This window comes from Fusarium odoratissimum, assembly GCF_000260195.1.
Source record: "Fusarium odoratissimum NRRL 54006 unplaced genomic scaffold supercont1.11, whole genome shotgun sequence".
Lineage (NCBI taxonomy): Eukaryota > Fungi > Ascomycota > Sordariomycetes > Hypocreales > Nectriaceae > Fusarium > Fusarium odoratissimum.
In genome coordinates, this window is record NW_022158697.1 from 658,805 (window position 1) to 780,700 (window position 121,896).

The following is a 121,896-nucleotide window of genomic DNA, read 5'->3' on the forward strand; positions in this document are numbered from 1 at the left end:
CGAGCAGTGGTGAAGGATATGATATAATAACAAGATGTGAGACTTGAGCTCCAGGAGGCTGCGGTCCCAACCAAAACCGAGAGTAGATGAAACAAACACTCATGAAAAAGAGTGGGAGACATGGGTGGATATTCCTGTTTTTTTAATTTAGCATGCATCGGTCGGTCTTTGGAGCTCGCTGCTCGTAAAGACACATGGTTTCGATGCTCTCGAATGTGTCCGATTGGTTCGATAGAAGGACGGATGATTCAAAGGATGGACGGGCGATATGGTCTCCAACAAGATGATTTTTCGCGTATCCACGCCCTGCAACTGTTGTATTCCTGATGCTGTGATTTGTGATCTGGTGTGGCGTGTGAGGTGAATGGTGACGATTCGTCATGTCTCGTGAGATGACAGCCAAAAAATGAGGCTCTCGAGATTTATTGTCGTGCTACCTTGGACCCCAGGCTTAACAGAAGGAGTATTCCATACAGCCAACTTTGACTTATATCGAGTCCATTTGATACAGTGATGGGTTCTAGAGTGATGAGAGCAGCTGAGGTGTCTAAAGAGTCATTCTCAATAAAGACGAGTCTTTACTGAGTGAATAAGATCAAGTCACAGATGGGCTGTTAAACTAAATATGTATAAGAAGACAATTCGATGTTTCGGTCCAGACTCGGCTAATAAGTCTCTCGGATGTAAGGGTCCAATTTCATGCATCGTCTCAGAGCCGCATTTTTAGCTCATAATGGGATGATTTCAACTCGTTGACAAAATGTGTTAATAATGGATCAAAGGGTTAGACATAGGGACACGAGTATTAGGACAACCTCTTCAAGTTAAAGAAACAAAAAAGAACAAGAAGTCATTCGGGAATACTATAACTTAGATCATCGAGGTGCAGTTGAAAGGCACCCATCGTGGGCAAGGCTTGGCGATCTCTCGTCTCGCCGCACACCATCACGACCTAAAGTCAGCCTCAACTTTTCCACGACTCCCTGCAAATATCGTGACTTTTCTCTTTTCTCATCCTTTATCTCCACTACATTTATCATATCATATCAACCAAGCACAGATATCCATGACTCACCATAACTGAAATCTCTGAACAAGTTTTTCCCAACTTATCCTCGGCTATTCCCCTTGCCAAAGACCCACGTTTCAATGATGAAAATCTCCTGACGTAGATAAGACATCGGATCGAGCCGCAAAAGGGGAACAGCTTTTAACCAATGGGTTCTCGTTCCGTTGAGGTTCGAGGCGGGAATTGCGTCGGTTTCATTTCCAGATCCACTGCGGAAGAGCCGCATGCAAGATTTATACAGACGAAGGGAGGTGTGAGGTAGGATTTGCGAATGCCGACGCAAGACCGACGCGGGAGGAGTATCTGAGATGGAATCTGTAGATGATGGTGAGTCTCGTGATGTTGGGGATTATATAGATGAGGCTGATGGTGAGCTATGATGGAATATAGGGTGATTTGGAGAAAACGGAGACTCGAAAACAGTTAATTGTCTTAACTTGGTGTTGTTTTCATAAGTGAGTTTGAAGGCGTGTAAGTCAACCGTTACTGGTTGTATAGGTCAGTTTAGTATATCTAACAGCTTGCTAACTCAAGAAAACAACGCACCGATACCATTACCATTAGACTATAGTAGCAGTTACAAACAGTAATATAAACTCTACAGCCAATTACCTATATGCTATGGCTTTGCTGTCCTGTCTCGTAGTGAGCTCACTCGATCATCCGTCAATCTCACGTGCCAACGCCTCCAAACCACTTCCCCTCAACACGCAACACCCAAACTTCACAAGCCGTTAAACCCAATGAAACTGCACGTCGAAATAAGGCCACAACTTTAATCAGTTGCCGCGCTTATCCCCCGTCTAGCACGTGTCCCCCTTTCCCCAGGCCGACGATTGGGGAGGAAACGCGGGGAAATGGAGATTTATTTCTCGTGAGGGGAACAAAAACCGCGCCATAATCCATCCCATGTAAGAAAGGGCCTTGGCTCTGGGGAAATTCGGTCAAGAGAGAGATTCGTAGGAGGAGATATAAAACGTCTAAGAGAACGTGGTAAAAAGTGAAGGCATCGCGATTTGATATGTAGATTTGCGAACCCACTCTTTTTCCGGACGTCTCTCGGTATCCGGCTGAGAAGAGGAGGCTGCCCCATTTTGTTGCCGTGCATGGGTCAGGGGTGGGCTTGGATGGCTTCGAGATTTTTTGATGGATGAAAAGAATACTTTTGCAAAGGAGAAGCTCGGGTTGGTTGTAGGTCCCACATGCTTGAGAAATGAAGAAACATAAATACCCAAGACATCCTCTTCATTCTTTCGTGGAACTGTAGTTTATTCTTGTCTTCTTTGATCTTAGCAAGCGACTTACACACAACTTCATCTTATACTTGAGATATCTTCAGGCTCGACAAGTCTTACATTCATCTTACTACTCAACATTACTTCAACCACATCAACCTCACTCATACTCAAGATGCCTTCTTCAGTCAAGAGCTGGTTCGCTCGTCACTGCGCACCTCCACCACCAATGACAAACAACCCTCTATGCCCATGCACGACCTGCTTCAACGGCGGTTCACACTCCAACAACTCAGCATCATTCTCCATGTCCCCATCACCATCGTCAACCGTCGACTCAGACAACGCATCACTCAGCAGCGGTACAACCTATGCTGCATCCTCATACATCGAGACCCCCACCAAACAATAAAACCGAACACACACACACACACACACACACACCCTGGTCTGACGAATTACGATCGGAGCGAATAGCGAGTTTTATCTCATGGAGTTTTTGATTATACCATTACTTGCGATTGGCGTTTGCTCGGAAACAACAAGGGATGTCATTATCACATCAGAAATATGACGGGAATTGATTGGGCTTGGGTTTGACGGGGCCGATGTGGGCTCATCCGATGGGTGGAGTGCTGATTCGGATCGGCTCCGAGGCGGAGTTTACGTATTATTATGTTAGATAGGGTACCTGACACTACTGAATAGAGTACAGTACTGGCCTGTCGATTGTTGTCACTCTCGGAACGTGAGATCAGCATCAAAAAGTCGGACCCGATTATCCCCTGTTCTCTTCATGAAGACAGCCGTATGATTCCAGTAGAAACAGCTAGGATCTGTTTGACAAGGAGCCGCACAGCAACTACCTTGCCATTCAAGAGATTGGCCAAGAGTAGGGTAATCTGGAAAATCCTGCAGGTACTCTACAGATCTAGGGTCTTCTGTCACCCACAAAAGAAAAGCATGGAATTGCGCTGCAAATGTCTCAGTATTTGAGATCCTCACCCATTCACTTGTGACAAGGATGTAACAAGGAGCATGACAAGCCTAGTACATTTTGGCTCAACATGAGTCATAAGATAATCTCTGACTTGGTTATCTTATTACTTAGGAATCACTGTTTATGGGTTAATTGCGGGCAGCTCCTTTGTTGTCAATGTAGAGTGTCACTGTCACCTACTGCATTCACTAATCTGATGACTATGCCGAAGAAACTCGCCTCGTACTTTCACCAGAACCCATACATACTTGAATTTGGTTTCTTCTTTGAAAGGGTGTCTTCTTCTCCGGAAGACTATCCGGAGGGCGGCCCGATATGCAAAAGACCGGCGCCGTGAATTACAGTAAGCTCCCGGCCGGCCCCACTCACTCCGAGTTAAAGCTCCGGACTTGAGTTTGTGAGCCTCAACCTTTATATCAAAACTTGTAGTAGCAGCGGGACTACCGAGTGAGATACAAGGTGATGTAGTACTTTGCTCATGACTACTGAGTTCTTTCTCTAGTCCTCTCGATAACAAATTTGGTTGATCATAGTGCGAAGATGGCTTAATGGCAGTGAACAGTCTGTTCACTGAAGACACACGGCTTGGACACCTCTCAACAACGGCTGCGGCAACAACTTGCTATGATGAAATGATAACATCATATCTCCTTCTGTACTTACATTATTCCAGAAAAAATAAGCAGAATAAGTCACTGCGTTGCAATGCTCCAAGCTTCCGTGCATATTTTCGCATTACTAACACCAAAGCTTTGACGTCACCTCATCATCCCACACAATCTTCCCATCTTCATACCAGCCAAGTTGAGTTTGGAAAACACCGCAAACAGCTCGTGTACCTGAAAATCGCCACGCTTATATACCCCCGAAACCTCTGGATATCATGCCACATACGAAAGTCGACCCCGCTATCATTGAGGCCCTGGGGCTGGACCCCGCCAACTCGGCTATCAACTCTCATGGTGGATCGGGCTTTGCTTCTACGTTCAAGATAACGTCTGAGAAAGACGGGAAGCCTTTGAATTACTTTGTCAAGACTGGTACAGGGAAGGAAGCCGAGGTTATGTTTAGGGGTAAGTATACGTTTTATACACAACTATCTGATATCATGATCTAACAGAGCTCAGGTGAACATGCCTCCCTTAACGCCATAGCAGACTCAGTCCCAAACTTCTGTCCCAGATCTCACGCCCATGGAGCTCTAGCAGGTCGTTCAGGCCAATATTTCCTCGCCACTGACTTTCTCGACCTGGGGTCCTCAGCACCTGGAGGTTCAGGGAAGACTCTAGCTTCAAAGGTTGCGCAGCTACACACAACGCCTGCTCCCATCCCAGAAGGCTATGACAAGCCAATGTTTGGGTTCCCAGTCCCTACATGCTGCGGTGCTACAGAGCAAGATAACTCATGGCGGGAATCGTGGGCTGACTTTTACGCTAACAACCGTCTGAGACATATCGCGCGTCAGGCAGTTCGCAACAATGGTTCTGATCCTGAACTCGAAGAAGTTGCTGAGAAAGTTGCGAGTAAAGTTGTGCCACGGCTGATTGGGGATGATGTAGTAAAGAACATCAAACCTGTCGTTATCCATGGCGATCTATGGAGCGGGAACCATTCCAAGGGGCAGATTGGAGGTCAAGGCGGATGTGAAGAAGTTGTCTACGATCCCTCAGCTGTATATGGCCACTCCGAGTTTGAACTTGGCATCATGAACATGTTTGGCGGCTTCACCAACCACTTCTGGAAGGAGTATCATGAGCTGGTACCAAAGGCAGAGCCCGTAGCTGAGTGGCCAGACAGAGTGAAGCTATACGAACTGTAAGACCTCCTTTTCCCCCAAACTCGAAGATACTAATATCGCCTCAGATACCATCACCTCAACCACTATGCCATGTTCGGCGGTGGCTACCGAGGAGGCGCCATGTCCATCATGAGGAAACTCATCAGCAAGTACGCATAGCAGATAGAAGTTCAAGATACTGTATTCCATGATTCAAATGCAGAAATGCCTCAACGCCTCGTGTTACCCGCTGTATACACCCAAGTCTAAGTATAGTAGAACGTCTCGAAATGTAAATGCTCTGTCCAAAATGCCTTGAAACCAAAATGTCTCGCTCCTCGTCTATGCTGCCAGCATGGCTGGTTGCTTCGCTCTATCGGCTTGTGCCTCAACCGGTTGGTTCTTCTGTACTTCTGGTAGATTCGCCACGGGGACAGAGGGTAACTTGGCTGGACCTGTGAGTTCGGCTTCGAGAGCTTCCAGTTCGTCTTCCACTTCTTGCTCGTCCTGATTCGAGATACGACCTCCAAGCATATCGCTGACTTCCTAGAAGTATGTAAGTATATTTCGAACCGCGAAACAATAGTATCGTAGTGACGTACCTGTTGATATGCAATAGCCTCCGCCGTCTCGCCCATCAACTTCTCCACATTCTCAATCCCACCCATCTCAGCATGAATCTCCTTCAGAACCTTGGTTCCCTGCTGCAGCCCAAACACCACATCCTTCTGTATAAGCGCAAACTCGACATCGTTCGTCAACTTCTCCAGCTGAGCTAATTGCGCATCTGTCTTGGCTAGTAGCGACTCTTGATACTTCTTGCGCCGTAGGGCTAACAGAGCGCGCTTCTTGTCGCCCTTGGCCAGCATCTGCTTTGCGATATCGGTCTCTTTATCTGTGAGGACTGTTATGCGCCGTTGGTATTGGTGAAGCCTATCGCGCTGATTCTTCATGTCCAGGATGGCCCTGCGGATTGTTAGTATTGAAGGCGGTCACGAGCGCAATCGCGGGGGGTGGGAGGGACGGACTTGTCCTGGGCTGTGACTTTACTTGCGTTTCCGCCCATGATGAGGATCGTGGGGACGGGTTTGGTGGTGTATGAGCTTGTCGAGAGGTTGTTAGGAGAAGGTGTGTGGCTGTTCAAGTCGAGGCTGGGAGTTTGAGGTTTCTGGTTTCGCTTCAATGATAGCGAGCGATTGTCACGAGGGAGACCATCGTCATCGGCGCTGATACTGGGGTCCAGGGTCTTATCGATAAGTCAGGCCTCTCTAAGTTGACATAATCCCTTGAGCAGATTTTGAACAATTACGTAGTAAAGATTATAAAACTTTAGTAAAGTTTTTATTAAAACATAAGAGATTTATAACAGATTTCCTAAGTTTAGATCTAAACAGTAAACCTTATCTGAAAATTAAATAGTAAGACCACTTCGATTGTACAATACCTCAATAGGTATCTGTAGTGGTCACACATATTGTAAGGCCAAAGGCATATAAAGTAGTTAAGACATAACTCCATATAAGGCATATAACACGACACCGAGGAAGAACAAGGATAGTCATAATATGGCTAAACAAGTGGAATTAACATATGAGCATTAAATTATGTTTCCCCCGTACTTGGTGGGTGAGCCAATTTCAATCTCAGTGGTCAAGACAACCATATTCGCCTCTGAAACACCGGCTTGTCCTTTTAATTTTGTCACCATCTCAGGCCTCTCAACTTTTTTTCCCCGTCCACAGTCTTCGGAGATCTTGAACCTCCCATCAACATCAGAGCCGACCGTCGGTGACGCGACACAGTCCCTGGGAATAATGACTCTAGGAGCCAAAAGACCTCGCCTCAACCTGAGGCAGGGCCTCGATCGCGATGTATACATGGTCATGAAGAAGCTCGAGGATGCGAATGACGGCAAACCCTTCAAGACCACAACAGCCGTCTACGAAGCTATCAAGAGGTCAAATTCCAGCCTCAGCCGACAGAAGAAACGCCCTCTTGAAGATTCAATCGACCGTGTACTTCAATTCCGCAAGGAAGAGCTCGGCGATTCAAGCGACTCTGAAGCTGAACTCGAAGAACCACCCAAGCCCGACGACGACCGTTTCCTTCTTAATAGACAAATGACGAAGCACTGGCACCAAAATACGACAACTGCTACAGAGGTAGAAACGGCAACTCCACCCACGAGCGAAGCGCCCCGTGCGATCAAGAAGAGACGAGTACAGCAAGATGGAGAAGAGCGGGTGAAGGATGGTGTGGTCACGCCCAAGGGCGCTTTGACGGACACAGATGCTGCGCCCACGGAAAAGCAAGACAAAGCACCTCTGAAGAAATCACAAAAGACGAGCCGCTACAAGGTCGAGCATCCTTCCGGTCCGATCGAGCTTGGGGGTGTGAAAGAAGTGCAGGAAGATATTATCGAACAAATACACTGGCTTCTCAAATGGCCAGAACTATACGCTGCCAACGGCTGGAGAGGGCTCCCTGGGCTTCTCCTCTCGGGCCCGCCTGGCATTGGCAAGAAGTCATTGATTCGATCAACAGCCGCGAAGCTCGACGTGCCAATTGTGTACCTTACCGGGTGCTTTGAGGACCTAGAGCGTATGGAGAGAAGCCTTAACGATGCGATCGAGGAAGCCATGCGAGTCGCCCCGTGCATCATCCTCATCGAGAACCTCGATTGGCATATGCCTAAGCCTGGAGGCAGTGGCCATAGCGAAGGCCATCGCCGCAACGTTATACAGTTCATGCGACAGATGCAGCGCATCGCAGCTGAGCAAGACAAGGACAGACACATTTTAGCCATGGCTACAACAGCAAGAATCACAGATGTCGACCCCGCAGTCCTCAAAACTGGACTTTTCGAACGTACGCTCCAGATGCGGATACCAGATCTTGGGGCTCGTCAGGATATCCTCAAGCTCGTTACCAGAGACATGAATCTAGCAGAGGATGTCGACTTTGCAGAGCTTGCCAAGATTACTCACGGCTTCGTCGGCGCTGACATTATCAACGTCGCGACACTCGCCCAGCGACAACCGCAGAGACGAATGAGGCTCGTCGACCAATACCGTTACCACTTACTCGACATTTCACAAATTCAATCAACCCAGCCGCAACCAGATCTCATGGAACTCGCCGACCAACAGCCGTCTGCCCCTTATCCTGAACCTCCTAGTGTACCCCTGGCCCAGGAAGACTTCAAAAAGGCTATCAAAGACTATACCCCTTCCCTACGAAAGGAGGGCTTCACCGTCATCCCCAACGTCTCCTGGGAGCAAGTCGGTGCTCTGCAAGCAGCCCGCGACCAGCTCAACATGTCAATTATCGGACCCATCAAAGACCCCGAGCTCTACCGTCGTGCTGGCCTCGGCCGTCCAGCGGGTTGCCTTCTCTGGGGCCCTCCTGGCTGCGGTAAAACCCTCGTCGCCCAAGCTGTCGCCAACGAAGCCCAGGCCAGCTTCATCCTTATCAACGGACCCGAACTGCTCAATAAGTACGTCGGTGAATCAGAGCGCGCAGTACGTGAGTTATTCAACCGCGCACGCTCATCAACGCCCTGCATCCTCTTCTTCGACGAAATGGATTCCCTTGTCCCAAAGCGTGATAACGCTTCCACAGAGGCAGGCACTCGTGTTGTCAACGCACTCCTCACTGAGCTCGATGGCGTCCAAGACCGCACAGGCGTATATGTTATCGGTACAACTAATCGACCGGATATGATCGACCCGGCTATGCTTCGACCCGGCCGTCTCAATGTGCGCCTCTTTATCGACCTCCCTACCCCTGACGAAAGGGTCGACATCCTCCGAGCCATCTATCGGACAAATCACCCCGACGCAGCAGCTGAGGAATTCGAGCGCCTCGAGTCTATTGCTCGAGACCACCGCTGTACCGACTTTAGTGGTGCTGATCTAGGCGGGCTGCATGTGAAGGCTGCCGAAAGTGCCCTTCGGCGATGCCTTCAGGGGGCTAAAATTGAAGCCGAGATCGACGGGGAGGACTGGGAGCATGCCCTCTCAACTACCTATAGAAGTGTGCAGAATCCTGAGACTTACCGAAAGCTCGAGGTTAAGTTAGGGAAATCTTAGATAATTTTATGATGATACTAGAGTATAATTCCTTAGATTTAGATAATATCATCCAAGATTATGATCCAATTTTTCCCCAAAGTTATAAATATACTCTAAAGAGTAGCTGGCTTTTGAGAATTATGATGATCCTTATGACAAGCTTGCCATAAATCTAAACTCATCACAACATCATCACTCTGTTTTCCTCACCTCCATGTCTCATCACGTCACACCGAACCCCAACCGCAAGCCACGGTGGCTAAAAATTTCTCCAACAGCTGTCAATGAGACCTCACCTCATTTTCATGTCAGGGGTAAAAAAGCAAAATCTCCAAAAAATCAGAGACAAGCACACCGCCCGCCGATCGCCGCAGGTCCCGCACACGCCGCCGGAGCAACGGAGGCGCACGGAAATAGCTCGGCAATCACAAAGTCATGATGAAAAAAACTTGGAGGGGGATCGAAAAAATAAAACATGCTCATGAAAAAGAACCGGTTTGCGCGGATGACCCTCTTTACGGGGCGATCGAGTATCGGGGATACGTAATCGGATTTGACGGCATTGAGATTGGTTCGTGGCATCGTATCATGGTAAAAATGACGTTCACAATTGATTCCAAATGCATAATTATGAGACATGAATGAAGTAAACAGAGGTGAGAGTAGAAGAAACGTTAATATCTCTATCGTAACAATTGGGCTATGATGCGGAAACATTTTTATTTTGGTCTCATGTCATTCCCGTCTTCCGCCTCAAACCAACGCCGGGCTTTCTTCTTGTTCGAAAAAAAAATGGTTGTGTTGTATCGGACGGAAGTCGCATAAAGAGGAGAGATGGGAATAGGATACGAAGCACGTGGCATGTCTTAACAAGTGCTGTGTAGAGTCTATAGTACAAACGCCCCTTGGCGGTCCCCATCTATCGAAAGTCGTAACATTACACGCGATCTATAGTCGCTTATTTGGTAGAGTCCTTGAGGTAGCTGTGGAAGAGATGTTAGTGACTGTTGTGATGCAGTGAGGAATGAGTGCATGGCAGTTTGGAATCATTGCATCGCTGTGACCCACGAGAGAATTGGCGAGCCAATGTCCAAAGCTGACTGCAACTCAATAGAGTATAAAAACTTACGCAATAAGGTCGTTGCGGTCCTTGGCCTTCTTCAAGCCACCGAAGGCCATCTTGGTGCCGGGGATGTACTTCTTGGGGTTCTCGAGGTACTCGAAGAGAGTGTCATCGTTCCACTCAATGCCCTTCTGCTTGTTGGCATCGGTGTAGGCGTAGCCCTCGACGGAACCAGTCTTGCGGCCCCAGAGGCCGTGCAGGGCAGGGCCGATCTTGTTGCCGCCGTCCTTCTCAACGGTGTGGCACTGAGCACATCGGGTCTTGAAGAGGTTGGCACCCTTCTTGATATCGCCTGGGACAATGTGAGTTAGTGAATGAGTTCTCGGTTGAGTGAGTTTTGGCTTTGGTGAGGCTGTGTAGACGAGGTTCGTGAGTTTGATGAGAGGACGGAGGAAGAGTCGCTTTGGTGTTTTAGAGGCGTGACACGAGTTGTTGGTGAGTCTTGGTGAACACTTCGTGGTCATGGGAAAACCGGTTCTGGGTAAATGACGCAGGCAACAGGGTCAGCGGGCCAACCTCAGCTGGTGACCAAGGCATGACTCTTTGCCATTGTGCAAGACCCAAATTCCCTCGAGACTCGAATTGAGGGTCGTGATATCCTCTGCGAAAAGCGTCTCCCCTTTCGTTCTCCTCAATTGCATCTCTCGAAGCCTTGCGCTACAACCGGCGCAAACCAAAGCACGCTGTGAGAATAGACTTACCGCCAGCCATTGTGGATGTGGTTTGTGATTAAAGAGTTAAAAGGTGGTAGTAAATTCAACGAGAGGCGTTAGCCAAAGACGAGAGCAAAAAGTCGATTGAGGGTTGAGAGTGTGGATGTGGGAAAAAGAAGAGAGGGAGAGAGGGAAAGAAAAAGATCCGAAGCAAGAAAATAAATCTTTATGACAGCATGACACGACTGGCTTAGGACTACGCCGGATCGCTCAATTCTCTTAGAGCGCCACAGGTGGCTGGTGCCATTTGGGCCAATCACAGCGCAAGAGTAAGTAAGCCGACATTCTTCCCCCTGTCGACCGTGAATGTGGCTCCGGGTAAAGTCGGGACATAGCACTCAAAAGCGGGTCCTCAATCGGCGATGGCTTTTTTTTCCGGGGTCGGTCAAGTCATGTCATCCTCAGGCTCTTCCATCAGTCTCATCATGAAGAAAAAAAATTGATTCCTCAGTCACGAGAATCTTGTGACCTTGTCAAGACCTTAGAGGCCCATACCGCACTAACCCCGTAAAAGCTTAGGGTCAACCGGCTCAAAGAAACGGAGTGGGACCTCCGTCCCGGGACCTCGTTTGTTTCTCAACGGCTCCGGAAAAAAGATTCTTCTTGTCTGGGCAGACGTGAGGGCATCACGAAACCACCACAACAAACAAAGTTCCAAGGCTAAGAGGTGGAACAACAAAGGCACATACTGTTGTAGTTTGTCACATATACCAACAATGGCATCTCGCGCCATCATCCCCCGCTTTCTTCTCCCTCTTCAGGGTCCTCTGTGGCGTGGTCTCAGCATCCCGCTCTCGCAGAACAGCATCCGAATTCGCTTTGCCTCTTCGTCCTCAAAGGGAAAGCCTATTGTTCTCGAGAAGCCCGCTCGCTTCAATCCTCCTTCTCATGGTTCTCGCCTCAAGAAGAACCATGTGCCTAAGCATTACGGCCCTGAGCTCACCGCTTCAGAGGTCGCTGCTCAGAACAAGAAGCATTATCCTGGAATGATGGCTCCCGAGGGAACGTGGGAGCACTTTTTCTGGCACAGTAGGCTTTTGCATACTTTCATCACCATGGTATGTCTACTATACAGCTTCAGCTGTTCAATTGCCCGCTGCATACTAACCCCCACCAGGGAACTCTTTTCGCCCTTGGTGTTTTCACCTTCTTCATGAACTACGCCTACAACTCCCCATACAAGGAGCTCGTACCTCCCATCTCAGACCTCTGGACGCACCCTCTTCACTTCTTCGTCGCCTGGAAGAACGTTATCGTCTTGCACGAGAAGGACAAGGCCGAGAAAGCCAGGGACCACCGAACGAACCACCTCGACGATGTAGCCAAGCGCCGACTTTTCATGAAGATGCACGGAATCGAGACCAAGGACCCTGTGACTGTTGTGTTTGGCAAGGGTGAGGAGGATCCCAAGCCCGAGCAAACTGCCGTGGAAGACGAGCCAGTGCAAAAGACTGAGGTGCAAGAGAAGGTTGAAGAGCCCAAGAAGAAGTGGTTTGGTGTCTTCTAAGATGCCTATGTAAAAACAAAGATGCAAGAATCTGCATGTATGATATAGCTGTAGCATAACGATCTCCATGCCCAGGGATCATACGTTGTACGATTACATGAAATCCAGCCTCATGAGGCTTTGTAGTTTTCTATCACACCCGTATTCAACTCATACGTAGCCTCATGTGAGCTCGACACCCTCCAGGCCCTCCAAAACCTCATCCGCAACTCCGCCCTTCTCCAGTACAGCCTGTATTATACTGTCCATTACTCCAAACTTCGTTCCACCCAATGGTGCCTTCCACACTCCCTCAGCTGTCTGAGCCTCTCCCTTTTGTGCAGTTCCATTCGTCGTATGTGGCACTCCGGGCGGTGTGAGCCTTGATGGCGGGTCAATGGTTCGGATAGACAACAACTTGAGCTCGCGGCTCTTCTTGTCAACCTCCATGTCGCCCTCAGTTGCAACTCGACGGACCTCCGCCACAGATACGGCCAGCGCTGTTTCCGCGACGGCCAATTCCTCCTTTGCAGGGTCGAAGATGATGTTGTCGCCAATCGCAACCACGAGAAGTGTGATAGATGGTCGTGAACCTGCTGCATCAGCACCATCGCGAGGGTACAAGAATGTCGACGCCTCCCAATCGTCGTCAAACATAGGATCCTCGTCGCCTTCAGACTTGAGACGGGGCAAACGGGTGGCCAGAAGTGCGAGGTGTGTTGTAAGTGAGAGTAGTGGGAGAGGGTATGATAGCGGAGGAGATATTAGTAGAACCTGTACCATTTTAGCATTGCGTTTGCTTCTTTGTATTATGAGCACATACGTCGAGATATAGTCGCCAGTGAAACCGTCTGTTGATTCTCAATTTCTTGGCAAACTCATTATCTGCCAATAGCGCCTCTCTCAACATTTCTGCCAGGAATATTGTCGAGGCTTCATCATCTCTCTGTCCTGGGATCTCAACTGCCAATTCGAGCCAGTCACCCCTTGTTCGATCTTCTTCGTCCCGCTGCTCCTCGCTTCCTCCAGTCTTCTCAATCTCAGCCTTGACTCCTACAATGGCCTCAGTGCCATCAGAGAAATGTACGCGCGCGCTGCCATTTGTACCAGGAAGAACGCCCGTCTCTGCTGTCAAGGGACGGAATTGTGTCGGTGTGCGCCCATCGGGGCGGATTGGAGGATGTAACGAGAGTGACTGGTGAAGATAGGCAAGTTCGGCTGGCGAGAAGAGATTTATCTGGGACGCCATGATGATGATGGTACAGGCAAATTCCCAGTAGGCAAGACTGTAATACGAAGCGCTGAAATCAGTATCAAAGTTAGCGCGCTTGGCCGCTTGAATGGGAGATGCGACGCGAAACAGTAATGACGCTGGGTTTTGGTGTTGAAAGAAAAGGTTGGTCCTTCACCGAGGTGAGTGATAAGATAAGATAAGACAAAAAGTGTGGTGGGCTGAGGCTGGAGATGGCGGGGTGGAAGCTTGGGAAGCATAGGTAGCTCCTCCACCAATCAATTGTGTCAATCTAACTACACAGTATAGCTTCAGTATTAGGATATCGAGACATCCATTCATTCTTCAGAGTTTGTAAATGGAATGTTTTCTTTCATTGAAATATTCTTTCATTAAAGGTACAAATATGTTGAGCGGTGAAATGTATCGAGTTGTGAGCTGATTCTCAAGATTTGGCCTACAAGATATGAACAGAAATCGTTTCTTGACACTTATAGTTCCCATTGGCGTCCCAGTCGTGAATTCTTCGCTTAGTGTCTCCGGGAAAAGTCCAGGCAAACCCGGTCCATCAAGTCAGGGCCAATTGCTGCGATGAGCTCAGCAACACCAGCTCTCATTCCCGGATATTCCTCGACCCTTTGTTCATCCCAGCTGACAAGGTCTGAGGTTTCGTATAATGGGGCTCTTGGGGAAATCTTCAAAGCGATATGATCCATATCCCAGTCAGCGACCGTGGATATCGGAGGTATGCCCGGCATCCCAGTAGCAAACAACCAGTTGTTGTCATCTTCATCGTATGCTGCAGAGTCGGAACCTTTGTCCTCCGCTTTGTCACTCTCGTTTGTATCCTTGGCAGGTGACGCAGAACCTTGTTCGATCTCGCGAGAGGCCGGTTCCTTTTCAAGCGAAAGGCTCACGTACGGCTTTTTGTCGAGGAGATCCAACACAGTTCGATCCAGCGGGTCCCATGTCAATGAGACAGGGTCAAGAACATACTGAGGTGAGTAATCAATCTTGTACCACATCTTGGGGCAACTGTGTATATAATAGCCTGGGTACCACCAGCCATAGCCCTCCTCGATGGATAAGGCAATCTCATACAGTGCACCAAGCTTCCCTGGCGCATGCTGGTGAATACTTTCATGATAAAGAAAGTATACTGAGCTTACACACTCGGGCAAAAGGTCAAGCACTCCAATGGCAACTAGCTTACCATCTAGCCTGTAACATTGGTGATACGAGCCCAGGCGACGTTTACGCCCATCGGATGTCACCATTGTTTCTCTCCTCAAAGGTGAGTCACAAAGGAAGCGTCTAAATCCGCTCTTGGTAATTTCATCCGGAGACTCCTTGTGAACTACCGCCTGGTAGTTCTGGTAAACAGCAAACTTCTCGTCCGTACAATCGTCATGCTCTAAAGTCACGACGAGTTTATGGGCAGCCTCAGGAGGGTTCTTCAGGTTAGCCTCTTCAGCCTCATGGATTCGTTCGACGAGATCAAAATGGTTATCCCGTTTCTTGGCCTGATCACGCGATTTGGGATACAGGCGAGCCGCCTCTTTCATGTAAGCCTCTCCCATGACATACTTATTGAAACGGTTGACGGTCTGTCGTTGATCTCTGGATGGCTTAAACTGGCTAGAATCAAGACGAATAGTATAGTGTGGGCAACATGACCGACGTTGATCGGGTCGGTACATGAGAGTGCCTGAACGTCTCCAATATCTATCAAGGAGAGTTTGGTAGAACGCAGGACTCAAAGAAGTTGTCACTGCGTGGTAAGCGTAGCCTATAACCCCACGTACTAGTTAGCCTTACGTTCAGGAGACCGTGTGACTCAAGGGCTTATATGAAGTGATTGATCTGAACTTCAGAACAACCATCGATGACACGGCCGTGTAATCACGAGTGTCTCGTGACGTAAATGTATGCGAGTCTTGGGGTGGTCAAAAGGTACTGGAGGTGCAGGGGCTCAATTCACGTTTTGACTGACTCTTGTCACGTTTCCCACAGTAACCGCATCTTGATGATTTGAAGTATCCTAGGCATCAGTCAGCATTCGGTGAAGAGAAAGGCACGAACGGCAATTGCGTGGGGGTAGTGTCTTCTGAGATGTCAACGAATAGAGATTATGCGTGGGGGAGTAGTCATGTAAAGCAGAAGTGGAAAATGACCAGATGATACTTGACGTCTGATATAGCATAATACATGAACCCTAAAGCTACCTTGCTACGCCTTATCATATGATAATAAAATGTCATCGTTTGTGATTTGGACCTTTATTGGTGCTTTACACAAAGACCAACGACAATACTGAGCTAAGAAACATTTGAGGCCAGGAATGGCCTTGCCAATCTTGAACTCAAGGGAATGATTCTGAGACACAACTTCGTGAATACAGCAAAGAAACAAGCCAATAGTATGCATGCCTGAAGAGGTAGACATAAGTTTGTTGAAGTCGAGATACACACCCACACTTGTGAGCAGACGTAAGCTAGGAGTGCTAATGAATTGATAGTGGCATTGATCCCTGACGCACGACCACCAAGATTGCGGAACCGTTGAACATCAGACTATGAGTAACTGTCTGTCATTGACCAAAGTGGAAGCCGTCTGCAGGCTAAATTGGGATTGATATTGACGTGGATGTGGATGCCCTCGGGCTCCATGTAATTGCGAAGAAAGGGTCAAGTGAAATGGATATGAATATGGAACGAACTTGTCCCGGACGGGGAAAACGGGGGCGCCACGGGGACCGGCCGCGACGGAGCTTAAGCGCAGGCGCCGGCAACCAACGACAGGCCGGCATTAGACCACGGGCCTGATCGGTTGGAGAAGAACGTGGGAATAAGCACTCACCAATTGGGGTTATATATTCGTACTGCAACGACGCATCTTCAGGGATGTGCATGCCGCTGGGTTCCATTGTAAACCTTGAACCTGCACTGCACGACTGGAGTCGTGTTCCTCAAAGGGCTGTTGGTAATAGGTGAGATGCTCTGATGATGTATTGCCGGAGACGGAAGGACGACGGTGGTGTATGGCGGATGAGGGGCGCCGGACCTTTCTCACGGGCCACAACGAGGAGTTTAAAATACCCACGAGGCGCGAGTAATGCTATCCAAGACGGGCAAGTCGTTGCGTGAGGTACGGTAGGTAATTACCACACGTAGGTACCGTACGTCCCTCGAGCGGGAGGAAGACGGAGAGAGGGGCAGACTCCCAAGCCTTGGAGATGGAGAATGGAGGGGGCGTGTGAGTTTGTTGAGGGAGGTTCAACGAGTGACGAAAGCTGCGATCGCGTGCCTGCTGATTCCCCCTCTCAATTCGTGAGCGTGGGATGTTGTGTCTGCGGTTGGTGAATAGTCGATTAACCCAGTTGGTTATTTGGGGTGCACACGAACGATGATGACGAGACGCTGGCTGCGGATGATATCCAGGGATTGGCGCTGAGAGTGAGGGATGTGCTCGTGTGCGCGCATGTGCAACAGAATTGACCAAAATCGAGCTGTTTCGATCTAACTTTAGGCGACCAAGCTAGTGTAGTCGAGCAGGGGTTCAAAGACACAGAAACTGACGGGTGTGTAACACCTGTAGACCATACCAGACCGTGCTGTAGTTGTGCAACGGTTTCGAAGCGACAACCGGTAGAATGTAGACTCCACGGCAAGGTTCCGATATCGTTTAGAAGCTACGGATACTCTGGGTTGGTATGGTGCCCCATATAGGTTTGCCCGAAAGAATGTCAAGGGAGTAAAATGAAAGATAATACGTGGGAGATGTTGGGTTTTATGGTAAGATGGGAAAGATAGCGAAACGTTGAAGATGGGTGATGGATGAGATCAACCATTGCTCAGCTCCGCTAGACAAGCTCCAAGCAAGGTAACAACCACTGGAAGCTGCAGCTTCTAGGCTAATGGCGGGGTGCTATTCTGGCCACCTAAGATAGGTACCTAGGGCTGCTCACCTACAATTCTCCAGGCACCCAACTCACTACCGATACCTTTTATAAATCATGAAAGGAGCATTTGTTAGCTGCAGTGCTGTTAGCAATATCGAAATTCACATGCAGTCGTCATATGGAATCAGAGATCTAAGGTTGCGGTATTCTGTGGTAGGATATGTATGTACACTATGCTTAAAGCCAATCTCATTGCTAAATCCGACTGCAAACATTCAAGTTTGCCCTCAAAAACTGCACAGATTACAACACAGGATATTCCAGGCCCGTCTCGTATCCACTAGGAAGACTTCCGACCTCTCCAGCATTTCCTCAACATCTACGGAACCAGATTCGATACAAGGCTGAGTCTGTGTCACCAACCCTCTTACAGGTCTGTCATCTCATCTCATCCTGATAAAGAAAAAAAAAAGTACCTGTCTCTTCAGAGCATAAACAACGAGATAGGATTGGAGGAATTGATTGCCCTGGCTTTTGGTGGCCAATCCCTCAACGTTGATGACTAGCCTCTCTACAGGTACAGTGCATTCTATTATTCCTTGCATGCTGCAGCCAAAAAAAAGTCGCTATGCAACGAATGAGGTGAAACGAAAAGAAAGAAACCACAGGTCTAGCCTCAAACTGACGGTCCCAGGCCAATCGAGCAACGATACGGCATTAGTGTGTTGCATCTTGTTGCTGTATTTGCTCCATTGCTCTGCAGATTTTTTGACAGTTTTTGGACTCGCCTCGAGACAATCACGGAACCAATGTTTTTTATCACCCGACTTGCGGGCCTTTTCTCGGTCTCGTCTCCGGGAACTGGTTGTGGAAGACTCCATGTCCATGGAGGCTTGCCGAGCTAGAGACGCTACGAGTTTTTTGCCAGACCAGCATCGAGAAGCAAAAGCTTGCTTGTCGAGTAGGTATTGTTGAGAGGGAACGGAGTCCGGCGTTAAAATAGACGAGCTAGATATGCATTGTAACATTCAAGTTGGCAGAGGCTTAACCGACATGACGTCTGTTTATATCTTGAACTGCAGCTTGAGTTATGGGATTGAACTGATGTTGAAAAATATCAGATTCTCTCTTCCAATGATCGTCATTGTCAAGAGTTATGCGCACTTCGGCCACTAGGACTCCAACAGTGAAGATCAAGGACTCTCGCCTCGCTTTCACGATACCTACTATGTGCTCCATCCGTGGGATGGACCCAATGCTTGCTGCTCTGCTTGTACAAGCGCATTCTACCCCTCCCCCTCACATCCCCTCTCGTGCTACTACTGCTGCTGCTGCTTCTTCATGCATCGTACGTCAGGGTTAACGTGGTACAGCGTAGGAGCTGCCCGTGGACGACGATGAACCTATCATTGTTAACATGTGAATTGAGAAGAGGTCAAGTTGAAGTCTTTGCGATCCTGAAGCTGCAGCCCCGTCCCTCCATCGTTGCCAATGGCATGGATGACCCCACGCTGCGAAAGCAGACCTGCGTGCGCGTGCTGATATGCCGACTCGAGACCGCTTTCAATACCAACCTAGCAGCTACTAAACTGGTGGGTGTGTGGTCAAGCAGTGTCTCTTTTCTGAGGCTCGTTCCTGTACCACAAATGTTGATTGTTACATTGGAGGAGTTGTGATGATCCTCTATTGGTTGTCATCTACTGGACGTTGAAACTAATCGGCCTCGTTTTCCTTCACGATAAATAAGCCGCCCTGCATCTCACCGGTCTAAGCTTTTGAACTTTTATTAACTTCCAAGATTTCTCAGATACTGCTGCACATGCATGCCATTCAGGGATGCTGTAAAGAACTTTTTAACAAACTAGTGGCACCACAAAGCACACGTTCTGTCATGGCCATGATTAATAAGAAGCGCATCGCTGTTGTACTGTATAATAATATTTCTCCATCTCATGCCCTGGACTTACATTTGCGGGACAAGATGGGGCACTGGTTAATAGCCTGTGTATTTTTGGTTTTCAATGGATCTAATATAGAAGTATCTGCGGTTGCGTTTGTAATCTCTTACCGTTATGGGGGTCGAGATCTTCCCAAGCACTGCCAAATCCAATTAATCTGCATTTCGGTTCTCCTGCACTCTCTCATGGTTCAAGGAGCCCGAGACTTTCCAGCAGAAGCAGATTGGGGGTGTGGCATTACCATAATAATTGAATTATAAGAGTAAAGAGGACAAACATCTCCCCACGATATATTTCCAATTCCGTCATACATACACAACAATCTCCCACGCCCATTGCCTCTCTGAGAACTGTATGGTTGCAATAGTGCCATCGGTTAACCCTGCATCACATTATTACAGTCCGAGTTCTCAGCTCAGAAGAAGCTTTTTAGACTCGTGCTGGTACAATCTGGGCATCCATGCACCATCAGCCTATCGAGATGGGCTCGAGTATAAGAGTAACTGACCCTGTCGTTGTCAGAGTTTGGTCTCCTTTGTTAGTTGGATGGCGCAAGACATGAGGTGGTTTTAAGATTACCTACACGGCGACTCATCTCACCTTTGTTTCTTCCATTGCATTGCCTGTTGACAAGTTCATACCTTCCTTACTTGGGCCTGGTAACTGAATGGTTACTCTCGGCCTCCAGTCTTTTAAACCCAGGACTATATCCAAGATACAGTCTCTTCTCAATAACCTGGAAGCTTTTGAATATTGCTTGGTATTCTGTCACAGCTGCGGCCTCAACCCTGTACTCAAACCATCACAAAAAGCGCCTACCCTGCACAGTTCAGCTTCCCCTAGCAAATCTTATCCAGGTATCTAAATCCAAGTGGTTGCATGAAATAACACTTCCTTACCATTAATTTGACAGTTCGACACCTTAACAATACCTCTGTCACCGATCGATCTCATCTCCCCGACTCGTAAGCTTTTGGATCTCAGCCTTTGCTACAAAGACGTTGGCGTGGGACTCCTCAACTCGAACCAAGCCTCTTCGCTTCTGACCATCAACGTCACGGCCAACTATCACATCAGTATCAGTCAGCCAACACAACACAAGTCATTTTGGTAAACGCCGCGGCAACTCAAACAGGGGAGCCTCTCACGTTCATGACTTCCATTATTATCCCCATTTCTAATCAAAGTTTGCCTCGCATCGGTTGACCCAGCGAAGGCCCTCAGTTCCACTCCACGCTTCAGCGACTCACTTTTACAGGGCGCCACCGCCCACCATCCATTCACCTACGAAAGCGAAGAGCTGCTGGGCTACCGTACCGTTTCGCCGGGCAAGTCTAAGCCTAAAGCCCACTGCAAGCACTACATCACAGTACTGTACAGTACCTCTGACACGCTACGCATACTCCATCCCTAGGCAGGCGAGGATCCAGCTTTTCCCCTCCGCGTCCAGTCCCTGTCTGCTGTCACTAGCCTAGTTGAAGGCTTGTCCGCCGAGCGCCCAGTGCTCCCCGTACCTACACGCCCCCCAACCAAGCCAAACCCTCTTCGCTGCAGTCTGTTCTGTACCTACGTACGGTGCTACAGTACGTACCTTACCTACCTGTTCTGCGGGTTCCGCCAGACCTGTACAGACAGAGAGATCCGCCGAGTCGCCCGCTGCCCCTTCGAGCTAAACTTGGGACGTTTTGCGCGTGCGCGCCCACACCTCCATCATCTCGCAGTTTATATCACATCGCCAGCCCAGCTCTTTGGAGCGTCTGGGCTCTCCCCGACCAAAAACTAAGCACCAGCACCTTCTGGCGCAGGCCACGGCCACTTCTGTTCTTCATTCCTACCTCACTTAACCACAAGACTTTTACCAACTATTCACTGTTCGACAATGATGCCTCTCAAGGCTCTTTGAAAGCCACCCACCCGCCCATCGCAGGTTCTCTCTCTTTCTCGACCCAGGGGTGAACATCCGTTCTCCTCCGCTACCTCCGAGGACCTTTGAAGCTTTCTTGCCCGCATCATCGCCTTTCGAGATCTACGAACATAATTGTTTTTGTTCTCGCCCGACCAAATTCCCCGACATTCCTCCCAATTCCCGTCACTATCCGCCCCAACTTCCCACTAAGAAGATGTCGAGTTCTGCCTCTGGCGACTCGGGCGGTGGCCGTTCGATGGAGTCACGAGTGGGTAGAAGCAAGCAACGTGAGTCTTTACCTGATGCGCAATACAATTCTTCTGTTTGAAAGTATCCTTCTCGGCACATTTGACCTCGGCTTTTTATGAAGCATTTGTCTTGGTGCCTTCTATACCATCCTTGTTGCCCATTTTTGTGGTGTGATGGATTTGAATCCAACCATAATTTCCTACGCTCGCCTGGGCACAATTCAACAACTTCTCGACAGTCGGCATTCTCAATCGATAATCTCAAGATTCCACCACTGACATTTTTCTTTTTATATAGGTTACAACACCAAGGGCGAACGTCTCGTCGCTGGCATCGTACCTCTCACTCCCGATCAAAACTATGTACTGTTGATTCAGTCTACCCGGCGCAAAGGCTGGGTGCTGCCCAAGGGCGGCTGGGAGTCTGATGAGACTTGCCAGGAAGCCGCTGAGCGAGAGGCCTGGGAAGAAGCTGGCATCACTGTTCAAATCACTTATGATCTTGGTGACATTGACGAGAAGCGTGCGCCCAAATCGTCAAAAGATCGGTCAAGATACCACTTCTTTGAGGGCACAGTAACCAGCGAGTACGACGATTGGCCCGAATCCCACAAGCGAGAACGCCAGTGGTTTACATTTACCCAGGCATGGGAGGCGTTATCAACAAGACCAGAGCTACAGGAGGCCTTACAACGGTCTACTGTAAATCGTCAATAACCTCACGGCGTCCTCTCATGCGCAACCCTGGCCTTGGAAGTGACCAATCCCTATCCTTGAACGGCCCTCCATTCAGTTGCGACGACATGGGTTTATCTCCTGGCTGTTGAGTGGATTGTGATACACCGTCACTTCCACAGAGTTCTTTCCATTTCCTTGTCATGAGAGGAATGACACGTGCTCGTCTCAGAAACTCAATTTGGGTTGAGTTACGAAGCACCTCTTCTTTTGCCTCCTATTTTTCAGTTCTCTATATAGAGACTACAATGTGCATCCATCCCAAGGCGTTTAGGCTGGAACATGATAGAGTATCGCTTGTTTTTTTTTTACACATCTAAGAATTCGGACGGGGCGGGATACTTCAGCGGCATATAAAGGTGCAAGCATCGAGATCAGAGGGTTATCTTGTTGCAATCCATGGATAGGACCGGAAAAGCATCACAAAAGGTTGGCTGCCCTCGGATTCTTGCTTTTTCATCGGGGTCTAGCCCGAAGACCGACGCGACGGGGAGGCAAATATGCGCATAAGTCCCCCCGCTAGAGAGGGACGAAATCTTAGTAACTCGCCTGGTCATGGTGGAGTGGAATAGACTTGGCGATTCCCCTCACTTGAGCGCATCTAAACAAGTTGAAGCTGGGGCTGCTTTTGTTGATGCTTGTGAGCGTGAGAGTGAAAAGATCACCAAATAATGAGACATAAAAAAAAAAGAAGAACCCTTTGCCGAATGGCATATAATGACGCACAAGCAAGTCACTGCTGCAGCTCTCGGCCACTAAGAGACTACGGCCAAGACCTTGTCATGGATGCTTATTTCTTGCTTGTTCCGTTCCCTGACCTTTTGACTTTCTGCCCCGCCAAGATGAGAATGCCCCTCCATCTGCTCTCTGAAATGCCCCGCATTGAAGTCAGAAATTTGATGGCATGTTTTGTTGAATTCGGCGTTTTATAGCGATATGCAGCTAAATGGCCCCTATCGTTATAGCGCTGTTTTGCCGCAATAGGATCCGCAACACCTTAGATCAACGTCAAAGCATCAACGACCTAGAGCAACTTCCCTTTATTCGACCGCTGCAACCGATTACTCGCGATGTTCATGTCATGAGCCTATGAGAGAACTCTCCATGGATCAATAGAATTTCTCAATCACAAAAGACATCACATAACACCATCAACCTCATCCATCACGATATCATGGAGAACCTATCTATCGCCGATGCCCCTCCACAGGGCCGCGGTGCGCCGCAACCACTCCCCCAGTTGCCGCCGCAGATGTTCACGACTGCAGCGCAGCTCCTGGATCTCACAGACAGTACGACTCCGTCATGGTACCAGTTCATTCCTGTTTCCGGTTCATGAGAAGGGTTGGACTCGATAAAAGCAGGGAGAAGGACGGATCGTGTGCTGACCACTGTATAATTGCAGAGAAGCTCATGGTCGCTTTGCGCGATGGGAGAAAGCTCATCGGCGTGCTAAGAAGCTGGGATCAATTCGGTGGGTCTTAAGGAAATAGAATACTGCAGGGAGACATCCCTTTTCTGACCTCAACCAGCCAATCTCGTCCTCCAATCTACCGTCGAACGTATCTTTGCGCCCTCCCCCGAGTCGGCAGGTAGCGATCGACCAACGGGTCTGTACGCCGATATAAATCACGGCATATTCCTCGTCCGAGGTGAAAACGTGCTCCTCCTTGGTGAAATCGACCTCGACAGGGACGACGACCCGCCTCCTGGCTTTAAGCTCGGAGAGCTAGACGTTGTCAAGAAGCTCGCAGAGGAGAAGAAAGCCGTCGACAAGGCAAGGGAGAAGGCGCGGGTCAAGAAGCTTGCGAAGCAGGGCTTTGAGGGGGAGAATATTGGCGAGATCGTGCTCTAGAGGACGTTTGGATATTGGTATTTATCTCAATTACAAGGCCTGGAAGCAGGTTCAGGTTGCCGGACGCTTTGAAGTGCTCTGGCTGATGGTCGTTTGGGCAGAATATTGTGAAATGCCCATATACCATCAAGGAGATGCCGGCTTGAGAATGGGCTGGCTCTTCAGGAATTAAAAAGCCTCGATACAGTAGGTTAGAGGCGGATAGCGCGTATGAATATATGAGCTTCACGACGCTACATCCAATGTTTACCACCACTAGGCACTTGATGGTTTCTACTATTATAAGCTATCAGTCGCTGGTTGGCAAGCCCAAGACAGCCACTTAAGGGACTCGTGTTAAGATATGAACTTGCGTGAAGCTTCATGAATAGGTTTCTAAGTTTCCCTACAAATTCCACACCGCACGATATCGCATCTTACTCTCCTTATTGTAACTCGTAATAATCACATATATCATGAATGGGCCAGGAGAATTTGTTAAATTACATGAATTGCACAACTCATACTCTGTTCGAATTTGAGGCCCTAACCATGAACAGGCTCCATTGCACAAGATAAACTGTCAAAGAGGGACGATTAATGACATGAATTGTTTGAAGGCAAGGTATTGTCTAAGAATGAGCTTTAGTTGTTAATTTACAAAGCTATACAAAGTCTGAATGTGTGTGGAGTCTCATGGCTCGTTGTTGTACACTGTCTTATGGATAAAGACCCTGCGACCCGAACCAGCATGAAGTCGCTGGTGATGATCAAGATGCAACCGGAAACGCCTCTCATGATGCCATACCCGTCCGTAAACCGCTCTCGTTTTCTAAAAGAACACGCCCCTTGGGGTCATATCATCACTGTCCACCCCACAGTGAGTGTTTAGATGGATCGTCGTCTTCGCACTCGCTCGAACATTGGTATAGGAGTGCCGGGGTTCTTGCAACCTCCGAGGAGCCAGTCAGTCAGACCGACAACCTTTGCGCCAACTCCAGCTTCCCAATCGCCACCTGCTTGTGCCTGCTCAATAGTATGGCTTAGAATTCGACCTTCGGCATCGAAGTCAAAGACAAACAGTCCCGTGAATGCCTTGTCTGGGTCGACTCCCCGACCAAACGGTAGGGACCGGGCAATCACTCCTTTATTAGAAGAACTATCTGAGCCCTTTCGCTTTTCGCACCAGCGGACCACGAGCTGCTCGGGTATCGCACCAGCACGGCGGGGTAAGAATGTGAGGGGCTCCGTCGTCATGCGCTCCGCGAGAACCTCAATACAGACATTGCCGAGAATGGGTACACGGTTCCATGCTATCGGGGAGGTCCAGAGGGCGGCGTTATAGGCGACACGGCCGGAGACGGTTGGTAGGTGAGGGTGCGTTGAAGGGAAAAGATGGAGGGCGATGTTTGGCGCAAGAATGTCGTGAGGAAGAGGATGTAGTAAAAGCGTTGGTAATCGTTCTTGTAAAACTCGCAGAGCTATAGCAAGTTAGCATTGTGATACAAACACGGGAATATCCTCAGTGACGTACTTTTTCCTAGCTTTGCCTTATTGGGGTCCTTTGGTCCGTCATCGCCAGATCCGACCCATCGCACGCCTGTCGCATCGAAATATGTCCTCGACAAGGCACCTCGCCTTAGGTAATCCTCGAGAAGAGTGGCATCGGAAGGCGGTAGAGAAGGCTTAGGTTCTCTAACAGTGACGGGCTGAACCTGGGCCTTTGCCGGGCGAGCATTGGAGAGACTGCGAATTGAGGCAACAGAGGTCCGGCCGGAACGGCTTAGACTGGATCGGATGGGCGCGGCCATTGGGAGGTCACCGCAGCAAAATGGAGAGATTCATGGATCAAGAGTGAAATTTGATAGAAGAAGTCAAGTTGACTTTGTTAAAGAGGGTCTAGAATACTAGAGAATCAAGTTGAGGTGTTGCGAATACCTAGGAGCTTGGATGGTAGGGAACCTCAACGTATGTCCACTTTTGGACTTTTTCTGCGATGGCTTAATGGGTAGACTCGGAAGTATCTGGCAGCAGTAAAGTGTAAGGGAAGAGACATGATTGTGAAATGCTGAACTTGATTGGTTGATGATCAAGACTCCATAGCCACAAATTGACAGCGGAGCGGGATGTGGCGGGGCGGGTCTTTTCCACTGTGATGGGATCTTTGAGTGGGAGAGAAGTGGATGGGAATCTGGAGAAAATGGGAGAATTGAGGCTTGAATGAAGCAGGATCCACTGATAAGGCGTTATCTGATATTTCTTTAAGATCATCTGTTTGCAATAGATGCCCTCTTTCTCACTCTTGAAGAAGAAGGCGGTGAAGTTGATCTAGTATCAACTTGTGACATGCCAAGTCACTTGAATCGTGTGAATGACGGCACAGGCTCCAAGTTTGGCTCATCGACAGCCTCATGATAGTTAAAGAATGAACGGATGCCTACAGTGCATTGCCCGACGACGGAGCAGAGCAGGCAGGCGCTCAAAGTAATGATGCATTTCTCATTCCGATGTTGTTTGTAAATATGCACGATAGAAGCCTTGCTGTTCTTTTGCTATTGGAAGATGGTCCGTTTTGGGAAAGTCTACGTCAACTTGTTGGCTCCTATCGCAAGCGATAGTGTTATATCGGTAAACCGCCCTGTGATATCCTGAAGTATATTGCATGAGACCAAGCAATATCCAGTAGATTACCCTTGCAGGGACAATTAAACCAACGAATATACCTCGCTTGTGACGTACCCTTTGGTTTCATTCATTTCTTCTTTGCTGCACATGCTCTGTCTCTACCCGTTAACTCAGTATCACATTGACTGACTTGTACATACTCTTTGTTCTCTTTGACGGCATCACGTGATCGACGCCTGTCAGCTGCCCCATCCATTCATTCCCTCCCTCCCTCTCCTAGGCGGTGCTGGCGTTGCCTGGCGTTACGTTTCTTCCCTGACGTACCTTACTTGAGCCTCTGCAACCATTCTCAACTTCATCTTTCTCTCCCATCAACTCATCTGCAACTCCTCATTCCATCGCCTCGACAAGTCCGTCTTTTCAGCCTCACCCCTTCACTTTTCGCATCAGACTCTTGTCTTACTGCGATTTAAGGAACAACCGCCAACATGAACCCTGAGTAGTACGCCACTCTCCACCTCCTTTGCGATAACCTCCTGATGGAACTATGCCCCATGCTGACTACTGTTCTAGAGTTGCACCCTGCCATCCTCGACTATTCCTCATGCGATTTCCTTTTGCTACCGCTGTCGAGATGCGACTCTTTGACAATTTTTGGATCTGACACCAACTAGATACGACTATCTCTTCAAGCTCCTCCTCATCGGAGACTCCGGTGTTGGAAAGTCTTGTCTTCTCCTGCGATTCGCCGATGACACCTACACCGAGTCCTACATCTCTACCATCGGTGTCGATTTCGTGCGTTGTTCCCAGCCAGCATTTCCACTTCCCTGGCCTATCGTCTAACACTTGGTCAGAAAATCCGAACAATAGAGCTCGATGGCAAGACCGTCAAGCTTCAGATTGTATGTGGCACCCATCGCGCAGGCTCCGGCCACCTAACCAAATGCTAACTTGTTCTCAAGTGGGATACCGCCGGTCAGGAGCGTTTCCGAACCATCACCTCTTCCTACTACCGTGGTGCCCACGGCATCTGCGTCGTCTACGATGTTACCGACATGGACTCATTCAACAACGTCAAGCAATGGCTCCAGGAAATTGACCGATACGCCACTGAGGGTGTCAACAAGCTGTTGGTCGGCAACAAGAGCGATATGTCAGACAAGAAGGTCGTTGAGTACAGCGTAGCCAAGGTAAGTTTTTTTATTCTGGTACTCTGAATGTCGCAGCCCAGCGGGTCGCTTATCACATGCATCTAAGCGCCTGAACGCTCAAATGCCCCTGTCACCAAAATTTCACCCTCGGCTGCGACACTACCCACAGCAACACGATGACTGACCCAACTCTATAGGAATTCGCCGACAGCCTGGGAATTCCTTTCCTTGAGACTTCGGCCAAGAATGCCAGCAACGTCGAGCAGGCTTTCTTGACCATGGCCCGCCAGATCAAGGAGCGCATGGGCACCACAACAGCCAACAACACCAAGCCCAGCGTGCAAGTCGGCCAAGGCCAGGGCGTCGGATCCTCCTCCAACAACAGCTGCTGCTAAATGCATTAACGCTCTCCTTTCTCTTGGTGAAGCAGGATGATGGAGTACGGCCGGGACAATGAACAACATGCCAGGGACACGATCGGACGAGTTCACTCACGATATTTGCTTTTTCCTTCTACTCTCTCCATTTCTGCGCATAGACCAGATCATGACCACTTGGATTGCCTTTCTTTTCCGCAAGTCACGACTTTATCCCTTTACCGCCTTGGCATCTGGAACAACGGCTCTTTCTATTCGTCTCAACGTCATTCGCGGGCCCTTCCACTGCTATGTCGACGGTAGGAATGGTCAGGGCGGGGAATCGATAGGTTCTGGGGAGGGAGCATGAGGGGAGACGACAGATATGAAGGCAGATTTTGTGTTTTTGGTAGCGGATGGCTTTGGGGGGTTTTGCGCGTGCGCAGGCTGTATTTTCTCTTATCCACCCCATGCTGTGTCTTTGCACTTTTGCGAAATTCAAGTATTGGGAGGCATTCGTCGGTTCTTGTTCTTTTCAGCCCGCCAACCAGTCATTCGCTGGAAATCACATTATCTGCGCACCCCGTTTTCCTCTGGCAATTCGCGATCCTGGCCCTCTGTTCCCCGTAACATCTTGACTCTTTGAGAGCTATGGGGGAGAGTTGCGCTAAGCGTCAATATCTTACTTGGGTTCTGATATCGATGGTCATGTTGTTTCTTCTATTTTACCATCCTGGTTCGCCTATGGTTTTTCGCTGTTTTTGGTACTTGAGATCGATTTTAGTATGCGAGAAAGGGTTATTCTTAATAAAGGTTGAATATTCCTTTTTTTTTTAAACTTGATCCATGACGAATATTGTTGGAGGAGTTCCTTGCTCATATGGCTTCGAATCCCAAATTATGAACCATTGTCGATGTCGTAAAATGGTTTCTCAATTGAGAGAGATTTCTTTGGCCATGGTGAAGCCATGCATAGAACGAACTCATGGCTAAGGCTCTGTGGTAGATCTCATGATCGCCAGCACGTTCTCAAATGTCCATCTGAAGTCCTTGGTCGCATTCTTTATATCTGCTAATTGCAATATAGCCCATCCATCAGACAACTCGAACACAGGCAGCTCTTTCACGCCAACTTTAACCATCATACAACTCAAGCAAACAGTTGAAGACATTGTGTAAACACTTTATGTAAGACACAAAGATAAAGCTCATCTGCTTAATCTACGCTACACACGCATTCATGCACGAAGATCTTCCTCATCGATGATAACCAAGTCGATATACGTCATAGATCAACCACTCTCAGCCTGATGTCATTCTCCAGGCACACTTTCAATATAACAATTTCATTCACAGTAACTCTCTCTTCCCAATATATCTACGCATAATAAAATCATCATACTCAATACCCATCTTGGTCTTTCACAATCTTTCAAAATGGCCAGCGTCGAAAGTCAAGTGTCAAAGCAGTCCGAAACTCCCCTCCAAAACGACAATGAGAACGCAGAGCAACTAGCTACCCTTGCAGAAGGCAAAGTCGCCGATGCAGTAAAGGGAACGAGTAGCAGAGATAAGCCACGCAAGGATGATATCAAGATTGAGGACTATGCTTCTGATCTTGAAAGGTTCGTCTCAATATATAGCTCGTTCCGTATACGGAAGCTAATGTCATGCTAGAAAAAAAGATGAGCAGGCCGAGGCCAGAGAAGAGATCAAGACACAGAGAAAAGCAGGCGTAGATGTTGATGGTAGTCTTGGACAGGGCAGACTGAGCAATGAGGACAACAGCAGTGTCTAAGTATAATTATTTCGTAAAAAACCCTTCAATTACCGACGACTTTACGTAAAGATAATCTACAATTATTATTACATCCCATAACTGCTTAAGTCCTATTCCCAGACCGTAGATGGAATAAAAGTGTTGACAAACATTTCTCTATTCACAACAACATCATGACTTTTATCTTTTTCCAGTCTCCTGGCCATCATCGTAAATCCTCGCCCCAAAAATAACAACAAAAGAAAATGCCACATTGGGCGAGATCATAACATCATTACAGCCATATTTCTCATATGGCCATGTGTATTCGTTCTTTTTGGGATCACGACAGGCCGAGGAACTTGAGTGCCTTGTGGGAGTTGCCTTTTCGCCTCTCGGCCTTATCCTCAAGGAGCGGCATAATCCGTCGGTCTTCTTGATCCCAGTCGCTGTCATCAACATACATAGTTAAGATCGATCGAGCATCAATCGCGGAAGGCTTTCGCTTTGAATAGGATCGACTTTGCTTGCTTCTGGAAGACTTTACTGTCTTAACTGTTTCAGCAATGGAAGGGGCTCGACTCGGAACCGCAGATGACCCTGATAGTGCCGCTCCCAAAGACGCCCCAAGTGCCGGGGACATGGGTGGGCTATGAGTCGCCGATGGCACACGTGGGAAAGGGGAGAAGGTTCCTGTGATAGATGGCGGCTTAGACTTCTTTGGGGACGGCTTCTTGGGAGGCTCGTGAGGGACATAGAAATCAGAAGTCTTGGACAGGATCCTCGAGATGGTCGCAATAAAAGTTGCGATTTCTGCATCAGTTGCAGTTGACGTGATGAGGAAGTTGGCTTTAGAAACTGTAACGTCATAGCCAGAGCCCGAGTTTTGTGGGAAAGTCTTCCCGAAGCGCCCAACAGGTCCTTGTTCTGGGCTGGTGATGGAGTTTCCACGTAGATGAGTGAAGGGAATGCTCTTGCTGCTGGCATCAACGATCTGAGCCACCTTCATCAACTCTACTCCAACGAGCTTTTGAAGAGCCAACACCGTCGCAAGATGCTCAGGCGGATATTCAAGGAGAAGATACCTCACCTCTGCGTGAAGGGCAAGATACGTTTCGAGGTGCGGAATAATGAGGGTCGCGAGTAGGAACGAATTCGCAAAAGGGTTGTCTTTGGCCTGGCTGGCCAAAGGCTGGGTCGTATACGCCTGCATGGCATTGGCAAGAAGGTACCTGCCCAGTGTGAGTTTTAAGCAGCACAAGATGGAACAGAGTCAAGTACATACCTGAAGTCCAGTCGGCCACTTCGGCTCATACCGTTGCATTTTGTTCCTAGCTTCTCAAGCTGTCCTGTGATGGCGCAAGTATAGTCCCTCTTCACACCTCTCTGGGCTCCAATAGCTAGGATCTGGTCGATTCTATGGCAAGATCCACGGCTATCGTTACTCCCAGTCTCCCAAAAGACTGGGTTCCACAACCCTTCAAGCTCTGGCAAAAGGGAAAACTGGAACTGCCGGTAGCCTTGAGTTTCTGGGGGGAAGTGTTCCTGGAGGACAGAACGCAGTGAGTTCTGTACAGTGATGGCTGTTTCTTGACCATTAATTCGAAGGTCGTGAAACTTGCTGTCGACATCCGAAACCAGGGGTGGAGGAGTCCGAACTGGTGTTGGAGGTCGTGCAACCTTAAGCTTGGGCACACTTGGGATAGGCTTCTTGTTGGGCCAGACGGGCTGATTATATGCGAACGGATCATATTCGTCCGAAAGGATGGATTGGTCGGTGACAGCTGACTCCTCGCATTGGCTTTCTGCGCAGCTTACGTCTGTGATAGTGTTGGACTCAGGTGTTCCTGGAACCAGAGCATTGCCGTCGTCTGTTTCGGAAGTAGGTGAATAAATAGCCGCGGGAAATTGACCCATTCTAAGCCCATGAGTGACAGAATTGAGCAAAGGTTCGGGGACCTCCTCCCTGAAGTGCACCACCAGGTCTTCCATGAAGGGCAGTACTGGTTGGAAGCTTTCCTTTGGTCCAGAAATGTGCTCGGCATCAGTACCTCTATCCACGTACGATGCCCGTGCAGGTTTCCGCTTCTTCTCCAAGGGGACCGGAGCCACTTTGATGATTGGGAGATTGGTTCTCACAATAACAGTTTGGGGTCCCTCTATGTAGCTGCGTCTGTTGGAAACGAGCTCCTTGGGGTTTGTGGTTATTGTTTGTGAATGCCGATGGGCTTTCAATAATTCTGGCCCTGGATCACTCTCTAGTTGCCGTGCAAGTCCTGAAGTGGCTGCAGAAACACAAAGATCCCGATACCTGGGACTGGCCGGGTAGATTCTGTCCAGAGATTTGACTCGAGACAGAGTTGGGCTGCGGCCTGGAGACCTCATGTCCACTAATGAAGCTTCCCCGTGCACGACATTATCTGTGGACGGGATGCTCAAAACATCGGATCTTGGGCTCAAGCCTTCGAGGGCAGGGGATACAGGGGCAGCCATCAAGCCGTAGGCTTCGCCAACACAGCTGGGGGATGCAAGGAAAGAAGCCCTTGGTGAAGGGGACTGTAGATTGGAAATATCGTGATAGATGCGACCTGCAGACCGGTCATAATGCCTCGCAGAAAACCTGCAAGCTTGGGGTGAGTAAGAACAGCCCGGAGCTTCATCAGCTGTACTCCCACCTTCATCTTTATTCGCGGCACCAAAAACAAAGAATGGGGCATCATCCCCGAAGTTGTCCTCATAGCCGTAGAGCGGCAAGCTGTTACTTCGCGGACGGGGCGTAAGGGTCAAATCGAGTTCATTGGAGGGTTGAAGTGATGCTGTTTGTCGGTCCAAGGCGTCGGCAGCTCGCATAGCTCGTGTTATGGGATCTTCGAACTCCTGTTCTTGGTCTCCTTTATCCTTCGGTTGATACATGTCCTGCCTTCTCCAGTCTCTAACTGGATTATCCAGGCCCACCACTCCATCCTTAACTAGCTGGTTGAATAACGACTCGGCACGGCAGTAGTCTCCATCTGTTTCGTAGTCCATAATGGCTCTGATGCAAAGTGTTCGGGCACTCGGGGTACCGCCGTTTATAAATACGAGTCGCCTACCACTTGCTGTTGAACCATGAAGGAAAGCTTGAGCAGCTTCGTAACGAGCTACTGTGGCCTCGTGGATTTTCTTGACATAAACTCGAACGTCTGAACGGTTTTTTAAGTCCCTATTGGAGATATAATTTTGAATGCTTGGAAGTATTAAAATATTTGGTGAAGTTGGAAGCAGTCGTAGCTGTGTTGATATCGTGTCTACATGGCCTTCGAAGGCAACGACGCTCCCAAGGAGCTTGTTGTCGGTGGACATGATGAACACTCGAGGCGCCACTGATTCGGACGATCTCTTAGTAGAAAAAAAGAATAGTAAACGGGAAAGGTCGAATTAAAGTAAGGGATTGTGCTGATGGAATGCTTGGTCCGTTCGAGGGTTGGTGAAAGGGAGCAGCCGAGAAACTTTTGGTATGAAACACGCCCAATTACACATAAGAAACTCTATCCGATGATTAGTGAGGTCGACATCGGAATGGATAAAGAAATGATCTTACAAGGGTTTTTCTCCAGTTGAATGATAAAATGCGCTCAGATATGAGACGTGATGAATGTAATTAAAGATCCCGGCCTGGGGAGGAGAGAGGGTGAAGAAAAGAATGCTCATTCAGAAAAGGCAAGAAAGAGGAGTAAGAACTTTGAAGCAAGTGCCATCGAGATGTGAACTGGAAAGAACGACCTGAAAGTTGAAGGCAACTACGACTAATATCTAATTCAAGGCAGGTGCAGGTGCAGGTGGTGCATGCTCTAGGTATAGAAGCTGCAGGTCAGGTCGTCAGTTCTTCTCCACTGTCAACGGATGCCGACTCCTCTAATTCCACTTGAGCTCGTTCATCAGTCTCCATTCTAGGCCCAGGATTTCAGGTCATTGTTGAACCCTGCAAGAATCGGGCTACCGCAGCAAAAACGCAAGCCACTCTAGCGGTTTATTGAGAATCTGTTGGGTCTCCATACATCCACGAAGGAGCCCCGACGAACGAACAGCATAGAGACGCCGAGACCCATCCCGCCAGTTAATCACTCTCATCACTGCAGGGTTGCTTTTGGGCTTGTTTAGCCTCCTGAGCTGGAGCCAAACAGAACAATGCCGATATGAACTGGATAGGAGGTCCAAGCTTCGAGGTCGATATCAATGTCCATTTCCGTGCTGTTTGAATGCCTATCCTATCCCAGCCGGCTGGGTTATCAGGCTAACTGGGACTGGGCTGCTCGCAACTTGGAACCAAGCTATCGGGCACCTGCAGTAAATCTCCCTTACCTCCAACGCATTTGCCAAGTATGCAGTGAGACCACTCAGCATACGTAGCACAAATACAAACACCAATTGCAATACGCAAGGTAGCGAGGTCCTTGCGTGTCGTGCGTCTGGGGCAGAGAAACTGTTTGCTCAAATTACAGGGATTGACAGCACCCATGTCCCATGTTCCATGTTGCAGCTCACGGCCCAGTCCCACAGTGCAAGGGCCCCCGTCAAGGATATTCCATGATCCAGGATCTGGTCTAGGCTCAGCTGAGACGTATCATCCCTTTATGATGTCTTCAACCCAAGTATGGATTTCGGTCGCGTTTCGGTCATGCACAATAGAGCTGACCCCATTCTATAACATATCATATCGCCGACAGCCATTGTCATCTATTCGGTTGTTATTACCCGATTCCTCTTAAGATTCAAGCCCCAAAAAGAAACACTGAGCTAAAACATGAAACACAGAAACCGGAAATAGCTGTCGCATGTTCTAGTTGGCATTGGACACTGCGCGTATTGCAGCCTCTCATGTCATACCAGCCAGCCCATTTTCAGCTTCCACGCAAAACTCCCAAGCCAGTCGGCTTAAACTGGCCTTTTACTGCGGCTACACACGATACAGGGCGAGGAAGCTACCGGCTCGAAGCCTATTTGTCAAGCGTTGCACAGTAAGCGGGATCATTACAATGTTTGCTGTGCTTCAATTACCACAAGGGCTTCGACTCTAACTTGAACTAATCAATGGAAAAGGGAAAATGCAAGGTAAGGAAATAGTATGCTCAAGCCTTGTGGATAGCTTCTGGCATTGTGGGCCATTAAATACACCGTCGATCCCCCCACGTCGATTAACGGGTTTCGAATTCTATTTTGGCCATCATCTTCCGAAAATCCGAAAATCTCAAATGGCGATCGTTGGCCCATACATATTCACAATGCTGATCAGCATGCAAAAGGGGGCGGTTAAACTTTCAATCTAGGGTCTTGGTAATTACCTCATTTACCGTATACAGGTGATGCTCAGCGCAATCCGCGGTATTCAATACAAGACGTAGTAGGTTACCGCAACTATCCAACAGACTTTTAGCGTCGTGGTGATGTCTGAATCAGTCATATGTCTCGCGATCTCACTAGATCCTTTCGACAAGGGTAGCATTGACATCAACCTCGAGACGCTTCGCACCACGCGGCTATTCGACCCCCCACTTACTGTTTGTTTGTTTGTTTGCTTGCTAGTGTGACTTGCCAAGTCCTAGAAAGACAAAGGAAACGACTTCGGAACCACTTGATGGTAGTTTTGGACGCAGCAATACTAGTTATTGATCCTCCTTGGACCATCTACGACTGGACCTAACAACCATCGTTTCGTGACTGTCAGAGGGAGGGTTGGGAGTATGAGCCCGCCTTGCAGCAGCACCTTGCGATCCTGCAGAAGCCAAGCATACAGCGAACTGGTGCTGCTCATGCAGTACACGCTGGTAGAGAGCAATGGGTTCCGACTGTTTGGAGTAGGGCCTGCATGTCTTACCAGATCGAAGTTTGGCAGGCATCGTCATAACGCGTGCCGTGCCTGTGGCTTATGGCTATCGTTTCAATTCAGCATACTAACTTTTCTCATTTACGACAAATCTGTTCAGCAACAACGTGGCTTATGCTCATTTTGATAATGATCACTCACAAATGACGCTGATGCAGGTGAAAAGGGGACGTCATTCCCTTTCCCCGAAAAACATAACACAGCACATGTCGATTATGTTTTTTATGAATTCTGTGAACTAACATGGATACTCGGCTTGACGACAGGTCCACTTTAGGGACACAATTGTCACTGAACAGGGTCCAGGATACTTACGAGGCGGAGAATGAACAGACTACTCCATACGCAAACTTAACAAATTTGCAATCTTGGGGAATGGCCAGGATGTTTGAATATGTCACGTTCGTGAACAAGGGGGCCAGTCTTGGCCGATAGAGATCGGGCGCATTGGATTTACAGTGCATGAAGGAAGCTGACTTTCGGTACAGAGTAGATCAGTTGGAATGGTATGGTGACATTGAAGATTTGGAAAGGATCTTCATTGACCAACTCGGAGCCATTAATGTTGACAATCATCGGGCTTGTGGCTTGTGGTAAACTTTCAAGTTAAAGTTGCTCGGGTAAGCCACGAGAACTTCGAAGCCCAAAACGGGATCCAAGTTTGTTTAATGAATTGTGCAACTTCACGGTTTCACAGGACGAAACTTTGAGTTCAAGTTCGGCAACAATCCCTAACACCACGGCTGAGTGCATCAGTGAGTGCTTAATACACCCGTCGTTGCTCTGTGTTACGTTTGAACAAAACAACATCAATGCGTAAGGGAGGTGTTCTATCTTGCTGTTTTCAGCTATACCACCGATTTGTGCGATTAGGCAAAGCTATATTCGCATCTCTCCTGCAGGATAGACCCCGCAACGCCGGCAGACAATTGCTAGAAAGCAAACTATCAGCGCTGTTTGTTATGGCCAGCGCTTTGCGGCTGAATCAAAAGCAAGCACCACGGACAATTAAAACGTGACGAGTATGTGATGCGCTGGGGATCAGATCCTGTCATTTGTGACAACAGATTTTATCACTTGCCATGTCCCTGTTACCTAGGAATACATTCCTTTTTCTTGACAGATCGTTGTATCCCAGTTCAAGGAATTAGTGGCCAACACGTCAGAGCCATATGAGACATATTCCTCTTTGGTGTAGCCATGGTGCTTCTGGTTGGCCATCGACATTGAGCCTTGTAAATTGGTACAAGGCGGCATACAAGGTTACTTTTTAGTGTTTGTCTCTGCACATGGAAAAGGAGAGGTGCCGTCAATACAGGTCACTGTCTGACAGCACTTGCACACGGAGTCTAAGACACGATCCAAGCTGTCGTGGCTTAGAACAGCGAGTTGAGACCTATGATTACACGACTTGAATGCGGCTTTCCGTCCTATGTTCCGCAGACAAAAGTCGAGCTGAAATTTTGTGGCACGGTACGCAACTCATGGCAAGTGTTTCAGGGGCTTGAGCAACACCAGAGTGACCGTGAGAAAGACGGTCAGAGCCCAACTATTCTGAAAGGTGGGAAAGTTATGTTAGTGTTGCTATTTTGCTGAGGTGGTCTAGTCGTCCATGAGTTCTGCGAGCTCAGCTTCTTCCTCAGCCGTCAACACATTGTCATCCTTCTCTTCTTCTTCCTTTTTGGGTTCCGCAGCCTCCTGGATCTTGACAAGGACCTCGTCAAGCTCAGACTTTCCAAGCGGCCAAGTGCGGACAGTACCGTCGATACCAACACTGCAAACCTTGCGAGGGGTACCGTCGGTGTCCTGGAGCAGAACGAGGTCGGTGACTTCTTCGTAATGGCCAACCAATGTACAGTACAGTTTACCAGATGAGCGATCCCAAACCTTGACATTCTCATCGCGGCCTGCCGTGATGACCCATTGGTCTGTTACGAGAACACCTCGTACATAGTCCCCGTGTGTGAGTGTGTCATCAGCGACAAAGTTCCTTGAACGCGCCAGGCATTTTGCAGTTCCGTCAGCACTGGCAGTCCAGAGGTCTGCATCCTCACTCATTTGGTCAAAGACAAGTCGGTAAACGCTGGTCTCGTGTTCCTGGATGGTAAGTCGCTCAGCATCGGGGCGGTCGGAGAAAGATTCGGGCAGCTGTTCGTAACTGTCCAGAGTGACTTTCCACCGTCGGATGTGCGGGTCGCTGCCTGCGCTGGCAAATACGACAGTGGTAGGATCGCTGAGTACAGGATCGATGGCAAGGTGCTGGACGGCAAGCATTGTCGTGGTGGGATCTTGCAGGGTATGTAGTCGTTTGCCTGACTCTACGTCCCAGACGAAAATCTTCTTGTCGGCACCTCCGCTGATGAGAGTGTGCTTGCCTGAGACTGTAGCACAGATGATGGTCTTTACAAAGTCGGTATGGCCGCTGAACTTGCGGCCAGGTTTGGCGGTCTCAATGTCCCATGACCAGATGTCCTTGTCCCACGAACCTGCAAAAACCGTCTTGTTATCTTGACCTCCTGTTGCAAGGCAAGTTACAGGGGCCTTTGGTCCACGGTAAGTCGTTTTGGTCTCTGAGGTCTATAAATGGTTAGTAGATGTAGTTTCTTTAGAGTATCCAGACATACCTCGAGGTTGATTCGGCGAACAGCGCCAGCAGACTCAGCGATGAACACACAAGTGAGGGGTGCAGCAGGGTCTGGGACAGCTGCAAGAATCTTGGACTTCATAATTACGGGATCGCCATTTTTGTTGCTTGCCTTGGCAGCCTTGCGTTGCCGCGAAGCTTGAACAGCACTGTAGGGTTGGTTAGTTATAGCTTTGTAATAGGAGATGCGGTTGTACATACTCCGTCTCGAAGAAGTGATCCCGGTCTGCAGATTGCATTTTGATGATCAAGATTTATACGTGTTATAGCAACAAGTTCTGATACCGGAACGCAATATTAGCCTAAGTGGTAGATACTGTGCTTGTCGTGAGTCTAACTCGTGATATTATCTCTTGATCCAGGTTAGGTAGGCAGCCATAAAAGAGTTGGAGATCTTTAGGTGGGAGTTGAATTTCAGTGGAGCTCTCCCCTGTAACGGCGCGGGGTCTTTCCGCGACTTTAATTGCGACGCGCTCAGACGCGTCTCCCGACAAACGCCTGTCCCACTTCTAAACCAACCACCACCCATCATCGCCCTTTTTCTATCATAGCAAATATTCCATTGCTCGTTGATCTGAACGACTAAAACAACATCACATCGACGACCATGGACTCGACAATCGCTTCTAAACCACGGCCTCGACCCGCCCACACACAAGGAACTACTCGCTGTGCCTACACTCCCGATGGAAGTCGTCTCGTCACAGTAGGCTCCAACAACACGATTCGTCTCTACAAAACAGGATCTGATGGAGAACCGATCAATATCGATGATTGTCAGGAGCAGAACATGGCTGTTGCCGCTGGAGACGAATTCTTTGTTGTTGGATCCGAGGACGGCACCGTCAGTTTATACTCCCTCGAGACAAATACCTTTGAGCGCTTTCTTACTCGAACTGTGCTGCCGATTCGCGATGTTGCATTGACTAATGATCGTCAATGGTGCGCTGTGGCAAGTGATGAGCTGAGTGTCAAGATTGTGAACACAAAGGACATCACACAGGTCAAGCACCTTCGAGAGCATGCCCGGGCTGTACGAAATGTTAGCTTCGATCCTCAAGGGCGATTGGTTGCACTTTCTGGCACCGATGGAATTGTTTATGTATATTCTCTCACAGCCGAAGAGCCAGAGCTGATTCGAAAGGTGGATGGTATCATTGGCGCTATCGACGGAGACAGCGAGACCTCAACACGCGTTGCATGGCATCCAGACGGTAGAGCATTTGCCGTACCGACACCCGTTCGAGACATCCAGATCATCTCCAAGAATGATTGGGAGAAACAAAGAACTTTCGCCAACGGGCATTTGGCTGATATCACTGCCATCGCCTGGTCGCCCAATGGTGCGATGTTGGCATCAGCGAGCAAAGATGGAAAGGTCCTCATCTGGGAAACCAAGACACAGTCCGTCATTGCAAGATACGACTACTCCAATGTCATCGACATTGTGTGGCACCCTACCAAGAACATTCTCTCCTTCACAACCACTGATGGTGAAGTCTACATCTACCCAGGCTTCCTAACAGACCAGTTCTCGCCTCTGTTAAAACTGGCCACACAACCTGCCCCCTTCATCCACGACCCCCTTGCCGAGTTATCTGCGAACCGAAGACCGCCTCCAGTCAACGGTCAGAAGCAACAAGGTCTGCCAACGAGACCCCGAAGGGAGTCACTTGGAAGTCTCGACTCATTTCTCGAAGGCGGAGATGGATATGGTGACGATGACTTCGTGGAGGACGATGACGGTGCTGGATACACCATTGGGCAAGGCCAGAAACGAGCTCGGGATGGTGATGATGGGTATGGTACCTCAAATAAGCGTCGTCATATGCTTGAGCCGCAATACCATGAAGCATTTCAACCAGGAGCGACTCCCTGGCGAGGGAACCGCAAGTACCTTTGTCTGAACCTGATTGGTTTCGTCTGGACAGTCGATCAGGACTCACACCACACTATTACAGTTGAGTTCTACGATCACGAACTCCATCGAGACTTTCACTTTAGCGATACCTTCCTCTACGACAAGGCCTGCCTGACTGAGCATGGCACACTCTTCTCATGCCCACCCAAAGATGATGCCCCTGCAGTCATATTCTATCGACCGCACGAGACATGGACGCAACGATATGACTGGCGCATTGAATTACCCAAGGACGAAGCTGTGACGGCCATGTCTTTGAGTGAGTCTTTTATCACAGTCACAACTAGTGCCAACTATGTACGAGTATACACCCTATTCGGCATGCCATATCGCGTCTATCGACCCAAGAGCACACCAATGGTGACATGTGCTAGCTGGAGGGATTACGTATTGACTATGGGTAATGGACCCATGGGTGCGGATGGTAACACTCGTCTTTTGTACACCATTGAGAATGTCAAGCGAGATGAGATTTGCCAGAACGAGGATACGGTAGCTCTTCCCGAGGGCGCCACACTCAAGAGCGTCTTCTTCTCGGACAACGGTGTAAGTTTTCTCCTCTATGGGACTCAGTATAAGGAACCGGACTAACCTGCGACCCAGGACCCCTGTATCTACGACTCAACAGGCACTCTTCTTACACTTCTTCACTGGCGGCAGCCTTCAAGGGCATCATGGGTGCCTCTTCTAGACACGAAATTGTTGGACCGTTTAGCATCAGGTCGCAAGAACGAGTCCTACTTTCCTATTGCAGTGGCTGATAACAAGTTCCACTGCATCATTCTCAAGGGTGGTGACCAGTACCCCTATTTCCCTCGTCCACTTCTGTCTGAATTCGGGTTCTCCATCCCTATATCATCAGCACCTAAAACCTCGAAGCGCAAAGCCCGAGAAGGATCTGAGGATCTTGACATGGCCGATGGCGATGAAGATAAGGATGAAGACGAGGATGGTTCTACAGAAACTCGCAAGCTCGAGCAGCAGTTCATGCTTCATAACGTAAAGGCAGCTCAGCTCCGAGATCTTGTGGAGGCTACATCGAGCAGTCACACGCAGCGCTCGCAGCTCTCGCGTCTTGAACTCGAGATCGACAAGACTCTTCTGCAACTCCTGGCGGTCGAGTGTCGTGAAGGCGAAGAGCGAGGCATGCGTGCGCTGGAGATGGTACAGCTCATGCGGGATCGTACAGGCCGCATGATGGAGGCTGCTGGTAGAGTGGCAGAGAGATATGGAAGGACGATCTTGGGAGAAAAGATTCGTGAGGTTGGTGAGAAACGGATTGAAGGACTGGAAGATGATGACTTTCCATAATGTCAAGGGTGACTCTGGATGATGTCTTGATGTGGATTTGGATTATGTATAGCATTGGAGGAGCATAGGATCTTGTCGTTCGGGTTCGAGTATGACAGATAATGAATATCATGTATCAAGGAAGACCAATTGTCTCTTCATTTCAAGCTCTGTCGATGCTATCGCCATGGAAATCACGGTTTTGATATGAAGTGAGTGGTGGCCTCCTGTCCCTTCCATCACAACTGTTAGGAAGCAGACTCATCACGATATTCGATGTCTCGAAAAGACACTGCACTGCTAATAAAAATTGTTGCCGACTCAGATTCCGGACACAGCTGATATGTCTACATAACCTAGGGGAGGCAAGAAAACTTGGGACCTCTATCCTAAGTGATGAGAAGACTTAGGCAAGTTTAGTATATCTTGATAGGCATTTAGACCAGTTAGCTTAACGTCAGAAGTTCTCTTGCTCCCCGGGGACAACCTATTTCTCACACCCATTGAAACTATGACGAGTCATGATAGCTTCGATATATACGGAAACTAGAACTACTAAGTGCTTCGACATTGCCACTGACCGAGCTTCCTCCAACAACTATGTATCTCTATAACTTGTATTCACATCAGGCTAGTGTCTCAAAATACTTACGAAATAGTTAACTGATTCTGTGCCCAAAAGGAGTTAATACTCAGGGGCTGACAGTTGTCAATACATGGACGTACCATGTCGAGTATTTCTAAGCATATCAAAATTTTGCTCTTCCCTTGTGGAAATGCGACGGATGTTGTACCCGCAGGAGTCGATGTCGATCATGATACCCTGAAAGTTTTGACTATTTTTTTTTTCTCCCGTCAGCAAGCAACGTTGAACTGTCGGAGATACAGTACACGCAACGTATGCTAGGTGTGGCTTCGCATCGGTCCGGCCGAAAGAGAAGGAATTCCAAAAGAAGGAATAAATCGTGAACAGAGATTTTTCTGTTGGCAAGGCGTCATGGATAGAGTAACATCGTTAGTGTGCACGGGTTCAGTGTCAAACGATAGTGTCTTGGTTTTTTATGAACAAGGCAATGCGGCAAAATCAACTGCCGAAGACCCAGCAAAGCTAGCTTTTTACTAGCATGTGAGTCGAAAACATGTTCATTCCCTGAACAAATTCTGAGAAACGGCCCAAAGGTCGGAGATGGCAAGCAAAGACTTTTCGGCCGGAGGCGCCCATCTCAAAAGGTCGAGTTAATACCGACAGACAGGGTCAGATTTCGGAATACGGCCCATATCAGCACAAGTTTGTAGTGAAAGCGGAGTGGCTCAGGTACGCGGCGAATATGAAGTGCCATAAAACCTGCCATCGGAAGAACCGATGAGGTCCCTTGGAGCGTTCTCGAACATTTCGATAACCACAGAACCTGTTAGCGCTCATGCGGTTTCTGTCGTGCATAACACGACCAACTTCAAGTTGGTACTACAGCATTTCCAACACTAGGGAGTGACGTGCGCTGCCCTGTCATCCATGTCCTCGGGTTTTGAACATGAGCCGAAATGCATCCCTGTTTCAGCCCGTTCCCCTTTTATTATCATCCCGTTTCGGACAGAGCGCCATAGCCATGTCCAACACCCGATGAGAAGAGTCGAGGAAAGTATATTACAAGATAAGCAGTCATGATTTCATGCGTAATCTGGGAAAACGTTAACCGTGTCCTGAATCGCGAATGCCAGGCTAGATGCCACTAGTCAGTCATCATAGATTGTAGCTCGATATGCTGGGATCTTGCATCAGGGGACGGGACGATCTGGTCGTGCAAACTGGGGAAGTGATAGACGCTTTGCTTTTTGTACTAGGCCTGAGACGCATCAAGTATCACAGAGATGATGAGCACAGTCCGACAGAAGGACAAACTGTTCTACGGACGAGAACCACGTAGTATGGGGGCAAGGTTATGTTGAAGATCCTGCATTCTCATTAGTTCAATATGTCTCATCAAATAGCAATATATGCTATTGTGAGAGCAACTGACAGAAGATTCATTGCAAGTGGCCCGCGTAGTTCCTGTGCCCCAATATCTATCAAGGTAAAATGCTAGAACTGCATTTCGATCCTCCAACTGGGTAATTACAGTACTGTACTACGTACATAGTCTGTCGGTTCCGAGCTCTGCCTGAACAGACCATGAGAGACCGAACATTATCGGGTTGCAGTTGAAGTCGGCCCTATGACAACTCCTTGCAGTAGAAGCCTTATGAGCTCCTCCTCTGACACAGGGGACATGCATTCTAAAAATGCTGTTAAAAGGACCCAATTCATCGGTCCGAGGCTTGGCATCCCACTCTTTTCGGGATGGTGGTCTGTGGTGAATTTTTGGGTTCACTGGCTGAAGCTGGGTGGCGAACCGGCGTCAAATCTTAAATTGTCTGAAGTCAGGTTCGAGCCGTGGTTTGCTCGCCGTGGGGGCTTGTGGCTTTGAGATGGAGGCCTTGAATGCAGTGGTGTTGCCATTTGGTACACTTTACCTAAGTTACGCCGGGCCTGTTGTGGAACGCTCCCACGATTATCCAAAATCTGTATTATTGAAAATTTGAAAATGGACAGGGTGACGTTGTTGAGTTGTTGGTTCTTCAAAGTTGCTAATGTCATGAAGCTCAACATTAAAGCAGATGCACGAGGTTGAGAGCCGTACTGGCATTGATTGGTTGCTGATATCAGAACATATTGTAAAGTCGGGGGCGTGTACAGTTTACATGAGTCAAGAGCCTGTGACTTTTAACTCAATAGCTGCCTGCAGTGAACCCTGTAGATTGTTAACCTTTGGAAATAAGGTCAAATTGCTGTCGATCAAATTCAACTCGGTCGGAGACAAATGACATTCGTACACGCAACGGGGATAAACAGCCTATCAAAGCTTGATCTGTACTGGTAAACACAGAATATTTGGTCCCCTATAATCAAGACATCAGCCAGGGTTGGAGTTCACAGATTCGGTTTCGCTTTGAAGCTGAAAATTCTTCATTCCGTGGTTGTCACTGGCTCTCGCTATCACCGGAGCTAGAGATCATGGGCCTGAGGCGGGAATGTTTTCGGGACTGAACAGCATACTATAGTAAGTATTGAATGGGAACGAGTCATCATCATCTCGCAAACCGCCAGCTCGGTTATGTTCAACCGTTGATGATGCTACATACCTGTTGCGGGGAAAGCTGATGCATTGACGGCATTTGTTCAAAAGCCGGTCGATGATATTCGCAAAGACCCATGTGCCCCATCAGACAACAAACTTAAATGCCAACCTGTTGGATCTGTGGAGCTGTTACACGAGAAACTTATTGAATCGGGATGATCTAGAACACGGTATAAACGATTGCGATGTGCTTAGAGTGTTGCTGGTGTTTGCCCATGCTTAGCAAGTCGTGGAACGTTGGTGAGTCTATTCCAAGAAGAGAGGATTAAAATCCACTTCTCAGGCGTCATTCTGAGAACACTCAAGGAACCTCGAGAGAACATGCGAAGAAATTTTGAATGCCCGTTTTAGAATCAAGCTTAGAACCCGTCAAACGACAAGGTTCCAGGTTCCTGACGCTGTGGGCAACGGTCGGTCTCTGTTGGCCGTTGACAGAGAACGTGGTAGTTTGCTTTTTGGATCCCGCTTTGATCCCCTGGCTTGTGTTTTTTTCGTCTGGTCCTGGCCTGGATATTAGCTAGGGGAAGTTGTCCGAGATGCAGCCATAGATTTGGTTGTTGAGACCAACAGACGCCATCGCCAAGGTTCGACTAGCGGAAAGAGCTAAGGCCCTTGATCACAGTGGAAGTGGCTCGCGGATCGTCATAACTTCGACAAGCTGTCTGCAGTGTTAGATTCTCTAGGTAGTTTCTGACTCTGTGGGCTTGAATCAGTCCTGAACGCCTCACCTTAAAGAGTCGGGTCGAATATAGGAGATTGGATGCTGAACTGGTATCTTCGTAAACTTTGCATGTTTCATTGCGGATGAGGAGTGGAAGTGGAGATGTAAGCTCACGCTCTCGTCTTTGAATGGACATGAAGGTTGAGTTGACATTAGCGTTAAGAAGCAACCAAGTACCTTACAACGGGAAGGAAGCACGGGGCACGGCCGCACGGCCGCACGGGCGACGGGCCACGGAGGAGAAGCCGGACCACGGGCAGGAAAGCACGGAGCACACAGAGGTCTTGCATCTGATAGGTTGGGGAACTTTGGGAGAGAAAGTGCACCTGTCTCCTGCCCAGCTAGGAAATCAGAGATTGCTTTAAGGACTTTCAGTGAAGCCAGTGTTTAGCACCTTCCAATGATAAAGCCAAGAGGAACAAAAGAACCTCACATAGCCCGACGAAAGGGAAGGAGGATAATGGTAATGTCGAATGAAGGACGAGAATCATGTGACCACATCTAACAGCATCTGTCTGTGCCTGCATTAAGGTCAAAGTCAAAGTCGAATCAAAGCACACCACCAAGATATTCATTCGTAGAGGCTATTCATCAGAGAGGCTCTAATACAGCATGCACAATTATTAGAACCCCTTTCATTCGTTCATTCACCAACACAAACTCTTCGGTTACCATTTGCGGAAACTGTACCCAGCTGGACAAGGGTCGACCACCAGGGAGACTTGTTGAGCCAGGGTCATCCGGGCCGTCCATGTTGATTCAGATCCATTCCCCATTTACCCAACCGGTTCACTGCTAGAACCCGCCCGCCATCTCGTCTCTTCGATGCACTATCTCACGATCCTGGAGAGGGCTTCTATCAAGGGCTGCAACATCACCCTCACCGTGGTACCACATGCGGAACCCTGTCATGCTTAAGAACTAGCAGAGGGTCCGAGCAAAGATTGACCTGAGATGATGATACTCCTTACTGCTTCTTGTATCCCGTAATTACGGATTATGATGAAGACTAGCGGTTCATTACACCCAGAGAAGAGTATTCTGTATGTCCAATGACGATTGATGTCTTCCACATGTTGGTATTGGTTCATTGTCAGAAACCATCAGAGCTATTGCTTCTTATGACATGGGCAACGATCATGCACCACCTTTCCGATTTCGCAACGCGGCTTTGCTTCCGACTAAATGATCGACCCTCAGAGACCCATCATATGCAGCAACGTTGAGGCTTTTTCTATGGTTTTTGACCACGAGGCTCTCGGATTCAGGCACAGACAAAGGAAAACCTTTTGAGCTTTTGATGGGGACGATCAATATAGTACCCAGTCACGAGCCACGCCTTATAATCGTCTTCAACATTTCCACACGCACACTCACTGCATCCACTGGTGCATCTACCGATACAGAAAAAATGGTCTAGGCCATTATTGACTGCTGCAACATACCTGAATTTCCTCTTCTTTCTTTTCTGGTATTGTCGATGCCCCTTGAGACACCCTCTTCGGGTCATCGAGGCTGGGCGCCACACATCGCACTTTGCCTCCCGGCGTTTCCAGACGCCAGGCTGCCACACCCTGTATGAGAGAAGCGGCATGGCGTCGTGGAAAGGATGTTGAATGTTCCGGGTCCTTCTTCATGTAAGCTTTTCCTTACCATTTCCGGTACCGTTTGGAGCAACTTTCTCTGACGGGTTCTTTATCCCAGATCTGTCGCTGAAGCCGCCACTAGATTTCGGGGACTGTGCAAGCGGGTGCTGATCTTGGCGGCGCTATACCGGCTTCTACCATTGTTCCATCTACTAGACATGTCAAAGTCTTGGTTGTTGCACCGAGACGATTGATGAGTTCCCTCAGCCTGGGCGCTGGAACTTCATTCCAATGATGGGGCCATGATGAATTATGCCATTACTTTGGGCAGTGATCCAGAACCACGGATGACTGCATTTGGCAGAAGTGAGACGTCTGTCTTTCAGCTTGTCACTGCAGTTAAAATTTGTTCCAAACGGTGATAGCATTAGAAAACAAGCTGCCGAACTTTGCAAAGTCCGTTCCTGGGCGTGGGACATCTGGAGTGAGTATAAGGGTCTGAAGGAAAGGGTGCAACAATCGATGCACGCTCATGCGGGTGTGCCCAGAAGGCCAGAGGCTGGAGTTGGTGTGGGTGGGCTTCTCTTGGAGACTCAGCTCATTGCTTTCGATTGGATATCAGCTGGGCTAGCCTGCTCTCCTCCGTAGGTAGCCATGAGTGTCATCCCCATCCCCATTCTATCTCCATGGACTCCTTGCTAGCTATGCCCCCAAATTTCCAACCCCGGCGCATGGATCCAGTTGATATTGATCGTATCGGATTCCTTGCAGTTCCAGAAAAAGAAATCAGTCCTGCCAGCAGCTTGCCGGGCTTCTTTCTCTCCTCTCCTCCTGTCTTTCTCTCTGTCTTTTTCGAGACCTTCTATCAACAGTACCTTGCAACTTTCCTATCCTTACACATAACCATTGACTCGGGTTTAGCTAGAGCGTCTTTGCTCCCTACCTTTCGTGCAACCACTGTCACTACCGATCAGCAGGTACATTCCCGTCTGTTCTTTCACAGTGCATAGAAGCTGTTTTCTGGCGCTCAGCACTTTACCTACTTCGACCGCCACTCGCCAATCTTTTTTTTCGGCCCTGTCCTGAACTGAAAGCTCTCCCCGCTCGTTCCCACGTAGGTGTCATTGCTAGCAGCAACCCTGACGATTCGTCGGTTGCGCATTACTGGACGGGACAGCTTCGACTCCAGGGTTGAACCAAACCTAACTAAGACTTGTTCATTAAGACAGCCAAATCGTTTGATCATCGCGGCATCGCCGAGCTGTATCGAACGCTATCAAGAATCTGTCCAGTGTTTCGTCTATCTTGACGTCTCTGCGGTGGTTTTGCCCTTTGTCCGAGCAACCTATCATCTGGCCGAGGTGCCAAGATAGACTCAGCGACAAATCTCGCCTTCCCCCCCCCCCCCCCCGCCTTCTAGAAGGTGGACGTGAGCCCTGAAAAGGCCCCTATGCGAGGCTGATCAGCAGCAACTATCCTAACCAGGGTGTCACCTAAAACCAACACTAACCTTAGTGACCGACCTCCCTAAAGCACTTGGCTTGGGGTTTGAGAAGCTTGTGGTCTTGGCCAGTCTAATTCAACCAACGACCAAGAAGAACCTGGCGGGCCCAGCTGCAAATCGCCGTTCTTGTCTGGGCTATTACCACATCCCATTCTGTCGTTCGTTCGCCAGCCAGTCTTCTCCTGTCACCTTTCTCTTTTCCAAGCGAGGCGACACTGCGCATTTCGCCTACCAACGCCGGGAAGCGCTTGAACAGACTTGAGCTGAGTTGAGCTGCGCTGCGCGACATCAACCCACTGACTCGTTTCTGCGCCCTGAGAATGAGGTAAGCTTTTTAAAGACTTCACTCTGCACAGTCCATTCCGCGCCCATTGATCGCATTGTATCGCATCACGTCGCAAGTGCCTGTCTCATGCACAGTATGGTACATACATATCTCTTTAAAGACCGGCTTCGATCCCGACTCCGCTACCACTCTCCATCGCCTCCTCCCCCGTTGTCTCTCGGCTTGTGATCCACAGTCTCGCATCCGCGATACCGTCTCTGTCTTCCCTTTACAAAGCTTTACCTTACCTCACCTCACCTTACTCTTTTCCTTTCCTGCGTTGTCGTCTCAAAGTTCAGCCGCTACACACCCTCATTTCCTCACACCCCCATCGGCCGGCCTTGTGTTCACCCTCCTACCTACTTCACTTTCCTTGCCTACATCTACCTTATGTACTCCATCCTTTAACCACCCCGTTTCCTTCCGTCCTCGCTTGTCGTTCGCTTCTCCTTGCATCTTCTGTTTCTTCAAGAGATAGCAAGCACTGTCGACCCTGATCCCGGCTCGTCTGTACATACATGACCCTTCTTGTCGACTAATCATCATGGCTACAGCGCACATGGCCGTCAGGACTGAGACCTTCCCACATTCGAATCCAATTCCCCATAGCGAGTCAATGGGTGCTCGCATTATTCCTATACCAACTCCCACGATCAAGATGTCTCCTCCAAGCAACGGCGATCCCATGGAGATCACATCACCTGCGCCATCTTCTACTGGCAACAACAACTCCGATTCCGATGCCAACGGCAAATCCAACGATCGACCCAAGAACTCTCCCGCTCCCGATTCCAACAATGTCGCAAACAATAATGCCAACAATTCCAATAGCATGCCTGCCCCCCCGCCGGCTGCTGCTGCTGTACACCAGCCTAAAATCGTACAGACGGCCTTCATTCATAAGCTCTACAAGTGAGACCGCGCCGCCAAGCTTTTCACGATAGCTTGCTAACATAGCGACAGCATGCTGGAAGATCCCAACATCCAACACTTGATTTCATGGTCTGCGAGCGCTGAAAGCTTCGTCATGTCGCCCTCGGCCGACTTTTCAAAAGTTCTCTCGTGCGTCTAACACATCCCTAAGCCGGCTACTTTGCACTCGACTAATGCCTTCTAGCCAATATTTCAAACATACCAATATCTCATCATTCGTGAGACAGCTGAACATGTACGGTTTTCACAAGGGTGAGTACTAGAGCATACACGACTTGCGAGTAATCGCATTGGCTAACTTGCGCAAAGAACGCGATGTTTTTCACACTGGAAACCCTGATACAACGCTCTGGGAATTCAAGCATGGCAACGGCAACTTCAAGCGTGGCGACCTAGTAGGTCTACGTGAGATCAAGCGCCGAGCCAGTCGACATGCTTTGGTGCACCGCGAGAGCAACTATACCAAACCTGCAGCATCCCAGCCAGGCACTCCAGCCGAGCCCGTACCTATCCCGCCAGACAGTGCTGATGCTCGACTACTCAATATTGAGCATACGCTCTTCGACTTGAGCAATCGCCTGCAGAGGAGCGAAGAGGCAGCTCATTATATGCATGTCAAGAGCCAAGCCGCAATGGACACTGTGAATCGACTTCTTCACTTCAATCAGGAGCTTTCAAGAACTATGCTGTCTCTTGTTCCGGCTGAGAGTCCCCTCTCTCGTGAAGGTGTGTATTACTATACGAAAGCGCGAACGATAGCTAACGTTGACTTTAGTCATTACTCTACAAGGCGAAATGCAAAGGCAGGCTGAAGTACTTCGGACACTCGACGAACCACCGCAGGAGGCACCTTATACTGGCCGACAACAGTATTTTGCGAATGTCGAGAACGCCCCAGTATCACCCAGACAGCTTGCCCAGGACGACCAGAGACGAGGCCCTGCTCTAGGCGTACCCCCCGCACGCGGCCAGAACTTTTATAAACCACCAGTTCCTTCCAACCTATCTAGCAGCACTCGCAGGCCATATGGATCCATCAGCGGAAGCAGTACTACGCAGTCGTCCCCGTTGCGTACAGGACCGCCTCCGCCTCCTCCTGCTCCTCATCCTCTATCCAATGTTGAGACTGTTCCTGGCCCCGGCAGTCTGGCCCGTCGTCACACTGCAGCCGACATTCGAGCCCATGGCTGGCAACCAGCCCCCTCTCCCTTCAGCACTGGCGCACCCTCTGGAGCATGGCCCCCCTCGCCTAGCCGTGTAGCCCCAGAAGACCAACGGATCAGAGACTCATTCTCAACATACTCGTTGCAAGCTGCGTCCCAAACACACCCTCACTCGCGCCCAACAACGCCTCCACCTCCATTTGCAAATGGCGCTGGCGGTGGCTCTGACACTTTTGGTGGTTGGTCATGGGGATCTGCTGGCCGTGAGAACAAGAACCTTGCCGTGAAAGATCACTCAGGTCCCCCTACTCGCAGGGGGAGCATGGCTCATATTCTCAACCCCAGTGACACTGCCGAGCGGTCAGACGAGGATGAGGACCCCCGAGGTGACGACGACAGGAAGCGAAAGCGAATGCAGTAAATCACACGTTTAACCCTGATTTTACTGTGGAACATTGAAACCCAAACTATGGATGACCAACTTTCAACACATCATATATATGTACATACGCATACACGGGCTCTGTACATGGATACTTACTTTCCCTTCATCGGCATTACATTAGGCCATAAACATACTTGGATTTTGATGGCGAAGAGACGCCTATTTGGAGTATAGGACATCGGATAGCTGGCTAGAATACGGTCACGGAGGCTTTCTTCATTACGAGCGCAAAGCATAGCAGGATACCATGGCGGGCATTTTGTTTAATCCCATGGAAATCATTAGTCCTCGCCAAAAGGAAGGGGGCAGATTTCGGCACACCTAAGAGATGGAAGTTGTATTCTTGGGAGGAGTTGCATGGTTGGTGCATGTATATACCATCAGAAGACAATACTATTCTAAGCAAGTTAAATTTGATCTTGTGGTCTTCCTTTTCTGCGATATGATGTTGTCAAGTTTATGTCTATTGGGTGGGTATCTTGATGTAAAACTGATATAAATGTTCTTATGCCTCTGCCTCCACCTCTGCCACCGCATTTGCTGTCTTTTGCTTCTTCTTTTTCTTGTTCTTCTTCTTCCGCTTCTTTTCTGTCTGCCCATCGCCCAAACTAGGTTCATCCTGTGTTGCAGCGTCTTTCATATTCACACCCACCTCGGCCTCTTCCCCGTTTTCGTTCTTCTCCTTATCCTCAGGTGTAACAGGAGCAGTCTGATTCTCAGACTCCGGCTCCGGTTCATCCTCCTTCTCCTTCCGAGGCCTCTTTCTTTTCCCTAGCGCACTTCGTCCAGCTTCATCCTCACTCTCACTCTCCTCAATCTTCTTCTTGAGATTGCCCTTGGCATCTTTGTTCAGTCTGCCCCTTAACATCCTCTCCTCTTTTGAGTTTGCAAACTTCTGAACGTCTTTCTTCTCAGGAACATAGCCTAATCCTTCGTTTGGTCGTGCGCCACGGGTAAGATCGTCATCGTTGTCGTCTGGTAGAGTGCGTCGCTTGCGCGGTAAATCACGTGTAAGGGGCATAGATTTCCCGATGGATGTCCTGGAGGCGAGGAGGAGTGAAAGAGTGTTTGCGATTGCATCGCGGTTTGTTGCGACTGGGAAAGGTGGAGGAGGTTCGGGTGCCATTGTGTGTTTTGTCGCGATGAGTTGTGGTAATGCTGATGTGCGCAATCTGAAGAAGGCCGCGTAGACAAATCCCTCGAAGTAATTAGGGACGTCGCGAGAGGTTATTTATTGTTGCTTCAGTTGACCAGGATCGGTGGTGTTTGGGTTTGGTGGAGAGTATCTGGCAGGATAATTTCACATGCGACAAAAATGCGCATGCTTATCTTATCACTGCTGTCCCCGATCAGAACTTCGACTTCTGCAACGATGACATGAACAGTGACATGAGAGTTCATATAGTAACATACATGAATTGAAGAACAAATATTTGAAAATTTTACTATCTTATATGATGAGTTTAGAAGATATATACTAGAATTGACTAAAATTAGGAAATTACACAATCTCTATCCTATAATCTGTTATAATGCTTTTGGTCATAAATTCGTTAACATTAAGAGCCATACCAATCGCCGCGCCCCCAAAAACAAGTCATTAGTAGCTAGCCGTCGTATCTCTCAAGCTGAGAACGTAAGGTAGGTCTGTTGAGTCGTGCCGTGTCGCAAGTCGAATAACAGACCCTGAGCTAGCTGATGACTTGGATCGAAGGCTGGAGGTTGATGGTTGGCTCATGGGGTAATGACGCCGACTTCTCGCAAGACTATTATTGCTAAGTCTTCTTGATATGGACCCTGGCCCTGTAAATCCGCTCCTCACGCTGTTAGGAGCAGTCTCATAAACGTTCCAGGTATTCGTGGATGGCTGGCGCCGTATCCGAGTAGAGCTACTGATGCTAGCGTCTGAGGGAGCCAAATTACTGCGAGACGTGCCCAGCCTTGATCTAGCATCGTCATCGTCATCGGTAGAGGGTGAAGATGTATTATCTTGCTCGTCCAGAATATCTGGATCCAGGGGTTCCATGGCGCGAAGAATCTCGGCAAAAAGATGCATAAGCTCCTTAAACTGAGCATTGGAAATTGGTCGATTCGAGAAGCGTGCGTATTCGTAGTGTGAGAGAAATTCGACAGTGGTTGAATCCATCTCGATCACCCCCAAATCAGCCAGGTGAACTATGTAATCGCGCAGGCTCATGTTGGCGGTTCGCTGCAGAAGAGCTACTGCGTCTGGATCTAGCAAAGGCGGGTTCGTATCGGAGGTCGGGTCAGGAGGCGCAAGAGTCAAAGCTTTGCCCTCGATCAAATTTGGTAATTCAGAGAAGACAGTGGTGTACTCGAGGTTCGGTAAATCCGGAGCGTTGGGTGAGGACCATCCATAATGTTCAATATCTCCCCAAACAGGCTGTTTACGCGGGATCACCACCACCAATTCCTCCGCTGGACCACTAGGACCATCAAAACCCAGCTTAACCCTTGTTTCGACAGTTTCATCATCCGGTGCCGTGTTGTCTGTTTGAAGCCTGGGGCGCGATTCGTATGCGATCGATGCACTTCGCCCAAGGCCCAGTGCAATTACTTTATAGACAGTCGAGCGAAGGTCCCCCTTCTCGATTGGTACCCATCCTTTCGGTATCGACCCAAGATCGGTCTTGTTGATATATAGACGGGTGATAAAGACGAAGGAAATGATGACAATGGCGAGAACGTAGGCGGCGATCACGATCCAGATGTTGTAGAGCTGTCGATTTTGGAACGAGCGATGAATGGCGTCGGCAGGGGTAGCTATTAGCAGCCCTAGAAGACAGACGTAGAGAAGAAGGTAGAGAGTTCGATACACGATAGCGGCGACAAGCCGTCGATGAGAAACGGGAGGCGCCATATTCCTAGTCCATGGGCACAAGAAAGCCGCAGTTGCGAATGCGCTGCGATGCAATCAAAGGCCGTTATGACCGGGATCGTGAGTATAATAAGAAAAGGGATGCAGAGTGGGACATGACTAGGTTAAAGAAGAAGTTGAACGAGTGAATGAAGATACTACAGTGAGTAAATGGTGTCACTGTAGTTGTTGAGGGGGTTGGGCTGAGAATGGCATGTCCAAAAGGTGGACCTATTTGGTGATGATGCGATTGATGTAACCAGAGTTGGACAGAAAGAGGTTGGCTGTTGGTGAGGACCCTTGAGGCTACAGTACGTTCTGAGAACGGGTACTGTGTTTTGATACGGTACCACTGCGGCCCCACTATCTTTAATTGCACTGCATTAGCTTCCTTCAACATGTGAAGCTCCTGTAATACATACTATGAATAGTTGCTCAATTACTTTTCTCGTGTTCCAAATTGTTACAATGGTATCATAATACATTAATATCCTATCCGATATGCCTGTGTTTTACATCCTTTAACCTATCGCGCCACTTCTGCCATCTCAGACTTCTTTGCAGTCGCAGAAGCCTCCTTTGCCAAGCGAATATCAGTCAGCGTCAGTCTAAGGTCGCTGCTATAAGGCTCGAACTTGGCCAGCACTTGTTGCAGAGCAGTCTTCAAAGCGTCCACAACTTCTTCCACCTCGGGGCTGATCCTCTTGCCCGATACATCAGTCCAGTGCAATGGGAACTGCAGGCGGAAGGCCTCCAGTTTCTTGATAACAGATGTGAAAGTTCGGATAATGCTTGGCACATCTCTATGCACGTTGCCAAACTGGTCTTCTGCCAAGCTGTGCACCGAGAGATGGTGAAGCACGTTGATCGCGTTGATGCAAAGCGTAGGCTCAGCGTATGGGGTGCCCAGCACCGCAGCAGCAAATTGGGTTCGGAAATCTTGCTGGAAAAGGGCAGCCACAGCGTCTACCTCCATCATTTGGAGAGTCCAGTTTTCAAACTGGCTCTTTATGTGATCGGGAGCAACAAGTTCCTGCTGCTCCTTCGTCAAGACCCGGTCCTTGGCCTCTTTCCATGTCTTCTTCGCGATGGGGCTCAACTTGGACACAGGAGACTCGCCAGGGGATCGTGCGACCTGTCCTAATCGCTTCTCAACCTCATTTAGCATCGTCTTGGAAGCCCCTCGGCTGTTAAAGATGGGATCGTCGCGAAGAGGAGCAGATACTCGCTGCTTGGGTTCCGGGGCAGGCGCAGCGGGTGATGCATCGGGAACTTTGCCGTAGGTATCAATTCGCGTCTCGATGGACTTAACCACTTCCATACAGATGGCGTAAACCTGGGACCACATAGGTCCATCCTTACGATCGATGTCTTCGTAGATAGCCTGTCGACGGGTCTCAAAACCTTGCGCAATGATTGCAAGCTCCCACATCGCGAATGCCTAGATACGATTAGGAATGACCGCTAAAAGCGCGTATGTGACAAATCTCACCTTAATAGAGAGTTTCTTGCTCTTGAGACCGTTCAAAAGACTGCCATTGGGGTCCTTGGACTCAGAGGTAAGAGGCTTGCCGTTCTTCAGGGGCTCCTTGACCATGAATTTCGAGAAAGCAAAGTTACCAATATTCCAGATCAGATGCACGAAAGTTCCAGCCTCAATACATCTGAACAGAAGCCAAAGATCGCTCGGCCAACTAGGCGGTAGCATGTTGGTCTTTGGCAGGTTATAGAAGATGCGCAAGAACATAAGCGCCCATCCCCAGATGAAAGATCGCAGTATAGCGTAGTATAGAATCAAGGCGACAGGCAGTGCACTTGCAGCGCCGGAAAGAGAAGCGCCAAATGTTGCTGGGACTGCAGTAATCAGCAGCTTCAACGCGTCAGGCTGCTTCTCGTTCTTGCCCTTTGACGATGCGAGGACCAGACGATCGGTGTCCTTTCGGTAATGGTTGAAGGTTTGCGTAATGGCACACGAGACCATATACGCAAGCAAGAAGAGCGGCCTCTCGTTCAGTCTCGCACGGTCACCACTGAAGTAAGTGATCCAAGAGAGGTTTGCCGGCTTGGGCATTGCCCATAGGAACACATGGCTGAACAACAGGCTGGAGAAGCCATACCAAAACAAGGTCTCGTATGTCTGAAGCTGGGTAATGGTGTTGCGGAGGGTCTGGAAGCCGGGGCCAGTGGTTCGTAGGCCAACGTGGTAGTTTGCTATTCGGAGAACGACGATCGCAAGGCCACATGTGAAGATGAAGGCGGTTCGTACGCCAACAGGGCCAATGGGAAACCAAGACCAAAAGTCTAAACAATGAGATTTAGTGTTGGCGCAAATGAAAACTCAAATGAATTCGACTTACAAGATTTCCAGCCGTCCAGGACGACCGCTAGCAAATAGGACACAAGCAGCAAAACAGTCGCCGTAGAAGTGAATCGTCTGTGAAGAGCAGGCTGCAGAAAGTCCTTGTAAGGCGCTTTTCTAACCGTGGTAGGCGCCATCTTGACAGCGCATCCCCGGGATAAAGAAGAGCTCGAGACGTTGTTGGGCGATGATGTCGTGGGTTGATTCAAAGAGAGACTAACAATGGAAGCTCTAAGCTCAAGCACCCCAAGTAAATAACAAAAATCTCCAAGAAGCAACGACTCGCCCGCAGAAACGCTAAGGTCCAAGCTCCGTCATTATCTGTCACGTGCTGATAGCACCAGGTCCGGCCCCGGTCTGGTTGGCTATCTACCTTAGACTGAGACGCATATCGAATTACGTATGTTTGCAGGGCACTGTAACTACTAATGAAACCTCAGCCACCTTCTACTGGAACAAGGCAGCAGGTCTGGTGTCTTGTTCCCTCTTGTTCCTCAACGTCATATTGAGGGAATAAGTTGGTGGTCAAAATAGCGAATTTGACGCTTGCGTGCGCATTCATTTTCTTGTCTTGCATCAACAAAAACTAGCCATCTTCTTTAGTTAGCGACTCTGTGGTTGTAGACTGGGCGACCTTGAGGAGCAAGAAAACTTTAGACTATAGAAGAGGATGCCAAAATAAACTCAGTAAAGAGTCCCCTGAGCTTAGGCTGAGTTACCTAAATATTTTTATCGCTTGGGGTCAAAGTCCTAAGATCTTTTGTTACCTCCTCTAAGGTACTTACTTACCTTAGACCAGACTTTCTGTCTGTCCACTTTTCCGGCGCTAGTAGGAGGAAGGTCCGGCTGAAGTCCATGGTCAAGGCCCGACCTACATCCACGCGACTCTTCCTTTCGACCTTACATCATCAACCACAATCATGTCGTACGATCTCGAATCCGGGCGCCGCGGCGGCGGCTACAGTGACGACCCTGCTTTCCAAGAACTTCAATACGATCTCAAGAGCAAGCTTCAAACCCTCCTCAGCAGCAATCGAAAGCTCGCCAACGATGTTAATGTCTTGGGAACACGAAAGGATACCCCGCGCCTGCGGGAACGAGTCCACAACAGCATGGATAAGACGAGAGATATGTGCAGAGAGATCGGCGAGGGCGTCAAGCGTCTTCAAACTTGGGAAGAATTGACAGTATGAATACGTCTCGAATTCATTGTCGCATACTAATCCTATCCAGAAACAACAAAAGTACGAGCAAACAAAGGTCTCGAGCGACTTCCAAGCAGCGCTCCAAGAATTCCAAAGCCTTCAGCGAAAAGCCCTCGAAAAAGAGCGCGCATCCGTTACCGCCGCCCGTGCGGCACAGGAGGGCGAACACGCCGAAGGTCCCCAGTCTGGCAATCAGCTTGAGCAACTACAGCAACAAGAACAAGCCTCCCAGCTCGCACCCCAAGACGAGGTCGACTTCCAGGAAGCCCTGATCATTGAGCGCGAGGAGGAGATCCGCAACATTGAGCAGGGTGTCGGCGACTTGAACGTTCTCTTCCGACAAGTGGCGCAAATCGTCAATGAGCAGGGAGAGCAGCTTGGAACGATCGCAGACAATGTTGAGAACGTCCGCGACGACACGCGGCAAGCTGATGTTGAGAACCGACAGGCCGCGCGGTATCAGAAGGCAGCCCGCAACAAGAGCTGCTGCCTGTTGCTGATCCTCGCCGTCATTTTGACCATTGTTATTCTGGCTATTGTCCTTGACTAGATTATTAGAGCGCAGCGTCTGACGATTATGAGTGGCCCGTTCTTGTTCTTGAGGCGTCTATCGGAGTTTCCTAGGTATACATCGAATTTTTCCCATGCGTCTACATTGGTAGTTACAGATAAACGCTTAATCAATTGTTCTTTTTGCCTGATGTCTTTGCAATCCGTGATTGGTCTTTCAGCACGAAAGGAAATTCTTTCAACGGCTTAGGTGCCCTCAGGTCTGGCATCTTTGGTGGAACAAGACGTTGTATAAAGAAGTCATTGACGCGGGTAAGCGCAAATGATGTACCCCAGTAAAGGAAGATAGCGCTTGGCAAATCGGCAAAGAGGAGTGGCAGTAGGGGCATCATAAGCATGACACGGCCCAGAAGTTGTTGTAGCCTGGAAGTGACCATCATCTTGGAGCCTGGAGGCTGGATTCGCAACAGTGCCTGGAGTTGTTCCTTGGGCATCCTCGCCCATATACTCCATACCAGAATACACGAACAGATGATAGGCAGCCCGTAATAAGGGTCCGCAGACGCTAGATCGGTGAACCAGAATAAGCCTCCGTCCACCAAGGACTGGTCAAACATGCTGCTCGAAGGCCCTAGACCAGTATTGCCTAGGCCAATCTTGTGACTGATCCAACCCAGGGGTGCACCACATTTCCTTCGTAGAGCCTCAGATATGGTGACAAAGGGAACCATTCCAAGTAAAGGTGCCATACTTTTCCAGCGCTGGAGACCCCAGGTCTTTAATATTCTCCGTCTTGACTTTTCAACAGCACCTGCAATGCGAAGCGATCTCACACGCTCTGGAAGCTCAGGGTCGTTTAAGCTCCTATCCATCATATGCCGACGAGTCCAAGCTGTGATAAGAGGATCCAATGGTTTTCTGGCCTCCCGCAAACGAGCGCTGTATAGTTGAAGAGGGAATCGGATGGTTGCGTTGACGCCCACGGCAAGTAGTGGGATGGCCACATACCATGGCACGCCAGCGCTATGAGCCCAGCTGAGGGCATCGGCTGTGACGGTGACTGTTTCACCGAGCGCAGAAGCGACGGAGAAGTTTCTGCGGTTGGCGTATGGCGATGAAGTTAATGAGCTGAGAATGGCTGGATGTGAGATGCGGCGTGTTGTGTTGATGGCTGAGAGTGATGGCCTAGCATGAGGCGATATGGAACGAGCAGTTCGTCTCAGAAGGGACATTTTGGCCCATAGTACCGTGGTTGTGGGTGCAATTGAGGATTTGGTGATGGTATGAGCGAGTCTTGAAAGTCCATGAGATGAAGTCGAACCGGGGCTATTTTTCTGTATTCCCAGCCAATCAGCGCTAACGCTTCACCCGTTGAATAGATCTTGATAGTCATCGTATAACCACAGTACGGGACAATAGTCAGATGCAATATATTCACTAGTACTCTATCTCTCCAAGTATGATCAAATGATCAGTACTAGTCTTAGCTTACAGAGTCCGTTTCTGTAGCATGATTCAATAACTCTTGAAAGTCTTGAGGATGAACTTTGCTTATCCACTTATACACTACACTCTTACTCAGCTTGGATAGTTATAGCAAATATCGTTATAAGTTAATAAAAGAGCCCATAGAATAGCCAGGCTTCATCATTGATGACAAAATATATAAGTACTTGTGGATTTATATGAAAAGTTCTTCAAACCAGAATAAATTTGCCTTGAGTGAGAAGACGTGGCCTTATGATTGAATAAGGAAGTCCCTTGACCATAATTATTCCGTTGAACGCAGGACGAGCCCTGGTTGGTCCGTTCAATCCTTGATCTCGTATTCTTAAAAAGTTATGTACTTTCTAACTTTCTGGAGCCTGTAAATACCCTCAAAGGGAGCAGAGCTATCATAAGTTCTCTCCGCGGACTACCGAATCTAAAGAAGGGGTCCAGTGACAAGGGTCAGGAGTCTTCAACCCCCTGTAGCTTGCGCAGCTACGGTGGGTCAGATACTGAGCTTTGGAGCTTACAGCAGCATCCAAAAGCTTAGCTTCGGTTCCTCTGGCGGTGTCGGTGCCTATCCCCCACCAAGGGAACCTCAACTTTTTGAGACCTGGTCTGGCCAGCTGGAGACGTCACACTATCATCCCACACACTCTCGTTCATGGTAGCCTTTCGCTACCAAAAGCTGACAACCTCACGCCCCTTAGGCCATATAAATATCGCTGGTCGAAGCATCTTCTTTACGTGTCTTTCATAGCTTCTCGATTCCCCTGCGGCTCCCCCGAACAGCCTTCCCGACACTACCGTCTCCTGACCGCGAAATACCACCACGACGATGGCGTCCCTAGCGACGCTTGTGCCTCTGGCCATTCTGATAGCTCTACCTCTAATAGGCGGACTTCTACGACGGGTCCTAGGATGGTCGCTTCGAAAACGAACAGAAGGTCGTCACGCACATCTTCTGGCCCTCATGACACAGGAGGATAAAGATGCCCGCGCCAAGGACCCTCAAGGCACCGCAGCGACGAAACTCGTATTCGACGTCGACGATAATCTTCAAAGCACTCTGAGCTCGCAAAAGGATTGGTCTGGGATCGTTGGTTTCTTCCATCCGTTCTGGTATGTTATGATATAAGCTACCGTGGGACCTAGCTAATATGAGGAAGCAATGATGGAGGTGGCGGAGAGCGAGTGCTCTGGGCCGCGATTCGGGCCACACAAGATCGTTGGCCGAAAGCCAAATGTGTGGTGTACACAGGCGATCACAATGTGACAAAAGATGCGATCCTGAATCGAGTCAAGGTATACGGCCTGGAAACTTGACCCTGGGGCCACGACATGCTTACACTGTGTTAAGACGAGATTCAATATTGAGCTTCATGCTCCTACGATAACGTTCCTCTACCTTTCCAAGCGGGACTGGGTACTCCCCTCGACATGGCCTCACTTTACGCTGCTGGGCCAATCAATCGGCTCGGTCGTTTTGGCTTGGGATGCATTCTCACTACTGGTCCCGGACGTCTTTGTCGACACGATGGGCTACGCCTTCGCTCTCGGTCTATGCAAGTTTCTCTTCCCCAAGGTTCCGACAGGGGCATATGTGCACTATCCTACGATTTCTACCGACATGCTCGACTCGCTCGATTCAACGGCTGCCTCGGGAACTCAGGGCGCGCATGCTGGTAAGGGTGCTGGAGCTCAGGGTTTCGCCAAGAAGAATTACTGGAAACTTTTTGCCCTTCTGTACTCCTGGGTCGGCTCAACGGTTGATATTGTCATGACGAACTCGACCTGGACTCAAGGTCACATCAAGAGCCTATGGGGCCCCTATCGCAAACAGAAGAGCAAGACAGATCCGATCGCAGTTGTCTACCCTCCCACCGCTGTCCGAGAAATGGAGCGCGAGGTCGAAGTTTCCGAAGAAAGTGAGAAGCGACGAGAAAAAGCCATTGTCTACCTCGCCCAGTTTCGACCAGAAAAGAACCACCAGCTCATCATGCGGTCATTCGCTACCTTCCTTAAGACCAAGAGCGAGGCATCCAAGGGAGCACAGCTGATTCTCATCGGAAGCGTGCGAGACGACTCAGACTCAAAGCGTGTTTACGAGCTGCGACTTCTTGCCAATGAGCTTGGCATCAAAGACAGTGTCAAGTTCCACCTCGATGCCCCATGGTCAGATGTTCTGGACTGGTTAAGAAGAGCATCTGTGGGTGTCAACGGCATGTGGAATGAGCACTTCGGAATTGGTGTCGTTGAATACCAAGCTGCTGGACTCATTTCCGTGGTTCACGACAGTGCTGGGCCCAAATTCGATATCGTCGTGCCAATCGATGGCCAGCCAACTGGTACGCTGACTGAAGATGCTATGTTGAGATCTTGCTAACCAATGGAATAGGTTTTCACGCAACGACAGAAGAAGAATTCGCAGAGGGCTACGAGAAGGCTTTGTCACTACCAGATCCTCTGGCAGTTCGCCTGCGTGCACGAGAGTCGGCAAAGAGATTCACCGAGGAGGAGTTTGCAAGGAAGTGGACGGTTCAGATGGCACGTTTGGTGTCACTTGCGAAACAAAAAGCGTAGAATTTTTGGAGATAGACTAAGGATACCCCTTTTCTAAGATTCTAGCGAGAGAAGTGACAGCTTAGAGAAATTAATATAGCAAGCACAAGGCTTGGGCATGATCTAGTCAATGTTCTATATTGTATGTTGTGTCCCTCTAGAAGTGTTGATCGCTCAATCAGGAATATAACCATGGATGCTTCCATCTCTTCCTGTGCTGTCTACAATGTCACACCGCCACTGTTCTTCTGTCTAGGCTCAGGCGCAACCTCAAAAACACCAGCCGAATCCCTCGTCAACGCTTGAACTGTACTGAGTCCCTCATCGACCCAAGTGATATTATGCCCTCGCTCTACCAGCGATGGAACATCGTATGAACTGAACTTCTTCTCCACGAGTAGTGTATTCGGGATGAGCTGGTTGTGAACACGGGGCTCACGAACAGCATCCTTGATAGGCCGTGATGGAGATGTCAATACACGCCAAGCGACTTGAGTCGTAGCGGAGATAATACGTGAGCCCCCTGCGGCTCCGATGACGGCGAAGAGAGAACCGTCTTTGTTGGATACGATGAGAGGTGTGCATGAGGACAGGGGGCGCTTGTTTGGACGAATGAAGTTCGCTTCTGCTGGGGCGAAGCCAAACTCGTTAGGAACTCCTGGAATAGAGAAGTCATTCATTTCGTTGTTTCTGTAATGGTCAGTCTATGGGTGTAGAGACTCAAGAGATTAGAAACACTTACAGAATCACACCAGTGAGGGGATCCATGAGGAAAGATCCAAAGATGAGGTTGACGGTGGTTGTCAGCGACACAGCCATACCATCGCCATCTGCAGTGACGACGTGTGAAGTTCCATGCCCATCAGATGAGTAGATTCCATCGGGATCATACTTCTCAATCTTCTGGGTCTTCCGAGGATCGATCTTGCGCCGGATCTTCTCCGCCGTTGTGGCATTGAGCATCTCGTGTTCAAGCTCAGGAACGCCATCTACAAAGTCAGGATCGCCAAGATGCAGACGAGCTCCGTATGCGAATTTCATGGCTTCAATGTAGATGTGCAGTGTTGTATTGCGATCCTCGTCTTGGTGCGTGTAGCCGTTCATGGTGTTCAGGATATTGAGTGACACGGCACCACCGGCTGGAGAGCTGATGCCGTAGACATCATAGCCTTTGTACTCAGTGTGAAGAACCTCTCGAGAAATTACATCGTAGTTCTTATAGTCATCCAGTGTGATGGTACCGTTTGTTTCTTGGATGGTCTTAACCATGCTCTCAGCTGTGCCGTGTTATCATCAACTCAATTCTCAGATGCAGGTTTGTCTTACCGAAAGCACCGGTATAGAAGGCATCAGCGCCATGCTCTGCGATAGCTTGAAGTGTACTGGGTTTCTTAGCTAGATTGAAACTTCACGTCGAACCTTAACCTACCGGGCGTATCGTCGTCTTGTCATCTTCTCTCCTTCAGGGATAAGCTGTCCTGCTACCTGTGAGCCCTGGTCCCAGCGTTGGCTGTGGAAAAACATACCATTTCGAGTAAAATCTTCTGCCCATGAGGGATCCTCAACAAAGAAGTTGTGATGGTCTCTGATGGTCTTTTCGATAAACCTTGCCATGTCGGCATTGACTGACATTTGTAAGCTTGTAACTCTTTGTCTCTCTACTCTCCTTGGGCTTACCTATGAATCCATCCTGAGCCACCTTAATAGCCCCTTGTAAAACTGTTTTCCATGGAAGACTCTGTTTACATTGTTAGCTTGTGGTAACTTTCAGTGTGTCTGTGGTTCATACGCCGTATTTCTTGTGTGCGTACTCAAACCCACGAACTTCGCCTGGCACACCAACAGAGAGTCCTCCGTAGATGCTGCCGTTCACATTTCCTTGGTACATGTCCTCAAATGCTGCTGCAGGGGCTGATTCTCTGAAGTCGATTGCTTCGTAGTTGCCCTTCTTGTCACGCACAATCATGAAACCACCACCTCCAATGCCGGAGTGGTACATGCCGATAACACCAACACAGAATGTCGTTCCGATCATGGCATCGACAGCATTGCCCTGGATAGTTGGTTAGTACGTTGATGTGTAGAATAGGTGAGAAGTCTTACACCTCGTGCTAATAAATCTCTCCCGATGTAGCTACATTCTTGAGCCTCTGAAGCAACAGCTCCTCTGGTACCAACGCTCGGAGAAAAGAACTCCTCAAATATGGGACTGGCTGATATCGAAATATAATGAATACTGGAGGCCAGTAACAGGAATGGGAGTTTCATCTTGGTGGTAAGGATGTGTTCTTTGGTATTAGAAATCAGTACGCGCCCTTCATGACTAGTCGTCTCAACAACTTTGTCACTGTAAGTCGTGACTAAGAAATGATAGTTTGATAAAAGTATCCAAACTCCACGTGAGGGCAAAAGAATAGGAAGTATTAATACAAAAAAGTAAGTGATAAAGTAAGAGACGAAGCGACCGCCTCCAAGTTGCTGTTGTTAGTTGATTTCTAAAGCAGATAATAGAAGTCGGTATTGACGTGATAAGGAACCCCCAGAATTTGGGAAGGCCGATTGTCGGAACACCCCGGTAGATGCATGGTCCCGGGCTCGTGAGGCGATCACCTGCCAGTCTAGGAAATAGGGTAACCAATCCCTATCATGATAGCGATAGCCAGGAGGGAGTGCTCCCTAAGTTTGACCCAGGGTGTCTATAAGTATAATCTATTTAAATAACGGTATATTCTATATAGGAACTTATTAGGCAATCGGATGAGAAACTTGGATCGTATGGACATCTTGCTTCGATTCCATTTATGGACAGAAGGGCCAATAGAAGTTGAGTCATATCTATCAATATTTATTAGATTTGACAACTTTAAAGGACATTGAATCTCAGCATGTCTTCATATTGTACTAATTATCTACTAAGATTTCGTTCATACTCTTTAATCTAATTCAAACTGCCCATCATAGAAATAATGTATACAATATACCAAGAGCACTCATGATGGGAAAGATACGAGTTACATGCTCTTCGGTAATCAACCAATCAGATCCTGCTTAAAAAAGCAGACAACTACGGCCCCACCGTCCCCGAATTCCAAGTGGGGCCTCTGCAAGAAACATTTCTTCGTCTCATTCCCATCTTTAAGAAATCTTTGTCAATATCAACATCTCAAACATTCACAATCTCCTCCCAAAATCTCACACCTCTCACAGAACAGTTGAATCCACCGAATTGTTCGTTCATGAGGCGTCTGAGACTCCCAAATTCGGCCACATTCATCAAACCCCGCCTGTACAATTTCCGTCCCTTCACAGTCATGGCGAGCGCACAAGCAGAAGCTGTGCCAAACGGCAACTCACAAGTAAACGGCAACGCTCAACAAGTTAACAAGCGGCCAAACCAGCAGAATAATCGCCAATGGAAGCAGAAGAAGACGAAGAGGGAAAAGAACATCACGGAGGGTTCATCTGAGGAAGTCCTCAAGTACGATATTCAGGCCCTTCTTAAAGAGCGAGCTGTTGAGTATGGTGAGGGAACAGAGTACGGCCCAGAAGTTCTCCCAGAGGAAGGCACTGAGACAGAAGTTGAGATTTTGGAGCTTTCGTCTACAGGTGACGGCCTTGGTATGAAGCCTGGTTCAAATCAGGTTTATGTTGTATCTTTCACAGTCCCTGGCGACACTGCAAAGGTCAAGGTCTTCCGTCATCTTCGCCGTGACACCCAAACCCTCGCCGACTTCGTCTCCATCACAAAGCCATCTCCTCTTCGCGACGACGCCCGGATCAGCTGCAAGTACTTCGCCTCATGCGGCGGCTGCCAATTTCAAATGCTCGAATACCCCGAGCAACTCAAACTCAAGAAGCGCATTGTCGAAAAGGCCTTCAAGAACTTCTCAAACCTCGACCCCAACATCGTCCCCGCTGTCCAGGATACAATGGGCAGTCCTCTGCAGTACAACTACCGCACCAAGCTCACGCCTCACTTTGATGGACCCCCTGGATTCCGTCCTAGCAAGAGAGGAAAGAACCCTAGGATTCCCTTCGAGAAGTGCCCTGATATTGGATTCATGCAAAAAGGTCGTCGAAAGGTTTTGGATATTGAGGATTGCCCTATTGGTACCAATGCTGTGCGTCTGGGTATGACACGAGAGCGTGAGCGCATGCAGAAAGAGTTTGCCAACTATCAGCGTGGTGCTACGATTCTTCTCCGAGAGAACACGAAGCGAGTCCCCAAGGACAGTGAAGAGCTCGAGGGTGAGGCAGAGCCCTATACCGTCCGCGTTGAGAATGAAGATACGGTTGATATCAAGTCTTGCATCACCGACTCCAAGGCCACCACAACAGAATACATCGGCCCTTACACCTTCACCAACCCAGCTGGCTCCTTCTTCCAGAACAACAACTCCATTCTTCCCTCCTTTACCGGCTACGTCCGAGACAACATTCTCCCTCCCGCCGGCACGGGCATGGACATCAAGTATCTAATCGACGCCTACTCAGGCTCTGGTCTCTTCACTGTTACTCTCGCCTCGCTCTTCCAGCACTCTATCGGTATCGACATTGCAGCTGACTCCATCGCCTACGCAAGTCGCAACGCCGCCCTCAACGGTATGGGAGAGGATCGCTGCAAGTTCATCGCCGCTGATGCTGGTGAACTATTCAAGAGCGTTACCTACAACCGTGACGAGACCGTTGTGGTTCTTGATCCTCCTCGTAAGGGCTGCGATGCAGACTTCTTAAACCAGCTACGAAAATTCGGTCCTCGACGAGTTCTGTATGTCAGCTGTAACGTGCATACACAGGCCAGAGATGTCGGTGTGCTCGTGCGTGGTGAAGGAGAGGGCGAGAGATACGAGATTGAGAGTCTTCGAGGATTTGATTTCTTTCCTCAGACAGGTCATGTAGAGGGCGTTGCTATTCTCAACAGGGTCGATACCACGGCATAAAATAAAAGTACACGGCGTTTGCTTGGGTTGGGTCAAAGAAAAACATGATAGATCTCATTGCCATTGCCATAGTCATAATCATTGTAAACTTGGAAACCCGCTGCCTCATTCCCCAACCTGAAAAATGCTGATCTGCGCCACCTTTACCACAATGTATATGTTCTTCGTCATTCTTCATTCATGATTGATCTCCTAACAGAGTCTTTAGGGCCTGAACTGTCAGTTCGACAACGTCATTGCTTCGACTCTTCTTAGCACATTCTGTAAGAGTTTCAACTCCACCCTCGCTCTTGACCTTCTCTCGTGCGAGCTCACCGACCTCGCCCTCTGCAGTGACCAAGTTGTGTACCACAAAGACTCCACGATGACGGATATCCTCGCTGTCATCGACGCACATTCCGAGGATAACTTTCACACCGCGGTCTCGGTTAATAATGCCCCGGATGACACCCTCAAAGTTGGTGAGTGAAGCTAAAGCACCACCAGCTGCACTTCGGGTTCCAGCATCAGGGGCATCAGCAAGGGCAAGGAGGACGTTAAGGCGATTACGGGCCTTGGAAGTCTCTTCAGCATAGAGTGCGATAGCCTCCGGTTGCTGCACCAGATTACAAACAAGCTCGACAGCAGCCTTGGAGACAAGAGTGTTGGAAGCCAGCATCTGTTCCTCGATCTGGTTCCATGCAGTATTAATGATACTGCGTCTGGTCGCATCGTCATCCATCGACGCGAGGTTGGTCAAGGCCATAAGTGCCTCGAAGGAAGGCAGCAGGTCCCGTGTCTGAGCAGCAGGGTCGGGTGGGATGATAGAGACAAGCGGTCTGACAGCAGCAATGATGGGGGTGTCACGGTTGCCACCAAAGACTAGTGCAGGGTTTGTGCTGATCAAGATGCGGGCCAGGGCTTGTGCTGCAAGACGACGTGAAGCAGCTTCAGTTTGAGGCAGGGACATCCATGATACCAGGAGAAGCTTGACCGCTCCTTGCTGAGCGAGCTTACCACGGAGAGTCCTGTCGACGGAAAGGGAGAAAATAATGGAGATAACCAGTCCCAGAGAAGCGGGCGAGCCATTCTTACTGTGGGTGACAAGGACCGGTGTGATACCTGCATCAAACACCAGCTTGCATCGCTTTGCGACATGCTCGTCGTCATTAAGGGGGTCGGGCCCGCCAAGCTTTCCGGCAGCATTGGCATATGCCTTGAGCTGGTTCATCTTCTTTTCTTCTTCGGTCAGGGTGGGCAGGTATTTCGTCAAATTGACAAAGATGCTTAAAGCTCCATAAGTAGTTGGTGATCTTGGCTGGGCTTCGCTAAGAGTCTTAACCAACTTCTGGAGCAACTCCGGGTTGCTGACAATAGACTCCTTGACTTTAGGTTGAAGGGAGGCGTATGCGAGACCTTCGATAGAGTGCTTTCGTCCGTGATCTTCATCTCTCAGTATCATCTTAGTGAACATTCCAGAGAGATCTTCGATACTAGTGACTGCAGGCTCGATTCGAGACTTGTTATCACCGGGTGCTGGTTTAGCGGGAACTGCCTTGAAAGCTGGGTCAGTCAGTGATAATACAGAGCTCATAGGCATCTTATCTCACCCTCAGCTTGGCCAAGATTACTGCGGCAAGATACTGAACCTGTTCAGAGTGCCGCCTCATTGAAATGGAGCCTCCATCGCTTTGAAGGTTTGGGTCCGCGTTCATGCTACGAACAGCCTCACTAAGGTCTTGGTCGACGATCTCCTCAAGCCACTCGATGCAGTACTTGTTGATAGCCTCGCGGCACAGTGAGTTCATGCAAGCAGCGTTGAGCATCTCCAAGCAGGCCGTCTCAACCTTACGGCTCTTCCATTTTCGTCGCATAAGTGTGCCGAGGCTGGGTAGGAAATCTTCGTTGAGAAACAGCTCGGCAGTGAGATCGGGAACAATGGGAAATGTCGCAGCGGCGACACAAAAGGCAACAATGTAATCATCATAAGTTCCCCTTCGCACACGGTCAAAGAAGAAAGTCGAGAGCTTCTTTGAACCGTCATCGCCGGCGGCTTTGAGATATGCGGATGTTGCGAGAGTGGCGTGGCCGCGTACTATCTCAGGCTGTCTCATATCAAGATAGCACAAAACGGTGTCGACACAGTCGCCATCGATAACCTTGCAAATAGTCTCACGGGACTTGTCCTTCTGACGGGCTTCATAGTCATCGTTGAGTAGCTTAGTCAGTTCATCGAGGTCGCGGCATGTCTCGTTATCTTCCTGTCCACCTTCCATGAGGCGCGCAAATACGATAAGGGTCTGGTCCTCCAGCGACTGGGCTGGAGGCGCCTGAGATGGAGCTTCTGTAGGTTCTGCCATGGAATATTGATTGAATGTGTAGGTGAGAGAGAAAGTAAGCAAGGTAGTAGTAAGTAAGAAGCCAGCTCTTGTTCTGTTTTTAAGGTGCTAGTTAAGGGAATAAAAGTGAGAGGCCGAAACTGGAACTTGTGATGTAAATCGTAACGCGCACAAGGCAAGAAGACCCGTCACGGCCTCCACCACGACCTCAACCTACCACAAGAGAGCTCTTGAGACTGGGCTTGAGCCACTAACGTTAGATCAAAGATCACTGACGCTTAATGCGTTTTAGTTGGTCATCACGTGGCCAGGCGTTTGAAGAGCTGAGCTAGGGGGTTTGCTGTAGGGGCCTATTGGTGCCAGCAGCCGCGCTCATATTCCATCATGACTGTGGATGACGTCTAACCAACAATCAGATTTTCTCTTCCATCTATGATAGCCGCGTTGAAGAATATCCCAAAAAAAACAAGGCTCTTTTAATCATTGCTGGAATTGGGTTTGGCGTTATTATTTTGGCGTTTTTGGATATCAACTGATCGTGCGATAAATGCAACGCTCGTACCCGTTCGCCTTCTTAACTCTGTCTTGAATCCAACAACTTGCGACAGCCCAGGACAGCCTCAGGCTATCGCAGCCTCAGTCCTCAAGTAAGGCCACCAAGGCAGCTCAACCACGCTTAAGGCCTCGTAGCCGCCTCCCAACCAACATCTTCGCAGCGTCACCTTTCTCAAAATGGACGCCGTCGATGTTTCAGAGCACTACGAGGTCGGCACCCGCGAAGAAACTCCCTCCCTCCTCACCATCGTCCTCGACACGAACCCTCGAGCCTGGGCATCGCTCAACAATGTTCTGCCCTTATCGCGTGCCATCGCAAACATTCTCGTTTTCGTCAACGCCCATCTCGCTTTCAGCAACGCAAACCAAGTTGCTCTTATCGCCGCCCACGTTGATCGCGCAGAATGGCTCTACCCAACACCTCCCAAACCCTCACGCGACGCCTCTGGCGATGTTGCCATGAATGATGCTTCGCAAACGCAAACACAAACCTCGGCAAACAAGTTTCCGCAGTTTGCACAGATTGAAGCTGCTGTTTTGGCTGCGATTCGAAAACTCATGGATCAGACAAAGGAGGAGGACCTCTCTGCGACGACGACACAAATCTCTGGGGCCTTGACACTGGCGCTATGTCATATCAATAAAGCTGCGCAGGCTCTTTGTGCGCCTACGGCCAATCTCGAGGACAGCCACAAAGGCTCGTCGAATACAGCCCCCCCAACTGTTCGAGGTCGAATCCTAGTCATTTCTGTGTCCGATTCAGAACCCTCGCAATACATTCCTACCATGAACGCTGTCTTCGCAGCTGGCCATACCCAAGTCGCCATCGATACTCTCTCTCTTACTGGCGAGCCAACTTTCCTACAACAGGCTTGCTACAACACCGGTGGCACATACCTCGCTGCTACACATCCCCAAGGACTACTGAACTACCTCATGTTCGGTCTTATCGCGGACACAGAAGCTCGTGAAGCTCTAATTGCCCCAACACACGACACCGTTGATTTCCGCGCCGCCTGTTTCTGTCACGGCCGAGTTGTGGACACAGGCTTCGTCTGCTCAATCTGCCTGAGCATCTTCTGTGAGACGCCAGAGAACTCGGAGTGTTTCACGTGTGGCACCAAACTATCTCTGGGTAACTATGGAGCGAAACCCGCTGTTGTACCAAGGAAGAAGAAAAAGAAGCGCAAGATCGTCAATGGAGGCGGTTCACGGGAAGAGACAGGGAGTGCGACAGGGACACCCCGCCCTTGATGATCCAGCAAATCGCTTGAAGAACGGGGGTGAAGAACGGGATATACCCTTGATGACCAATGTACATATAGTCTCACGGCGTTAAGGAAACTAGCCAGGCATGGCACTTATTGCAGATAATGCTACAGTCAACGCATACTTCTCTAAACTCCAAAGGTCTGTAGACATCAATATTGAAGTGACCAGAATAAACAGCGGGCGTAGGGTTATGATCTAAAGGCTATCACTTGAGTCTAATGCATAAGAGAATTCTAATCGACAATTGCACTTCTAGGTGCGAATAGCACAACCATTCAACAGCTTGAGCAGAAGCTCAGTTCACATCAGTATCGTCAATCCTATGCTAATCTCAGACAATGGTGCACCTTACTCAAACCTGACCTTACGTCCACCCTTGGCGATTTTGGCGCCATCAGAAAGTCTAGACATCGTGCAGACGGGCTGTCTTTCCGAACCTCCCATCGAAGCGAGGGCGAAGGAATCTGTGTTGTGGGCAAAGTAGAAATAGTAGCCTGACGGCGTTTTCTTGACCACCATGACACCAATGGCACCTGCTGAGTGGCAGTTCTTGACACCGGGATGCTTCATGAAGTCCTCAGCAATGAAAGACTCCATGATGGCATCTTCATCGTCGTCCTGAATGTTGGCACCTCCTTTTCCACGTCTTGTGCCATGGTAAATCCTCTCCGCACACCGCTGGGAGGCCATGGTAGTAGCCATATGCTCTCCTGTACCGCTCGTGACTGCAGCAACAGCAACCTGATCTTCGTCTTCGTCGTCGCAGGGAACAACGGCTGTGCCGACTCCCACAAGAGCAGCTGGTCCCAAGCGGCCTCGATGCTTCATTCCGATACCACCTGAAGATGAGCCAGCAGCAATTTGGCCTCGATCATCGATCGCAATGGCACCAATAGTGTCCGTAATTATATCCTCGTTAACAGACCCGAAATGAAAGCGGTCGTGTACAGCTCTTGAATGAGGCTGCGACTTTTCATCTGGACTGAGAGGTCGCTTAGCCCCACGAGGACCTGAGGAGCTTTGGCGATCAGGGCCACTGCCCCTGTTCCCAGTAGGAGTTCGCGGTGATGTATTGTCGGCCTTATTTGAGGCATGTGCATGGTGCTTATGGCGGATTGATGCGTTCTCCGGCAAGACAGGTTTAAAATCCTCGGCTAAAGAATTGGACTTTCGAGATAGACTAGGTCGAAATGGGGAGGACAATACACCCTGGGCACCGCTCACAACACCAGCATACGTCTGTGTCGCTCCCTCCTGAGGACTTCGGGTAAATGAAGAACGGCCGACTGTTGGAGGAGAGGTGCTTGTGGCTCGGAAGTAGCTTGTGGATGTTGGTTGATCTGGCGACGGCGCATCTTGGATCGGTGTGCCAGCGAAAGGAGAGTCAGGCTGTCCCTCGTTCCAAGTACCGGCAATAATAGCAGCCCGTTGATCCCGCGGAAGAGATGAATGTGGCTTTGTCGGCGATGCTGTATCGTACTGGCATGGGGGACATGTTGCGGTTGTATCAACAGTTTCAGGCAAAGCTTTGGGCTCTTGACCCTTCGACTCGGCTCGCTTCAAATCTTCCTGCCAACGCAGAAAACGGTCTCTAGCATTCTTCGAAACCATGTACTCATTGGGATATATCATTAGACCATGCTCCTCTGCGAAAGCCCTGGCGCCCTCTCCGACAAGAGCGTTTGGTGCAACCCGTCTCAGGCTCAATGGTTTATTGCTCATATCTAGAACGAGCTTGGCCAAGGATATCGGGTTTCGAATATCTGTGATATTGTCAGCAGGTTTACTTGCCTTGAGCAGTAGAAACGTACTGGGGACAGCACCACAGGCGCCGCTGCGGCCAAGATGATCCACTACGGTGGCATCACATTCTACAACACCATCTATGGAAAGATTGGAGCCGTATCCAGCGTTGGTGATTTCTTTATCCTCGAGGATTCTGAGAGCTGCTTCGACGGCCTCAGTTGCGCTGGCACCGGCTCTGAGGAATCTCATACCCATCTCAACCGCACTGTAGCTGTTAGCTCAAAAGCCCAGGGGGTAGGGGTCATTGGAGAGTATCTCACGCAACACAGGCCTGGAGGTGTATGTGCTCATTTTGATGACTATGAAACCCAGCCCCGGCGTGGATAAAGATAGCAGGCACTGCTTTGGTTCTGTGTGCCACTTTCATCACCCGATCGAAAGCGCCATCGGTTCCGTAAGGGGTGGATCCTGAGCTGAAGGAGGTATCATCATCGAGACTGTCTGACATCCTCGAGAGAAGTCATGAGGTAGCGAGTGTCTATTATTACAAGAGTATTGAGATGGTGTTGGTAGTTGTGAGAGAAGAAAAGAAAAGAAAAGAAAAGAAAAGCGGGCGTGGAGATGCCCCGGAAGTGATGTTGATTGAGGTTCAATGCTTTAGGAGAAAAGGTTGGAGATTGAACAATGATGCAGTTTTGGGCAGACCCGAGCCTTGAAGGAAAGGCAAAGCACTCTATAGATAAGGAAAGAACTAAAGGAGCTGTTGGGTTGAGGTTTGATCAGTCACTCCTTGCTTGATAGACTCGTTGTGTTAGACGAGAAGCAGCAATCGTCAGGTGGAAAACATACCTTATACAATCTCGAATCTCCAGTCACCACCTCATTATTGGTCACGTATAATTGCTACGAGTTTAACCATTTGAAGGCATCTCTGATCTATAGATCTATGAATCTATGAAAAAACCTAACATTCAAGAAGCCTCACAAGCCTCAAGACGAGCGTTCAATAGGGAAGCGACATTGAAGAAATACAGTTGCCTGTTCTCTCTCGTCAAAGAGGGCCTAGAAATGACGTCGCACATCAACTATAATTACAACTCACTTGAGACATCTAAACTCCAAGCTGAGACAGAGACCAAGTCAAAGGAAGCACTTGGGAGATTTATCGAGCTCGGGTTGACTTCTGAGAACTGATAGACAGACATTGCATTATTAGATACTAGATACAATTGATTTGTCAAACTTCGACATATAACTCTTTTTGTTGAACTCGCCAATTGTGTCTATAATTTTGTCACTGAGGCCTTCACCCCCCGGTTATCGCAACAACTAGGCCCACATCTCCAGCCATTCAGTGCCATGTCCCACTCAACGGCGGGGCACAGCACAGCCGCAGTTCAAGCCTCACCTCCATTCGAGCTGGGAGCTTTACAAGGCACGTAACGTAATCCTCTCCTAACGACCACCATCATCGCCGCACATTGCAATTCCTCACACGCGGCAGTTGTTTCCTCCTCTTCTCCATCTTCTCTCTTGCAGCTGTGCGCTTCACCACGCACTCTCGCCCATCATGGCTAACCAAACTCCCGCCGTTGTCATGGACAAGTACGTCTCACTTATCCCAGCCCCCGCACTGACGACGACAGCTAACCTCAGCTCACAGCGGCACGGGTTTCTCCAAGCTAGGTCTGTAACGACGGAATACGCCTCTGAGGCTATCATGTACTCTTGAGCTTCATGCTGATGCTCCAATCTAGGTTTCGCCGGTAACGATTCTCCCTCATTCGTCTTCCCGACCGCGATTGCGACAAAGGGGCCAACTGGCGGAGCTGGTGGTTCTGGTTCTGGACGACCGGCTGTTGCGAACAAGCCATCTTTTCTTACGGGAGGTGCTGGAGCTGGAGGCCATCTGAGCGGAAAGCGAGGTACCGAGGATCTCGACTTCTTTATTGGCGATGAGGCGATAGCAGCTTCTGGAGGACCTGGTAGGCAGCCATATGAGCTCCAATTCGTTGAATTCAGCTGACAAGTTTAGGATATGGTCTTCATTATCCGATCCGACACGGTCAAATAGAGAATTGGGTATGCTTGCCGACGAATCCGACATGACCTATAATTGACCGCCTTTAGGACCACATGGAACGATTCTGGTCAAACTCCATCTTCAAGTATCTACGCGTCGAGCCTGAGGACCATTACTTCCTCCTTACCGAGCCCGTGAGCATCTTGCGCCCCGAACGACGTCAAACATCAAACTAATATAGATAGCCTCTGAACCCGCCCGAGAACCGTGAGAATACCGCCGAGATCTTCTTCGAGTCCTTCAACTGCGCTGGAATGTACATTGCCGTCCAGGCCGTTCTTGCTCTTGCTGCTTCTTGGACATCTTCAAAGGTCCAGGATCGTTCTTTGACTGGTACGGTCATTGATTCCGGTGATGGTGTTACCCACGTCATTCCTGTTGCCGAGGGTTATGTCATTGGATCTTCTATCAAGTCAATTCCCATTGCCGGTCGAGATATCACCTACTTCGTTCAGTCCCTTCTACGAGACCGAGGCGAGCCCGATTCTTCGCTCAAGACGGCTCAGGAAATCAAGGAGGAGTACTGTTACGTGTGTCCCGATATTGTCAAGGAGTTCAGCAAGTATGACCGGGATCGCACTCGATTCGCTCAGCACGTTGTTTCGCACCCCAATGGCCGACAGGTTACCGTTGATGTCGGTTACGAGCGCTTCCTCGCCCCCGAGATCTTCTTCAACCCCGAGATTTACAGCTCCGACTTCTTGACTCCTCTGCCCGTGGTTGTCGACGGTGTCATTCAGCAATCGCCTATCGACGTCCGACGAGGTCTTTACAAGAACATTGTTCTTTCTGGTGGAAGCACATTGTACAAGGATTTCGGTCGCCGATTACAGCGAGACATTAAGCAGCTTGTAGATGCCAGAATTCGAGCCAGCGAGGTCCGCAGTGGTGGTGCTCGTAGTGGTGGTCTGGACGTGTCCGTTATCACTCATAAGCGACAGCGACACGGTCCTTGGTTCGGAGGCAGTCTCCTTGGTCAAACCCCTGAGTTCCGATCATACTGCCATACCAAGGCCGAGGTAAGACGAAATGTATACTGTATAGGGACCATGACTAACAACATCACAGTACCAAGAATATGGACCCAGCATTGTGCGAAGATTTGCTCTGCTTGGTGGACCCGGTGGCTCTTGATTTACGATATAGACGATCAAGAATCACTCTTCAATTGACTCCCCGGATCAACAGCAAGCTTCCTAGAAAGAGATATTCTTGGAGTACGCAGGAGAGAATAGTGGGCGTCTACTGTGGAGTGCAATGAAGAGGCGCTCATGGCGCAAAAATCTCAATTGACAATTATGCCTAAAGCGAAGCAACTACGAGTGGGAGACAAGAGATGGCGAGACGAGAAGAGACGAGATGGCGGCACGTGTTGAAGAGTTACATTAGTCGTTTTAAAATTCATATTTCCAAAAACATAACTCTTTTCCCCGCTCTGATACGTACCAACGTTATACTCTAATCGTTGAATGTATGATGCGTTGAACTCCGGCATGCCGGGAAGTCAAATATAGGCGTCGTCCAGTCTCTCATATCATAATTCACAAATTCAATTATTCCCTGCCATTGACGTTCCAGGCAAGAAAGAACTTCTGCAGCCAAGAAAACGAGCAGTTCGTAAAAGATACGCTTAGACGCTCTAGATGCTCTTCATAAGCAGTGGTCTGATTATTTGTTTCTGGACGGTTGATGATGTTCTAGAAGTGGCTTGGTGGCTGGCAGGGGTTCTTGCAGAGAGGGTTGCATCAGATTTGTAGTGGATGGAGGGGTAAATCGACCCCCGTCATGGTGATATTTTCATACATGATATTATCCCATCTCCTGGTAGACGATACGGTGTTAGTCACGATGAGACTACTTGGCCATTAGGCGTTTGGATGAACTCCGTGGGAATGGCTCCGTGGAAGTATGTGTTATTATCAATATGATATTTCATCTGCAAGCTGGTTAAGCATGTTCGAAATCAGCTGTCCATGTAAGTTCATCTGTTGTGATACATGGAGACCAGGTGAGACTCGATCATAACCACAACAGCTCAGAGAACTTTACAGGATTATTAAGCACGTTTTTCGAAGGGACTCACTATAATTTGAAGAGTTCTTCTCAAATAGAGGATCATGGTAGAAAATTGGGGGTTTTATTATCTCGAGCAATATTCATCCCTTTATAGACTATGTACAATAGGGCTTAAGTCGAACTCGAATAGCAAGCAGACATTGATGCAAGGTAGCATGGGGGAAATCGTTGCTCCTCGTCATTGGAAGAGTTTACTGAAGAGTGCTGTATTATTCATATCAATGTGCAGAGTGAAAGATGTCGCTTGGAAACCATTGTTGATCGAAATGTTCGTTCTGTTATTTGATGCTAAGGGAAATCATAAAACTCATAAACTAGGGCTATACACAAAGTGTAACCAAGATCATCCATCTGGCTACTTCGACAACACCCGCCAGAAAACCCAAATCAACTCCCGCCTGAACTCCTCTTTAGAGGGTAAACCCCTTTGCGCGATGGGTAGCCCTGTCTATCTCTTTTGGGGCGTGCTTTTGCTTTTTGGCGCACTGCCCAAGCGACAGCCGCGCGCTTATCGGCTGGTGTCGACGACGTAGCGACCGACAATTTGGCCAGCCTTCATGAGCTTGTAGACCTCGTTGAGCTCAGAGAGACCGACAGTCTTGAAGGGGACCTTGATGAGACCGCGGCGGAAGAAGTCAATGGCCTCAGCGGTATCAGCACGGTTGCCGACGTAAGATCCCTTGATGGAGATCATACGAACAACTGTGTCGAAGACGGGAGCAGAGAACTGAGCATTGGCGGGGAGACCAATGCAGACGACAGTACCGCGAGAGCGGATGTACTGGGTAGCCTGTTGGAAGGGCTTCTCGTTGGTAGCGACGAGGAGAGCAGCGTGAGGTCCGAGACCATCGGAGGTGGTAGCCTTGACATCAGCGACAAGGTTCTTGGTTGTGGTAAAGTCGACATAAGCAGTAGCTCCGAGCTCCTTGGTGAGCTTTCCCTTCTCCTCACCACCATCGATGGCAATGGCGTGGATACCCATGGCCTTGCAGTATTGGACAGCGATGGAACCGAGACCACCACCAGCACCGACGATGGCAATGGATTGACCGGCCTTGACACCGGACTCCTTAAGACCCTTGTAGACGGTGATACCGGCGCAGAGAATGGGGGAGATGGACTCGAGGTCGCACTCCTCAGGAATGCGAGCAACGTGGATAGCCTTGGCAATGGCGTACTGCTGGAAAGATCCGTCGACGGTGTAACCGGAGAGGAGAGCCTCGGCGCAGAGAGACTCATCGGCGTTCTGGCAGTAAGAGCAGCTCAGGCAAGAACCGTTGAGCCACTTGATACCGACCTTCTCGCCAATCTTGACATCCTTGACAAGGTCGCCGCGGGCAACGACAACACCAGCACCCTCGTGGCCACCGACAAGAGGCAGCTTGGTATCGAGGGGCCAGTCACCCTGCCAAGCGTGGAGATCAGTGTGGCAGACACCGGAGAACTTGACGTTGACGAGGACCTCATCGGGACCGGGCTTCTGGACGGGAATCTGCTTGTACTCGATAGCTGGGAGAGTGGGTTAGTATACAAGACTCGACAATGATCGAATTGTTAGGCGAATGGATGGTGGGGGAGCTGTGGATGGGTGGGACTCGGTAGAGAACCTGGGGTTGTATATGATATCAATGATATCAAGAGGTAGAAGAGGCAATTGGGGTTGTAGATTGTAGGAGATAGGATGACATACGACCGGCGGTCTTCTCGAAAACCTGAGCCCACTGCTTCTCGGGAATCTGGGGAGCGGCCATTTTGATTGTTGGAGTGGTTGGTTGGCTGTTTGGTTGGAAGGGTATCGAAAGGTTGTCGTGAAGACTGAAGAGTTGTTGAGAGTGTTGAAGAGTTGATTGATGATCTGGATGAGGATGGAGAAGAAAGAAACGACTTGAGACCGATGGGAGCAGAGTTTATATAGATGTTGGACGGGTGATCCAGAGTGAAGGGACTGATCTATGTGGTATGGTCTGCTCTGGTATGGTATGGTACGTATGGATAGTACTCGGGCCTAAAGCGTATGGTATGATGGGCCAACAGGGCAAGGATAGGCGTCTGGGTGTAGAAACTCAAGCCTCATCTTGGCGGTCGCGGGGGAGAGGGAGTGAGATTCTTGGTGTTGAAGGGTGTGAGAGCAGAGATGTGAGAGATCAGAGCAGATCAGACAAGAGTCTCTATTCTGGACTCGACTCGATTCTGACCAAGCCTAGGGGACGAGGTGAATCAACGAACAAGGGCCAAAGGGAGAGGCCACTTCGGCTGCACGGGGATCCGCATTTTGGAACATGCTCGTTGGACTATGGTTTTCGGGATGCGGCGAACGGTGAGTGCGATTGAGTGGCAGTATCGTCCTATGCGTTTGTTGCATGGGTTACTAGGTTGCGTGCGTGCGTGTGGGCGTGGGAGGAATAGTGTGTGTGAGAAACAGAGTGTAAGGTGAGGTTAGCTTAGCTCGGGTTGTTTGTAGTGGCGTCACCAGTGGATAGTGGACTGGACGAGTTAGGGATTAGGGAGCTTAGGCCCAGGGCAGGTCCCGTCTCTCTCTATCTTCCCTGTAGCTTCTGCCCCGTTCCCTACCTAGAGTTACGCATTGCTACAGTACCGACCGCGCCTTACCGTAGGTCTGATCTCCTCACGACGTGTTTCTGTCTGACCCCCCCCCCCCCCCCCCTCATGCCGGGCTTCAACTTCCCCTCAGCAGCGGGCAGCTCTAGTGAAAATCGATGACAGTACGGAATAGCGCCAATTTCAAACAGTCTTGTACCTCTGAGGGAAAAGGTACTTCCATCCGCAACTGCAGAGCTAGGAGTAGATCTGGGACCCAATGGGGTGTGCAGTAGGAAAACAATTATCCGTAGTCATGATGCTCTAGTCTAAGGTAGGTACTGTAATGTAAAAAATTAAAAAAGTTGTTACAGCAAGTGGTGATATTCTGGCGAGCATCCATCAAAAAAATTTCGGTCACCAAAAGTCAGATGCTTTTTGCGGCCCTTTTCCCATTACACCGGGTTTTTGCCATTCAAACTGTAACAGGTCATAGAAACCCATTTTTAAAACGCCCGATACCCAAAGATAGATAGCAAAGAGGAAACTGCGGTAAATTCGGATCTTTCGATTGCATATCCGGTCCTAATTCGGTTGCTTCCATCAATTGTCAGATCCTGCCCTGCCCTGTCTGTCTCAACATAACATGACATGACAATGTTGAAAAGCCTCATGAGAGCCCCTAATTTGCTCTAACCCTGCAGGGCATGCGAATTGTGGATTGGCAGGGGCCTGTCCCAGAAAAGGCGCTTAACATCCATCTAACAACTATTCTAGGAGATGCTTCATCCATCCCACGCGTTTCCTACTGCCAGCCTCCTTGAGCTAGAATAGCTTCTCATCATCAAGCGCATCCGTTGAGCCATGTGGGAGCTGCACTGCCTGTTACATCTTATAGGTTGGTGGATTACTGGGGTGGTGTTTGGCAGCGGCTCCGTACCTTAGCACGGAGTTGTAGGTGTGGCATCACTTGTCTGACGCCCCTAAGCTATGGGTGCGGTTATGTTCATCTGCCTTTCTCGGCGTCAATCAACTGCCGTTACGCATTCAAATTTCCATATTTGCGGATCCAAGGAGGTTTCAATTGGGATTCTTGTGGATTAATGCCTCAATGCTTCCAATTTTATATCATGATTACTTTGATCTTGATCGTATTGTTAAATCTCGCCATTCGCGTTATCCATCGCCGAGTGTCGGCGTTATTGGATCCGTTGGCATGGAGGGGCAACAGATCGTCAAAGCTTCCTTTCGTGACATCAGCAAAACAACTTAACATGAGGAAGGAAGGGATTCCCTCTGCCAACAACCCAAACCAAGAATTTCTTGTCACGCTCCCTCACTGAATCATCTGCAACCTCCCTTTTACCGGTAACAAGCCAACGGCGCTAGAAACCGCTCGAAAGGATCTTGTGGAGGGGATGCAGTCATTCAACCAAAAAGCCACGGCGATTACCCCAAAATACGGTATAAACTGCCAATGCCATCGTGGCTGGTACTGCAACTGGTGCATCAAGGCACGAAATATGAGAAAACGGTGCTAAGCTGTTATACAACTGACAGTGGAGAACCACGTCAATCAATATACAATCATGGCGTGTACTTCTAAAGGCATCCTCACTTTTCCCCGCACTCTCATCAGACATGGCGCAGGTCCCCCAGATCATCTAGCACAGCGCTATTGGGAAGCAGCTTCGGATCCGTGAACACACATGAAGCTCCAAATGAGGATCTTCCCCAGACAGATCTTGGGTATACACGCAACGCCCACCACTTGAGTCTATCTTCTCTGGTATGCGAAGGGACCGCCTCCGGGTCCAAGGTTCATCCCAGCCGGATGGATGGAGGTCTTTTGGGAAGTGCGGGGAAGCTCTAGCTCAGTCCGTTACGCACTGAAGAGACCTTGACTCGAAATCCCTGCAATATTTCTGCTATACCAACGCTGGACAGTGCTGTGGACTCATGCGGATTGGTGGCCGCAACACATGTCTCTTGCGGGATGGAGCAGTTCACCCAACCACAGACCAGCTCTTCAGGATTTCTGGTACAATTTCCAACAGACCTCGAGGTGATCGTGTCAAAGGCTGCATGATAACGACTTGGTACGACAGTATAACAGTGTCTAGGCCGTGCCTCGCTTATATCAGTATACTGTAAACCCATCAGATATGGCACGAACAAGGACTGGCAGAACCACATGCGCATGTTATGTATGCACAACTAATTGCTCGGCAAGTCAGTTACTCCTCTGCTTCAACGGTCTAGGTTAGTCACCTGAATTCAGCATTGTCTAAGCGACTCATGTATTTGGTGCAACATTTCACGAGCATATCAAAGACGCTATTGGTCAGGTTTTACCCCAACCTATGCCAACGCTTCTCGTTCAGGCTCCGGGTGGCCGGGCGTTGTTGTTTATGGCAATTGGCAGTTTGCTAGAACAAGCCTCAGAAACTGCCATCGCAACCCACCCTGATACAAGTCTCAGTCACGATTGCGGATAGATGTACCTTGTTTATCAACGCTACATTGACTTAGAGCAATGAGCTTGGGGCATCTGGAGCCTAACGATCAAACTCCCTAGCCACTCTCGCACCCTTGTCCACCCCAAGTTCCCTCGCCAAGTGCCATTTGCTTCTCGAACACGCAACTGGTAGGGGAATGATTGGAGGCAGTCTTTGTCCTGTGGCAACACCTCATCTACCTTCAACTGTTGAAGATCCACCTTCCACGATACCTTCGCAGGGGTTGTCAAGATGTGCTTTGCCCCATGTCGGTTTTCCTCCCGCTTGTCGGTCCAGAGGGAGATTGGCTTGCGAGGATTTTCGTCCTTGAAAGAGCAATCAGGATTGCATAATCTGTGTAAGTGAAGATGCTTGTTGTTTCCTCTCACAGCTTATCCAGCCAACACTATAGATGATGTAAACAAACTTGAAGGCGAAGTTGATGCTGGTCTGTGTTCTATAATCAAGCACAAAGCTGTTATTCAAATATCTTTACCTTCGATACTGCCTAGAGTAAGGGGAGCCGGGTCTAGCTTGACCAGGTCGTCACATCTTGAAAGTTGAACCCCATGTTCCTTAGATCATCATATCTGGGGCAGGGTCCGTGGGTTCCTGGGTCCTCCGCGTTTTCAAGCCGCGCTTATCCCTCTAGGCCCCGTCATCAGGCCCGTGCAGTGCTAAAACGACATCCACTGCGGCTCCGCAGTTTTAACTTGCATGAGCCGCAATTGTTTTCCCCGCATCGACGTTGCGGCACGCCCCCCGGACCTTGGAGACACCCTGAGAACGGCTGAGCCCCATCGAGTCCAGCCATGCGTGTAACTGCATCCCTTCCTCCTGGCGCTGCCTGTGATACGGGGCCCCAGACTTGAAAAGTTGTTGGCCTCATGAGACTTCTCGGATCTGGAGAAACGGAAGCATTTCACGGGGTCATGTTGGATCGTTCAGCTTCACGCTATACCTGATCCAATAATGCTACGGTGAGGTGGCGCCCAAGTGCGTGGCTCTGCCTTCTCATGAGGACAATCTGGAGTCATGATACCCAGATCTGGGGTAATCATGGTCAACATTCTACTCCAGGCTTTACCAGGTAGGTATTCTTGGGGTTGTGCGTGCCCCTTTATTGGCTGATATGCCTGCGATGGCTTCCATTGCGACGAGCCGTCAGTGTCAACTTGAAGCGTTTGTCCGAGGGAGGGGCTGTGCTCCATCGACCAGGGAGCTGCTCACATGAGAGCTGATTTCGTGCATGATTGCTTGTTTCTTTTTCTGCATCTCTCATTATTTCTGTGGTTTTGCAGCTCTTTGAAGTTCCCTCGAACAGCTGGTCATGATGATTTCTCGCCCCATTCTTGACCATCCTCGCACAATGCTCATTCGATTTCTTGGAAAACAGCGGTACAAGTCGGATCCTATGGAGACTCCATATGCACATCTGCCTCAAACCTCTCTTCTCTGTACAAACACTGACTAATTTGCATTTCCTGCTCTCTCCCACGCTTACTATCGTGTTCAGTGTCTCCCGCGCAGCACTTCGTACGAGCGTAACGACTTCACGATATTCAAGAGCAAGTCAGTTGAGTTGCCTCGTAAGGGCTTGCGTATGGCGGTGCTCTCGCGTTTCTTCGCAAGCTACCCTCGTTCCTGCTAGTTTAATCAGCTATGGAAGTACTTGTAGCCATAAGGTTAAACCTTCGGCTGCTAACCGGCTGGATAAATCGGGAACAAGCAGGCTGATAGAGCTGTTGTATGCTGTTCAGCTGGCAACATGGGAGAATTGAGCTTCGAGGTTGCTGAAATGACACTTTTGATACGACATTCAGGGTCCACATTATGCGCAATACGTGCTACACGTCGATCGAAGTTCACGCACAATGATGAGACGGCGGTATAGGTTCCAGACGATGAAAGTTAAAGTTGAATTCAATCAACTCTCTGGATTGGTCAAGAGGTTTATTTATGAAAACAGATGTTCCTCCTTTTCTCGTTGCCCGAGACCATAAACACCGAATGTTTCCCAAGCGCTTGCAAAGCTAACAGATATTCAGATGGATCGATCGCTCGTTACTTCCTCGACTCGCCTCCTATCTTGGTGCAGCGCCTAGGCGGCGACCTCGACCGACTGCTCAACACCATCCGCCTTGCCAGAGTTGACCTTCTTGCCAGTCTTGGCGATCTTCTGGAGGACGGTATCGTAGGGGAGGGCGGTGACGACCTTGGCGGTCTGGTTCTCAAGGGACACATCGTAGCTCTCGACACCTGCGAAGGGATATTGTTAGCAGCGGTAAACGGTCGCTTGGCGAAGTGCACATACCGTCAAGCTTCTTGAGGACTCTGTCGATGGCACCGGAGCAGCCGCCGCAGCTCATGGTGATGTTGAACTCGTAGGTGTGAGTGTCGGCCATTGTGAATGTGTTGGTGATTTGTAATTTTGAGGTTGAAGAAAATGGCGGGGTATCTTGATATCAAATGGAGATGCGAAAGTTGTCGGAATTAGAGGTCCGTGCTAAAAGTGGAAATTGAATTGTGGGAAGTTGGACAAGAGTCTGAAGGGGATTGCAAATAATTTATAGTCGTTTTAAGGGGGTATCTTGAGTTGCAGTTGCTGAGAGAATTGGCCGCTGACTGTGACGGCGGAAGTGAATTATTAATAGGCGCTTGCAACACTTGTTCTCTGTGCTTGGGCGCCGCGATAATTGCGCAATTCGTTAGAGGGAGGCGCCTACGCCTCAGGTTCAGCCAGATAAATTCTGGAGGAGCCACAGATGAAACGTGCTCAATACAACGGGGAAACTTTTCTGAAACGCTTCTGACGGGTAATTATTCCGAATCTTGGCCTTTTTGCTTCTGAATCACCGTTTCGCAATTCTTTTCTATGTCACAGTTTATGCCTTTTATCTCGCTGTTGCTTCAGCTGTTTTTTTGATGAGTAACTTGCTCAGGTGCTGAAGGGTCCGTGTAAGTGAGAGTCTAAAATTAGGTGCTAGTTATTTACAGTCAAAGATCGACTCTCGTCATCTTGGGCTACTGTGACATAAGCCGTAGATCAATTATAGAGTAATAGAAGCAGCTACACTAGAATCACAGACTCCGTCAATTACGCCATGGTGATTTGCTATGTAGGCTGCTTGTGAGGTGAATTTCTCGCAGGATAAAAGGTTCTACAAAGATGCTACCCTATACCACACATGAGATCTTGCATTCTGCTTCCCCTTTCACTGCCTATTTTCTAAAGATTTGTCGAAACCTTTTATGAATTGTTTATATACTTGTATGTTACAACCAGTGTCTTGCTGATGACCTACGTTTGCGCAATGACGAGTGTGATTAACGTCTCGCAGTCAATGAGGCATGACACAATTCTATAGTATCCTACCGAAGCATGAACCTGAACTGCTCACTACCTCGGATTTTGAGCCACGATCAACCTTTGTTCATCTTATCAATCTATTTTTCGCGGTACCAAGACATGCACATATGATTCGCCATTCTTGTCTTTAGTCTCGAGAATACGATACTGACTCACAGCGAACCAAAGAAGCACAGACAAGATACGATACGACAGAATGGGCTGATTTTCCAAGTCCCACCTTTTATAACATGATCTGAGCTGCCACCGGCCACACCGAACCAGTTCAACGGTAGTCCCGGAGGAGAGACGCCGTTGAAGTAAGGAGACTCTAGCCACCTTATCTTCAGCCGGTTATCCAAAGAATGCAAAAGTCTCGTTACCAAGCGAAACAGTTTCCTTCCAGAAACACTAAACATACAGACCCTGCAGATGCATGCATCAGCCACTGTTCTCCTGGCTAGAACATAGTCTATCGGGCTGCAGCGAAATCAGATCACCTGCTAACCAAAAGTTTTCCGTTTATAGCACCGAAAAAAGAGCCTCCTGAGGCTCTTCCGCAGCGGCTCGGCCCTATACCATACCCATGACCCAAGATAAGATCAAAGAACCACTCAGAGCCGAGATACAGGGACAGGCAGATGAGATTCTGACAAGTTTTTAAGATGAGGCTCTGCGTTGGCGTTATTCTAGAAGAAGAAAACAAAAGCCACAGGGCGTGTACGATAGACGCCCGTATCCCCCCGGATATCTGGCCGAGTATCCATGATCTGATCTGACGATGGCAAGGGTCGTGGACTTCGATCGCGGCCGTTTTCTCGGTGTAAAGAGGCTGTGCCTTGCTAGATCTCGATATGTGGACTTGCCCTTCCGTTGAAGTCATGATATAGTTTGACTGTGCTTGATTTGAACCCCCACGGTGGTATGACGGAGTTTTGGGCATGTTGCAGGGTCTATCAAGTAAGATGCACATCAGAGACGTCAATGGGTTCGTGGCCTCTTACGTATGGGCTGGGAGGGTTCTTGATATCGATGATCTGATGTGATGTTGGGCTTATCTTGCGGTGAGTGGGCTTTGGTTGAGCCGGGAGGGTATTAGTAGGGGTCTTGGCGATGGTCTGGTCAATTCTGGATGGGTGATGTGTCATTTTGGTTCTTAGATGGGGTTGTTGTATTTGCCATGGTGGTGTAGATGCAGATACTGTGATCTGCATATGGTTGGATCTGGTGAGCTATCCATAACCAGGTATCGAAGCACGTGTTTCTTCGATGGACTCCTCGCTATTCTGGATGTACTTGCGGACTCTGATCGTATATTCTTTGGAGGCAGTATAAGTTAGAGCGAAACTATAAGCCACAACACACATAGTATTATCACAGTATCCTCAACTCATAGTCTGATCTTGTACAAGATGCAAACTGTAGTTTTCCGCAACTCATTGAGACATACGAGTCAAGTCTACTTGGCTCGTATTAGTTGACGAGAGAGACTGAATAACTGATAAGCCGAGCCATATAAATCCATTGGTGTAAAGCTCTTGAGCACAGCAACTCGAACAACAGAAACCCATGCAAGATCACCTGTTCAACACCTAGTAGGTATCTCCTTCACAGTTACATGAACCTGCGGCGTCTTCAACTTCTCCTCGTCCTCATCCCAAATCTCCGGGTCAACCTCAGTAGTGTTCCACAAATCATCAATATCATCAAGCCACTCCGCAAGCTCACCCTCCTCAACAAAGTCACGACCCGTATCTTCATCAGGCTGATGAAGCTCAACCGTATTCTCACGCTGCAGGAACCTATCAAGTTCCCATCGTGGCTGCACCGGTGCGTCCAGTGTTACTTTGATGTCTGCTATCTCTGCTACATCAGGCAGCGGTCTTTTGATTGTATGGGCTTTGGGGAGTTTGTTCCACACGACGTAGATGGTCTTGATGTTTTTCATCCATGGCAGTAGAGCCGCGATGGTGCTGATGCTGTAGTAAGCTGTGAATGCCGGGAGTGCAAGGTATTTGATGCTTTCCATTATGCGAACGACGGCAGCGTGTTCATCATCATTCTCCCAATCCACGGCCAGAAGTTGGAAGGATTCCCATTTAAGTCGAGAAACATAGAGAATATCTCGCTCATCGTCAAAAGGACGAACGAGGATATCGCCTTTGGTCTCTTCGCGAAAATACCACCCCAAGTTATTCCTTTTCCTCCATTGCTCAACCACTCGTCGACCCTCTTTGCATACGGCAGCACAAGTGGGAATAGGCACTTGAACACGAGGAGTTCGGCTCAATTTTTGAATGCCTTGAGTAGTCATGTCGTGAAATGCAACGCCAGGGGGAGAGTACTGTGCCCACCAGTCCATGTTGTACATGTATAAGGCGGCACCACCATCTCCTTCAGGGAGTGTGTGCTCCCAAATAGCGGCACGCACTTCTGGTGGAAGTCTAGTAAATTGAGGAAATGATTGGTCCATTTTGAGTTCAAAAGATTCACTGAATTTGTTGTATTGATGGTAAAAAATGCGGTTGTGGTGTAAGTGATGTGAAAGAATCAAGGTCAGAGACGCGCTTCAGCGCGTCTCTGACTGAGAGCTTTATAGCCGTGTAACAGCCAGCTAGGGCTTTACCTTTCTGTCTTCCAGTTTTATACCGCCAATTAGTGCCGTGGACAACGTAACATGAGCCTTGCAAGGGATCGGCTGAAATGCAATTTCGTTACGGGCCAAGTCTGAGAATATTACAAATGTTGATGGTGGTGATGATTCTGTTGGGCTTCAATACAATAGCGTGGATAACCTGTGTAAGTGGTATAGGTTGATCAGTGCAACGACAATAGCTCCTAACTCAGTAATTGACTGGGAATTTTCTACTTCGTTCAATGCTTCAGTTGCGATTCATTTGATACAATTTTAACCCATATATGTAACTGCGTGGCCTCTTTCAGGTGATGCATTGTGCGTCCAGTTAATGGTTGCTTTCAACGACGACTTGGTCGATGTATGAGGCCCTGCTTGCACCTGTTATGACAATAGGCCATATCAGACTAGATCCAATGTTACTGGCTATGGGTCTATCACCATCCTGGCGTTACCTCACAATATCCCAAGTAGGCACCTCCACGATGGTAGCATCAACTCTGGGCACCTTGAGCTCCCCGGTAGCGCTGTGAGCAATGTCTGGGAATTCATCCATCATTGTCCGCCAAACCTCATTCATTTCCTTCTGCCAATTTCGAAGATAATTCTTTTCAGCATGGTCCAGGTGTTCATGCCTATCCAGCCGATGAACATGAACCGTCTCGTTAGGCTTCGGCTGCGAAGCCAACTCACATCGTTGCTGAACTGGCACGTTGCCCCACCACTCGCGGTACGATGGTAGGTGCAGTGTGACTGTTCTGACGCGAGGGAGGTCGCTGAAGATTACGTATATCTTGTTGAGGTTGGGTGCCCGTAGCATGAGTCTCGCAATGCCTTCAGCACATTGTAATTGCGCCATGGTATGAGCTGAGACTGCGAGGTTGATTACATTGTTGCACATGCACTGGTGCTCCTCGGCTTTTGTTTGCAACTATTATATTGTTGTCAGGGAGATATCTTACACAGTAGGAGCTGGAAAAGGGGTATTTATTTGCGCTTTTGGTTGAAGTGATCTACGTGCCAATCATGTAAAGTGGTGGTTTTCAGTAACATGCAAATGTTCAAGATATGCAATACTGTGACAAAATAGGGGATGCACCCATAATGGAATCCACTAATTGGGCAGTCAGCCTTCAAATTATCAAATAAAAGCTTAATTAATACGAACTTATTACAACAGTGCATACTCCTATTCTACATCTTCCGAATCCCGAGGTTCTAGGTTGATATGTTACATACATCCTCAAGAATTGTGTCTGTGGCGTATCAAGTGCAGGTTTGTACTGAGTGGGACAGCAGTAGGTATATTCATGATAAGTATTTATTCCATCACATTAACTACCTGGGTAATCTTTCCAACAGCATCACTTACTCTTCTCAAAACCTCGCCTCGACCTTCTTCTCAACATCCTGCAACGCCCACTCACTCCTATTCTTCTTACTCCTCACCAAATCAACCTGCTCCTGCGTGAATCCCTTGGCCTCAACAGCAGGATTATATCCCAACTTGTTCCTATTTCCAACCATAGTCGAGTTCACAGCCTGGGCAACTCCTCCATCTGCTCTCTTGTAAACAGTAACCACCGCTGCACCTCCAAGGCCGAGATTGTGCTGAAGGCAGTATCGTGTGTTGGGCGTAGCACGGTTGTTTGCCCAGCCTCGAAGATGCCAGACTAACTCAGCGCATTGTGCGATACCTGTTGCGCCGAGGGGATGACCCTTGGAAATAAGACCACCCGAAGGGTTGATGACGTATTTTCCTCCGTAGGTGATATCTCCTGCACGAACGAGCTCATGTGCTTTACCCTTGTCACAAAGACCCAGAGCGTCAATAGTGATCATCTCATTTGCACTGAAACAATCATGCAACTCCACAACCTGACAATCACGAGGTGAAATACCAGCTTGTTGAGTAGCTTCCTTCATAGCACGCTGCGTCATCTCATAGCCCATCAGATCAATAGAGCTTTCGGAGAAGAGACTTGGCGCGTCAGTTGCGAGGTGCTGACCTGCGATCTCGACGGCCTGTTCTCGCAGATGAGGACGAGCGTTGAGGAAAGCTTCCGATACAATAATGGCTGCTGCGCCGCCGTCTGAAGTTGGGCAGCATTGGAGTTTGGTGAGAGGTTCATGAATCATGGGGGATTGGAGGACTTGCTCCTTGGTGTAGACTTGTTGGAACTGAGAGTAGGGGTTCTTGGGTGAGTGAGCATGGTTGATGCGTGCAATCTCTGCAAAGTCCTCAGCCGTTGCTCCGTATCTAGATAAGTTAGTACAACTATGTCCTACTTGTGTTGTATAAGAGGTACTCACTTCTCCATATACTCTCTTCCAGCATTACCAAACATCTGAGCAGCCCCAGGAGCGTTCGTGACACCCCTCGTCTCAGCCATCATCTTTCCTGTAGTACCGATAGGATTCTCTCTATCCTTGAAGTTACTCTGCAAACTGCCCGCGGCCATCTTCTCGAAGCCCACGACCATGACACAGTCAGCAGCGCCATGCTCAACGAGGGTTCTAGCCATGTTAAGGCCAGTGCTGCCTGTTGAGCAGTTGTTGTTGACGTTGTAGATGGGAATTTGGGTCATGCCGAATTGGTAGAAGACGCGCTGGCCGCATGTGCTGTCGCCGTAGCAGTAGCATGCAACGCCTTGGTCAACATCATCGTAGTTGATTTGGGCATCGAGAAGAGCTTTGATGCCGGCTTCGAAACCGAGTTCAGTGTAGTCGACTTTGCCACGGGGTTTGATGAATTTGGTCATGCCCACGCCAAGGACGTAGACGGGTGACTTTTTCTTCTCAGGCATTGTGGCTGTATTGATGTGAATATGAACAAGGTAGAGGTATTCTATGCCGTTTGAAAGCAATTGCTTGCTAATAAGAAATACCGAGAAAGATGAGTTGCTTGAATCAAGTTCAGATGCCAGACAAAAGGGTTCATTTATGTATAAAACATGATATCACTACCATAGAGTGTCCCAACAACCCCAGGATCGACGAATTACCCCGGCTTTCATCCCAATTCGGTAAACAACTCGGTCCAAGCACAAACTCTCGTCAAATAGAATCGATCCTCTCGTTGCATTCAGTGCCCTAGCTTCAATCATCGGATAGTGCGGGGGCGTCTAAAAGCAACCGAGATGCCGAGGCTCGTTTGCTATTCCAACATTTCCTCTTTGGGTCGGCAACGAATTCTCAATGGCCCGGGAACTGACTACGACAGCCTTTTTACTTCCATCTTAGTAATGACAGAGAAATGGAATGGGTTTGGTATGCGAGAAGTAGTTGCAATGCTTTCAGGGCAGGAGTCGGGAGAATTAGTCAAGGTAAAGGTCCGCTCCCGGCCGAATAAGTCGGCGCCGTGTTCAATCGGCCGAGTAGACACAACAACAGACCTACTCACGATCGAGATGACGAGGTATAAAAGTAAGTCATTTCTAGGTATTGAGTTCAGATTCAAGGTCTTGATTTGCCGTGTAATGCCTTGCTGCGAGGTTCGTTCATCCGTCTTGTCATTGTCACCTTCTTGGACAACCCCTGAAGCCTCACTTACACCGACTCACAATGCACATCCTCCTTCTAAGTTCTTCAAACCACAACAGCGCTCGCATTATCCAATCTGCTCTGTCTCGAAACTTTACTATCACTTTTCTTACTCCCCAGACTTCACAAATTCCTCATCATGCAAACGTCACTCTGATCAACGGCCTACCCGCATCCCAACACGACCTCGAAATAGCTTTACAGACACCAAAGCCCCCTGAAGCAGTCATACTCGCTTTCTACAACACCCATGTTCTCGAAGCAGTCACTCACAGTCTGGTCAGGGCTTTAAGAGCCATTCAGTCTGCTAAAGTAAACGAAGAAAAGGAAGCTGCAGCATTGCCTCTTCGTCTTGTGTTTATCCAAAGTAATGCGATGCAGCTAGAGGCAGACGGTTACAAGAAAGTCGATAAAATAGTACGAGAAAGCGGTTTACCTTTTGATCTCGCTCAGTGTCCTCGCTTAGCTGGGGAACTCTCCGCCACCATCCGGGCTTCGCCTGAAGAAGGGCGTGTTGCTGCTTGGTTGGCCACTGTCAAGAGAGCGAGGATGGCCCATTTCCCGGTAGATAAAGCACGGGAGAACAAGTCGAATGGAAGGGAAGAATCTGGAGTAGGTGATATCAAGTTGGGATGACAGAAATCGCAACGATTCAACTGTGTATTTTGAGAAGGAGTTGCTTGCGGGGATAATTTGGTATTGATCCTTCATCAAGAGCTCAGTTCGTTCCCACATCCATCCAATCCATGTGATGTATTGTCCAAAGTCCATTCTATCAATAACTTGACAACAACTTGGTTCATTAGGCCTCTGTTATATCCCAAACACATCTCTTCCTTTCCCTTGGTCTGTACAGGCGCAAAGCATACAAAAGCTCACGCTTCAACCATCTAACCCTAATGCGCCTCGCAGGGCCACGTATGGCCAACAGTATAAACGCATCTTAATACAAACGTCCCCGCAGGGAAATCCTTACCAACGCCCGCTGAACTTCCCAGACCCTGTATATCGTTCTTTTAAGTCCAGTTTGCCATCATCTTTGCAACTCACATATCCACATAAACACTCAAATCAATGCCTTCCAGCCGCTCAAGACAAAGAAAACTCAAGTAACAAGGGGTAGTAAGAAAACAGAGAGCTCGAGACTTAAATCTTTCTTCAAACTCAGATAGGTATCCATGCTATTGATTCCATTATTCCCATCCTTCCCATAGCATCCAGTTGTCAAAGTCGTTCAGAGCTGCCGGGACTCCAATAGAATTTCGTTGGTACATGAATGGTACATGATGCCTGTATGCGTCCCCTTGGAAGCCGTCGACGGGAACTCCAGTCGAGCCCATGGGAACACCATCGAGGTTCATGTTGGTTGCCCTTAGGCAACGATCCAATACAATGCGGAGGCTTTGTGTAACCTCATCTGTCTTAACTTCCGGTTTGGACACGCATTCCAGAACAACAGCAAGACAGACCACGTCCTTGGTGTCCCGACCACTGATGTTGCGAACCAAAAGGTCCAAAGTCTTCTCCACAGTGCTGATAAGTCGCGATGGCGACCAGAGCACAAGGTTCTCCGGGTTGTAGGTCGGGAAGTCGTCTGACGAGTCAGGAGACATGCGCAGAGCTTGTGAGCCAAGTCCAGTGCTATCAGAAGCTGGCCGAACTGCAGACCGTATGTAAAAACACACACTCAAAGCCGCCTGGATAATATCCTTCTTCAATACCTGGTGATACATCTCGGCAATATCTTGGAAGTGCGCTAGCATAGGGTCCAGCTCGTCTAGGTATTTCATGATCACCATTGAAGATCTCAGATATGCTCGAGAAATTTGACCTGGCGCGTCAGATGCTCCTATAGCGAAAGGTCGATAAAGTGCAAGTAATGGCCGTCGCACATGCATATCCAGGATGACTCTGGACCTCCATTGCTTGCTCTTCTGTGCATCACTTAGAATGCCCTGCCTAGGGAAAATGTAGTTGATATCATCAAGGAATCGCTCCAGTTTGGCTCCCACCTCCAGGATCTCTTGATAGTCTCGAATTGTATCGATGCGATTCAACATGTGTGCTACTTTCATCCGCACACCCAGAGTCATGGCTGCATAAACTTGCATCTGGTTGTCGGTAACCACGTCTATGGGTTTCGACTGTGGTAGCTCTTTCATATCTGGGAAAAGCTCAATGTCATCCAAATTGCGGGGCGGCCGACAAGTAAAGTCTCCTTCCCGTACCAAACAAGGAAGATTGCTTGCGAGTGAGATATGGAGGTCCATATCAAGAATCGTAAACCATAACCGCCGCCGCATTTCGCTGAAGAATATGGGGATTCGAGGTTCAAATTCGGAGGGATCGCGGTGAAGACCCATTGTCATGGCCATGCGTACGATAGAGCCCAGAGATGTCCAAGAGTCCTGGATCCGAGGGGTGATCATTCGCTGCGCATGTAAGAGCAAGACCTCGACCTGAAGTACCTCGAACTCAACCAACTGTTTTCCTCTTAGACTATCCAGCCATGTTCGCACAAGAGCGCATGCTGTTGGGATATGGACGCCGTCAGATCGCTCGTTGCCAAGCCCTTTTGATTTAGTTTCGAATCGGGATGCGATGGAGCAAAGTGAAAGTAGTTGCGGCAAAAAATATTCGGACTGTATTTTGCCTTCCCAGAAAAGGTTGTACTGCTCCATGAACATGGGTAAATGGACAATACGATAGATGGTCTCCGATGTATCGACATATGAGGCGACAAGCCTGTCACATACTGCCTTTTTAGGTAGGATATCAGTCATCCGCTTCTGAACCGGCATCATCGAGTCCACAAAGACGGTGATCGGAGACAAAGATTTCCGGTACTCGTCAATAAGCGCTTTGTGAAACCGCTTGAAGTTTAGCAGAACATCTCGGACGCCATTGTTATTCGAATTGTTTGCCATGAACTCCTTGGCTTCGTCAAACTATGAAGTTTAGCAAATATGTACTTCAAGGTGATATCAAGGACAATTACCAGGTTGAGCAAGACACGAGGACTATTTTGGCCGTGATATCTTGTTCGCAACGCTCCTTGCTTGACTGTCAATCCCCGGATGGTCTCAGAAGACGCAGCAATTAGTCTGCCACCACTGCCTTCCGAAACAACGGGACTTCTGGCCATAAGTTGCCTCTCAAGCCTTTCCATGCGCATTGACAACTCTTCGAGTGAAGGCGCAGCCCCAGTATCCCCATTGCGGATAGGTCCATATGTTGAATCGTTGCTAGGGAGAGGAGTGCCTGAGTTGAATATGCCGGGGTTGCAATTGCGCTTCGCTGGTCGAGCTGGTTCTGGCATTTCGCTATCGGAGCCTTCAGAGAGATTTGCGGAATCGTGATCCATAGCGTATTTGCAGGTTCGATTCGATTTCTGGCATTGAGAACAGGGACAAAGCCGATCGCATCGTAGTTTGCGCTTCCGGCATTCGGTGCATGACTTGACTGGCCTGGGTCTCTTGACACTTCGTTGTTGCTGCTGCTGTTGCTGAGTGAGCGCAAGACCCTGCGATGGCGTTTGCTGGTGTAGGTGCTGTGGTGGTGTTTGTTGTTGCGACAGCGGCGCATCGTAAGCTGTTGAGCTTAGAATGGACTGCGAGGCTGTGACCGGGGCGCTGCCACCATCGTGGGTAGTTGAGTGCGCTGTGGTCATCTCGGGCATGCCTGCGGCCATGCGACTGACTGCCAGAGGACTATACGATAAGGATAAAGCTCGAAGCTACAAGGAATCGAGCGATAGGGTGGGAAAGTGGTCGGTGGAAGCCGTATGCGAATCAGAGAGGCGCAAGTACGGGAGGTCGAACAAACGGCCAGCGAGCGAGGGTCCGGTGAAAGTGCGCTGACCAGCTTCGAGGACTGAGCAATAAGTGGGATGCAGAGGTATTCACGAAGCCGATGACAGCCTCGGCTGGGAAAGGTAGACAATGGTAGGTCGCTGGCGCACTGAGCTCGCAACTGACATGGCGGATAACGAAATAGAAGGAACTCGAGCAGAGTTATGGAGGAAGTAAAGCCAAGAGCAGAATTGTCCAAGGCGAAGCCGAGACGGATAGGTAAGTTAGAGCCTAGAGGCACCACCAGGCACGCAGCTTTGGATAGGAAATGGGGCACAAGGCACGGGACACGGGGGACAGCCAGGACCACACCGGTAGACGTGAGGTTGGTGGTAGTGTAGACCTTTGGTTGCAGACGGGATGGGACGGGGCAGTTTGGACTTGCCAGGCCAGGGTCGTTGAGCTTTACCTTGTTCGAACGGGACGCAGTTGACGCCGTGGAGCTAGCCTAGAGCTCAGTGGCAGTGGTCCGGTCCGTTGCCTCTCTTTTTTTTTCTGGCTGTTCCGTCTGATTCAGCCACCCCAGACACGCGCACGCGCGAGTCGGGCGATCCAGCAGCGCACCTGCGGGCCTGGCTACCTGGCTGCAGATGAGAGCTAGGGTAGTGGACCCGTTGCGTTGGGCTGGGTTGGAGTTGGGCTGGACCTCCGTAGAGTCGTACTGGAGGAATATTCTCGGTTTGTTAGATACGTGATGGCCCCAAGATGTGATTGGTCTCGAAGCGCCTTGTACGAGGTACAAGGATGATTGTTGACTGCTTGATGGTGGGATCTAGCACATGGCACAGTGATCGCCAAACACCTTAATGTTGACTTTAGTCAATGACTGAGTCGTTCGTTCCGGGACTGCTTAAATGCCAGGAGGCGCTGGAGTCGCCATCTGGAGCTGGAAATATTTTAACTTGGCGGGGGGGCGGTTTGATCGGCCGATGGAGACAATTCAACGGACCCAAGACACCGTACCTTGTCTTTGATAGGTGTTATAGGGACCAGAACCTGGCTAGAACGTCAGAACGGGTCCAGTTCTTGGTATTGTAGATCGCTTGTGGTCACTTGGCGAGAGAATTGGTTATTGTGTGTCAAGTAGAACAAGAGAGGAATGTATTGTATGGTCAATAACACAATTGGACCCTAGAAACAGCAGAAATGTGATGAGGCGGTTATTCTCAAACGATCACTTGAACTTGTTTATGATAGATGATGAAATAGACGTTCTCGGTGTGCAGTGTCCACTTGTGACAGTGGAGAAAAGGCTCATCCTTCTCTTTTATCAGACTGGATTCTGATATTGGACGGACTCTGCCACAGAAGGCAGGTACGAAAAGGCCGTAATTGCCTTCCCAGTGCCCAGCATTAAGATTGGATGGTTGTTGGGGAAGGCACCAGCGGTTGTAGTGGTGTCCTTCCCTTTCATCTCGGAGCCGATCTCTGGGCCTAGACCATTAGACCTTTGAAGCAGGTGGTCTCGATCGCTGTTGTGCTCCCCCAAAAGGATACATGAATCGCACGTGATACCTTGAAATTGATCCTGAGTTCCATATTCGTTATCAATAACACGAATCCTGATTCAAATGTAGTCATCACCAACACCTCCCCCTTCTGTGATCGACAGCCTCGACCGGTCGTTTCGCTGTCCGTCTCTTTTCGGGGCCGCTATCAAATGTCACCGCCTGGAGTCCTCAACATCAAAAATGCTTGGCCACACGGCTCGTGCTAAACCAGGAACATCCATCAAAGATTATCAAGAGATTACCAATCCGACGAAAGCCGAGAAAACGCACAAAGAAAGGAAATTCGATGAATCTAGTCGAGGGCCTTGAATGGAGATCTGCATATGTAACTATGCCGATCGTGCCACTTGACTTACAGCACAGGCACAGCACGGTTTTGCTTGGCCCATCAGCGGGTTCACCACGGATTCAAATATAATCCTTTCGGCCGACTCATGTGCTCCATCGAATCCCCAGTCTCCTCCGCACGCGCAAACCCGTGCTTTTCGCAAGCATTTCCATTCAATCCCCGGGCCATCGACTTACACAAGACAACTCAGTCTCACTTTCACTTTTATTATGGGGTCATGAGATATGTTTAGCACAAGCGTCATTATCTAAGCCTCAATTGTTGCGAGTCTCGATTGACAAAAAAAAAGAAACGCAATGGCAAGGATTTGGTTTGCGATAAATGATGCTCGGCCTTTCGCTCTCAAAAAAGTCTGAATCGAGCTGCTTGACTAGATACAAGCGCCTGCTTGGAACGACAGCCCGTTTGCTGGCTCTCCGCCGATTACCATAGTTGCCTTTGGCTTCTCATTGGCATTAACATGCTCGGACAAAATGGCCCAATTGGCTCCTTGAGGCTAGAACCATTCCCCACCACGTTTCACCCTGGTTGGCGTCCCCAGAGTTCAGAGTCCAAAGTCCCAGACCGAGTCGAGTCGCGAGCCCGCAGTCTGACTTGGACCATGCCTGGTATATCATGTGCTCCGAATCATCAGCCATGTATGTTACATGCGCCGCATGCGCCTGAGCTGCTACGACAAGTAATTCCAGTCGGCCGACGATGTGCTCCGTGCTTCTGATTTAGGTGTCGGGTTTCTCGGCTCCGAGAAAAATCCCCATTGTCGTTATTCGTTCCTCGGATCGTTCTCGACAAACGCTAATATGCCCAGGACATGGGCACCTTCTATTGCTATTATTTGTTCATTGTCTTTCAGCTGCGCACTCCTGGTTGGCTCATGCTAAGAGTTTCGCTCAGCAATACCAATTAATGTCGGTTCACAGCCAGCTCTCTCATGGACCAAAATGCCGCGATTAACTGTCATAAATGCAATCTCTCAATGCAGCATAGCTGGAATGGAGTGCTTGCTCGACAAGTCCTAGCCGCCTCTGCGAACTGCTGTCTTTATTTGTCCAGGATGACTGTCATGCACTAGACAGGGCTGAAAATGGCACGCTACGGCCGCAAGAGACAGAGACTCCGGAATCCTTTTACCACCTTGAATCAATACCGACTTTTCTTATGAGTGAGATATGAAGCTGACAGATTTGTGAAAGTTTATACAAATCACCATCACAGCTTAAGTCTTACTACATACTGTCCAAAAATCACTCGATAATTTACCAAAACCCTTGTCAAAGTGCATGTTTATTATGCCACGTTTCTATAATTTAATTGGCTACAGTTTGGTAGGGTCCATTAACTTCTGCCGCCCTTTCTAGAAGACTTCATCTCCGGTACCGCACTAACGAGTTGGATGGCGTTGAAACTTGCTCAATTGATACAACGAAACAATTTAATGCAATTTGTCTAAATGCATAATAGTACAACTAGTCAGAGACTATTGAACACTCCTTCAGTCCAGTAAACAAAACTGGTTTGTGTTCTTTCTTCCCACGGGAATAAGCGATTGCTCAGCCAAGAGCGTCTAGCAACTTTTGATGGGTCCTCTACTCCGTACTTCTGCACCATCGTCATGAACCCCATGTTCCATATTATCCAGCGAATAGTCAGCCTCACTGACTCCCAGGCCAAGCCCCTGGAAGACCACTGTTGGGTCCTCTCTCCTGATCCTGATCCTGATCAGGCTCATGCTCATGCTCATGCTCATGCTCATGCTCCTGATCGTCATCAGCCTCATCTGGCATATCGTAGTCATCAGCATTCGGCCCGGCTATTATGCCAAGGACGTGCATCATTCGCTGAACAAATCCTGGAGCATCTCCTCCACCACGTTCGTGCTCTGCAAGATCCCTCATAAGTTCTTCGTCGTCTAGTGCCTGCACGGCCGCAAGATGAGCGTCCTCTTCATCATCTTCACCGTCATCTCCAAAGGGTGCGGCGCCGGGTGCACCACCCTGACCAGCTGCCGCAAGGCGCTCAAACAGGTTGTTCAGGCGTGTTTCGACTGCACTTTGTTGACCTCGTTGTTGTTTGGCAAAAGGCAACTTTGTGCCTTCGCCTGTAAAGATATTTTCCTCCTCAGGGGGTGGTAGAGGGTCGAACTCGTAGTTCGGTTGCATTTCTAAGTACTCTCGTGGCGCCAGACCCATAAGTGATGTCTGGCCCTCAAGATATACAAGCCTTGTGACGCCTTGATCAGGAGGAGAGTCACTGCTGGGCAGCACACTTGTATCAACCTTTTCGAGACTCTTGGCTGTCTTTTCAAGGAGAGGGATAGCTTGTGCGTTGTTCCAGATATCCTTGGCTTGGTAGATATAGAGCTTAACCCAGAACGAACGCGAGTTTGAATCAGCGTTTATGCCCCAGATAGATGGAGGTGTGTCAAGGTTTAACTCCTGGAACAATCCACAGTACAGCCAGGGGACACGTCGCATGCCCTTCTCGAGCTCTTCAGTTGCACGAGCAGTATTGCCTAGTTGCAAGTGAGCCAATACCAATGTCTGTCGAAGGTAGATCGAGTCTCGGTTATCGGTCGTCTTCTCTAACTCCTCCACGAAATCAATCAACCACTGAGACTCATGGGCACGAATAGCCAGCCAATGAATGAAGTGTCTCATGGCATAGGGATCGCCTGGATCCAAAGCGTATAAAAGCTTAGCCCACTCCAGGGCAGTGCGATTGGTGCCCTTTCGCACGAGACTCTTGAGGTAGTGATATCCAGCCAACCAGAACTGCCTGTTCTCTGGACGACGGAAATCAAGACGTGCTTTGCCTTGCTCAATGTTCTGACGGAAGGCATTTGTGGTCACGCGACCAAAAGTGAAAAGAGCTCGTTCACAAAGTTCAGCTGCGAGAGCCTGGTTCTGGTCTTGCTTAGCAATAGAGCTGACCTGTAGGAGTGTCGAGACATGATAGGGTGCTTCCTTGAGGAGAACGATCATTCGCTGAGGGTCTCCGATCTGCACGCATGTGAAGAAGAAAGCTTGTAGAGCGTCGTAACTTTGCTCGTGCACGTATGCATACTCCGTGAATGACCCATCTTCAGCTTTTGCCACCTCCTTCATTGTCAAGCCACCAGCACTTTGCTTTGGCCAGTGCTCACGTCCTTGGATAAATACGTTTCGACGCAGGGAAACCTCCGGAAGTTTCGGGGCCCCAGGAGGACCACGCAGGAAAGTTTCAAGATCAACTTCTCGCTGCATGGGGCGACGATTGCGTTCTTGTTCTTCCTCTGCTGCTGCGGACTCGATGACGTCTCGGCCAAAGAGACTTCGCATTTCATTGTTGGCCTTGAGGTGATACGGGTTGATAGAGAGAAGCTCATTGATTCGTCGAGTCTGAGCTGCTGTGTTCTCTGAGGTAGATGTGTTTGCAGGAGTTGATGTCTTGATGTTGAGTTCTCTCATGGCCTTGTCGATCTCGTCCTCATCCTCCTCGGGAGCTGCAGCCTTGGCCTTAGACTTCTTCTTCTTGTTTTTCTTTTTCTTGCTTTTCCCTGAAGTTGATGGTTGCTTGACTTCGGTCACATCCTCCTCGGGTTGTTGTTGCTCCACCTCATCCTCATCTTGTGCTTCGTCGTCATCGTCACCACCCAAAGCTGCAAAGAGACTCACGCGAGGCTTTGGTGCGACAGGCTCATTCTCTTCATCACTCTCACCTGAGCTCATCTCTGCCAGAATTTGAGTCTCCTCTAGCTCTCGCTGCTTCTGCAGCTTGCGAAGTTGTCGAGTCGACATTGTGAGTAATGTCGTGGGTGTGACGAGTGTTTTTGAGTTTGGTGTAGGGTGAGCGAATGTGAGACGTGACAGTGATGATTGAGATGCTTGAAGGGGAAAGAATGAAGAGTATTGAACAGGGAACCAGAAGGGATATTTATACAGCTGGTCGTTATAGGTTGTCGAGAGATATCAGGTTGCAGAACGTGAGGCTTTGATAGACTTTCAATCAGTCAGGCCGAAGAGAGATTATGACGTGTGCGGGGCTGTGGGCAAAAAATTTAAGCTCTTACAGTTCACGCATAACATCGTTGCCTTGTATCAATTAACCTTCCTACCGCCCAAACAATGTGGTCAATAGAGTCAAGGGGAGTACAAAGTAATTATTCAACATTGTCGAATTAGAAGCAAACACAACTTCGGCTCTCAACATATTCACGACATATTACCATCATGCTCATGTCAAAGTATGAACAAGTAGTCACGGCATTCACGATCACAAGAGAAGTGTGTCAACTTTGAGCTTGAATCGTTGGTTGTATTCATGTCAGATGCCTCATTCCTCTTTGAGTTGTGCTTCTGATATGTGTCAAGCTCCATTTCCTAGGTTTGTTTGCATCATCATGAGCTTTCGTCGCCTCATTAACTAGGCCTCCTTCTTCATAACCACCAGCGCCAGGCCGTGCCAGGCCGTCCTTTGTGTTTTTAACTCTGCAATTCAAAAAGGGCAAAAGAAATTCCTTTTGTAGCCTGCTATGCGAAAGGGCCTCCAATTCCGCCCGCTTCCAATTCGACCCTAACTCCAAGCCTCGTTCTTATAGAGAGCCAACCCTCCGTTCCCTTAACCCGTTCAAGCCCCAAGAACGGTAGGGAACCGTGTTTCGCTTGTGTAAAGCAGCAGAAATGCAATCGTCCCAAAAGTAGGAAATTTGTGATACATGTTACGAGCAATTATGAAACCTATATCGGTTCGTAGTCATAGTCGACGTTGTGGCGTACCGCCCAGCCTCGCGGTGCCGTTTGACATGGATGATATGTCTCAATTCGTATTATACTGGCCGGTGACGTCGCGGCCGATTATTGTTGAGCAGGTGTGGTCTGATACTGAGGACGGTTTCCACCTCGTCCACCGCGGCCATAGCCACGACCGCCCCGACCACGACCACGACCCCGACCACGGTAGTTGCGATAAGCACCATCCACGCTCCCCTGGCCAAAGGTCTCCATGTTCTTGCGCTGCTCCTCGCCCCTCCATTCGCGACCGCCGGGCTTCTGGCCTCCGTTTTCGGTTCGCTCTCTGGATTCGCTGGAGATGTTGTCAAAGAACGATCTCGACTTGTTGTAGGCAACAGCAGCATCGTCAGTCGTAGTTGAGATCTCGGGCTGCTCGGCGACAGCAGGGTTTTCTGGCGTCTCCAGAGGAGATCCAGCAATAGCCTCTTTGACAACATCTTGCTTGTTGAATTTGGCATTAGACTGGGCGAAGTCGAAGTCAGAGTCGGGAACCGCGACCTTAGCGGCAGTAGGACGTCCACCACGGCCTCGACCTCTGCTGGCTGGTCCACCTCGGACGGCGTTGACCCGCATCTCGTTGACCTTGTTCGTCAGGTTGTCCATAGCGTTGCCACTGTTGTTGCCCAATTGGGCCATAGCAACAGCGACCGCAGCCCTAGCAGCGTTGGTGGCATCCTGAACATTGGGCGGTGCAGTAGCTGCGGGAGCCTTGCTGGCAGCATCACCTCCTGCGCCTGGTAGAGAGAAGGGCTTGGCAGCAGATCCTGTCAAAGGAATCACAGGATTGACCCGGTGATTCCTGGGTCCAGTAGGAGTAGCCTTGCTGATGTCCTCAGGCTTTGCTTGGCCATTGGCTGCTAGGCTCGCAGCAGTCTGCTTGACTTCCTCAACCGAAGGTTTCGATTCGACAGGTGGTGTAGGGGCATGAGAGGGCTGTCGCACACCTTGAGCCAGCGATTTGGGTTCCGTGGGGGGTGCTGCCTGTCCGCTGGGAGTGGCTGGCTTGGCTCGATCGGCGCCAGGACCAATAGGAGCTGGCTTCGCATCTTGTGAGGGACCAGAGCCTGAAGTGGCTCGTTGGTTCGCGGGAGCTTCAACAGGTGCGTTAGGGCCAGGAGCACCGGGACCGCCAGGGCCTGGTGGAAAAGGATAGTTGCCCCAGGGTCCGGGACCTCCAGGACCTCCGGGACCGTTGGGTCCACCAGGGCCGCCCGGAAATCCTTGACCAGGAGGGAACCAGCCAGGAGGAGGGGGATACGGCATGTTCCCAAAGTTAGGGCCTGGGCCAGGTCCTGGAGCACCACCACGACCCCAGTTTCCTGGTGGTGGGCCTCCGTAGAAGTTGTTGGGCGGGTAAGGTCCTTGGCCTGGGCCGAAAGCAGCAGGTCCTCCTGGTGGAGCATTTTGGTTAGGCCCTTGGGCTCCAGGGCGAGCTCGAGCCTTGTAGCTTGTTAGCTTACGTGTCTTGAACCACAACAGCAAAAATGACAACAGAGTGTGAAATCCCAATCAGAAGGCAACGGAAATCTCGACATTATTTTTTGCGCTTTCCGACAATGACAATGTTTTACATCCGAAATATTTCATCATATGGGAGAAGGAGAAGGGGGATGTTCAAAGGGTAGAAAATGACTTACGCCAACGATGGCCGGATCATCGGGCACAGCTGGAGGCTTGTTCTCCTTGATGTTGGGATGATCCTCAATTCGTAGATCCTTCACGTCGCTGCCTCGGAATACAATGTACTCGTAGACTTGGTCGGAGGGGGCAATCTCTTCGTCAGGTCGACCTTTGCGACCTTCGGTACCGAATGACCTCACATTTTCAAGTGATACTGTCGACTCGTCCGAGTTGATTTCATGTAGAGTGCCAACATAGCTACCACAAGGTCAGCTACGTCAATCAATTGACGCGATTGAGCAAGTCACATACCGAATATCGCTTTTGGAGATGAGGGAAATGCGAGACCTATGGCTGCGTAAGCGGGCGTAGGCAGGCTTCAATGACCACGTCCAGCATACCCGAGAAATTCAGACATCGCCGATGTGAAAAGCCACGTTCAGCACGTGGTGAGCTTTGTGGGGGAGAGAAAAACGCTCTAAATACAAATACAGTAGCAAGAAGATGCACGATTCGATGGGTGGGAGGGAGAAGAGAGAAGGAGATTGTTTGGTCGTGAGCGAGGGAGAGGGAGAGAGGTGTGAGATGAAGGAGGGCGAGGTTGGTTGTGGTTGTGTGGAGGCAGTAGAGTTTTGTGAGAGATGAGGAATGAAAAGAGGCTGGAGGTTTCTAGAGCAAAGCCCTGCTAGTAGTAAGATGCGGATTAACCTCGGCTGTTTTTCGGCGATTGTTTGGTTACGTAGCTCGAGGCTCGAGCTCAAACACCTTCAACAAGAAGAGGTTGAGGGAAGGCTCTGAAACAGATGACTGATGCAGCAACATATATAAACTGAGTGATTCAGCTACGTTTGACGGTGAATGATCGTATTCTGCTATTGCATTGGAATTTGGTAGAAAGTTCACTTCAGATATGAAAAGTGACACTCATTATGAGAGTGGATATAGTAACATTGTACTCTCAAGACTTAAGATTTCCAAATTACACTCTAACCATTGTGATTTCAAAAATTGTTGTAGTAAGACAAGACGGTCTACATCTACAAATCACTAAGCATGCTAAACTCCTTCATCAAACGAAAGTACGCGTAAGGCCCATTATCAATAACAGCATAGCGCATCCATTGTAAGCCAAGCCAAGCCGGGTCAAGAAAACGACTGCCTAAACTCCAATAACCAAAGCCATTCCTCATCGGAACTTGCTGAAGATGACCGCAATAATAAGAATAACCAAAACAGTGATAATAGAGATGGTGATTATCCGATTTGTAGCCATCCTGCAATTTCAAAAAATGTCAGCTCTTCCGTAATTTGCCATGACGTCTGTGTGGGCCACTTTACCTACGCGCCATGCCCCTGAGTGTCTTGACGCTCCTGTCCACGTAGCCCTCACTCTCGAGCATTATGCCGCGAGTGTGCTCGATGGTTTCTCGCTGCCTGCTGAGGTCTGCTAGGGTGCCTGCGCCGATGGCTTCGGTCTCGTTGGCGAGGGCCTGGCTGGCCTTCAATCGCTGTGTGCTTCGATCAAGACGGTCGGTCCCCGAGAGCAACTGCTGTCGCTGCTCCATGTGAATGTCTGATGAGCCAGCGGGGTCGTCTGTGTATCGCGATCCGAAAAGTGCTGACCGATCGGAGGAGAGAGTGGTCAACTTGCGACGAGCAGCATCTGTGTCTGATTCGTAGTTTCGGAAGCGCTGATTGACCTTGGTGCGAGAGCTGGTGGGAATGTTTTGCTTTTCCAGGCGCATTGCGCTGAGCTGAACGGCGAAAGAGTTAGCATGGACCTGAGTACTGGTGGCGATGTTGAACACCAGATAGACCTACCTGCTCATCAAGTTCCTCAAGCGCCCGCTCGGCTTGGCTGATAGCGGCCTTTCGAGGCTCACCAGCTAGTTCAGGAATCTGGTCCAGCTTTTGGTTTAGGTCGGCCTGGATGAGCTTGAATTCAGCCTCGTATGAGCTGAAGAGCTCAGAGCCAGCATCGGTATCGAGAGGGTTCGACATCGTGAAAGGAGGCTGGAGAATGACAGGAGATCGAGGGGATTGCAAATGCGACTAATTTCGGTCGTGATAGGAGTCGGACGCCGAATTATAGAATTTGTTGGGGGATGTAGTTGAATTCGTGTCGAACGCGCAATATTCGGGTGATGTTGGATCTGAGTGGTTGATGGTTTGACGTTCTCGTCAGCGTTCCAAGTTTGGCAGGCCGAGTACTGAGTGCCTGGTCGTTTGCGTATGAGAGGCCAAGTGACCAATGAAAGCAGCACGCAATGGTGCACGTGATGTGGTGGTCTGTGCACGATTGAATCTGGGGCAGTATATCACTGAGAGTTGGCGACGAAATTTTGGGCTTTTTCTTCTTTTTTTCTCTTCATAGAAAGTTGAATACCCCGGATTGCGAAGAAAAAGCGGCTCAGCGCCACGACCTCGGTCAATGGCGTCGGGTTGAAACAAACTGGGCAGACGAAGGCGGGTTTATCCTGCGCGGCGCTTTTAAGAATTGGTGACTCGAATTACCGTTTACCAGTCCCGTTGAGTGTTCGACATACCATAATTTGAGGTCTTTGAAGGATTGCATAATGAAATAGCGGTTTTAAATGTTATGCATGTGAAAATGATGTCCGGATCAGCTATCGTCCTGCCAGGCTCGGCGTGGTGTAGAGTTTTCTTCAAGGTTGGGTTGAGATTTTCGGATCTTGAGGCTGCTGATGAAAAAAACCCTGAAACGGCATTTCAGCCAAGCCACATCCAGGATATTGATCAAGATGTGGCAGGCTGCATATCCCGCGAGGTTACAGTGCAGCCACAGGAGCATGAACCACCTGAGCTATCGCATAATGCCATTGATTATTGGGATCCATTGCCAGCTGTACTAGCTCCAGCTGACAGTTCAGCAGCCAAGCTTGCAAGGTCCTTTACAAGGTCCCTACCGAGTCGAGTCGAGTCGAGTCGCGAGTCACTTCGGTTTCGAGCTCCGTCCGTGTTAGTGGGTCATAAGCTCAATGTTGGGACGGGATAATCATCGATGTCATTTCTCGGAACCCCCAGCAAAAATAGAAGCTCGACCATTCATCTCCCGCTGACTCCCACCCTCCGCAAACTCTCATATTGTAGATCCCCAAAAGCCACTGTCTCTCTTTGAAGCCAGAAACAGAAGCAAGGCATTACGGCACTGCTACTAACTCTAATCTGCCTGTCTTATCTATTAGTACATCTCGGATACTGTATCCGCTACTCGCTAAAGCATGCTGGAGCCACAGCACATGTAAGTCCTTGTCTCGTCATGGTGACCTCCACTATTGCTTCCGTTGTCCAACCCCCCCAAAATCTATTCCATTGCCTCGTCATCAAATCAGCTTCGACAACTCACACCGTCTGTGGCTGCGAGACCAATACCGATACCGCTATTTATCCAATCATGAATTGATCATCGCCTGAACTGGAGTTTTGGGCTTGGCTCTGTCACATGCTTTTCCTTCTATTCTTTGCTCTGTCTCTAGTCTGTTTCTGCTCTCTATTCAAGATAGATATGTCTTGTACACCCGCTTGAACAGAGCAAACCTTTCCCTCTCTATTGTCTGCCTGCCTACACCGACAGTCGATACAATGAGCTCCTCGACTGATCGCTTCCGCAGGAAAAGGGTCGCCATTGTCGGCAGCGGCTCTGCTGGAATAGGTGCTCTGTGGGCCTTGAACAAGACGTATCATGATGTCTACGTCTACGAAGCCTCCGACAGGTTTGGCGGTCATACAAACACTGTCGATTTCAAAAAGGGAAAGTTTTCGACAAAGGTCGATACAGGCTTTCATGTTTTGAACGCCGCCACATACCGTGAGTCTTTGTCCCCTTCAACGGTTATGCGCCTAAGCTCACCAAGCTCCCTTAGCCAACTTTACCAAGTTCTTGGAGAAGATCAACGTCAAGACTACACCAACAGACCTAACATTCAGTCTATCTCGAGATCGCGGCGCTTTCGAATGGTCCGGTTCCAGTCCAGCCTCATTATTTTGTCAACGAAGAAATTTACTCTCACCGCGAATGTGGCGAATGCTTTTCGACATATTCCGTTTCAACCAATTCGCCTTGGATATCTTGAGCGATGACGAAGACGATATATCGAGCATTGAAGTTTTAAACAAAGCGACAAACTGTACCTGCAAAGACATCACAATTGGGAAATACTTGGAGCTTGAAGGCTACTCGAATGCCTTTAGAGACGATTATCTTCTTCCTCTGGCGGCATCAATATGGAGCACGAGTCCTGACAAGTGCTCACTTGAGTTCCCCGCAGCGACATTCGTGCGCTTCCTGTGAGTTCGGATTTCTAGTGACACTGTACAAGCCCATACTAATCATGTCTCAGTTGGAATCATCATTTACTGAACACAATAAGAGCTCGCCCTCAGTGGTTGACAATAGAGGGCGGCTCTAAATCATATGTCGATGCTGTCTTGAAAGGATTCCCTCCCAATCATCTTTTTCTCAAGACACCAGTCAGGCATGTTACGACTGAGAGCAACGGTCAAGTTAGGCTGCACCTGGAAAATGGTTCATCAGCTCTGTACGACCACGTCATTCTCGCCACACATGGTGATGAGGCATTCGATATCATCAAGTCATCCGCCAGTGAGCAAGAACGTTCCATCATGTCCAGTTTCAAGACGTCACAAAATGAAGCCGTTCTTCACTCCGATCTCGATATGATGCCTCGCCGTAAGAAGGCTTGGGCCAGCTGGAATTATCTTGCAGTGTCATCGCCGTCTTCACGAAAGGGAAACATCAACCAGGTTTCACTCACTTACAACATGAACATCCTTCAGCACATTCCTCGAAACACATTCGGCGACGTCTTCGTTACTTTGAACCCGCTTCAAAGGCCAAAGCCAGCAAAAACGCAGGGACGTTATTATTACTCGCAACCTATATACACCTCATCCGCCGTCCGAGCACAGAAACTTCTAAAACACATCCAAAACACTCGCGGTATTAGTTATGCCGGCGCGTGGACCAAGTACGGTCTCCATGAGGATGGTTTCAGCAGCGGACTCGAAGTGGCCCAAGAACACTTGGGTGCTAAGCTCCCATTCGAGTTTACCGATTCTACATACAGCCGAGGCAAGATCCCAAGCCTAAGTCTCATTGATCATTTGTTACGCTTGATCATCTTGGTGATTCAGGTTTTTGTGGTTCAGATCCTTGAACGATTGGTCGGGAGCAGTCCTTCTCCACGTCAACGGCTTGTGAATGGTAACAGGGTGAGATTTGCAAACGGAAAGCATCGATAAAAGTGAATTGTGTGTCTATTTGGTAGGAGTTCTTTAAGATTGGTAGTTTTTTCTGATTTGCAGGCGTGCACTTGAGGTTAAGTTATATAGCATAAAGCGATGAGATTGCATAGGCAGGTTTATGCTGCACGATTACTGAATTCGATATCATTTCTTCTTTCACACTCTTGGGTTGGCAAACATCATGGGGTACTAGGCTCGCAAGTTAGAGTAATATGATACTTGTTGCAAAGCGAAAGTGTTTCTACTCCACTTCAGGCATCAAAGGTGAGGCCTTCAAACCATGACATTCACATGCCTTCCACGCAATATGACTACGTGGTGACTTGACTTGCGATCAACCTTATCATAGAGCCCTTATGTTACATGGAGGTGACGTGTCGCTACAATGAGATGTCTCCTCAACGCAGATAGGCCACTGGAGAGTTGCGAGATGTGGTAGTCTATACGTGGATAACACGCTCAATGGCAGTTAAGGATTGGTCCAAATATCATCATTATTCGCTTGCCTATATACCCAGAATCTAAAGCAAACGCCATTACACTTTTAAGCATTGTAGCAACTACCTCGAAGGTAAGTTGGACAGTATCGCAATACCAACGCCCAATAACAACTGCACACCCAAACTCAATCCCAAGATGAGATGGACATACATCCACTTCGTAATCTGCAACACAACACCATTCTCAGGCTGCATCCCCGGAACTACTATACCAGTAGAAGCCTGCGCCGTAACAGCTATCACACCAATCGCAAAAGTCGACATCAACTGTCCCATATCTTCCGTACTCCCATTCAGGGGCTGTCCATACGAGGACTCGGCTGGATAACTCTGGAACTGTCGATCGCTGTTCGTAGGACCAAGTGAAGAAGCTCCGTATCCTTGCAGTGCTATAGCTGAAGTGGCGAGCGATGTGACGTTGTTTCCGATGTAGTGCTCCTTGCGTATGGCGTTGACGACGGGTGCAACACTCACGTTGCAGCGGTAGAACCATGCTTGGGAACTTGAGGCTTCAAAGGCTGTTACTTCACTCCATGTTTGGCCCTGAGGTGCAGCGGCGTTGAACATGAATGTTGTTTGGTTGGCGCCGTTTATGGCTGTGATGTTGACTTCTGTTCTTTTGTCATCGTCGATTGTGATGGAGATTTCGTTGCCGTTGCCTCCTTTTGCGACTTTCCAGCTGCGGCAATACCCTGTGGCTTCGACACTCCTGTTGGTGCTCACCACGAGATCGTATTTCTTGGGCCGTGAAGCGGATTCCTGGAAGACGTATATGCAAGATTTTCCGCCGCAGAATGCCAAAGGATCGTTGTTGTCCCATAGTGTTCCAGGTTTAGGAATATCGTCCATGCCTCCCCAGACCGGCCCAAGGGCGATAGTGCCATAACTAAACGTTTTGTCAGCGTTTACTTATGGAACCTTTGGGAGACCTTAGTGTACCTGTTTGCAGTGTATCGCAAGGCACCGAGCGCTTGTGAGTTGTTTTGCGACTTGTCTGCGAGAACTCTGTTTGTGACGATGTTGGACATGTCTGGTATTGTGACATTGCCAGGGTGTAGAATTGCAGCCGAGTCAGCTGTGTTTGTTGAGTAGACGAGACCGAGCATCGCTAAAGCAATCTGGGATACTATGTTGAGTATTATGAAAGCCACAGCGTATGACCGTAGTGAACGTGATTTAGATACCCAAGTGAGTTGGATGATCTTGGTCAAGTCTTTTGCTTTCAATATCAACTCGGTCTACCAGGTATTAGTTACCATTCACAATCGATATTTCCGAGCTTGACTTACCTCTCGATCTGGCCAATCTCGAAGACTGATAATCCAATATCTGATCTCCACAGCCATTGCCTCCAGAGATATCGTTATGCTCATTCCAAGACCGAGCGACAGTCCAATAATAAGAGCGTTGAATTCTCGTTTTGTCGTTGTCGACATGATATCTAGCTTCGAGTAGTACCATAATATCACGTAAATGGCGACGACAAACAGCACTGAAGCGAACCATCTTAAGATATTCGCAACCAGAGCCTTCCGTAGCTTCTTTGGACGATTTCGAAGCTTCTCTAAAGCAATTGCCCTGCTTGGTCGTCGATGGTGTAATGCTTTATCGGATTGTTGTGGCGAGCCTGGCGTTGGCGTTGAGTTTGACCTGCAGAGGGGATTCGATTCATCTCGCTGGTAGTCATGATGTGGTTGAGTCTGGAACTCTTCCTTTGGTGTATGAAACCTCTCCAGCTCATGAGCCGAGTGTGAATTGTTGTGCCTATCCTCTACCGTTCGCTCCATGGTCAATCACCTGAGAGGATAGAGGATAGAAGTAGTCAATGGCGAGAAACATTTCGAATTCTTTGGTGTTACACATGTTTTGGGCTTGGCTTTTATTTAAGGTTTTTCGCATCTTGCCTTGCTTACAGCTTTCGTGTCGGCGGGTCTAAGGCCAATCCGTTCCATTCGGAGTCAAGTTGAAACAAGCAGCTACTAAAGTACCTTTCCGTCTATTACCTCACGCCTGGAGAGTCACTGCCGTGGGTCTTGGTTGATACTAAGCTTTCAATAAGATCGATCCGTTTAAATGTCTGAGTGGTTATGATGTGCCACCGCGTAAGTGCAACCAATAGAACCGCTCAATGCATACTCCCTTTAAACTGTCAAAGCCACAAAGGATAAGAGATGATAGCATCACTATGGTATCCGAAAAAAGAAGCTTTCCAGCTGCTGAAGCATAATCGAGGCCTCCTGCTGCATCTACACTACACTACTGTAAGTTCGGTGGCGCCGACAGGGCTAAACGATGCAGGTGTCTAGAACCTCAAATACGAACGAGCTAATGATCGTAGCCATTGCAGCAGGGATTCATGGCCCACAGACACTGCCGAACTTCCTGCTAAAAGATGATCATGGAAGATCCCATACTACCTAAATGGCACGTGCTTCGGTTTGACATAATAGTTCCAGGGACCGCAGGCGGATGAATTGTCTTTTTATGGTAGGTAGTTAACCGTCCAGTTGAGTAAGCTGAACTCAAACCTCCACTACAGTTGTAGTGTAGCGGTTGTTAACGGCTAGACGGCATAGTTGACACATTCAAGACGTGATGTTCTATTAAAGCAGAAGTTATTAGAGAAGTTATTAAAGGATAATAGTACAAAATGAAGGAACATATCTTCACTTTTTAGCTTTTAAGAAAGCTATTCGCATGTCACTTACACCAAGATATCTGTCTGCAAAAGCCACCTAGTTATTCATCTGTGATGTAAAGACAAGTTGTTCACTGGAGGCCAATAAATAGAAATGAGTGACAATTCAGTAGGAATACCGCAGTAGATAGATATTGAATGCGATTTACGAAATTAAGCAATTACCAAACATGCCAAACTTCATGATCAATAGGCGTTTTTCCACAGGGTAGCTCACTTCCCACCATCGGCATTGCAGATCCCGATCCCCGACGTCAGCAAGAAATCCCCAAACATCAGCCGACTCAATAGCTACGTCTCACCACCAACAAAACCACCAATTGGCCCCAATTGACCATGAACGTAGCGCCTCGACTCGCGCGAAGTTCAGCCCTAGCGGCTTCTTCACAATGGTCATGTTTCTTCTGCCAGAATACCCGACCGAAGCTCCAGCGAAATGCCTTCAACTTTGCCCGCAATGCATCGAATAACGCCCGCACGGGACAGCCTTATACACCTACGATGGAGGAGATTCGTGCGCATTATAGCAAGAAGAACAGGACCGTAGCGTACGATTGAAAATGGGACTGCAGAGGTCGTGGCTTACGATTATCAGGTACTACGTCTTGAGTACAATCCTCGGATTTGTAACTCTCACTTATGGCTCTGTGCCCTTCTACAAGATGGTGAGGCACTCCCTCCTCAATATCATGATCCTTTCTAATGTACTTGAAGATCTGCCAAACCACCGGCTGGGGCGGTCAGCCTGTACGTGCCCACGGTGGTCCAGGATCAGGCGACGAAGGCGATCTCGCAAGCCGAGTCGTCCCCGTTAGAGACGCCAAGCGAATCAAAGTCACTTTCAGTGCCTCTGTCTCCGATGTCCTGCCCTGGAAGTTCGTCCCTCAACAGCGAGAAGTGCGAGTTCTCCCCGGTGAGACCGCACTGGCTTTCTACAAGGCCACCAACAAAAGTGACCAGGATATCATCGGAGTTGCTACCTACAGTGTGACACCTGCCCAGTGTGCGCCGTACTTCAGTAAGATCCAGTGTTTCTGCTTCGAGGAGCAGCGTCTCAATGCGGGCGAGACTGTGGACATGCCCGTTTTCTTCTACTTGGACCCTGATCTGCTCAATGATATGAACATGAAGGGCATAGAGACTGTGACATTGAGTTACACCTTCTTCAGTAAGTTATTCAAGTCACATAAGGAAGATAGAAAGCCTAACGACTATTGTAGAAGCCAGATACGATAACAATGGACGATTCCAGAGACCTATGTCTGCATAGATGGGACAGATGTGTTGGATTAAATGTACAATACCCTCCTCTTGTAAAACAATATGCATACCATAGAGTTATTTCGGATTAGACATGTCTATGACGTTGAAGACTATGACTCCGTGCCACACGGATTCAAGTCAATGATCAACACTTCTTTCTAGTCAAAAATTACTTCTATAAAGCTTCAAATTCCTCGCATGTGCCATTAGCATCCGACATCATGCAGATTCTTCTCATCTCCTCAACTTGACGCCGATACCTGCAAAGAAAAACGGTGTTCTAATGCTCCAATGCGGCAAATGCGGCCCGCAATCGCTGACTCAGCCAACTCCACCATCGAGCTCAAAGTAAGGTAGGGTAATTCAGTCACGTGCCCACAAACTCACTAAAATCCACACAACTTTTTCTCCTTCAGTTTTTCTTTCGTTTTGTCAATCCGCTCTTCATCGCCCAACGCTCAACTAACTCACCAGCGTCGTCCTCGCCAACCACCGACAAAATGGTCAAAGTCAGCCCCAGTGAGTTTCTCTATACGCAACAATAGCTTTTCGTGTTTATTCTGACCTCAATTAGTCGTTTCGTCTTCTCGACGCAAGAGCCGTGCCGCTCACTTCAAGGCTCCCTCTGACCAGCGCCGTGTCATTATGAGCGCTCCCCTCTCCAAGGAGCTCCGTGAGAAGTACAACGTGAGTCCTTATGACAGTCAACCTAAATTTTCACGTCCCTAACAACGCCCAGGTCCGCTCTATCCCCATCCGAAAGGACGACGAGGTCACCATTGTCCGTGGCTCCAACAAGGGCCGTGAGGGCAAGATCACCTCCGTGTACCGTCTCAAGTACGTTGTCCACGTCGAGCGTGTCACCCGCGACAAGGCCAACGGCCAGTCCGTCCCCCTGGGCATCCACCCCTCCAACGTCGTCATCACCAAGCTCAAGCTTGACAAGGACCGTGAGGACATCCTGGCCCGCTCCAAGGTTGGCCGTGAGCTCGCTGCCAACAACAAGGTCACTGCTTAAGCGATGAACTTTGTCGAGCAATAACAGAAACCAAACCACCAAAACCTTCAAGACGACACGATCAAACCTCCTCCATGGCGAGGACGAATCTTTTTTCTTTTTTCACCACTCACATAATCACGACATCAATGTGAGCAACTCAAAGGGCAAAAGTTGATGAGGAAATGGGCATTTTACTCCGGCGTTTTTACGATACCTACGTGCTTTCCTTCTAACCGCACGGTACCTGGTCTACAGCAGGGTAGATGAATTGAGAATTTTTAGGGTTCTCAATGGCCATTTCACTCAACTGGTGAAATGCTCCATGGGAGGTTTATCCCGAAGTCTTGACCTGCTCTCCCCACATGCACATTTGCGAGTCCCCTCGTGATGTTATGTCGGACAGGTGGCTGACCCATCTGTCCTCTCGTAGGATGCTAACACAACCATCAGACGCATTCAATTCAATGCCTGTCTGTCGTAGACTTGAGTCGCACTTCGGTGCCTCTGCGCGGTAAGTCGTAGACTTGATCCACCGCTAGGATATCTCCGCGTCAACCACTTAGATCCATGGTTTTCGGGGTATACGTCTAGCGAAGAGTAAACCCGGCAGGACCCAACTACTATCATGGGGTCCTGCTCTCCCTAGAAGATTTTCACCGAGTTGCCAATGAGGCTGGAAATTTGAAGGTGAGGTACATGCTTTTAGCGTTATTTTTAGTATTTTGCAATCAAACATCATTTCTCATTCGTCATATTTTACCGTTCACTTGTCCCGACAAGTCGTACTTAGAATCCTTACTGAGAAGCGTTCATTCACAGACCCAGTGCGAAGAGGAGTCTAATGGCTAGCAAATATTTGTGAGCAAACGTATCTAACATAGAGTCCTATGAACATAATCCATGCCCTTGATGAGAATGATCCATCTACCACTTATTCTGCACATTGAGGCAAACTTTTTGACGTCTGTCCATGACCCTCGAAACCCTAACATGTTAAGTATTCTAACACTGATGTTGCCTGTGCGTCTGTGTGCTAGGCGGTTTATTTGATCAAGCGTTGACCGATTCAACCAAATGCAAAGGCCATCGGCTGTGGTGGACTGTGAAACCATGCTTTAACCATGAGTAGCATGTGAAAGAAGCTGTGCAGTAAGTAATACAAATTGTAATCATAAGAGCAATGGCTGATGCCGATCGAAAGCAAGGAAGATGCGGCATCATCGATCGTCCCGCGTCCAAGAAATTGGAAAGGTTGTCAAGAAAGAATGTGAGAGGGAGGTTGTTCAGCGAGTAGAGAACCCATGGTGGCTCTTGTCCTGAAGGCTGACGCCGCGCAATTGTTGATCAAGAAGTTCAAGGGGTGGTCTGTTCTCTTCACGTCTTCCGACAGTGATGTTTGCTGTTGGGGAAGCGTTCACGTCTCCCAGCCTGGCACTGTTACCACGAGAGTTGGTAGTAACTGCAGGAGTTAAGGATGCAGTAGCATGCCCGGCGTAATGAGGCAGCACACCTTGAGCAGTCATGGGGGAGACCTGTCCTGCAACTACGTTCGCGCTCGTTTTCCCATTCTTTCGCATCGTGGACCATATGTCTTTCGGATACTTGCTGCTACGAAGTTAGCATCGGTCACACTGAGTAATATGGTATTCACATACCTCGTGTCGCGATCAACTCGGCGCCCTTTGAAGAGAAGATTGCCCTCTTCGTCACCCGAGTCGTCTGAAACTCTGGCACGCAACTTCTCACTCGGGTTTCGTGGACCCTCATTGATCGCACGGCGAAATTCCAGGTATCGACTTCCAGAATGAGCAGCGTGGGATTCGGATCGAGGCACCTCAGAGGTTGAGCTTGCGTGAAGAGAGTCGTCAGTACGATGTAAAGACTCGGAGCGAGTAGCGTCATCAAAGCCGTAACGTGCAGAAGACCTGGTAGCTTCGGAGACAGCGTGGAAAGGATCAACCTCATTAGGCTTCATAGGCGACGTTTTTGGCTCATTTGACCCAGAGGCGTTTTGAGGAACATATTCACCAGCGCTAATAGGTTCCTCCTTGATAACGCAAGGTGGATAGAAATTCTTGCCGTCATACAGAGGGAGTCCATTCTCGAAGATAAAAGGTGCCCGTCCCCAATATGTGAAGCGAGCGCGCTCTTCATCCGGCATCAACTCGCGATCGTACACATAATCAGTGTCTCTTGCGTTTTCTGGCTGAACTCCTGGCTTGAGCTTCCCAATGAGATAGGGAGGGCCCATGCTCTTGTCAGCATGAAGCTTGTTCCTAAAGAACGTTCGCCAGCCCTCAGCGTTCTTGTACATGCGTTCGTATTGCTGGATTTGCGCCCCCTCGTCGACTTCTTCTACCTCATCAGGTGCGACAGCAGATGTTGATAGATCTGAGCGCGGCTGGAAGACAGGTGCCAAAGCAGCATGGATCGGAAGGCTTGATGGCTTACGCTGTTGTACATCGTCATTCTTCGACGCATTGCTGAAGTTCTTGGCCGAAGTGGCTGCCGTGGTTGGTAGCCGACTTTGAACACCCGCAAGGCGTGTGTCAGTCTTTTCGACTGACGATTGATTATCGAAGCCTGAGGGATGCAATGGATTGACTGCGTTTGAGCCATCGGATTCACTGTTGCTGTTGCCATAGTCATTGGATGAGTTGGAAGGGGGCCCGCTAGGAGACCCGACCTTTGGGTATTTCCTGGACTCGAACTCGAGCTGAGTCGCCAGCATGCGCTCGAAATGCTCAATCTCTCGGCAAATGTTCTGAAGCCGTTCTTCCATGTCTCCAGCATCGATCTGGTGCTTGTTGTACCGAAGTTGGTCTTCGTGGTAACGTTTTTGACTGCGAAGAACCTCAAGCTGCTTCTGGGTAATTGAGCTCGGACGAATTGACGACACGGGAGGACTGGCGGAACTTGAAGGATCATTCTGTAAGCAAAGGGGCAATGGCCCAGGCTGTCGCGACGATGGGCGTCCATATCTAGCAGGAGCTACGTTGAAATCACCACTGGGGCGAGGAGCTGATGGACTGGGGACAGCAGGGGGTGCAAAGCTCATCTGAGGTGGCATGCTGATAGGGTATAGAGCACCTCCATTCGCGATCCACCACTGTCCGTTGTATAAGAATGGGCGGGAGTTATCGAACTGCTCGGCAGGAGAGAGGTGAATATTTCGCGCCTGTTCCATACCCGCGTCCGGAAGCTTGCCATAAGGACCAGCTTGACTCGGGAGTTGCATTGGGAGACCAGAGGTAGAAAACTGATTGTATGAAACGGGAGCCAGGTTATAACCCATAGGGGGAGGTATAAAATGGTATCCTTCAGGTCGAAGTTCCATTCCTGGTAAAGTTCCTGGAACATGTGGAGGGACCATTGGAGCAAAATGGCCCCAACTAGGAGGGAAAACGGGATAAGCAACGCCCTCAGGCTGACTAACATTCATATTACGAGTCTGGTTCTGCCCATCGATCGAGCTTCGCTCTCGGCTCCATTTCGATGTTGGAGAATGAGGCCCTCGAGTGTTGGGCACAATTCGACCACCGGCAGTGACCCGAACATGGGTGGGGGAAACAACAGAGTTGTAAAACTTCTGAAAGCCTTCGGATTTCTGGGTTGCGAGATCTGCTGGAGCAATAGTCGGTGCTCGATCAAGTTCAGAATCACTCCGGCCTCGGTACTTGCGATCCGAGTCGGTGCCGTCAAGCTGCTGCGCAGGACGTCGATGCATCTCGTCGGAGTCGCTGGAGTTACCCTCTTCGATAATAAGGGATAATGATGGACTGATCACGAGAGGGGTGCGGATGATGTCTTCTGCTTAAAATTAGATTTCAAGTTCATGTTCTGGGGGTAAAAAAGAGACTGGAACGTACCTAATTCTCTGTCTTCCAAGACCTTGGAGACGAGTTTGCGAGAAATCTCTTTTCGGGGAGGCCTGTGACGTAGACGCAACAATTCACGAGCAGTGTAGACAATGTGTCTCATCTTGGAAGGGCCCAAGTAAAAAGACAACAATCAGCTGCGATGAAAGAACCCAGTTAGCAAAATTCCAAGTATTTCTTTGGGAAGCCAATGCCAAATCTCCCTGTATCAAAATGGAGAGTTGTTGACGAGAACCAGGAGCAAGCAAGCCAAGATATTGTCGTTAAATAAAAAGGCTGAACCGACCATGATGAGAAGCCAGGGGCGATCTACCAAGTGCAGTAGCTAGGAGACTTTACAGTGTACTGGATTCTGGGGCAGCCCAAAAAGCGATGCTATCCCGCCAGTGCAAACGGACCGGCAGCGAAAAGGTCGACACAAGGGTAGAAAAAGGAGGAAGCTCCAACTTACTTGATATGTACTGACAGCTAAAAAGCAAACAGTAGATGATACAAACTGAACAGTGCCCTTTGTTTCTAGGCGTATAACTTGAATGGCAATGTCTTGATGTGAATGCCAGATAGTGAACGTTTTCTGACAAAGACTGACAATGAGAGCAACAGCGTGTGGTCGTGAGCGAAGGCAAGGGTCGAATACTCGGTGAAGTGAACGAGGATGATGGAAGTGAAAGGTTGATGATCGTAATTGTTTCAAAGATCAAAGTGTTAAGGCTTGGTAGGCAGGTCGAAGTGAGGGAGGTAGGTGCAGAGGGAAGTCACTGGTTTTGGGAAGGGCCCCCTTCCACTCTCCGAGGAGAGGAGCACCCCAACAGTGAAATGATACAGAAGCCGCGATCAAGTTACCTCGCGGTGTGTTCTTTCGGTGAGCGGTATCTATTCACAATGAACGGTTAGAAAATTCACAGGAAAGAAGAGTGAGGAGAGAAGGAAAGGAAAGGAGTCAACGAGCACGCCTGACACTCAGGTGAAAGCGAAGGCAAGAGCACGATAACTACTCCAAACTCGAATGAGGATAATAAAGAGGTGGGAAAATGAAAGAGAAAGAAGGGTAAAAGGACGCGAAGCTATTCTGAAAAGAAAATAATGCCAAGGGAATACTCACATCGAGGGTGGGGGAGTAGAGAGGAGGGAAATGGCCACAAAGGCAAAGATGAGATGAGGATTAGTGAATTAAAGCTCACAGTATAAGCTTAAAGTCTCTTCTTGAATGGCCTTTGAGAATGCTTTGCTTTGTGCCAGGAGATGATATCCCTGGGGGAGAAACAGAGCATACTGTGAAGAACTCGAGCTGATCATAGGAGAGACTGCAGGGGGAACATCTACACACTTCAGATACCACAATCGGTAACCTAATGTCACATTTACTTAGTTGAGGTGATGGATAGAAGACTGGTTGCTTTAATTGTAATAATAGGTTCCTCTCAATACAATGCAATACATCAATAAGTCAGGGGGCACTGGCGTTTGCACGAGAACTCCTTCACCCACTCCCTGGCTTGCAAACACTTGAGTGATCTCCGCGTTTGAAGACACAAGATTATTCTCCGTGCGAACCATTTGCATGGATGAGAGATGGGAGAGACGAATTAGGCATATTTGTTGAAACTTGAGTATTAGTGCATGCCTTGTGATACGTCTGGACTCAAGCACAATGCGAACTGGAGACCGCTTTTTACACGATGAGTTTCTATGAACACGATCATAACTCAGTGTTAAACTCACAATAGTTAAAGCATGCGTTTTTTGAAAGCTGTGAATGGCTTCGTCCTGCGAAACTGTTGTCGTTATCAGGGAGTGCCTCTCAACCATCCTGAAAAGGAGAGGTTGAAACAAAAGTACTGTTAAAGGATGTGTACTTTGCAATCATCGCGAAGAACTCACTTTTAGAGAGGTTTCTTCGAACCACCTCAATAAAATGTTGGAATATTGGTGTTGCTCTTTTTCATCCTCACTTGCACGGGACCAAAGGTGGTGGTGTAATTCACTGGACACTTGCAGAAGGGTTCACGCACCGAAGGGAGAACCGTCTCGAGGTTGGTGGGAAGATGCTCAATAATTTCCTCCCAGACTTCTCGTTTACTAGACTCAATGATAATGTATTCGTTTTAAAGTGGTACTATTGTGATATTGTGTAAGGGAGAGTTGAATATGTGTAAGTGAGGGGTAACTTGGAAGCGTTTGTATCAATAATGTAATTCAAAGAAACAATAGAAACAGTGATATTAAAATGAAGAAAACACAGTATTGGACCCTGTTGATCCAGTGTTTGGTTTCAAGATATCAATGCATTGAAGAGAACCCTACTTATCTGGTGACAAAATGGCCCAGTCGTTGGAACATAATTATTCTTGTCGCCTGCACTGAAGCCTTATTAACGCTGGCCTAGAGACTGTATCGCTTGGTGAATAGACATTCAATGCTAATGAATTGCACACATGGACTCACCAAATGATGACAGAACTTCATTATTTCTCGAAGCTGATTCTTTCTATGTTTGTTTGACCGTTGATGCCTATGAACTTGGCGTATGCCTTTGTCCCTTCAATAAAAAACCTGGCCGACGCAGCGCTTCAAGGTAGGACATGAAGCCTCAATTGCGTCCTTTTCTAAGTAGACATGCACCACTAACATTTGCGGGTTTATTGATTACATGCCTCGATAATACCAGAGTTGTATGACTGTTGTGAAACACCTCATGGGAAGATGAGATGAGGCGTACCTCGGCTTAAAGGACGGAGATGCCGGCCCACCTCTTCGGCCCGCCGCAGCCATGACCACGGCTCATGAGACCTCATGCAATGTCAGCTGTCATGCCGAGCTATAGAGAGATGGTCCACAAGATATATTCCTTTGTCTTATGGA

At 49.0% G+C, this 121,896-nt stretch overlaps 50 protein-coding genes across 83 annotated transcripts in view; 21 read left to right on the forward strand and 29 right to left on the reverse strand.

Annotated features, from left to right (window-relative positions):
- Positions 1-1,754, forward strand: part of FOIG_07680 (succinyl-CoA ligase [GDP-forming] subunit beta, mitochondrial) — a 3,746-nt gene extending 1,992 nt beyond the window's left edge. For 7 of the 8 annotated variants that reach the window (XM_031207312.1, XM_031207316.1, XM_031207314.1 and 4 more), the window contains 2 exons: positions 1-1,396; positions 1,460-1,754. The exon at positions 1-1,396 is cut by the window's left edge. The gene's annotated coding sequence lies outside the window, so the exon portion shown is untranslated. The other variant, XM_031207309.1, reaches the window with a different exon arrangement.
- Positions 1,755-3,377: 1,623 nt separating this feature from the next.
- FOIG_07681 (uncharacterized protein) lies at positions 3,378-5,388 on the forward strand. Its single transcript, XM_031207317.1, has 3 exons — positions 3,378-4,377; positions 4,432-5,119; positions 5,168-5,388. Exons 1-3 carry the CDS (start codon positions 4,188-4,190, stop codon positions 5,259-5,261), a joined length of 972 nt encoding a protein of 323 aa, XP_031062850.1. The 5' UTR covers positions 3,378-4,187; the 3' UTR covers positions 5,262-5,388.
- On the reverse strand, positions 5,198-6,272 carry FOIG_07682 (uncharacterized protein). Its single transcript, XM_031207318.1, has 3 exons — positions 6,110-6,272; positions 5,684-6,047; positions 5,198-5,627 (listed from the first exon to the last, which is right to left on the reverse strand). Exons 1-3 carry the CDS (start codon positions 6,145-6,147, stop codon positions 5,424-5,426), a joined length of 606 nt encoding a protein of 201 aa, XP_031062851.1. The 5' UTR covers positions 6,148-6,272; the 3' UTR covers positions 5,198-5,423.
- A 560-nt stretch (positions 6,273-6,832) lies between these two features.
- Positions 6,833-9,242, forward strand: FOIG_07683 (uncharacterized protein). Its single transcript, XM_031207319.1, has one exon. It carries the CDS (start codon positions 6,896-6,898, stop codon positions 9,170-9,172), a length of 2,277 nt encoding a protein of 758 aa, XP_031062852.1. The 5' UTR covers positions 6,833-6,895; the 3' UTR covers positions 9,173-9,242.
- Positions 9,243-9,493: 251 nt separating this feature from the next.
- FOIG_07684 (uncharacterized protein) lies at positions 9,494-9,871 on the reverse strand (the record flags this gene model as incomplete). Its single annotated transcript, XM_031207320.1, has 1 exon — positions 9,494-9,871. The coding sequence occupies one exon, from the start codon at positions 9,869-9,871 to the stop codon at positions 9,494-9,496; it is 378 nt and encodes a 125-aa protein (XP_031062853.1).
- Positions 9,872-10,112: 241 nt separating this feature from the next.
- On the reverse strand, positions 10,113-10,988 carry FOIG_07685 (cytochrome c; the record flags this gene model as incomplete). Its single annotated transcript, XM_031207321.1, has 3 exons — positions 10,113-10,137; positions 10,284-10,569; positions 10,979-10,988. The coding sequence occupies 3 exons, from the start codon at positions 10,986-10,988 to the stop codon at positions 10,113-10,115; spliced, it is 321 nt and encodes a 106-aa protein (XP_031062854.1).
- Positions 10,989-11,393: 405 nt separating this feature from the next.
- FOIG_07686 (uncharacterized protein) lies at positions 11,394-12,764 on the forward strand. Its single transcript, XM_031207322.1, has 2 exons — positions 11,394-12,048; positions 12,108-12,764. Exons 1-2 carry the CDS (start codon positions 11,707-11,709, stop codon positions 12,495-12,497), a joined length of 732 nt encoding a protein of 243 aa, XP_031062855.1. The 5' UTR covers positions 11,394-11,706; the 3' UTR covers positions 12,498-12,764.
- On the reverse strand, positions 12,416-13,987 carry FOIG_07687 (uncharacterized protein). The gene is made up of 2 exons (XM_031207323.1): positions 13,300-13,987; positions 12,416-13,250 (listed from the first exon to the last, which is right to left on the reverse strand). Exons 1-2 carry the CDS (start codon positions 13,723-13,725, stop codon positions 12,660-12,662), a joined length of 1,017 nt encoding a protein of 338 aa, XP_031062856.1. The 5' UTR covers positions 13,726-13,987; the 3' UTR covers positions 12,416-12,659.
- Positions 13,988-14,025: 38 nt separating this feature from the next.
- Positions 14,026-17,607, reverse strand: FOIG_07688 (arginine-tRNA-protein transferase). 4 transcript variants are annotated; one of them, XM_031207325.1, is made up of 3 exons: positions 16,567-17,607; positions 15,701-15,748; positions 14,026-15,496 (listed from the first exon to the last, which is right to left on the reverse strand). In XM_031207325.1, exons 1-3 carry the CDS (start codon positions 16,631-16,633, stop codon positions 14,238-14,240), a joined length of 1,374 nt encoding a protein of 457 aa, XP_031062858.1. In that variant the 5' UTR covers positions 16,634-17,607; the 3' UTR covers positions 14,026-14,237. The 4 variants fall into 4 exon arrangements, with proteins under 4 accessions (XP_031062858.1, XP_031062857.1, XP_031062859.1 ...); XM_031207324.1 differs by having other exon boundaries at positions 15,689-15,748; XM_031207326.1 differs by having other exon boundaries at positions 14,026-15,748.
- A 466-nt stretch (positions 17,608-18,073) lies between these two features.
- Positions 18,074-18,710, forward strand: FOIG_07689 (uncharacterized protein). Its single transcript, XM_031207328.1, has one exon. The coding sequence runs from the start codon at positions 18,167-18,169 to the stop codon at positions 18,581-18,583; it is 417 nt and encodes a 138-aa protein (XP_031062861.1). The 5' UTR covers positions 18,074-18,166; the 3' UTR covers positions 18,584-18,710.
- A 2,535-nt stretch (positions 18,711-21,245) lies between these two features.
- On the forward strand, positions 21,246-23,398 carry FOIG_07690 (uncharacterized protein). Its single transcript, XM_031207329.1, has 2 exons — positions 21,246-21,759; positions 22,019-23,398. The coding sequence occupies exons 1-2, from the start codon at positions 21,687-21,689 to the stop codon at positions 22,435-22,437; spliced, it is 492 nt and encodes a 163-aa protein (XP_031062862.1). The 5' UTR covers positions 21,246-21,686; the 3' UTR covers positions 22,438-23,398.
- A 15-nt stretch (positions 23,399-23,413) lies between these two features.
- Positions 23,414-24,583, forward strand: FOIG_07691 (uncharacterized protein). Of its 2 annotated transcripts, XM_031207330.1 has the most exons (3): positions 23,414-23,747; positions 23,861-23,929; positions 23,988-24,583. In XM_031207330.1, exons 1-3 carry the CDS (start codon positions 23,630-23,632, stop codon positions 24,308-24,310), a joined length of 510 nt encoding a protein of 169 aa, XP_031062863.1. In that variant the 5' UTR covers positions 23,414-23,629; the 3' UTR covers positions 24,311-24,583. The 2 variants fall into 2 exon arrangements, with proteins under 2 accessions (XP_031062863.1, XP_031062864.1); XM_031207331.1 differs by having other exon boundaries at positions 23,414-23,929; positions 23,988-24,569.
- A 202-nt stretch (positions 24,584-24,785) lies between these two features.
- FOIG_07692 (uncharacterized protein) lies at positions 24,786-26,927 on the reverse strand. Its single transcript, XM_031207332.1, has 2 exons — positions 25,824-26,927; positions 24,786-25,770 (listed from the first exon to the last, which is right to left on the reverse strand). Exons 1-2 carry the CDS (start codon positions 26,098-26,100, stop codon positions 25,178-25,180), a joined length of 870 nt encoding a protein of 289 aa, XP_031062865.1. The 5' UTR covers positions 26,101-26,927; the 3' UTR covers positions 24,786-25,177.
- A 230-nt stretch (positions 26,928-27,157) lies between these two features.
- On the forward strand, positions 27,158-29,283 carry FOIG_07693 (GTP-binding protein ypt1). Its single transcript, XM_031207333.1, has 5 exons — positions 27,158-27,413; positions 27,589-27,712; positions 27,772-27,819; positions 27,880-28,107; positions 28,266-29,283. Exons 1-5 carry the CDS (start codon positions 27,403-27,405, stop codon positions 28,461-28,463), a joined length of 609 nt encoding a protein of 202 aa, XP_031062866.1. The 5' UTR covers positions 27,158-27,402; the 3' UTR covers positions 28,464-29,283.
- A 578-nt stretch (positions 29,284-29,861) lies between these two features.
- FOIG_07694 (uncharacterized protein) lies at positions 29,862-30,222 on the forward strand (the record flags this gene model as incomplete). Its single annotated transcript, XM_031207334.1, has 2 exons — positions 29,862-30,049; positions 30,102-30,222. 2 exons carry the CDS (start codon positions 29,862-29,864, stop codon positions 30,220-30,222), a joined length of 309 nt encoding a protein of 102 aa, XP_031062867.1.
- FOIG_07695 (uncharacterized protein) lies at positions 30,156-34,014 on the reverse strand. Its single transcript, XM_031207335.1, has 3 exons — positions 33,764-34,014; positions 31,469-33,710; positions 30,156-31,415 (listed from the first exon to the last, which is right to left on the reverse strand). Exons 2-3 carry the CDS (start codon positions 33,523-33,525, stop codon positions 30,527-30,529), a joined length of 2,946 nt encoding a protein of 981 aa, XP_031062868.1. The 5' UTR covers positions 33,526-33,710; positions 33,764-34,014; the 3' UTR covers positions 30,156-30,526.
- Positions 34,015-35,825: 1,811 nt separating this feature from the next.
- FOIG_07696 (uncharacterized protein) lies at positions 35,826-36,059 on the reverse strand (the record flags this gene model as incomplete). Its single annotated transcript, XM_031207336.1, has 1 exon — positions 35,826-36,059. The coding sequence occupies one exon, from the start codon at positions 36,057-36,059 to the stop codon at positions 35,826-35,828; it is 234 nt and encodes a 77-aa protein (XP_031062869.1).
- Positions 36,060-37,332: 1,273 nt separating this feature from the next.
- Positions 37,333-38,929, reverse strand: FOIG_07697 (uncharacterized protein; the record flags this gene model as incomplete). The annotated part of the gene is made up of 3 exons (XM_031207337.1): positions 37,333-38,623; positions 38,671-38,839; positions 38,892-38,929. 3 exons carry the CDS (start codon positions 38,927-38,929, stop codon positions 37,649-37,651), a joined length of 1,182 nt encoding a protein of 393 aa, XP_031062870.1. The 3' UTR covers positions 37,333-37,648.
- Positions 38,930-39,196: 267 nt separating this feature from the next.
- On the forward strand, positions 39,197-42,263 carry FOIG_07698 (chromosome transmission fidelity protein 4). Its single transcript, XM_031207338.1, has 2 exons — positions 39,197-41,157; positions 41,215-42,263. The coding sequence occupies exons 1-2, from the start codon at positions 39,298-39,300 to the stop codon at positions 41,920-41,922; spliced, it is 2,568 nt and encodes an 855-aa protein (XP_031062871.1). The 5' UTR covers positions 39,197-39,297; the 3' UTR covers positions 41,923-42,263.
- A 4,371-nt stretch (positions 42,264-46,634) lies between these two features.
- On the forward strand, positions 46,635-52,197 carry FOIG_07699 (uncharacterized protein). Of its 4 annotated transcripts, none has more exons than XM_031207342.1 (7): positions 46,635-47,435; positions 47,503-49,213; positions 49,768-50,125; positions 50,177-50,275; positions 50,331-50,398; positions 50,456-50,872; positions 50,922-52,197. In XM_031207342.1, exons 3-7 carry the CDS (start codon positions 49,773-49,775, stop codon positions 51,728-51,730), a joined length of 1,746 nt encoding a protein of 581 aa, XP_031062875.1. In that variant the 5' UTR covers positions 46,635-47,435; positions 47,503-49,213; positions 49,768-49,772; the 3' UTR covers positions 51,731-52,197. The 4 variants fall into 4 exon arrangements, with proteins under 4 accessions (XP_031062875.1, XP_031062874.1, XP_031062872.1 ...); XM_031207341.1 differs by having other exon boundaries at positions 47,503-49,312; positions 50,922-52,171; XM_031207339.1 differs by having other exon boundaries at positions 47,503-50,125.
- Positions 52,198-52,204: 7 nt separating this feature from the next.
- FOIG_07700 (uncharacterized protein) lies at positions 52,205-53,043 on the reverse strand. The gene has a single exon (XM_031207343.1). The coding sequence runs from the start codon at positions 52,878-52,880 to the stop codon at positions 52,260-52,262; it is 621 nt and encodes a 206-aa protein (XP_031062876.1). The 5' UTR covers positions 52,881-53,043; the 3' UTR covers positions 52,205-52,259.
- Positions 53,044-53,220: 177 nt separating this feature from the next.
- Positions 53,221-54,873, reverse strand: FOIG_07701 (uncharacterized protein). The gene has a single exon (XM_031207344.1). The coding sequence runs from the start codon at positions 54,633-54,635 to the stop codon at positions 53,355-53,357; it is 1,281 nt and encodes a 426-aa protein (XP_031062877.1). The 5' UTR covers positions 54,636-54,873; the 3' UTR covers positions 53,221-53,354.
- A 133-nt stretch (positions 54,874-55,006) lies between these two features.
- On the reverse strand, positions 55,007-57,247 carry FOIG_07702 (uncharacterized protein). The gene is made up of 3 exons (XM_031207345.1): positions 56,990-57,247; positions 56,125-56,933; positions 55,007-56,073 (listed from the first exon to the last, which is right to left on the reverse strand). Exons 1-3 carry the CDS (start codon positions 57,126-57,128, stop codon positions 55,159-55,161), a joined length of 1,863 nt encoding a protein of 620 aa, XP_031062878.1. The 5' UTR covers positions 57,129-57,247; the 3' UTR covers positions 55,007-55,158.
- Positions 57,248-57,911: 664 nt separating this feature from the next.
- Positions 57,912-58,746, forward strand: FOIG_07703 (syntaxin 7; the record flags this gene model as incomplete). The annotated part of the gene is made up of 2 exons (XM_031207346.1): positions 57,912-58,178; positions 58,225-58,746. 2 exons carry the CDS (start codon positions 57,912-57,914, stop codon positions 58,744-58,746), a joined length of 789 nt encoding a protein of 262 aa, XP_031062879.1.
- Positions 58,191-60,000, reverse strand: FOIG_07704 (uncharacterized protein). Its single transcript, XM_031207347.1, has one exon. The coding sequence runs from the start codon at positions 59,936-59,938 to the stop codon at positions 58,877-58,879; it is 1,062 nt and encodes a 353-aa protein (XP_031062880.1). The 5' UTR covers positions 59,939-60,000; the 3' UTR covers positions 58,191-58,876.
- Positions 60,001-60,753: 753 nt separating this feature from the next.
- On the forward strand, positions 60,754-63,230 carry FOIG_07705 (alpha-1,2-mannosyltransferase alg-11). Its single transcript, XM_031207348.1, has 4 exons — positions 60,754-61,316; positions 61,364-61,499; positions 61,555-62,542; positions 62,593-63,230. The coding sequence occupies exons 1-4, from the start codon at positions 61,033-61,035 to the stop codon at positions 62,775-62,777; spliced, it is 1,593 nt and encodes a 530-aa protein (XP_031062881.1). The 5' UTR covers positions 60,754-61,032; the 3' UTR covers positions 62,778-63,230.
- FOIG_07706 (gamma-glutamyltransferase) lies at positions 62,752-65,289 on the reverse strand (the record flags this gene model as incomplete). Of its 2 annotated transcripts, XM_031207350.1 has the most annotated exons (8): positions 62,752-63,446; positions 63,499-64,033; positions 64,083-64,138; positions 64,186-64,234; positions 64,283-64,381; positions 64,434-64,494; positions 64,546-64,809; positions 64,860-65,289. In XM_031207350.1, 8 exons carry the CDS (start codon positions 65,022-65,024, stop codon positions 62,978-62,980), a joined length of 1,698 nt encoding a protein of 565 aa, XP_031062883.1. In that variant the 3' UTR covers positions 62,752-62,977. The 2 variants fall into 2 exon arrangements, with proteins under 2 accessions (XP_031062883.1, XP_031062882.1); XM_031207349.1 differs by having other exon boundaries at positions 62,772-63,446; positions 64,186-64,381; positions 64,860-65,024.
- Positions 65,290-65,838: 549 nt separating this feature from the next.
- FOIG_07707 (uncharacterized protein) lies at positions 65,839-67,812 on the forward strand. The gene has a single exon (XM_031207351.1). The coding sequence runs from the start codon at positions 65,993-65,995 to the stop codon at positions 67,694-67,696; it is 1,704 nt and encodes a 567-aa protein (XP_031062884.1). The 5' UTR covers positions 65,839-65,992; the 3' UTR covers positions 67,697-67,812.
- Positions 65,862-70,340, reverse strand: FOIG_07708 (uncharacterized protein). The gene is made up of 2 exons (XM_031207352.1): positions 69,286-70,340; positions 65,862-69,230 (listed from the first exon to the last, which is right to left on the reverse strand). Exons 1-2 carry the CDS (start codon positions 70,033-70,035, stop codon positions 67,875-67,877), a joined length of 2,106 nt encoding a protein of 701 aa, XP_031062885.1. The 5' UTR covers positions 70,036-70,340; the 3' UTR covers positions 65,862-67,874.
- A 50-nt stretch (positions 70,341-70,390) lies between these two features.
- FOIG_07709 (transcription initiation factor TFIIH subunit 3) lies at positions 70,391-72,069 on the forward strand. Its single transcript, XM_031207353.1, has one exon. The coding sequence runs from the start codon at positions 70,747-70,749 to the stop codon at positions 71,821-71,823; it is 1,077 nt and encodes a 358-aa protein (XP_031062886.1). The 5' UTR covers positions 70,391-70,746; the 3' UTR covers positions 71,824-72,069.
- Positions 71,956-74,256, reverse strand: FOIG_07710 (uncharacterized protein). Its single transcript, XM_031207354.1, has 3 exons — positions 73,908-74,256; positions 73,653-73,852; positions 71,956-73,604 (listed from the first exon to the last, which is right to left on the reverse strand). The coding sequence occupies exons 1-3, from the start codon at positions 74,093-74,095 to the stop codon at positions 72,190-72,192; spliced, it is 1,803 nt and encodes a 600-aa protein (XP_031062887.1). The 5' UTR covers positions 74,096-74,256; the 3' UTR covers positions 71,956-72,189.
- A 576-nt stretch (positions 74,257-74,832) lies between these two features.
- FOIG_07711 (actin-like protein 3) lies at positions 74,833-77,236 on the forward strand. Of its 13 annotated transcripts, XM_031207356.1 has the most exons (7): positions 74,833-75,192; positions 75,251-75,273; positions 75,345-75,572; positions 75,623-75,669; positions 75,718-75,804; positions 75,856-76,689; positions 76,739-77,236. In XM_031207356.1, exons 1-7 carry the CDS (start codon positions 75,158-75,160, stop codon positions 76,802-76,804), a joined length of 1,320 nt encoding a protein of 439 aa, XP_031062889.1. In that variant the 5' UTR covers positions 74,833-75,157; the 3' UTR covers positions 76,805-77,236. The 13 variants fall into 13 exon arrangements, with proteins under 13 accessions (XP_031062889.1, XP_031062897.1, XP_031062898.1 ...); XM_031207355.1 differs by having other exon boundaries at positions 74,843-75,192; positions 75,856-77,124; XM_031207367.1 differs by having other exon boundaries at positions 74,833-75,572.
- Positions 77,237-77,253: 17 nt separating this feature from the next.
- On the reverse strand, positions 77,254-80,627 carry FOIG_07712 (alcohol dehydrogenase 1). Its single transcript, XM_031207368.1, has 2 exons — positions 79,437-80,627; positions 77,254-79,255 (listed from the first exon to the last, which is right to left on the reverse strand). The coding sequence occupies exons 1-2, from the start codon at positions 79,495-79,497 to the stop codon at positions 78,255-78,257; spliced, it is 1,062 nt and encodes a 353-aa protein (XP_031062901.1). The 5' UTR covers positions 79,498-80,627; the 3' UTR covers positions 77,254-78,254.
- A 118-nt stretch (positions 80,628-80,745) lies between these two features.
- Positions 80,746-85,889, forward strand: FOIG_07713 (uncharacterized protein). The gene is made up of 2 exons (XM_031207369.1): positions 80,746-85,500; positions 85,539-85,889. The coding sequence occupies exon 1, from the start codon at positions 84,752-84,754 to the stop codon at positions 85,109-85,111; it is 360 nt and encodes a 119-aa protein (XP_031062902.1). The 5' UTR covers positions 80,746-84,751; the 3' UTR covers positions 85,112-85,500; positions 85,539-85,889.
- Positions 81,471-85,694, reverse strand: FOIG_07714 (uncharacterized protein). The gene is made up of 2 exons (XM_031207370.1): positions 85,097-85,694; positions 81,471-85,041 (listed from the first exon to the last, which is right to left on the reverse strand). The coding sequence occupies exon 2, from the start codon at positions 82,484-82,486 to the stop codon at positions 82,154-82,156; it is 333 nt and encodes a 110-aa protein (XP_031062903.1). The 5' UTR covers positions 82,487-85,041; positions 85,097-85,694; the 3' UTR covers positions 81,471-82,153.
- A 738-nt stretch (positions 85,890-86,627) lies between the features above and the next one.
- On the reverse strand, positions 86,628-87,104 carry FOIG_07715 (uncharacterized protein; the record flags this gene model as incomplete). The annotated part of the gene is made up of 1 exon (XM_031207371.1): positions 86,628-87,104. The coding sequence occupies one exon, from the start codon at positions 87,102-87,104 to the stop codon at positions 86,628-86,630; it is 477 nt and encodes a 158-aa protein (XP_031062904.1).
- FOIG_07716 (uncharacterized protein) lies at positions 87,088-87,279 on the reverse strand (the record flags this gene model as incomplete). Its single annotated transcript, XM_031207372.1, has 1 exon — positions 87,088-87,279. The coding sequence occupies one exon, from the start codon at positions 87,277-87,279 to the stop codon at positions 87,088-87,090; it is 192 nt and encodes a 63-aa protein (XP_031062905.1).
- A 350-nt stretch (positions 87,280-87,629) lies between these two features.
- On the reverse strand, positions 87,630-88,720 carry FOIG_07717 (uncharacterized protein). Its single transcript, XM_031207373.1, has one exon. It carries the CDS (start codon positions 88,602-88,604, stop codon positions 87,717-87,719), a length of 888 nt encoding a protein of 295 aa, XP_031062906.1. The 5' UTR covers positions 88,605-88,720; the 3' UTR covers positions 87,630-87,716.
- A 297-nt stretch (positions 88,721-89,017) lies between these two features.
- On the reverse strand, positions 89,018-89,625 carry FOIG_07718 (uncharacterized protein; the record flags this gene model as incomplete). Its single annotated transcript, XM_031207374.1, has 1 exon — positions 89,018-89,625. One exon carries the CDS (start codon positions 89,623-89,625, stop codon positions 89,218-89,220), a length of 408 nt encoding a protein of 135 aa, XP_031062907.1. The 3' UTR covers positions 89,018-89,217.
- A 330-nt stretch (positions 89,626-89,955) lies between these two features.
- FOIG_07719 (sterol carrier protein 2) lies at positions 89,956-91,779 on the reverse strand. Its single transcript, XM_031207375.1, has 2 exons — positions 91,080-91,779; positions 89,956-91,026 (listed from the first exon to the last, which is right to left on the reverse strand). Exons 1-2 carry the CDS (start codon positions 91,571-91,573, stop codon positions 90,144-90,146), a joined length of 1,377 nt encoding a protein of 458 aa, XP_031062908.1. The 5' UTR covers positions 91,574-91,779; the 3' UTR covers positions 89,956-90,143.
- A 241-nt stretch (positions 91,780-92,020) lies between these two features.
- FOIG_07720 (uncharacterized protein) lies at positions 92,021-96,998 on the reverse strand. The gene is made up of 2 exons (XM_031207376.1): positions 95,308-96,998; positions 92,021-95,257 (listed from the first exon to the last, which is right to left on the reverse strand). Exons 1-2 carry the CDS (start codon positions 95,998-96,000, stop codon positions 93,503-93,505), a joined length of 2,448 nt encoding a protein of 815 aa, XP_031062909.1. The 5' UTR covers positions 96,001-96,998; the 3' UTR covers positions 92,021-93,502.
- Positions 92,027-93,037, forward strand: FOIG_07721 (uncharacterized protein). The gene has a single exon (XM_031207377.1). The coding sequence runs from the start codon at positions 92,331-92,333 to the stop codon at positions 92,943-92,945; it is 615 nt and encodes a 204-aa protein (XP_031062910.1). The 5' UTR covers positions 92,027-92,330; the 3' UTR covers positions 92,946-93,037.
- Positions 96,999-99,672: 2,674 nt separating the features above from the next.
- FOIG_07722 (uncharacterized protein) lies at positions 99,673-101,796 on the reverse strand (the record flags this gene model as incomplete). The annotated part of the gene is made up of 1 exon (XM_031207378.1): positions 99,673-101,796. One exon carries the CDS (start codon positions 101,794-101,796, stop codon positions 99,673-99,675), a length of 2,124 nt encoding a protein of 707 aa, XP_031062911.1.
- A 1,056-nt stretch (positions 101,797-102,852) lies between these two features.
- Positions 102,853-104,827, reverse strand: FOIG_07723 (uncharacterized protein; the record flags this gene model as incomplete). Its single annotated transcript, XM_031207379.1, has 4 exons — positions 102,853-104,229; positions 104,427-104,667; positions 104,722-104,757; positions 104,811-104,827. 4 exons carry the CDS (start codon positions 104,825-104,827, stop codon positions 102,853-102,855), a joined length of 1,671 nt encoding a protein of 556 aa, XP_031062912.1.
- A 422-nt stretch (positions 104,828-105,249) lies between these two features.
- Positions 105,250-107,162, reverse strand: FOIG_07724 (vesicle transport through interaction with t-SNAREs 1). 3 transcript variants are annotated; one of them, XM_031207381.1, is made up of 4 exons: positions 106,956-107,149; positions 106,231-106,886; positions 105,748-106,163; positions 105,250-105,683 (listed from the first exon to the last, which is right to left on the reverse strand). In XM_031207381.1, the coding sequence occupies exons 2-4, from the start codon at positions 106,408-106,410 to the stop codon at positions 105,596-105,598; spliced, it is 684 nt and encodes a 227-aa protein (XP_031062914.1). In that variant the 5' UTR covers positions 106,411-106,886; positions 106,956-107,149; the 3' UTR covers positions 105,250-105,595. The 3 variants fall into 3 exon arrangements, with proteins under 3 accessions (XP_031062914.1, XP_031062913.1, XP_031062915.1); XM_031207380.1 differs by having other exon boundaries at positions 106,231-107,162; XM_031207382.1 differs by having other exon boundaries at positions 105,250-106,163.
- FOIG_07725 (uncharacterized protein) lies at positions 106,788-109,980 on the forward strand. 3 transcript variants are annotated; one of them, XM_031207385.1, is made up of 4 exons: positions 106,788-107,982; positions 108,042-108,238; positions 108,294-108,717; positions 108,771-109,944. In XM_031207385.1, exons 3-4 carry the CDS (start codon positions 108,446-108,448, stop codon positions 109,690-109,692), a joined length of 1,194 nt encoding a protein of 397 aa, XP_031062918.1. In that variant the 5' UTR covers positions 106,788-107,982; positions 108,042-108,238; positions 108,294-108,445; the 3' UTR covers positions 109,693-109,944. The 3 variants fall into 3 exon arrangements, with proteins under 3 accessions (XP_031062918.1, XP_031062917.1, XP_031062916.1); XM_031207384.1 differs by having other exon boundaries at positions 106,788-107,671; XM_031207383.1 differs by having other exon boundaries at positions 106,788-108,238; positions 108,771-109,980.
- A 156-nt stretch (positions 109,981-110,136) lies between these two features.
- FOIG_07726 (uncharacterized protein) lies at positions 110,137-112,270 on the reverse strand. Its single transcript, XM_031207386.1, has 3 exons — positions 111,485-112,270; positions 111,135-111,433; positions 110,137-111,081 (listed from the first exon to the last, which is right to left on the reverse strand). The coding sequence occupies exons 1-3, from the start codon at positions 111,980-111,982 to the stop codon at positions 110,256-110,258; spliced, it is 1,623 nt and encodes a 540-aa protein (XP_031062919.1). The 5' UTR covers positions 111,983-112,270; the 3' UTR covers positions 110,137-110,255.
- An 860-nt stretch (positions 112,271-113,130) lies between these two features.
- On the forward strand, positions 113,131-114,389 carry FOIG_07727 (cytochrome c oxidase assembly protein subunit 11). 3 transcript variants are annotated; one of them, XM_031207387.1, is made up of 4 exons: positions 113,131-113,441; positions 113,489-113,558; positions 113,608-114,061; positions 114,114-114,389. In XM_031207387.1, the coding sequence occupies exons 1-4, from the start codon at positions 113,230-113,232 to the stop codon at positions 114,161-114,163; spliced, it is 786 nt and encodes a 261-aa protein (XP_031062920.1). In that variant the 5' UTR covers positions 113,131-113,229; the 3' UTR covers positions 114,164-114,389. The 3 variants fall into 3 exon arrangements, with proteins under 3 accessions (XP_031062920.1, XP_031062921.1, XP_031062922.1); XM_031207388.1 differs by having other exon boundaries at positions 113,131-113,558; XM_031207389.1 differs by having other exon boundaries at positions 113,131-114,061.
- Positions 114,390-114,555: 166 nt separating this feature from the next.
- Positions 114,556-115,976, forward strand: FOIG_07728 (60S ribosomal protein). The gene is made up of 3 exons (XM_031207390.1): positions 114,556-114,675; positions 114,731-114,843; positions 114,896-115,976. Exons 1-3 carry the CDS (start codon positions 114,657-114,659, stop codon positions 115,172-115,174), a joined length of 411 nt encoding a protein of 136 aa, XP_031062923.1. The 5' UTR covers positions 114,556-114,656; the 3' UTR covers positions 115,175-115,976.
- A 463-nt stretch (positions 115,977-116,439) lies between these two features.
- FOIG_07729 (uncharacterized protein) lies at positions 116,440-118,883 on the reverse strand (the record flags this gene model as incomplete). Its single annotated transcript, XM_031207391.1, has 2 exons — positions 116,440-116,764; positions 116,812-118,883. 2 exons carry the CDS (start codon positions 118,881-118,883, stop codon positions 116,440-116,442), a joined length of 2,397 nt encoding a protein of 798 aa, XP_031062924.1.
- Positions 118,884-121,896: the final 3,013 nt, after the last annotated feature.

Bases quoted from the DNA above. Each gene is read 5' to 3' on its own strand.
- FOIG_07681 (XM_031207317.1), top strand. From the start codon at position 4,188: ATGCCACATACGAAAGTCGACCCCGCTATCATTGAGGCCCTGGGGCTG. The intron at 4,378-4,431 runs GTAAGTATACGT...AACAGAGCTCAG, and splicing joins AGCCGAGGTTATGTTTAGGG to GTGAACATGCCTCCCTTAAC. The intron at 5,120-5,167 runs GTAAGACCTCCT...ATATCGCCTCAG, and splicing joins AGAGTGAAGCTATACGAACT to ATACCATCACCTCAACCACT.
- FOIG_07682 (XM_031207318.1), bottom strand. From the start codon at position 6,147: ATGGGCGGAAACGCAAGTAAAGTCACAGCCCAGGACAA. The intron at 6,048-6,109 runs GTCCGTCCCTCC...AACAATCCGCAG, and splicing joins AAAGTCACAGCCCAGGACAA to GGCCATCCTGGACATGAAGA. The intron at 5,628-5,683 runs GTACGTCACTAC...ACATACTTCTAG, and splicing joins AGGCTATTGCATATCAACAG to GAAGTCAGCGATATGCTTGG.
- FOIG_07683 (XM_031207319.1), top strand. From the start codon at position 6,896: ATGACTCTAGGAGCCAAAAGACCTCGCCTCAACCTGAGGCAGGGCCTC.
- FOIG_07686 (XM_031207322.1), top strand. From the start codon at position 11,707: ATGGCATCTCGCGCCATCATCCCCCGCTTTCTTCTCCCTCTTCAGGGT. The intron at 12,049-12,107 runs GTATGTCTACTA...AACCCCCACCAG, and splicing joins TGCATACTTTCATCACCATG to GGAACTCTTTTCGCCCTTGG.
- FOIG_07687 (XM_031207323.1), bottom strand. From the start codon at position 13,725: ATGGCGTCCCAGATAAATCTCTTCTCGCCAGCCGAACTTGCCTATCTT. The intron at 13,251-13,299 runs GTATGTGCTCAT...AAAATGGTACAG, and splicing joins ACTGGCGACTATATCTCGAC to GTTCTACTAATATCTCCTCC.
- FOIG_07688 (XM_031207324.1), bottom strand. From the start codon at position 16,633: ATGGAACCCAGCGGCATGCACATCCCTGAAGATGCGTCGTTGCAGTAC. The intron at 15,749-16,566 runs GTGAGTGCTTAT...ACTGATGCCTAG, and splicing joins CGAATATATAACCCCAATTG to GATACTTCAAATCATCAAGA. The intron at 15,497-15,688 runs GTGAATTGAGCC...GTGGGGTTATAG, and splicing joins TGACAAGAGTCAGTCAAAAC to GCTACGCTTACCACGCAGTG.
- FOIG_07689 (XM_031207328.1), top strand. From the start codon at position 18,167: ATGACTAGCCTCTCTACAGGTACAGTGCATTCTATTATTCCTTGCATG.
- FOIG_07690 (XM_031207329.1), top strand. From the start codon at position 21,687: ATGTCGAGTTCTGCCTCTGGCGACTCGGGCGGTGGCCGTTCGATGGAG. The intron at 21,760-22,018 runs GTGAGTCTTTAC...CTTTTTATATAG, and splicing joins AGTGGGTAGAAGCAAGCAAC to GTTACAACACCAAGGGCGAA.
- FOIG_07691 (XM_031207330.1), top strand. From the start codon at position 23,630: ATGGAGAACCTATCTATCGCCGATGCCCCTCCACAGGGCCGCGGTGCG. The intron at 23,748-23,860 runs GTACGACTCCGT...GTATAATTGCAG, and splicing joins GCTCCTGGATCTCACAGACA to AGAAGCTCATGGTCGCTTTG. The intron at 23,930-23,987 runs GTGGGTCTTAAG...GACCTCAACCAG, and splicing joins AAGAAGCTGGGATCAATTCG to CCAATCTCGTCCTCCAATCT.
- FOIG_07692 (XM_031207332.1), bottom strand. From the start codon at position 26,100: ATGGCCGCGCCCATCCGATCCAGTCTAAGCCGTTCCGGCCGGACCTCT. The intron at 25,771-25,823 runs GTACGTCACTGA...AACTTGCTATAG, and splicing joins TAAGGCAAAGCTAGGAAAAA to CTCTGCGAGTTTTACAAGAA.
- FOIG_07693 (XM_031207333.1), top strand. The intron at 27,820-27,879 runs GTATGTGGCACC...CTTGTTCTCAAG, and splicing joins AGACCGTCAAGCTTCAGATT to TGGGATACCGCCGGTCAGGA. The intron at 28,108-28,265 runs GTAAGTTTTTTT...CCAACTCTATAG, and splicing joins TTGAGTACAGCGTAGCCAAG to GAATTCGCCGACAGCCTGGG.
- FOIG_07695 (XM_031207335.1), bottom strand. From the start codon at position 33,525: ATGTCCACCGACAACAAGCTCCTTGGGAGCGTCGTTGCCTTCGAAGGC. The intron at 31,416-31,468 runs GTATGTACTTGA...CACACTGGGCAG, and splicing joins AGTGGCCGACTGGACTTCAG to GTACCTTCTTGCCAATGCCA.
- FOIG_07698 (XM_031207338.1), top strand. From the start codon at position 39,298: ATGGACTCGACAATCGCTTCTAAACCACGGCCTCGACCCGCCCACACA. The intron at 41,158-41,214 runs GTAAGTTTTCTC...CCTGCGACCCAG, and splicing joins TCTTCTTCTCGGACAACGGT to GACCCCTGTATCTACGACTC.
- FOIG_07699 (XM_031207339.1), top strand. From the start codon at position 49,758: ATGGCTACAGCGCACATGGCCGTCAGGACTGAGACCTTCCCACATTCG. The intron at 50,276-50,330 runs GTGCGTCTAACA...AATGCCTTCTAG, and splicing joins GACTTTTCAAAAGTTCTCTC to CCAATATTTCAAACATACCA. The intron at 50,399-50,455 runs GTGAGTACTAGA...ACTTGCGCAAAG, and splicing joins CATGTACGGTTTTCACAAGG to AACGCGATGTTTTTCACACT.
- FOIG_07700 (XM_031207343.1), bottom strand. From the start codon at position 52,880: ATGGCACCCGAACCTCCTCCACCTTTCCCAGTCGCAACAAACCGCGAT.
- FOIG_07701 (XM_031207344.1), bottom strand. From the start codon at position 54,635: ATGGCGCCTCCCGTTTCTCATCGACGGCTTGTCGCCGCTATCGTGTAT.
- FOIG_07702 (XM_031207345.1), bottom strand. From the start codon at position 57,128: ATGGCGCCTACCACGGTTAGAAAAGCGCCTTACAAGGACTTTCTGCAG. The intron at 56,934-56,989 runs GTAAGTCGAATT...CTCATTGTTTAG, and splicing joins CCTGGACGGCTGGAAATCTT to ACTTTTGGTCTTGGTTTCCC. The intron at 56,074-56,124 runs GTGAGATTTGTC...AATCGTATCTAG, and splicing joins GCAAGAAACTCTCTATTAAG to GCATTCGCGATGTGGGAGCT.
- FOIG_07704 (XM_031207347.1), bottom strand. From the start codon at position 59,938: ATGTCCCTTCTGAGACGAACTGCTCGTTCCATATCGCCTCATGCTAGG.
- FOIG_07705 (XM_031207348.1), top strand. From the start codon at position 61,033: ATGGCGTCCCTAGCGACGCTTGTGCCTCTGGCCATTCTGATAGCTCTA. The intron at 61,500-61,554 runs GTATACGGCCTG...CACTGTGTTAAG, and splicing joins CGATCCTGAATCGAGTCAAG to ACGAGATTCAATATTGAGCT. The intron at 62,543-62,592 runs GTACGCTGACTG...CCAATGGAATAG, and splicing joins AATCGATGGCCAGCCAACTG to GTTTTCACGCAACGACAGAA.
- FOIG_07707 (XM_031207351.1), top strand. From the start codon at position 65,993: ATGAGGCGTCTGAGACTCCCAAATTCGGCCACATTCATCAAACCCCGC.
- FOIG_07708 (XM_031207352.1), bottom strand. From the start codon at position 70,035: ATGGCAGAACCTACAGAAGCTCCATCTCAGGCGCCTCCAGCCCAGTCG. The intron at 69,231-69,285 runs GTGAGATAAGAT...CCAGCTTTCAAG, and splicing joins TAATCTTGGCCAAGCTGAGG to GCAGTTCCCGCTAAACCAGC.
- FOIG_07709 (XM_031207353.1), top strand. From the start codon at position 70,747: ATGGACGCCGTCGATGTTTCAGAGCACTACGAGGTCGGCACCCGCGAA.
- FOIG_07710 (XM_031207354.1), bottom strand. From the start codon at position 74,095: ATGTCAGACAGTCTCGATGATGATACCTCCTTCAGCTCAGGATCCACC. The intron at 73,853-73,907 runs GTGAGATACTCT...TAACAGCTACAG, and splicing joins CACCTCCAGGCCTGTGTTGC to TGCGGTTGAGATGGGTATGA. The intron at 73,605-73,652 runs GTACGTTTCTAC...ACAATATCACAG, and splicing joins CGCCTGTGGTGCTGTCCCCA to ATATTCGAAACCCGATATCC.
- FOIG_07711 (XM_031207355.1), top strand. From the start codon at position 75,158: ATGGCTAACCAAACTCCCGCCGTTGTCATGGACAA. The intron at 75,193-75,250 runs GTACGTCTCACT...CTCAGCTCACAG, and splicing joins CCCGCCGTTGTCATGGACAA to CGGCACGGGTTTCTCCAAGC. The intron at 75,573-75,622 runs GTAGGCAGCCAT...TGACAAGTTTAG, and splicing joins AGCAGCTTCTGGAGGACCTG to GATATGGTCTTCATTATCCG.
- FOIG_07712 (XM_031207368.1), bottom strand. From the start codon at position 79,497: ATGGCCGCTCCCCAGATTCCCGAGAAGCAGTGGGCTCAGGTTTTCGAG. The intron at 79,256-79,436 runs GTATGTCATCCT...CCACTCTCCCAG, and splicing joins TTTCGAGAAGACCGCCGGTC to CTATCGAGTACAAGCAGATT.
- FOIG_07714 (XM_031207370.1), bottom strand. From the start codon at position 82,486: ATGCGCATGTGGTTCTGCCAGTCCTTGTTCGTGCCATATCTGATGGGT.
- FOIG_07713 (XM_031207369.1), top strand. From the start codon at position 84,752: ATGTTCCTCCTTTTCTCGTTGCCCGAGACCATAAACACCGAATGTTTC.
- FOIG_07717 (XM_031207373.1), bottom strand. From the start codon at position 88,604: ATGGACCAATCATTTCCTCAATTTACTAGACTTCCACCAGAAGTGCGT.
- FOIG_07719 (XM_031207375.1), bottom strand. From the start codon at position 91,573: ATGCCTGAGAAGAAAAAGTCACCCGTCTACGTCCTTGGCGTGGGCATG. The intron at 91,027-91,079 runs GTGAGTACCTCT...TAACTTATCTAG, and splicing joins GGAAGAGAGTATATGGAGAA to ATACGGAGCAACGGCTGAGG.
- FOIG_07721 (XM_031207377.1), top strand. From the start codon at position 92,331: ATGCACATCCTCCTTCTAAGTTCTTCAAACCACAACAGCGCTCGCATT.
- FOIG_07720 (XM_031207376.1), bottom strand. From the start codon at position 96,000: ATGGCCGCAGGCATGCCCGAGATGACCACAGCGCACTCAACTACCCAC. The intron at 95,258-95,307 runs GTAATTGTCCTT...TAAACTTCATAG, and splicing joins CTCGTGTCTTGCTCAACCTG to TTTGACGAAGCCAAGGAGTT.
- FOIG_07724 (XM_031207380.1), bottom strand. From the start codon at position 106,410: ATGTCGAACCCTCTCGATACCGATGCTGGCTCTGAGCTCTTCAGCTCA. The intron at 106,164-106,230 runs GTAGGTCTATCT...TTCGCCGTTCAG, and splicing joins TTGAGGAACTTGATGAGCAG to CTCAGCGCAATGCGCCTGGA. The intron at 105,684-105,747 runs GTAAAGTGGCCC...TTGAAATTGCAG, and splicing joins CTCAGGGGCATGGCGCGTAG to GATGGCTACAAATCGGATAA.
- FOIG_07725 (XM_031207383.1), top strand. From the start codon at position 108,013: ATGAGCTCCTCGACTGATCGCTTCCGCAGGAAAAGGGTCGCCATTGTC. The intron at 108,239-108,293 runs GTGAGTCTTTGT...AAGCTCCCTTAG, and splicing joins TTTGAACGCCGCCACATACC to CCAACTTTACCAAGTTCTTG. The intron at 108,718-108,770 runs GTGAGTTCGGAT...ATCATGTCTCAG, and splicing joins GCGACATTCGTGCGCTTCCT to TTGGAATCATCATTTACTGA.
- FOIG_07726 (XM_031207386.1), bottom strand. From the start codon at position 111,982: ATGGAGCGAACGGTAGAGGATAGGCACAACAATTCACACTCGGCTCAT. The intron at 111,434-111,484 runs GTAAGTCAAGCT...AATACCTGGTAG, and splicing joins GAGATTGGCCAGATCGAGAG to ACCGAGTTGATATTGAAAGC. The intron at 111,082-111,134 runs GTACACTAAGGT...CAAAACGTTTAG, and splicing joins TTGCGATACACTGCAAACAG to TTATGGCACTATCGCCCTTG.
- FOIG_07727 (XM_031207387.1), top strand. From the start codon at position 113,230: ATGAACGTAGCGCCTCGACTCGCGCGAAGTTCAGCCCTAGCGGCTTCT. The intron at 113,442-113,488 runs GTACGATTGAAA...TACGATTATCAG, and splicing joins AAGAAGAACAGGACCGTAGC to GTACTACGTCTTGAGTACAA. The intron at 114,062-114,113 runs GTAAGTTATTCA...CGACTATTGTAG, and splicing joins ATTGAGTTACACCTTCTTCA to AAGCCAGATACGATAACAAT.
- FOIG_07728 (XM_031207390.1), top strand. The intron at 114,844-114,895 runs GTGAGTCCTTAT...AACAACGCCCAG, and splicing joins AGCTCCGTGAGAAGTACAAC to GTCCGCTCTATCCCCATCCG.